The sequence below is a fragment of the Chiloscyllium plagiosum genome, unplaced genomic scaffold (genome assembly GCF_037043375.1).
Source record: "Chiloscyllium plagiosum isolate Xiang-an unplaced genomic scaffold, Cpla_swu_hap1 HiC_scaffold_26, whole genome shotgun sequence".
Classification (NCBI taxonomy): Eukaryota; Metazoa; Chordata; class Chondrichthyes; order Orectolobiformes; family Hemiscylliidae; genus Chiloscyllium; species Chiloscyllium plagiosum.
The window spans coordinates 30,513,095-30,635,423 of record NW_028270164.1 but is presented as its reverse complement, the minus strand read 5'-3'; the positions used below and the strand labels follow the sequence as shown (position 1 = coordinate 30,635,423).

Sequence of the window (122,329 nt, the reverse complement as noted above, 5' to 3'; positions counted from 1 at the left end):
AATGATGTTTTAAGAACTAGAAAATTAAGATATAAACACTCCTGCATGACAACATTGGCTTAATATTGCAAGTTGAAAGCTAATAGAAAACATTTATTGGGAAATAATGTCCGTAAGATTGCTTGACCTGCTTAAAAAAAATTACAACTTCAATTTAACAGTTTCACTATTACTTTTATTTGCTTGAAATTACTTCCCTTGAAGATTACAGGTTCAGTAACTAAACTATTGCCAAGTAAAACAATTGGATTGTGGCATTAGACAAGGCAGGAAATTTGCAATTGAAGCTGATGCCTTTCATCTGTTTTATTTGGAATGGCAGTTCTATAGAAGAACTAAAACTGTATTTATTTTTACTTATAGCTGTCTTCTAAAGTACTTGATTAAATAAACAAGTGTCAATAAATATTTGCTACATAAAGTATTAGGTAAATTTAGGCCAATCTGAATTCAATTTATTTTTCTAACCACAACTTTTACAGTTTTGTACTCAGGTTTCGCTCTGAGAAATACAAAGATAGAAATTAGAACAGGGATTTCTGTCTAAGCCCTGATGAGATTGTAACATGTTATTTTCTGTCTTATCAAAGCAGTGAATACGGCAAAACTAGCAAACTAGATTATAATGTGGATATTTTATGCAATACCATGTTGATTATGCATTGTGTTGAAAAAGTAGAAAATTTGTTTCTTTTTTAGAGTTGCTATACAAGCATTTTAATATGAATAGGTTCAGTGGAATATTTTTTCATTGCAATTCTGGTGATTAACTAAATGTTTTCATGGGAAATACAAGAATTTACTAATTTTTTTTATTACGTGTGGAATCATTCAATTTTATTTAAATTGTGAACATGTTCCTTCTTTCCTCCACCATTCTTTGTTTCATATCAATATTGAGTAATAAAATAAAAATACTTTGGAAGAATGCATTCAAGATCAGAAAAGGGAAAGTGAACTTTATCTAGATGTCATTATTGTAAGCAGAAAATACATAAAACAGATTTTCCAGAGTCAGTTAATTTAGATAGTATTGCCAAACACAAGTAGACATTTTTTGTTAGCTATGTTTTAGCAAAATAAATTATGTTTTAAAAATATTGTATGGGATGTGGGCAAGATAGAAAAAAATGAAATTTGGAACAAACAGACTAGACATGATCTTATTGAATGGGATTGCAAGTTCAAGGGGCTAAATGGTCTGCTTCAGCTCTTATTCCGTATGTCTATATATTAAACTACCCTTCAAAATTTGGTGTAGTTCTGAACTTAGGATGTAGGGATGGTCATTGATGATGTGGCTGAGGGTGATGCAGGCCACTGCTCTGAGAAACTCCTCAGTAAAAATAAGTAGCGTAGGAGAAATTATTGAGACTAAAACTTGGCAAATTCTTGGGATCCAATGACCTTCACCCTAGTGTCAAAACAGATGGCTACAGAGATAGTGGATGCATTGATAATCATCTTACAAATTCTGTTATGGTGCCAGCAGATTACATTGCAAATGTAACCTTATTGTTTAAGAAAGTAAGGAGCAATAACACAGAGAACTACAGATATTTTAGCCTGACATACATAATTGGGAAAATAAATATGTGATTACTGGATGTTTAGAAAATAATCATCAATTAGACATAGTCAATGCATATCTATGAATGAAAGATCATATTTGACAAACCTGATAAGGGTTTTGTTAGTTATTAGCAAAGTTGATTAACGGGAACCAGTGGGTGTGGCTTTCTTTTGAATTTTCAGAAAGATTTTGATAAAGTTCAATTGAGGTCAGTAAATCAAATTAAATGCATGATATCAGAGGTAATATATTAGGATGGATTGAAGTCTGGTCAAAAGGCAGATTGAATAACTCTACAGTGGCTGGTATCCCATCACCAAGTCACCCTTTATTTTCAAGTGGAGAATCCTTGACACTGATCCAGCTCCCTCAGACGCTCCTGTTTGTATCAGTCAGCTAGGGCTCCTTGACCAGATTAACAGCCCCAATCAGGGAACTAAGGTCCACCTGGCTGACCCTGTTACAATCACTACACCCTTTCCCCTCTGAGTCCGAGGACATAGGCCAGTTCTTGTTTTTGTAACTCTTTCTGGGGGATTTTACTACTACTCCAACCCTGCCTCTGTTACACACGTAGCTCACTTGTACCTTGCAAATCTCAGAAAAAATTCATTTCATTCTTCAGGTGGCAAAGACATCGAGGCGGCGACATGTGCTGTGTCCATCTCCGATTCGTAGGTATTTTCAACGCTTGACAGAGAGGGAGAACCCACGGGTTACAGTACAGTCAGTAAGGCTGTTGAGGAGCCGGGCATGTTTTGATCCCATATCATTTGTGAATTTGCAGCTTTTGTACGTGCTTGTTCAACCTTTATACATCAATGGACTTGATCTAGCGTCTTTCACCAGTTTCATTTCCCCTTCCCACCCAACATCCTCGATCCAACCTTCCAACTTGGCACCACTCTTTTGAACTGTCCTACGTGTCCATCTTCCTTCCTACCCATCTGCTCCACTCTCCTTTCTGAAATATCACCGTTACATCCCACCTCCATCTACCTATCGCATTCCCAGCTACCTTCCCCCAGTTCAGCCCACCTCCTATTTATCTCTCAGCCCCCTTGGGTAACTACCTCATTCCTGATGGAGAGCTTACGCTCAAAACGTTGACTCTCCTGCTCCTTGGATGCTGCCTGACTGGATGTGCTTCTCCAGCACCACACTTTTCAACTCTGATCTCCAGCATCTGCAGTCATCACTTTCTCCTCGCCTTGACCATGGCTCTTATACATATATGACCATTCCTGTAGTTTCCACATTAAATTTTGTCTGTTGAAGTAAATGTCACTCTCGATTAGCAGTCTTTTGTGCAGCATTGTGTTCTTGATGCCATTTCACCACCCTTCCAGGTCAGGGAAGATCTGATGCAACCTGGTGTGGAGTGTTCTCCCCATTAGCAACTCTATTGGATTTATCTCTATAGTTTCTTGATGGGTGGCTCTATAATCAGATAGCAACTGGGACAATTTGGCATCTTGTGAATATTAGGTTTTTTTTTAAGCCTGCCTTTGAAGTTTCAACTGCTATTTCTGCCAGACCATTTAATGATGGATGGTGTGGAGCTCTTCTTATATAACGATAACCATTTGACTGTAGGAAATACTCAAGTTCCCTGCTGATATACAATGGCCCGTTACCTGTGACCAACACTTCCGGGAATCTGTGTATTGCAACAGATGCGCGTAGCTTTTCTATCATCATCTTTGTGTTTGATGATTGAACTATATGCACGTCCAGCCACTCTGAGTGGGCATCCACAAAGACTAACAACATTGAGCCCATGAAAGGACCTTCACAGTCAATGTGTACCAAGTCCAGGGTTTACCCAGCCATTCCCAAAAATATGGGGCTGCTGGCGGTAATTCTTTTCCTGCTGGCACTCTGGGCACTGCCTTACCAATGGAGCTATGTCTGCATTCAATCCTGGCCACCAGATATAACTTCTTGTCAACATCTTTATTTTGGAAACCCCTGGGTGACCCTGATGGAGTTCAGCCAGTATCTGACTGCACTTTTTGCTCAAGACAATCACTCTTGCTCCTCATAATAATATCATTCCATCCTCTACTGTGATCTGGTCTCTCCTGCTTCAAAAAGGTTTCAAGTCTGGTTGTGATGACCCTTTGGTTTCCTTCATCACCACCAGCTGTCTCAGTTTTGCCAAGACTGGATCTTGCTATGTCTAAAGTGTAATATTGTCAGCTGTGACTGGAAGTGTGTCCAGAAAATTTAAAACCATTACAGTATCACTGGTGGTATCTGCCAATAGGAGACAGCTCAATGCAGCTGCATTTGCGACTTAGCCTCCTGGATGGTGTTCTAACTTGTAATTATATGCACTTAGAATTAGAGCCCACCGTTGAATTCGGCCTGAAGCTACGGGATGCACTGCCTTATCCTCTTTAAGTAGACCTAGCAGGGACTTGTGGTCCGTTATTCTTAAAAATTTATGTCTGTAAAAAATTTGGTAGAACTTTCTGACTCTAAATAAGAGTACCAAATCTTCTTTCTCTACTGAGCATATTTACACTCTAAATTAGCCAGAGTCCTGGATGTATATGCTATTGGGTGTTCCTCTTCAGCAGGCCACCTATGAGCTAATACTACTACAATACCATGTGGGGAGGCAGAAATATATCTCACTTGGGATCAGAATGTTTGTTCACTTTCCTGAAAACTATGTCTTGGCTACGCGACCATTTCCAAGGCTGACCCTTTTTAAAGAGTTGATGCAAAGGTGCCAGAATGGAGGCCAGGTTATGTATGATAATAATTCACCAGCCCAAGGAAAGACCTTAGAATCTGGTATATAGACGTGGGAGTCAGGGCACCTTTAATTGCCCTCACTTTATCTTCCAATGGGTGTAATCCCCTTGTTGACTCTGTAGCCCAAACATGGTCACTTGGGTTGCCTGGAACACATATATTTCCCTACTAAGGCATGCACCCACTTGGAGGAAGCATCTAAAGACCATGTCCAAGTTCCCTAAGTGCTCCTAATTGGTCTTCCCTGATTACCTTATCATCTGGATAAATGGTAATCTGGGCTAGACCTTGTAAAATGTTCTCCATCATCCACTGAAAAATTGCACAGGCTGATGATACTCCTTATGGGTATTAATTATAGCATATTTCTGGGAGTTCTCATCTAAATGCAATTGCAAGTATGCATGGCTCATGTACAGCTTTGTGAAGGACAACCCCTGCTAGCTTTGTGTATAAACCCTCTATGCATGGGACTGGGTATTTATCCAACTGGAAAAAAACAGATTACTATTTGTTTTCAATCCCCACAAAAGTGAACTGTTGGTACAATTGGCGCTGCACATTGCTCAGACAGGACTGATTTGATGATTTCTCATTTTCCAGCCTTCTGATTTCTGCCTCTACTTTTGCCCTTAAGGCGAGTGGCAGTGGACAGGTCTTGCAGAATCGTGGAATTGCTTCCTGATCAATATGCAAGGTAGCCTTGGCTCTATGACAGTCCCTAGATTTCCCTGAAAAACTTCTGGGTATTTAATTCAGGCTTCAATCGGGTGGCCATTTTCTAATCAAAAATGGTGAGCGAATTGATTAGATTAGATTCCCTACAGTGTGAAAACAGGCTATTCGGCCCAACCAGTCCACACCGACCCTCCGAAGAGTAAGCCACCTAGAACCATTACCCTCCAACTAATGCACCTAACACTGTGGGCAATTTAGCATAGCCAATTCACCTCACCCGCACATCTTTGGACTATGGGAGGAAACCGGAGCACCCAGAGGGTACCCACGCAGACGCGGGAGAATGTGCAAACTTCACACAAACAGTCATCCGAGGCTGGAATCAAACCCGGGACCCTGGTGCTGTGAGGCACCCGTGCTAACCACTGAGTCACCGTGCGGTGAATCATAACCAATTTCACCCCACCAAGCTTGGGCCCAAGCCTTTTACTACAGTCAATGGTAACTGAACCAACTGCTTCTTATAAGCAACCCAGAACCAAAGTTGTACTCTTAATCTGTAAAGGTTTCCTGGTACAGGTTCTCAGTCTAGTCGAGACATTCACAAACTTAAGGCTAGGAGTCCAGAACAATTTTTTTTTTAAAAACTGGTTTTGTAATCACTGAAACAGTTGCACTGGTATAGACTTCCGTTAGAACTGGGTGACCGTTTAACTGGACATTTATTTTGATTGCTTCTGATTTTGATGGTAAACATTTTAACTGTTCCAATCCAGATGTAGGTGGATGTTCCAGGATGTGCATTCTCCAGGATACTGGCATACAAGTTTTCTTAGCTGAAAATATGTTGCTGGAAAAGCGCAGCAGGTCAGGCAGCATCCAAGGAACAGGAGAATCGACGTTTCGGGCATAAGCCTGAAAGAAGGGCTTATGCCCGAAATGTCGATTCTCCTGTTTCTTGGATGCTGCCTGACCTGCGCTTTTCCAGCAACACATTTTCAGCTCTGATCTCCAGTATCTGCAGTCCTCACTTTCTCTTACAAGTTTTCTTACTCAATTTTGCTGTCATGAGTCTGCATTCCAGCAACAACTACAATAGCTTGCCAGCCTAGAACCTGAAGAAAATTTCAATCATTTATCAAGACTTGGCTTTGTTTTGTGGTTTTGCTGTTGGCTGACCTGGAGTCCCTCTGTTCAGGACATATCCTGAGCGAAGCTATGCAATTGCCTTCACATAGGTAGCATTCCCCAAGATCAGTTGGTCTGACAAGGGTGTCCACTTCCATCGGAATACCATGCAACTCATATGCTCCTTGCTGCACTTTCCAACGATAAAGCCAGTTGCAGTGCCTGTTTGAAGTCTAGTTGGGCTTCAGCTAGTAGTTGCTTTTGCATGGTTACATCATTAATCCCACATACCAAATGGTCTCTCAGCATCTCATCAAGGGCTAAACCAAAGTCACATGCCTTTGCCAGTTGTCTTAAACTAGTCAAAAATCGTGAGATGGAGTCCCTTACTTCTTGAATTGCTGAGTAAAACCAAATAGCATCTTAGAACTAGAGGACGTTTGGGATCATAATACTCCTTAACTCAATCTGTCAACTCTTGACACAAGAATGAACTCGCAGAGTGTACAGGAACTCTGACACTCCCATTATTTTTTTTCTTTTAAAACCCCCACACTACCGCCTAACCGCGACACTCCTGTTCCTCTTTTTTTTCTATTCTTTATTTTTTTGTTTTTTTTCCGGTTTTTTTATTTTACCCCCACACTACCTCCTAACTGCGGTAGTGCTTATTTTTCCCCCAGCTCCCATGTTATGTGTGTACACTCCTGTTTTTTTTAGAGCCAGCTCGGAGTGTTTTTTTTTCTTTTTCTGCGGTAGTGCTTATTTCTTTTCCCCAGCACCCATGTTATGTCTGTGCGGGTGTGGACACTCCTGTTCTTTTTTTTCTTTTTTAAACAGTGAAGGGGAGGGTAGAGACCTAACTCTTGTTTTTCTTTTTTTTTTAAAATCCACCCTCACACTACTGCCTAACCGCGGTGGTGCTTATTTTTTTCCCCAGCACCCATGGTGTGTGTGTGCAGGTGTGAGACACAGTGAAAGACACAAAGTGCACAAATCTTTATTCAATTTCCACCACCAGGAAGATAGGAAAACACCCGGGTGGCCAGTGACAAACACTGCCCTTCACATCAAAGGGCAGTGCTGTGTGATCAAAACAGTGAAGGGGAGGGTAGGGACTAAATCAAAATAGAGTTGGAGGGAGAAATAATGCACTCCATTCCCTGCGGCACCCACCTCTCCCTGAACAACTCCAGGGTGTTGGTGGACACAGCGTGCTCCTGTTCCAAGGACACCCGGGCCCTAACGTAACCATGGAAGAGGGGCAAGCAGTCGGTCCTAACGACTCCCTCCACGGCCCGCTGCCTCGACCTGTTGATGGCCAGTTTGGACACTCGTTTTTTTTTCCTGTTACATACAAAAGTGCAGACAATACAGACCCAGCAAGCCCCCGCCCCTCCCACCTTCCGACCAATCTGAGGCAGCCCGCCCCTACCCACCTTCCGGTTCTCGGTCCACCGTCCACCCCATGCCCCTTCCAGTTCTCGGTCCGCCCTGACACACCTTTCGACCACCTCTAGGACAGCCCGCCCCGGTACCCGCCGGGGTGACCGGTCAGGACAGCCTACCCACCTTCCGGCTTCACTAACCACCCTCAGCACCTTTCGACCACCTCTGGGGCAGCCCACCCCTGTACCTGCCCGGGGTGACAGCGCTGAGGATGGCTACCCGCCTTCTGGCTCTCGGTCTGCCCCTACGTACCATTGGGCTCTCACCCACCCCGTTGCACCTCTGACCAGTGGGCTATCCTGGCACACCTTTCGGCCACCATTAGGACAGACCCTCCCCTTCCCTGGGACGACAGCGTGTAGGGTAGCCCACAAGCCTTCTGGATCTCAGCTCGCCCCTATGCGCCTTCTGGCTCTCGGCTGCTCTGACACCTTTCGACTACCTCTAGGACAGCCCGTCCCGATTACCCCTTATTGGGACGACAGTGCTCAGAACAGCCTACCCACCATCTGGCTCTCGGGGCAACTGGCATCAGGGTGGCCTACCCATCCTCCAGCTTTTGGGACAGCCTACCAACCTTCAGATTCACAGCATGGCCTACCCACCCTCCGGCTCTCGGGGTGACAGCTTTCAGGACGACCCATGAGCCTCCCAGCTCACAGCAAGGTCTGCCAGACCCAGGCACACAAGATAATGCGGGTGATAGACCCAGGAAACACCACAATACAGTTAGTTACCCAAAAAAAAAAACTCCTTTCTGGTACACAGTCCAAATCTATACAGTCTTCAAGATATGGAATCCATTTCCAGGAAGAGTCCACTCCAGTATACAATGTGCAATGTCAGAATTAGAGCCCACTCCAAACTGCAGAGTCCGTTGTTAAAAACAGTCCACAACCAAGGGCAGAGTCCACTCCTGGAAGCAGCAAATGCACAGCACACAGGTGTTCAGTCTCAATGGAGTCCTGGTCCAGCCTTGGAGAGCCAGGCTCACTCACAGGAACACAGTACAGGTGCAGGTGCAGTTAACTCACAGGGGTTTGGTCCACTCCTGAAGGCAAGGTCTTCCAAACTCCAGGATACAGCAACTGCTCACCTCCCAGCACACACACAGGTGTTCAATCTTCAGAGGCCCAGTCCCAGGGCTCGGCCTCCCCACAGGAACAGCTCCTCTGGTAAAATGTAGGTCTTCCACAGGGCTCAGTCAAAACATCAATAAAAAAGTGAAGACACATACAAAAGACAACAGTCCAAGGCCTAAGCCCTACCATAAAATTAACATTGTCCTTTTCTCAGAAAGAAAAAAAGGAGAGAAAAGAGTAACACAGGCTGTAACCAGCCAGTGAAACAACAGTCCCCTAATGAGAATTGAGTTACACCTGAAACACATTATGTGCATCAGGAGTTTAACAATCACCAGTCCTCACTGAAAGGAACACCAGTTAACAAACTGGCTAAACAATTCAGCCAGTTCAGAAATCGCATTTTTCCCCCTCCCAAAAAAAGGAAGCAGAAACTAACAGTGACATACTGCCTGTAGCACTAGCCAACACAGAGTCCATCCCCTAAACTAAGAAGTATTCTGAATCTCCTGTTTGTTTGTTTTTTCAATCCCCTGAACTGAGAAGACCTCTCAATCTCCTGTTTATTTTTTTTATTTTATTAAACAAATTACAAAAACAGTTTACAACAAACAAACAGTTACATTTACAGCTGCATACAAGAGACAGCAATTTTACAAGGGAGAGGAGCAAAGCCTGGCCCCAAACCCTACCATTCAAACAGTTTACAGGGACATGAGGACAAACCTCAAATCCCAGTTTCACATAAAGATATAAAGAGACAACAGCAATGATAGTTGTACATTAGACAGTACTGTTACATACAAAAGTGCAGACCATACAGACCCAGCAAGCCCCCGCCCTCCCACTTTCCGACCACTGTAAGGCAGCCCGTCCCTACCCACCTTCCGGTTAATCTCCTGTTTGTTTAATTTTTTTTTCTTTTTTTTAAGATAGACAAACACCCGAGTGGCCAGTGACAAGCACTGCCCTTACACTCCTTTTTTTTTCCTGTTTTAATCTCCTTTTTTTCGAGACTCCTGATAATTTTTTTTTCCTGTTTTTTTTCTTTTTTCTTTTTTTTTACATTAACCCCCACACTACCACCTAAGTGCGGTGGTGCTTATTTTTTCCGCAGCACGCATAGTGTGTGTGTGCAGGTGTGAGACACAGTGAAGGACACAAAGTGCATGAATCATTATTCAAACTCATCTTGTTCTTTTTTTGTTACATCAAAGGGCAATTCTCCAGTTTATTTTTTTTTCTGTTTATTTATTTATGTTTTTTTCGAGAGAAAGGGGGAAGACTCCCGCGTAGAGAGCCCTCCATTGGGGATATCCCCCTTTTATTTCTTTTTTCTTCTTTCCCCAGCACCCATGGTGTGTGCATACGTGTGAGACACAGTGAAAGACACAAAGTGCACGAATCTTTATTCAAATTCCACCACCAGGAAGATAGGAAAACACCCGGGTGGCCAGTGACAAACACTGCCCTTCACATCAAAGGGCAGTGCTGTGTGATCAAAACAGTGAAGGGGAGGGTAGGGACTAAATCAAAATAGAGTTGGAGGGAGAAATGATGCACTCCACTCCCTGCGGCGCCCACCTCTCCCTGAACAACTCCAGGGTGTTGGTGGACACTGCGTGCTCCTTCTCCAAGGACACCCGGGCTCTAACGTAACCGCGGAAGAGGGGCAATCTCCTGGTTTTTTTCCCCACACTACCACCTAACCGCGGTAGTGCTTATATATTTTTTTTCCCAGCACCCATGTTGTGTGTGTACAGGTGTGAGACACAGTGAGAGACACAAGGTGCACGAATCTTTATTCAAATTCCACCACCAGGAAGAAAGGAAAACACTCGGATGGCCAGTGACAAACACTGCCCTTCACATCAAAGGGCAGTGCTGTGATCAAAACAGTGAAGGGGAGGGTAGGGACTGAATCAAAATAGAGTTGGAGGGAGAAATAATGCACTCCACTCCCTGCAGCGCCCACTCCTATTTATTTATTTTTCTTTTTTTTCCCCCCACACTACCACCTAACTGCGGTAGTGCTTATATATTTTTTTTCCCAGCACCCATGTTGTGTGTGTGCAGGTGTGAGACACAGTGAGAGACACAAGGTGCACGAATCTTTATTCAAATTCCACCACAGGAAGAAAGGAAAACACATCAAAGGGCAGTGCTGTGTGATCAAAACAGTGAAGGGGAGGGTAGGGACTAAATCAAAATAGAGTTGGAGGGAGAAATGATGCACTCCACTCCCTGCGGCGCCCACCTCTCCCTGAACAACTCCAGGGTGTTGGTCGACACCGCGTGCTCCTTCTCCAAGGACACCCGGGCTCTAACGTAACCGCGGAAGAGGGGCAATCTACTGTTTGTTTGTTTTTCTCCATTTTATCCATCACTCCATTTTATTTTATTTTTTTTTTCCTTTTTTTTTAAAATAATTTAACCCCCACACTACCACCTAAGTATGGTAGTGCTTATTTTTTTCCCCAGCACCCATGGTGTGTGTGTGCAGGTGTGAGACACAGTGAAAGACACAAAGTGCACAAATCTTTATTCAAATTCCACCACCAGGAAGATAGCAAAACACCCGGGTGGCCAGTGACAAACACTGCCCTTCAAATCAGAGGGCAGTGCTGTGTGATCAAAAACAGTGAAGGGGAGGGTAGGGACTAAATCAAAATAGAGTTGGAGGGAGAAATGATGCACTCCACTCCCTGCGGCGCCCACCTCTCCCTGAACAACTCCAGGGTGTTGGTCGACCCCGCGTGCTCCTTCTCCAAGGACACCCGGGCTCTAACGTAACCGCGGAAGAGGGGCAATCTCCTGTTTGTTTTTGTTTTCTTTCTTTTTTTTTAACCCCCACACAACCACCTAAGTGCGGTAGTGCTTATTTTATCCCCAGCACCCATGGTGTGTGTGTGCATGTGTGAGACACAGTGAAAGACACAAAGTGCACAAATCTTTATTCAAATTCCACCACCAGGAAGATAGCAAAACACCCGGGTGGCCAGTGACAAACACTGCCCTTCACATCAAGGGGCAGTGCTGTGTGTTCAAAACAGTGAAGGGGAGGGTAGGGACTAAATCAAAATAGAGTTGGAGGGAGAAATGATGCACTCCACTCCCTGCGCCCCCCCCCCCCTCCCTGAACAACTCCAGGGTGTTGGTGGACACCGCGTGCTCCTTCTCCAAGGACACCCGGGCTCTAAAGTAACCGCGGAAGAGGGGCAATTTCCTGTTTGTTTTTTTTCATTTTCTTTTTTCTTTTTTTTTCCTCTTTTTAATAATTTAACCCCCACACTACCACCTAAGTGCGGTAGTGCTTATTTTATCCCCAGCACCCATGGTGTGTGTGTGTGCAGGTGTGAGGCACAGTGAAAGACACAAAGTGCACGAATCTTTATTCAAATTCCACCACCAGGAAGATAGCAAAACACCCGGGTGGCCAGTGACAAACACTGCCCTTCACATCAGAGGGCAGTGCTGTGTGATCAAAAACAGTGAAGGGGAGGGTAGGGACTAAATCAAAATAGAGTTGGAGGGAGAAATGATGCACTCCACTCCCTGCGGCGCCCACCTCTCCCTGAACAACTCCAGGGTGTTGGTGGACACCGCGTGCTCCTTCTCCAAGGACACCCGGGCTCTAACGTAACCACGGAAGAGGGGCAATCTCCTGTTTGTTTTTTTTTCATTTTCTTTTTTCTTTTTCTTTTTTCTTTTTTTTTCCTCTTTTTAAAAATTTAACCCCCACACTACCACCTAAGTGCAGTAGTGCTTATTTTATCCCCAGTACCCATGGTGTGTGTGTGCAGGTGTGAGACACAGTGAAAGACACAAAGTGCACCAATCTTTATTCAATTTCCACCACCAGGAAGATAGGAAAACACCCGGGTGGCCAGTGACAAACACTGCCCTTCACATCAGAGGGCAGTGCTGTGTGATCAAAAACAGTGAAGGGGAGGGTAGGGACTAAATCAAAATAGAGTTGGAGGGAGAAATGATGCACTCCACTCCCTGCGGCGCCCACCTCTCCCTGAACAACTCCAGGGTGTTGGTCGACCCCGCGTGCTCCTTCTCCAAGGACACCCGGGCTCTAACGTAACCGCGGAAGAGGGTCAATCTCCTGTTTGTTTTTGTTTTCTTTCTTTTTTTTTAACCCCCACACAACCACCTAAGTGCGGTAGTGCTTATTTTATCCCCAGCACCCATGGTGTGTGTGCGCAGGTGTGAGACACAGTGAAAGACACAAAGTGCACGAATCTTTATTCAATTTCCACCACCAGGAAGATAGGAAAACACCCGGGTGGCCAGTGACAAACACTGCCCTTCACATCAAGGGGCAGTGCTGTGTGTTCAAAACAGTGAAGGGGAGGGTAGGGACTAAATCAAAATAGAGTTGGAGGCAGAAATGATGCACTCCACTCCCTGCGCCCCACCCCCCCTCTCCCTGAACAACTCCAGGGTGTTGGTGGACACCGCGTGCTCCTTCTCCAAGGACACCCGGGCTCTAAAGTAACCGCGGAAGAGGGGCAATCTCCTGTTTGTTTTTTTTTCATTTTCTTTTTTTTTTCCCTCTTTTTAATAATTTAACCCCCACACTACCACCTAAGTGCGGTAGTGCTTATTTTATCCCCAGCACCCATGGTGTGTGTGTGTGCAGGTGTGAGGCACAGTGAAAGACACAAAGTGCACGAATCTTTATTCAAATTCCACCACCAGGAAGATAGCAAAACACCCGGGTGGCCTGTGACAAACACTGCCCTTCACATCAGAGGGCAGTGCTGTGTGATCAAAAACAGTGAAGGGAAGGGTAGGGACTAAATCAAAATAGAGTTGGAGGGAGAAATGATGCACTCCACTCCCTGCGGCGCCCACCTCTCCCTGAACAACTCCAGGGTGTTGGTCGACCCCGCGTGCTCCTTCTCCAAGGACACCCGGGCTCTAACGTAACCGCGGAAGAGGGGCAATCTCCTGTTTGTTTTTTTTTCATTTTCTTTTTTCTTTTTCTTTTTTCTTTTTTTTTCCTCTTTTTAAAAATTTAACCCCCACACTACCACCTAAGTGCAGTAGTGCTTATTTTATCCCCAGTACCCATGGTGTGTGTGTGCAGGTGTGAGACACAGTGAAAGACACAAAGTGCACCAATCTTTATTCAATTTCCACCACCAGGAAGATAGGAAAACACCCGGGTGGCCAGTGACAAGCACTGCCCTTCACATCAAAGGGCAGTGCTGTGTGTTCAAAACAGTGAAGGGGAGGGTAGGGACTAAATCAAAATAGAGTTGGAGGGAGAAATGATGCACTCCACTCCCTGCGGCGCCCACCTCTCCCTGAACAACTCCAGGGTGTTGGTCGACCCCGCGTGCTCCTTCTCCAAGGACACCCGGGCTCTAACGTAACCGCGGAAGAGGGGCAATCTCCTGTTTGTTTTTTTTTCATTTTCTTTTTTCTTTTTCTTTTTTCTTTTTTTTTCCTCTTTTTAAAAATTTAACCCCCACACTACCACCTAAGTGCAGTAGTGCTTATTTTATCCCCAGTACCCATGGTGTGTGTGTGCAGGTGTGAGACACAGTGAAAGACACAAAGTGCACCAATCTTTATTCAATTTCCACCACCAGGAAGATAGGAAAACACCCGGGTGGCCAATGACAAGCACTGCCCTTCACATCAAAGGGCAGTGCTGTGTGTTCAAAACAGTGAAGGGGAGGGTAGGGACTAAATCAAAATAGAATTGGAGGGAGAAATGATGCACTCCACTCCCTGCGGCGCCCACCTCTCCCTGAACAACTCCAGGGTGTTGGTGGACACCGCGTGCTCCTTCTCCAAGGACACCCGGGCTCTAACGTAACCACGGAAGAGGGGCAATCTCCTGTTTGTTTTTTTTTTCTTTTTTTAAATTTTTTTTTATTTTAACCCCCACACTACCACCTAACTGCGGTAGTGCTTATTTTTTCCTCAGCACCCATGGTGTGTGTGTGCAGGAGTGAGACACAGTGATAGACACAAAGTGCACCAATCTTTATTCAAATTCCACCACCAGGAAGATAGGAAAACACCCGGGTGGCCAGTGACAAACACTGCCCTTCACATCAAAGGGCAGTGCTGTGTGATCAAAACAGTGAAGGGGGGGGGGGGGGGGGGGGGGTAGGGACTAAATCAAAACAGAGTTGGAGGGAGAAATGATGCACTCCACTCCCTGCGGCGCCCATCTCTCCCTGAACAACTCCAGGGTGTTGGTGGACACCGCGTGCTCCTTCTCCAAGGACACCCGGGCTCTAACGTAACCACGGAAGAGGGGCAATCTCCTGTTTGTTTTTTTTTCTTTTTTTAAAATTTTTTTTTATTTTAACCCCCACACTACCACCTAACTGCGGTAGTGCTTATTTTTTCCTCAGCACCCATGGTGTGTGTGTGCAGGAGTGAGACACAGTGAAAGACACAAAGTGCACCAATCTTTATTCAAATTCCACCACCAGGAAGATAGGAAAACACCCGGGTGGCCAGTGACAAACACTGCCCTTCACATCAAAGGGCAGTGCTGTGTGATCAAAACAGTGAAGGGGGGGGGGGTAGGGACTAAATCAAAATAGAGTTGGAGGGAGAAATGATGCACTCCACTCCCTGCGCCTCCCCCCCCCCCTCCCTGAACAACTCCAGGGTGTTGGTGGACACCGCGTGCTCCTTCTCCAAGGACACCCGGGCTCTAAAGTAACCGCGGAAGAGGGGCAATCTCCTGTTTGTTTTTTTTTCATTTTCTTTTTTCTTTTTTTTTCCTCTTTTTAATAATTTAACCCCCACACTACCACCTAAGTGCGGTAGTGCTTATTTTATCCCCAGCACCCATGGTGTGTGTGTGTGCAGGTGTGAGGCACAGTGAAAGACACAAAGTGCACGAATCTTTATTCAAATTCCACCACCAGGAAGATAGCAAAACACCCGGGTGGCCAGTGACAAACACTGCCCTTCACATCAGAGGGCAGTGCTGTGTGATCAAAAACAGTGAAGGGGAGGGTAGGGACTAAATCAAAATAGAGTTGGAGGGAGAAATGATGCACTCCACTCCCTGCGGCGCCCACCTCTCCCTGAACAACTCCAGGGTGTTGGTGGACACCGCGTGCTCCTTCTCCAAGGACACCCGGGCTCTAACGTAACCACGGAAGAGGGGCAATCTCCTGTTTGTTTTTTTTCCTTTTTTTTCAAATTAGGCAAACACCCGGGTGGCTAGTGACAAACACTGCCCTTTACATCAAAGGGCAGTGCTGTGTGAATCCCTATTTATTTATTTATTTTTTCTTTTGTTTTGTTTTTTTTTCTTTTTTTTCTTCTTTTTTTCTTTTTTTTCCCTTTTCCCTTTAACCCCCACACTACCACCTAACTGCGGTAGTGCTTATTTTTTTTCCCCAGCACCCATGGTGTGTGCTTGCAGGTGTGAGACACAGTGGAAGACACAAAGTGCACGAATCTTTATTCAATTTCCACCACCAGGAAGATAGGAAAACACCCGGGTGGCCAGTGACAAACACTGCCCTTCACATCAAAGGGCAGTGCTGTGTGATCAAAACAGTGAAGGGGAGGGTAGGGACTAAATCAAAATAGAGTTGGAGGGATAAATGATGCACTCCACTCCCTGCGGCGCCCACCTCTCCCTGAACAACTCCAGGGTGTTGGTCGACACCGCGTGCTCCTTCTCCAAGGACACCCGGGCTCTAACGTAACCACGGAAGAGGGGCAATCTCCTGTTTGTATCTGTCAGTCAGAGCTTCCTGATTGGGCTGTTAACCTGGTCCAGTCAGGGAACTTATTTTCCCTGGGATTCACCTGACTGACCTCGTTATAACCACTAGAGCAGAGATAAGGAATAAATGGGTAATTTTTAGGTTGGCAGAATGTGAGCAATGGGATGCAGCAAAGATCAATGCTTGGGTCCCAGCTATTCACAATGTACATCAATAATTTGGATATGGGGGCCAATTGTAATACTCCTTGTTATCTGCAGATTTGCTACTTGCAAGGTCAGCCTGAAATACAATTTTCCTTCCCGAAGACTCAGCTGGTCTGATTGCACAGTCCTTCACGGGTATTATAGATCGAATTATAGTAGCAGTATCCATGTTTTCTATTATTTATAGTCTGTGCCCCTATACCAGTGGATAATAAAGATTTTGGAATTTTCCAAGTTTGCGGATGATATAAAACTTGGGGTGAATGTGAGTTGTGAAGCAGATGCAAGGAGCCTTGAAGGGAATTTAGACAAGCTGAGTGGACAAGAGTATGGCAGATGGAATACAGGCCATTCTGCTATAACGCGCGTTTCGTTCACACAAATTTGCTATAATGCGATTGAGGAATTGGGGACACTGTTTCTAAAGCCAAAACTTGTATACGTGTGTTGGCTGAAATGCGATTATATCAGCAACACTTTAAGCACTGTTTCTAAAGTGCAATTTTTCTATAACACAAGAATGCTACTATCGCGTTGTAGAATAACTACCTGTATAATGTGGATATGTGTGAAGTTATCCACCTTGGTAGGTGAATAAAGTTGCAAAGTATTTCTTAAATGGTGAGAATGGAAAGTATTAATATCCGTAAGGGATCTAGGTGTCTTTGAATGTAAGTCAGTGAAAGCTAGCATACAGATGCAGCAAGTGATTTGATGGAAATTAATACATAAATGTTTATCACCAGATGATTTGAGTACAGGAGCAAAGAGGTTTTGCTTCAATCATCTGGAACACTGATGAGACCACATCTAGAGTATTGTGTGCAGTTCTGGTTTCCTTGTTCAAAGATGGATAGACTTGCCATAGAAGGAATGTAGCAGAAGTTCACCAGACTAATTCCAAGGATGTTAGGATTATCCAGTGTGGAAAGATTGTGTTCACTGTCCTATATTCTGTGGAGTTTAAAAGAATATGAGGCATTTTCTTGGAAAGTTATGACTTTTTAAGGGGAAAGACAGTTGATGAGAAAGGATGTTTCCCTTGGCTGTGGGTGCGAGAACCAGGCACACAGTCTCAGAATAAAAAGCAAGCTACATAGGACTGAGATGAGGAGAAACTTGTTCACTCAGAGGGTGGTAAATCTTTGGAATCTTAACCTATTCCAGAGGGCTGTGAGAGTTTTGTCATTAAGCAATTCTTTAGATTTAGATTAGATTACATTTTAGATTACATTCTAAAACACTTTATGGGAAAAGTGTGGGAATATGGCATTGAGGTAATCAGCTATGATCTATAAATGTGCAGCAGGCTGAAGGGGCTATGTGGCCTACTCTTGCTGCTATGTTCCTGTCACCTGAGATGATTGGAATGTACCAATCACAACTAGTTTCCTTTGTGTTGGTATAATTGCAGCCAGTGCCAGGTCTTTCCTTTAACAGTCATCAATTTTATTCGGTATCTTAGTGTATTAGTCAAATGTTGCCTGATAGCAGCACAGTCAGTGTTACCATGCTTTGGAATTCAGCTCTTTTGTCAATGTTTGGATCAAGGGAAGGATTGAGGTCTGGAACTGAGTTATCCTGACAAAACCCAACTGAGCGCATCAGTGAGCAGATTATGGGTGAGAAAGTGTTGCTTAAAATATTACTAACTACATGTTCCATTAGTTTGCATATGACTGGAGAAAGTTGATAGGGAATAATAAAGTGGTTTTGTGACTAGGGCATACCTTGGCACACTTGGACGCTTCTTTACTTTGGTGTGTAGATGCCACTGCTGCAGCTATACAGAACGGCTTGCTGGACATGTAACTAATTATGGAGAACAAGTCCTTTGCACGATAGCCAGAATGTTGTTGGGAGCAACAGATTAGCAATATCCAGTTATCTTGGTTGTTTTCTTGATTTCAAATTGACTAAAGTGAATTTGAATTGTAATGCTGGGTCTTGGGGGGGGGGGGGGAGCAAGATGGACTATCCATTTTGCACTTCAATTGTTGAGGATATTCATCTTGTTACATGCTTATTCATGATATGATGTGGCAGAACTCCAGAGCTTTGATCTGATGTGTTGATTGTGGGCTTGCTTAACTATATGTAAGTATGGAACTTACACAGTTTAGCATGCATTTAGTACTGTGTTGTGGTTTAACCAGAATTAGACTTCATTTATAGTTGCCAGAGTTAGTGCTTTCCAGACGAACTGGAAAATGTTAGATAGAAAGTGCACAGAAGAATGTAATAACAGATTAATGTGAAATAATGCAGCATTGTAATTAAGCCTTGGAAAATTCTGGCTACTGACAGACATGGGGATGAATTTTACTGGGTGTTTTGGTGGGCACATGGATGGCATTTAAAACATGCTTAGTGATAGTTTTAATGACTTCCTGACCATCCAGACCAAGTTACCATAAAATGGCAGGCTGGTGTACTCCAAAGTTGCTATTTATGTATTTTTAATTAACCTATTTTTCTTATCAATCTGTTCAGAGATGTTGTTACACACCTCTGCAGCAGGTGGGCTTGAAGCTAGACCACCTGGTCCAGGATAGAGACACTACCACTGTGCCATAAGATGGTCCCTCATTGGCCATTTTTTAAAAAATCTATTTTTCTAATCAATCTGTTCAGAGATGTTATTGTAAACCTCGAACAAATGGCACTTGAACCTATGCCTCCTGGTCCAGGGTAGAGATACTACCACTGCACCACAAGCAAGCCCCTTACTTGCCATTTCAAAAAAAAAGGAATTAAGTGTGTTAACAAGCCAGCTGACCTAGCCTATGCCATAATATAGTTGACATGGGCAGGTGGGCAATGAGGAAGGGACAGGTCCTTTAAAAACTGGCCTATGTGCATCTGGGTGTTATCATCATTTTATCCCCCTGCTACCAAAGATTCCCTCCCCCCTTCTATTTATCTGCACTTCCTCCTACCCCCACTTCCATTCCTAAAGTAGTATTATACCTGGAAAACCCCTCCTTCCTGAAGGGCTTATGCCCGAAACATCGATTCTCCTGTTCCCTGGATGCTGCCTGACCTGCTGCGCTTTTCCAGCAACACATTTTCAGCTCAAACCCCTCCTTCCACCTACCAGCCGGTAGCATTCTTCCTATCAACCTACCAGGCTGTACCTACCATCTGTATTGACCTAACACTTTCTCACGACTCTGTGCCCCCCTCCTTTTCTCTTTATCTGCAGCTCCACAATCCCCTATCTCCATTCCTGAAGGGTTATATTCAAAACGTGGACTTCTCCACCTTCTGATGCTGCCTGGCTTGCTGCACTCTTCTGGCCTCCTGCTTGTCGAGTGTGGATTCCAGTATGTGCAGTTTTTTTTTCCTCTCTACCAAAACTTGATCCCACCACTAAACTCTCCAATACCTACTTTGGCAAAATACTCAAGTCATACTTGAGTCCTGATCCACTTATCAAACTTCAGATTTTTTTAACACGATTAACAAGCTTGTCGACTTATTGGCCAATAGAAATCACGTGATGGAACATTTGGCCATACTCTCATTGGCCAATTGTAATCATCTAGCTGATTCTCCCGCGTTTTTTTATAATTAGTTGAGACTTCTTGCACTTGTATGGTACGATTCTATTTTCAATTGGATTTCAGGAGCGTCTTGTGCAGTAGCTGCCAGGCTGATCAAACTTATTGCACTCCGCATTTCCCCCCTCATTCTTTAGCCACAGTTTATTTATATTAAAAAGGATATTTCTAGCCAGCTAGGCAAAAGAACCACACCCCCTCCTCCCCAAGTCACTTGTTTGAACTCTAATAACTTCATTTATTCAGTTAACATTCCAAGTGAACTAATTTATTGATGGAAAATTTTATTTTAATAGCAATTTTAATTCAAAATTGAAATGACAAAAACAGGGCCGAGACGGTAAGAATAAGTATAAACACGTTGAAGGTAAAAGATAAAATATATGATCCATAGTTAGTACTTTAATGCAACCGTTTTCTTGCACTTTTATGATGACCTCAGTGGATGTCATAAATGTGGCAATCCCCAACCTTGGGTTTCAAAAAGTAACTTAATTTTCAGGCCTCGGTAACCGTTCCTGGGGATGTTTAAACGAAGCCTTTTACTCTAACAGGGATTAGGAACAGCGGGAGACATAGAAAACGCTCGGTCTTTCATTTAGGGGAAAAAAAAGGGGGGGGTTTTGTGGTGGGAGGGAGCACTCGCCCGCCCGTTATTCGAAGCCTGGCAGCAAAGACGCAGCCGGATTTGAAGGGGAGCGTCCGCCCGTTGATCTGGAGGAGCGGGGAGGTTGTGATTTGTGTGAAGGAGTTGGGCAGCCCCCAGGACAACCGCCACTCTCCTCTCCTCTCGTCTCCCTCCTGAAGCTGCTTACTGCCCCTGCACGGGGTTTCCGCGAATGCTCGGGTCATGCGCAGGGGCGTGTCCGGCCTCTGATTGAAAAGAGCTTTTTTTCTCTCTTTCTCCCCCCCCCCCCTACTTTCCCTCCCCTCCCCCACACCCGCCCCCTCCCCCAACAACAGCGGCAAAAGGTTCGCATTTCTACCGCTATCTTACGTACTGTTCCTCGCACTCAAATCTCCATTAAAAGTCCGCCCTCCTCGCCCTGAGACATCCGCGGGCGCACTATGAAGCGCTCCGTACCAAGAGGACGACATATTAAGCGTTGAGTAGCGGGCACGGAACGGCAGATACCAGGCGCTTCGGTGCCATTAGTAATTATTTGTGTCCTGGAGAGTGATCTCCCACCTCCCTGTCCGACTTTGCATTCAAGGTAAATGGCGTTTGTTTTTACACGTTTGTGGGCGTTGGGTTGTTGTTTGCGGATTGGGAAGTGAAGCTTTTGGGTCGTGCTGCCGCCATTAGGTGGCGAGTGAAACGCACTGGGGTCAGCCGTTAGAGGTCTGTAATTAATATGCTTTGGGGGTCGCTTGTTGTGGAAATAGTCGCCATCTTGTTCTACAGTAAATTCTCTCCGTCCAACCGAATGGGGGCGGGGCCAGGGACTAGGTCCCGCCTTTGCCGATTGGTCAGCAGATGGCAAATCGTTTCCTGATTGGCACCGTGTGAAGGTGAACTCCAGCGCCCATTGGCTGGAGCGTCTATCAATCCTGCACGCGTCTGTTAGTGGGTCGATTCGGTCGTTGCTTGGTGTTGGCTTGGGGGAGGGAGGGGATTGAATGGGTAGATGGTGGTCGAGTGATGAGATTCTAGAAAATTCTTCGTGTTAATTGGGAGGTGGGGACAGGAGGGGTCGACGTCGGGAGTGGAGGGGTGTTTGCTGAAACCTGGTTTCAGGTGGGTGGTGTTGGGGACTGGGGTATGCATGGGGAGGGGTGGGGAAGGTAAAGGAGTGTGTGGCTTAACGGCGGACAGAATGGGCACCCGTTGCTGCCGATAGGAGGGAGATTCAAATGGGCCCGGGAAAATAGTTTGCTGCAGTGACGTCAGCTACCTTTTGAACCCCCTTCTCTTTGCCCCCTGCCCACCCCCTCCACGCGCACCAGTCCCGACGTCATCGAACAGCTGAGCTGGCACGAGTGTCCAGTTGAGTTGGTGTCAGAGCCCGACACAGTGCAGTGGGAAAACAGACAAAGGCCTGAGCTGGGGACCTCCGGCCACGTCAACAATGTGCAACACCTAGTAATATGACAGCAAGGTCCAACTTATGGAATAAAGTGCACCATTAGTATCCGCTATACATGCACAGGACGCGTTCAGCGGTAACCCGATTTAAATCGAGCGTCCGTTTTCGCGCAATGTTTTCGACCCGTGAAGGACTTGAGCGCTCGGCATTGGCCGACTTTTGTCTGTGGGCCTCTTTCTTTTTGTTGAATGTTTGTAGTGAGGTAAATAAAGCAAGAGTCAATTAAGAACGTACGCAGCTCGTATCTAAATAAAAGCATGCTGCTGACTTAGTGAGAATTAACCACGTTTATGGGTCACTGGACCTAAGTAAATTTTATTGAAGTAGCTAACTTCGTCAAATCTATTCTAGATTCATATTAGTATACTGGGGACTTGTGTTGTAACAACATATATTGTAGAAAACATTTCAAAATAATATAAACAATTCCAAACTCTCTCAATTGGAACTCCCTTTTCTGGCTTTTGCTCGCGATGAAAACATTTATGCGAGTACCAATTTACAGAATTACATTTCAAAGAATCTGTTTTCATTTGGTTGAGATGATCGCCTTAGCTATTGAATGCAAACAAGACTTTTTAATAATTTGTAAACTACTTAATTGTTCAAACAACTTGTACGTATGGCTTTTAAACATTTTTGTAGTTAGAGGTTCTAAAAACAATATTCTGTACATAAATCACTGGGAAATGTTCCTTTATTTATCTGCACTTCTGTAGTGTTTCTGCTTGTGAGCCAGATGACCTGGGGTTAAGTCCCTCCTACTCCAGAGGTTATAACAAAATCTCTGAACAAGTTGATTAGAAAATATCTACAAATAAACTTTAACTTGGCAAATGGGACTGGAGTATTTTAGGATATGTGCTCGGCATAGATAAGTTGGACCAAAGGGTCTGTTTCTGTGACTTGATAACTTGGAAAGGCCACTTGCAACTGTTTATGCAGTGTATATGTTCAATATACAGTTCAATATGTTTTCTACATCTGTGAATTGCCTCTGGTTATTCATATTAAGAGATGTGTGAAATTAGAGATTTCTATATTTGCAGATCAATTAATTTATAGTGTTAAAGAATAACTATTTTAACATGCCAGTGCAGGTACAGTGTAATTGGTGCAACCACAAAAACATTCCCCTCTTTGATTTCCTGCTCAATGTAGTGTTTAGTTCCGACACTCAGATCTTAATGTATGATGAAATTTCTATTTGCCTTTCAGTCTGATCATTTTCTGTACGTGTTTTGCTTTGTTTTGGTTTTGGTTATGATCTGTCTGTAAAACAATATTTAATTGATGGTAGCAGATTGTGATATGTAAGCTATAAGAGAAATTCATTTAGTATTGAAATTACTTTTTAAACTATCAGTGCAATTTTAATTACTGGATTAAGCATGAACAGTATGATTTCAACACAGTCAAATTAACTATTTAAAGTATTTAAGTCAATTAATGCATCTTCAAATTTTTGAATGGATTACAAACAGTTATAAAGGGTAAACTATTGTATAGTACATCCTTAGTTATTTATCATTCTGAAATATTAAGACCTTTTCAGTATCATTATTATTGTTAAAATAAACTGGAAAAAAATCAAAGGCATCATTATTGCCCAGTTCTGAATACTGAAGTTAAAACTTAACATGAGCTGGGCTATGGATTATACATATCGTGGCAGTATTCTACTTGTTGGAGAGTTTTGTGCTTTGCAGTAAATGGAAATACCTTTGTTACAGATGAATGTTAGGCATTATTTTAAGTTTAACAACTGGTGATTATTAAATGTAAAACAGATACATGAAAGCTAGGTCTGTATCATTTATTAGGCAGGTCTAGGTCTGAAAATCGGAGAAGTCCTGGCAAAGAAGGCCAGACAGCAACAGAGGAGCAGGAAAATCAACACTTCAGGTCAGGACCCTTCAGGACTGGCTCAAAATGTCGACTTTCCTGCACCTCTGATGCTGTCTGACCTGCTGTGCTTTTCCAATTACACATTTCACTGACAGTAAAGACTGCAGATGCTGGAAGTTACAATCTCCAAAGGAAAAGTCCTGTTGAGTTTTTTGGGATGGTGGTGAGAAGTTTTCATGCCTAGGAATGTAGTGGTCTTTCTGTCTGTTGAGGAAACAGGCCATCTGCAGGCAAATTCAAACTTCTTTTTGCAGATAAGGTGGGGGGGATTTTCATTTTTTATGTAGTTTCCCATATCAAAGAACATTTTAAAGCTTAATTACATCTTTTTTTCCCACAGCTTGGTTCTTTTGTGGTTTGTTTTCAGCACAGCCTACCCATTCTGTCCTACTGTCAGCCCTCGTTAACACTTAGCTTCTTTTCTGTCCTGGTTTACTGTCAATAATCCCATTCTCTGTCTGTCACTCTCTGGGCTCCCATCTCCATCTATCTGCTCATTTCTCTTTGTGTCTCTTCCTTTTAACCCTCCCCTCTTCACCATTAGGATCACTTCTTTTCTAGGTGCTGTCAGTTCTGATGACTAGTCAGTGGTCTCAAATGTTAACTCTTCTGTCTCCCACAGCTGCTGAGTTTATCCAGTTTCTGTTTGTTAAAGGTTTAAAGCTACTTGGTAAACTGAAATAATTTTAAAGAATCAATTATAATTTTTGGATTTATATTCTTGCGTACTAATGGACGACTTGTGTCACATTGCCAAGGAAATGGCCTTTAAGATTTAGGAAGTTTTTTTTAGTTTTTGTTAATCTCTATTGTTTACATAGTTTTTATAAGGCAGACAGCCCAAGAATGACTTTGAGATAGTGGAAACTTTTGCCTAGCAGCCAAATCAAAGAACAGAAAACCTTGACTATCAGGGAAGTTCTGTAAAGTTGGGAGTAACGACAATGCTTTAGGTGAAGAAATCCAAATTTAAAGTATTGTAGAAAGACCAGGTGAAAGTGAGGACTGCAGAGGCTGGAGATTAGAGTCGAGAGTGTGGTGCTGGAAAAGCACAGCAGGTCAAGCACCACCTGAGGAGCAGGAAAATTGTCGTTTTGGGCTTTTGCTCTAAACGTTGATTTTCCTGCTCATTGGATTCTGCCTGACCTGCTGTGCTTTTCCAGTACCACACTCTCGATTATAGAAGGACCAGACAATTTATCTAGCTGGATGATAGTGGAAGAACCCTGAAAAAGCTAACTGGTTAAAGGAGGAATAAATGGGAGCTGAGACGTGTTGGTCTGTTTCTTAGAGATTTAAATGGGCATGTTCAAGAAGCTGATATTAAAAGGTAATGATAGTTTAAAAAAAATACAAACCAAAAGCATACTGTTGAAATTTTGGATTTAAAATAAAGTTCCTATGAGATTATAGTGTTGGTAATGCGATTGTATTTTTCCTTTTGCCTGTACAGATTTTGGTTTAAAACTTGAAAACATGTGGTGTTCTCAGTTAATAATTGACAGCTTGAATATTTTTAATGTTCACTGGTCTCTACTGAGACCTTAACACCTCAATTGCACTGGCTTGCTTGTCTTGTGAATCTCATGACATTCACTTGCAACCTGTGGCTTTTGTATTTCTCTTTGCATTTCTACTTTGTTTCATTTCAACCTGTGCATTGTACTATGTAATGTTCTTGCCTGAAGAAGGCAGACAATGACTATGATCATCCTTGTGTCTGGGTTGGAGTTGTTTTGTTATGTCAGTATGTTGTGAATAAATTTTTGTTTTGAGTAATAATGAGAACTTGTGTGTTTGTAAAATGCCCACAATGACACACATGTGAAACCCTTGATTTTAGTCTTCGCTCCAGTATGTTTGTTTAAAATAACTATTCTGTCAGCTGTGTGTTCTGGGAGCTCCCTGATGTTTAGTGAGTTTATCAAAATGAGCAACCAAGTTATATAGATGAGCAAGTCTGAGGTTCAGTCTTGACTTGTGTGCAGTGTTTTGATAACGTTGCCCATTACAGTTGGCCTCAATCTCCTGAGTTAATCAGGTAATAATTGGTCAGAATTCTATTTCTGGTTTGTGATATAGCAAAAACTTGAGTGATAAATGAAGATCAGATCTGGTGCAATTGTTGAATTTTGTTGGTTGAAGTCCGTTGATTCTGAGCCTTGCGCACAAGTAAAAGTTTTTCAGGCAAGGCACAAAAGGGGTGTGAGTATCATTGCAACAACCAATCCCTACAAAAAACAAAGTTGGCAAGAAGTTCAGTTTTAAAGATATTTGATTTTGGAGCGTAATAAAGAATGTAGGTTAAAGTTGTACGCAGAAATATAACAAACGATTTTAAAAAAAAAACCTTTGCTGTCATTTGGAACTGCCAATCTTAATAACTTTAATAGCAGTTAGAATTGTGGCTCAACAGTTGTATAGTAACCAGAAATAATTTATCAAAGCACATGTCTAAAAGACATAGCTCTGCTGGCTTCTGTACAGAGGATTTTTATTATTGCCTGTTCCTGGCAGGCCTAACTTGAGTGCATGCCGAACCTAACATGAATATCATTCCAAAAAACTACCTAATATTAACAAAATTAGCTTGAACCACTCTATAATTTCCTGGAAGCATAATTTCTAAATCCTTCAAGTTTGTGCTGCAAACATTTCTACACTCCCTTTATTGTGCTTATTTTTAAAAAAAATCAAAACTCTTAATTTTTTCATTCTTCCAGAGGTAACAGGAAAGAAACTTGTTGAAAGCTAAATTTTGAACCACACTCCAAAGGTCATAATTGAAGCAAATTTGAAAGCCTGATTAGTAAGGATTGCATCAAAAGGTAAAACCTGATTAATTTTGTACATTGCAAAGGAAAGGAATATTGATGGGATGGCATCTGCTTCTTAGATTATGCAAGTGCGCATGATATTTAGTTGGTGCATGTTCAAGATTCTAAGATATTTATTATCTTTATCTATATTCAGCGACTTTTTTGGAACACTTGAAGTCGTTGATTATGACTAAGCGACCTCCACAGGCCTTAACTTATCCACACCATGGTGGCCGAATGTTTTTGTTTTATATAAATGGTATAGATCCACATGTTGAAGGGGATCAGAAATGAGGTTCTAAATACATGTTCTTATTAATTTATATTTTAAGTTAGTCGTACTTTTAGATCTTGGTGTTTTGATTTAGGACTTAACAGTAGAGGACTGATTCAGAATTACACTCTCTAAAATTTTAGATCCACAGTATCTAAATAGGTCACATCAGCAAATAATACAAGTGCAAGTCGAACACATTTTTGGGACAGATAAGCAGGGCTTGGAGATTTTGGATAGCTTTGTAGCTTTGAACATCTTATTTAAGTGATAGACTTGCACATTGGATACTTAATTTACAAATAAAGCAAAATGCTGGTCATTAGGAAGGCCATTGACTATAAATTATGCTTGGACTATTGAGTGTTTCCATCTTTTTTTTAACTTGTATTACATTTCTAATACAAGCAATGTTTTGCTGTTGAGTCCAATGATTCAAGTTATTGAGGGAATTTTCTCATGCACTGTTTCAAACATCAAATTTCAAAGGGACTAAATGCATTTTTTTTAACCTTTTTCTGTGGAGGTTGTCTCGTTTGTTGGCAATAAATAGAAAACAATTAGGAGTTCCATAATTCCCATTAAACTAAAAGCTATCCCAATAGTCAAAATCATTAGTTTGTCAAGCTATGCGAGGTCTGTGCTGCTGTCCTTCTATTTTAGAAATGTAACAATCTTGTAACAAAAAGGAAATCTCTACTTTCATTGAGGACTAGTAGAGGTTCATGTGCCAAGTCTGAGAAATCTCCAGGCAAAGAAGGGGTCAGGTTGGAAAATCCACCTTGTGTTATTGCCTACCCCACTACAATCCTAATTTTAGGGGAAATGGAAGAACTACCAGACATGAGAAAGAAATAGCAAAAGCACACTTGTTCTGAGGCTTCCTCCAAATTCATAAAAATCAAACTACTTGGCTGAAATTCTCCATATAATGATGAACTCATTATAGATTAGGACTGCAGAAAGTCTGAAGTTTAGTACAGTGTTAAATGCATTTTTAAGAATGTTATTGCTAAGGAGATGCCTCCAAAATGAACTCGTTCTAACATAGTTATTACTGCTTTACAGATTGCCAGCAGATGATGCGAAAACCACAGAGGAAGATGAGAAATAGCTGCGGAGGTCGTCGTTCTCCATCTCCCTATGGTCTTAAATGCTCACCAAGCAGAGAAACATTAACATACGCTCAAGCACAACGAATGGTTGAGGTAGACATTGATGGGAGACTGCACCGAATTAGCATATTTGATACTTTAAAGATTATCACGGAAGATGACTTGACTGCCCAAGAAATTACAGAATGTAATAGTAACAAAGAAAATAGTGAGCAACCTCTCTTTCCTTCAAACTCAAAAAAAACAATTTGCAAAGACAAAAGGAAAGAGTCAGCCTCTAAACATGCGGCTGGGGCGCCTGTTGAATTACCTCAACCTTCTTTTAGAATTATTGATTATAATCCTCCTGATGCCCCACCCCTATCATCAGCATATTACAGATATATTGAGAAATCAGTGGAAGAACTGGATGGTGAAGTTGAGTACGATATGGATGAGGAGGATTATGCATGGCTAGAAATGATCAATGAAAAACGTAAGAGTGATGTGATTGGTATAGTGTCCCAAGAGACATTTGAGTGCCTCATGGATAAATTAGAAAAAGAATCTTATTTTGAAAGCCGGAATAAAGGTGATCCCCAATCTCTAATTGACGAAGATGCAGTTTGTTGTATTTGTATGGATGGTGAGTGTCAGAATAGCAATGTGATCTTATTTTGTGATATCTGCAATCTTGCTGTACATCAGGAGTGCTATGGAGTGCCATATATTCCAGAAGGACAATGGCTTTGCCGCTGCTGCCTGCAATCCCCTTCCAGGCCTGTTGATTGCGCATTGTGTCCAAATAATGGTGGTGCTTTTAAACAGACAGATGATGGCCGATGGGCCCATGTAGTTTGTGCTCTGTGGATACCAGAGGTTTGTTTTGCTAATACTGTGTTCTTGGAGCCAATAGACAGCATAGAGAATATTCCTTCTGCTCGATGGAAATTAGTATGCTATATTTGCAAACAGAAGGGTGCTGGAGCATCTATTCAGTGTCACAAAGCTAATTGTTATACGGCATTCCATGTGACTTGTGCTCAGAGGACTGGTTTGTACATGAAGATGGAACCAGTACGAGAAACCAGTGCAAATGGGACAACTTTCAGTGTCCGGAAAACTGCGTATTGTGATATCCACTCCCCACCGGGGTCAGTGAAAAATATTCTTGAATTGGGTGATAATGAGACTGAGGAAGTGGAAGAGGAGCAGGAAAAAGATGTTTGTGATGGTGACAGTCCGAAAAAAGTTTCACCTAAAAAGACCAAAGTCAAATCTAAACAGAAAGCTAAAAAAATTAAAAACTTCCTTGAAGAGCGACGTGCTGCAGTTCCAGTCGTGACTGTGCCGCAGATACCAACTCACAGGTGAGTTTTTTTTTTAAAAGAGATTGCTAAGACGTTAAAAGCTTTGGAAAAGTAAGTGATGAATTTAGCTATTTTTTTAAGATGTTTACTAACAATGTTCAGTTCTCGAGTGGCAATATATTTTTGTGTCGTGGAGGTACACACAGTTCTTCAACATTTTCTTCAGAGAGGCTTTGCAGGTGTTTTTCTCCATGAATGCTCCTATGTAACTGGTAAAGCACCATTAATATTTTTCACCCATCAGTTTATTTTCCTTCAATCTTGATTTGTACTGATTTTCCACTGTCCCTTTTATAAGTATCATTTGCTGAGAGTACATTTCATAACTCTAGTTTCAGGCTTTACGTAGTCAATTTTTTTGCATCACTTAAAGTAGTGAAGTAGTAACAATTCATTTTAAAAACATGGCATTATGCATATATGTACGAGCATAGTTATGGAAACCAAACTCCACCAGTTCCTATCACGGTAAATTCCTGATTTTGTTTGGGTCATCGTTGCAGACCTGGACGCAGTGATAGGATAAACTGAATGGTAAGAGAATCTGGACTGCAGCTTTACATGGTTACTGACTCAAATTAATGATGACTAGCCTTTGTATTCATGAACAAATGATATGTAGTCAAGAGAAAAATCTGTCTATTCAAGAAATGGCAAACTTCTTTGAATACAGCTTCTACAAATGTCTAAAATGTTTGAATAATCCTTCCAAAAAAAGCAGTTTTCCAGTTGTTGTTGACAGAATTATTTGTTATGTAATTTCATCCGAACTAATCTAGAAAATGCCAGTTTCCAAAATAAAACATGCAATGTCTGGTGTTTTGTTTCGGGTTTTAGTGTCTTGGACAATTGAGTCACACTTCTGTCTGTGAATAGTGATTCTTTTTAAGGGTCTGGTTTGAAACCTGCTTTGAAGAGCACGTCTTTTGTTGAACACTGAGCATGATTGACTGTAATATCATCCCAAAGAAATAAGCTGGTTAGAATTCACGCCCGCACATTGGGGACTATAATAAACTGCTGGTATATTCAGTACGTGTAATGCCATTCGTAAAACAGGTTGTAGGTGTTAACCATAAAGCTGACATTGGTCTGTGGCAATGAGCATATTCTGTCATGCCAATTAATATTACAGCTAACATGAAATTAAGAAACACCATGTACCCAAAGTAAACTGTATACTTGTTGCTTTAAGATGATGCTAATTGACAGAATAGTCAAACCAGCCTGCTCAGCTCTTTGAACTGTTGCTTATCTCTGGAAAGACATCTTTCTAATCACTCCTATCTCAACTAGCTTGGGGTCATATTCTTCGATAACAACCAAAGATGTTAACTGTCTCTTGACCTTCTACCTAACTTCAACATAACTTCACTCTTCAACATCTACTTCTAAGCAGTTTGCATTTTTATAAATCTATAAATGTTCCAAGGTGTTTCACAGAAGTATTATCAAGCAAACTTTGACACACAGTCTCATAGCTAGAACCAGTATCAACTGACCACCTTAAAAACATTGAAAGTCAAGATATATTCATCTAGTTGATAGAATTATTTTACCTATCCATGATATCAGTTGATTTTATTGAAGTGGGCATGCCATCTTTTATAACTAGCTCACTTGAACTATGAAGACTATGCAGGTATTTAGTAATTAGATCTTTGCCTTCCAAACTTATGCAACTTAGCAGAATGTAACTTATGGGAGTAATTTTAAGAATATGAGATGACCTGTATTGCAACATCTTTGGGGCGGCACGGTGGCACAGTGGTTAGCACTGCTGCCTCACAGCGCCAGAGACCTGGGTTCAATTCCCGCCTCAGACGACTGACTCTGTGGAGTTTGCACATTTCTCCCCGTGTCTGCGTGGGTTTCCTCCGGGTGCTCCGTTTTCCTCCCACAGTCCAAAGATGTGCAAGTCAGATGAATTGGCCATGCTAAATTGCCCGTAGTGTTAGGTAAGGGGTAAATGTAGGGGTATGGGTGGGTTGCGCTTCGGTGGGGCGGTGTGGACTTGTTGGGCCGAAGGGCCTGTTTCCACACTGTAAGTAATTAATCTAATCTAATCTTGAAATGGTGTTGGTTAAACATCATTTCCACATTGCATATTGGTTTTTTTTGCTTGTGACAAAATTTCTCTCTCTCTTGACTAGATTTCCCTTTATTTAAATAGGGATAAAATTGAAATACTTCCTTATGTATCTAAAAAATATCAAATAAACCCTTCCCTGCACCTCAATATTGGAAGGATTGTCTTTATCTATATAAGTACTTTGAAAACATTATACCTGTGCCCTGCAAGTTAAAATACAGTACTCTAATTGGCAAAATGATGAAAACTCTGTGGTCCTGCCATATCAGTCATGGTTAATGATGGATATTAACCAACTTAGTGGAGGAGCAGGCTCCATAAATATCCCCATCCTCAATGATGGAGGATCCCAGGACATCCCTGCAAAAGATAAACAAAAGTATTTGTAATAATCTCTACCCAGAAGTGCCAAGTGGGTGATGCAACCTATTTACACTAGTTGGACCATATATGGAACAAGCTGCCAGAGAAAGTGGTAGAGGTGGGTACAATGGAAATGTTTGAAAGACATTTGGAGAGGTATATGGATGGATGGGAAAGGCTTAGAGAGATTTGGGCCAAATGCAGACAAATAGGACGAGTTTCAGGTTAGGAAACCTGGTCAGTATGGACAAGTTTCAACATTGTATGACTTTGACTCTAAATGAGAGTCTCCCTACTCTGGTATGTAGCTTTGTGAGTTGGGGTTGTAATAGTAAGAGTAAATTGAATTTACACAGCATGATTGGATGTTCACAAATTTTGTGTGTTCCAAACACACTTCCTTTTGATCTTTTGCATATGTTTGTGGTCATACTTTTTTCATAACTGTTTTCTCTTCTGGTGGTGTTTCTCCAGTATTCCTCTGCTTTCTCTCAAATTATAATTCCTGTTGCGTTTCATAATTGATATTTGAGATCCATGGGAAATGCTGTTTCCCTGTCATTGTGCCTGGTTTGTACTCTAAGCAATGTTTGGTCAGCACAATCAATTTTGGTGGGCATGCCAGTCAATTTAATTCAAGTATTTTGGAATTGTAATATTTGCATTTTATTGGCATGTACATTTTAATATAAACTGAGACATGAATGTATAAAATTACTAAGTGGCAAGTTGTTATGGACCAGGCAAATTCCTGTCTCATTATTTCCAGAAGATGGTCCAGACCTGAACATTTTCCTTTTTTTATTGGTAAGTGCCAGGTATTGTCTTAATGCGATTTGATTGGTCAAACTAACAGATTTGAAGGAAGTCACACTTTTATTCATACACTGTAGTTAAAATGCAATAAAAGAAAGAGGTTAGAATAACGGAAAGCATAGCAGCATAAGAGTATTTAACCACTAAACAGTAACTGTTTCAATAAAGTATGCCATCCCATAAACACACTCTTGACAAAAGGCCAATTCAGCAAAATAGATTGTCTCTCAGGCAGTTCTCCAACCTAGGAGGAAAATTATCAGGAGAAAACTCAAGAAAGAGAAATGTACTGCACTTTCAAGACCTCAGCACCTGTTCCTGTAAAACTAAAAATCCTAGTTCTGAGGGAGTTTGACCCAACCCATTCAGACTGTTTCTATTGTTCCAACCTGGGGGGAATAAACCCCAAGGCCTCGGAAGCTGTTTGATTTCTGGCCTTTGAAGTAGAATGGTCGTCACCTCTAATCTCAACCTTGTTTTCATTTTAAAAAAAGTCAAAAGACTTCTCTTAAAGCCGTAGTATTATCAGTGTAGATGAGGTACAGTAATAATATAAATGTATTTAATCTATTCTTTTTATTTTTGGCTTGTCATTACATTTATGGTCCTCTGACAATTGAAAAACCTTATGATATTCAAAGAAAAATAGTACTTCTGTACAACATACAAAAATATCGATCAGTCCTTGCTGTTAGGAATTGTATTTGACTAAAGTAGTAAATGGGTGTGTTACTGTTATGACACAACAGTGAAGCCCTCTGTTAATTAAACCAAACACCCAGAAAAGCTCACCTTGCATCGTAATCTGTTAAAATGAGTGACAGAGCTCCCCAAATTCCACTATTTAAAGAAAATAATCAGGTTTTTTTAACTCTAAAAGTGAACATTAAACAACAACTGTTCATAACTTTAAGCCCCCCTTTCTCTTAACTGCTTTTTACCTGCCACCAACTCGATAACAACATACTGTTCCAATAAAACACTTGTTAAAATTGCATCAACTTAATTTCAAAACCAAACAGCAGCTGTCGTCTTCGTTGTTTTTCTCCTTTCAGCTGAGGATGTCCCTGGGTTGTCGTCTGTCTTTTTACTGTAAAGATGTTTCATATGAAAAAGTATCTTTTGATAGTGTGTTTCAATGTCTTGGGTGTCTCTCTCTCGATGGCAGTTGCTCTCTGATTTTCAAAATGCCAGCCTTTTTTAATATGCCCAACATCAGATTGTCTCATTGGTTTGATGTTGGCAAAACAATAAATTCAAACTCGATTGGGTTTTAGTATCCTAGGGCATATTTTGAACTGGTTAAATTTAAATTGTCAAAACGGCAACCAACTCTGGTATCCATTTCACAGCCAAATGTTACATATTTTCAGTTTTCCAGTACACACTGAGACTGCTATCTAATCATATGACAGGTGTTTGTCAACTCTCAGTTCAGAACAGCATTCACTCTCTCTTAAAGGTACAGTGCACGCCTTCCGCTTCATAATTTACCATGTATGCACCACATCTTGCCTTATGGAATGTCCACTTTATGTATGTGCTGATGCTATGAAGTAAAGGTATGTTTCATTGTCTTAAAGCTGGAACAAAATTCTCGTAATTGTGACTATTCTTGGAATTGAAGGGAGTGTGCAGTTATTGTGTATAAGTGGACGTTGAGGGAAAAACCCTTTGTTAATAACTTTTTTTTTTGTTTTTTCAGTCAAATATGGCTTTTCTGGTTTTACAGATTTACTGTGTTTCTCAATTCGAGTTTCAAACAATGAGCCGTAATGCATTGATGAAATACAAACTTTGAATATTATTCTTCAACAGTTTATTGTTTTGCCAACATCAAATGATTAAAGTTGTGTATTTAAAACCCAATTATACAAACATTTATCAGTCTCCTTCACTATATGTAAATGCCCTAAGCTATTCAATGTGATGAGTGCACATGCAGATACTGTTATGACAGTGAAGGTAGTTGCATTACATTGAGTGTCTTTCTCCTGCACCATAACAATATAGGATCACTACCATTGGACTGAATTTTATCAGAAATCATCTAATCAATTCGTGAAAGGTTTCTCTTTGTTAGCCCTAGTGAGATTTCTTGCCCTATTTTCTGGGGCTTGCCTCTTTACATCTGAACCCTGCTTTTATGGCATTCTGCTTGTCATATTTTCTTTCATCAGAGGCAGAAGTGTTCATGTTACCAGATTCCTTACCCCTTTTAAAGCCCAACTGTACACGTGGTCAAGCGCTGCCAGCCAGGAGGTCCCCTTCACTGCATATTGTAGGAGGGTAGCCAAAAACAAATGCTTCTCAGGGCACATAGGTGGCATAGCTTATATTTCATTGTACACATTGTACAGTGCACTTTTGTAAATGTATTGGTTTAGGTACGCAAGTAATGTGATCCTTTCTGCTCTGGCTGAGGGGGCACTGTGCATAAAGGCAAGCCAAGGAGGGATGGTGTGACCATCCAAGTAGGTGCAAAGGTAATGAGTGCTAAGAAAGCAAGCAAGGAAACCTGATGTACGACAGTGTTCCTACACACACTGTCCTGGCACCAGCATAAGGATGATAGCACTTCTGGACATTGAAATGAAGTGTTGCAAGTAGGGCTGAGGTGTGGAGTGGTTGGTATGTCTCTAATGTCAATATCTCTGGATGAGAGGGGCGTGTAGTAGTCACTGTCCATGAAATATGCCCTGAAATCTTGAGGACTGCTGTCTCAAGATGGAGACCCAGAGGAGCAAGTGAGCTGCTGGCTACCTACTCTTGACTGTTATTTCAGGGATTGTCTGGTTTCCATCTGGCATTTAGGAGAATGGGGAAAAATTAAAGGTGAGGGGGTAATAATGGAATGCAAATGTATGCAAATATGCCCCTCACTGCTCACCAGTGCGAATTGTGCCTCACCGTTCAAAACATGGTTGCAGAATCAGACCTCTTCCTCTTGACATTGAGAGTGTCATTTCTGCTGATCTCACCTTATTCTCCCAACTGACTCACCAGTGCTAATGTTGTTCAAGGGCTGGAAAGATTCCACCTGTAGTCTAATTCATTTCCACCAACACTTAGCTATGTCTTTAAGTCAGCCAGAGTTAAGGATCAGTATATCTGTCTTCACACACTATTCAGTTTTCTTGGAATTTAAGGCATTCACTATAGTTTCTAATGAACCTGTTCAGAAATGTTATTACCGTTGGAGCAGGTGGGACTTAGACCTGAGCTTCCTGGTTCACAGGTAGTGACACTACCACTGCATCACAACAACCCTTCACAGCATTCAGTGAATGCTGAAGAAATCATTTGAGATCATGAGTTTACTTGGAATTTGTCGAATTAAGCCCCTTATTTTGATTGGGACTTCAACTCAGTTTTTACAAGCTAATAGCATGTTTGAACTGTTTTAGAATTGTAAAATTAAAAGGTGATCCTATGCCCGCAGTGATGAGTTGTCCTCCTAAGGGAGTGTAGGTCAGCGAATTAGAACTGTTATTGTTACACAGTTGTAATTTATTTTCCGGGTAGCATTCATTACAGATCCGATATTTTGGACTTGAAGTTCTGACTAAGTATTTGTTAGGAATCATCTCGGATGTTTGGATCAAGGTATTGAGTTATATGAAGTCTCTGCAGATACATTTGCAGACCCCAGCATGTTTTATCTCAATTGGAGCAATTTCTTTCCAATTGTGCTAATAACCAGGATGTCTTGAGGCTTTTGCAGTGAGTTTTGATATTCGTTACTCACTAAGTTTCTGATGAACAGAGTTCTTTATTTTTGTATCCAGGTTGTGGCATTTTATTTCTAGGATTTTGTTGAAATAAGCCTAATTGATGAACAATTCAACGCTAAACTCTTAATTTTCATATTTTTGTGAGACTCTTTTACAAGTAGATAATGTTAGCAATATTTCTAATGTAAAGTTATTGCAAGGTTATTGTGATCCATTTTTGAGGAATCTACTTGTGATTTTAATAATTTTATTGCACCTAACCTGATCCATTTTGTGATGAATGCTATGTTCAAATATGTGTGGTCTGATTGACATTTTGTAGCCATATCTCAGCAATGGCTAAGGTTTGGGAACTGAATATTTGGGACCTGTCAGAAGGGCATCAAGCCAGGATAAAATGGAATTAGTTGAAAGAAATAAAGTTTAAGTCCATTATGGGCATCAATTAAAGACCTCTAACTATACACTCCATCCGATTTAGCAAAGGTAGCCTGGAAGGTGAGCTCATTGATTTTTTTTTTAAGTGTTCCTTAGAGTAGCAAGTTCCAGATTGAACCAGTGGGCAGTCCATTCTATATACAGTAATGTGCAATGACCATGTGGAGGTGCCCCAAGGTAGCAGCTATTTTAATATAATTTAATTTTGCATTCAGTTTGTGGGGGAGGAGAGTGGGTTTAAGACTGGTTTTGTTATGAGATCCTGAAGTGAACTGGGAAGTTAGACGAAGAGATAGGTAGAGATGCAGGTGACAGACATTTAAAGAGATACTTCATAACATTTAGCCATACAGAGTATTACATTCCGAAAGACTGCAGGGAATTGTGTACCGATCATGACTAACTAAGGTTCAAACTGGTACCAATTTAAAAGAAAACGTACAGTACCTTGAAGATTCATGCAAGGTCAGAAGATTTAATAGTGTAAAAAGCAACAAAGAATTATTTAAAAGGTAACCGATATAGTGCAGTTGAAAACTAGCAAGAAATGTGGAAACTCTTACTGTTTTCACAGCGTAAGTGAATTGAATACTCGTCTGGTGAGTTGCAATGATCTATAATAATAGAAAGTAAGGAAATTGCTGAATTAAATAGATATTTTGTATATGTCTTGCCTGTAGAGAATTCCGATAATGTCCCAGGAATAACTAAATTGAGGTGAAAAGGAACAATTTAAAAATAGTTATCACCAAGGAAAATGTTCTGAGAAAAACACCAGAACTAAAAGCTGACAGGTCTTCAGGTCCTGTTTGGACTTCACCGTAGAATCTTAGTAAATGGCTGAGATAGATGTATTGATTTTAATTTTCCAGAATTCTACAGATTCTGGGTAATTCATTTTTAGATGGGGAATGCTGAATAAAACTACTATATTTAAGAATAAAGAGAGATTGAAGGCTGGAAACTATAGGCCAGTAAGCTTGCTGAAATCTATAGTATTAAGAAGGTCATTGTATTGATATTTCTATCAGACAGAATCAGCAAGGTTTTTGAAAGGGGAATTGCATTTGACTAACTACTTTGAATTCCTTTGAGAAAGAAACTAATAATATAGTTAAAAGGGAACCTATGTAAGCGGTGTACTTGAATTTCCAAGGGACATTTGGCAAGATGCTGCAGTAAAGATTGCCACACAAAATAAAAGCCTATTGTGGGAAGGTAACATATTAGCATGAATAGGGGAACAATTAGCTAACATGAAATAGTAGGCATAAATGGGACATTTTCAGATTAGCAAGGTGTAATGAGTGGAGCGTCACAGAACTGAGGCCTTAACTATTTGGAATTTATATCAATAATTTGAATGAAGGAGCCAAATGTTTGAGCTAGAAGATGTTAGTTTTCCTAAATTCTGTAGATTCTAGATAAGCTCAATTTAAATGGGAATCAATGAATCTAACCATCCTCCTCCAGAAAGGAGGGAGGTAGAATGCTGAAACCTGCAGGCCAGTAAACCTGTCTATGATTTAAAGAGGATATAAGGAGTCTGCAAAGATATATAGATAGATTAAGTACATAGGCAACAATTTGGTAGGTAGAATGCAATGACAGAAAATGTGAACTTGTCTGCTTTGGCTTGAACAATAGAAAAACAGGATAATTTCTGAATGGAGAGTGATTGCAGAACTCTTAAGGTACAGAGTCCCTAAGTTAGTATGTAGGTACAGCAAGAGATGTAAGAAGGCAAATGGAATGTTATACACTGCAAGAAATTGGAATGTACAGATAAGGATGTTTTGCTGCTGTTGTATAGGACATCGATGAGTACTGTCCAGTATTGGTCTCCAGGTATGTATTTTTTTTTAAAAAATGCTACTTTCAATGGAGCATTGAAGGTTCACCCTCAAATGATTCCTGAAGTGAGGGGTTTGTCTTATGAGCAAAGTTTAGGCATCTATTTACTTAAGTTTACAAGATCCTGAGAAGACTTGATAGAGTAGATATTGAGAAAATGTTTTCTGTGTGAAAGACTAGATTCAGGGGACATAACTGAGAAACCCTTGATTCTTAAATTAGGAGGGAGATGAGACTTTTATTCCCCTCCAACAGCTGAGTCTCTGGACCTCTTTTCCCTAGAGAGCTGTGGAGGCAGGGTTGTTGAATATTTTTAAGGCAGGTAGGTGGATTCTTTTGATTAACAAAGGAGTCAAAGGGTTTTGAGGGTATGTCAGAAAGTGGAGTTGAGGCCACAGTCAGGTCATCCATGATCTTGTCAAATGGCGGAGGAGACTCAGTCGAATGGCTTACTTCTGGCCCTAAATCGTATGCTGAAGTGTTTTATTTGGAGGTCACACTCACTTTGGTACTGAATGAGAACTGTTTGCAATCATGTGGAGTCATAATGTGTGACTGGAAAATTAATAACGTGCAAATCCTTACTTATTGATTCAGCCTTTACAGAATATTGTAATACTGGGGAGAGAATTTACATATATTTATTGAAGTGTCATTGTCCACGGTGAATTGTTTTGTTGAGCATTATTAATAGGTATTCCTGCATAGTAGTAGAAGCAGCCAATCGCCTAGGTGCATTATGAAGGGGGATTCTAGAAGTTTTAGAGAAAGTTCAGGTGTCACTAGAGAAGACTCATTTAGAGTTGGAAGCATTGGAAAGGCAGGATGATAAGTTCATTGTTGAAGATAATGTGCCCCCTTCTGTTTGGGAAATATTTGACTATATTTGTGATTTAATTATGTCATGGGATTTGGAAGCAGGGAGAACTCTTGGATAAGAATCTAAGAACTGGGCATTGAAACTTGATGGTTTAACACATCTCTGAAATAATTTGATGTTTTCTCAGACAATTTTAAGTAATATTTGGGATCAAAATAACAAAGGATTTCAGGGCTTGATGATCATGTAAATCCAATAACACAAACTGATCATCTAGAGGTGTGAATCATCTGAAATTTCATTCAAACATTTGGTTTTGAAGGAATGCATTTTGAATAAAATGAACAATTCTGGAGAAATTCAGCAAATCTGGTAGCATTGGAAAAAATATTTGTTTTGAATCCAATGTGAACACCTTTTCACAACTGAAGAGCAAGGTGGAAAAGTGAGTTTACACTGTAGAAAAATGCTGGGGTGGTACAAGTGTAATCAGAAACTTGGAGAATGAACAAGATCGGTGATTTATAGGTATCACAGGCCTAAAGAGAAGTGGAGTGGTACTAGCTGTAGAGAAATCCACAAGAGGTGCTTGTAGTAGGTGTTAATGGCAGAATAAATCCCACTCTGATTTGGAAAACCAGGCTCTGGAAAAAGGACAAAATGGAGGACTGAGTTGTTGGTCTGATGTTATTAAAACTGAGTCCAGAAGCCTTAGTGCCTAAGTGGAAAATGAGCTGTATTCTGCCTTCCATAGGTTGTGATTTTCTTTTTCTTGGTTTTTGCTTCCAGCAGAGCCAATCTAGATTCTGCTGTTAACATCTATTTTTAGTAAATATTCTGAAGCTCACCCCTCCCCATTCCCCGTCACAACCATTAGCACTCCAGTTGCCTTATCGTCCTATGGCCTCTGTGATATCTATTCTCCTTTGCCCTCCAACCTTCCTCTGATCTTTTACATCTGTTTGTTGCTTCTCCCCCATCTTTTTTTACAATGTATATTTTGTCACTTTTTCATCTTTGAGTTTTGAAGAACAATTATATTAAGATTTAGATGTTAACTCTGTTTCTGTTTTCACTGATGCTGCCAGGCCAACTGAGTTTTTCCTAATTTCAGATTTCCAGCAACTGCAGTAATTTATTTTGGTTCTGAATAAAGATATTCATTTTGAATAGTAAATGAAAGAACTATAGTTGCTGTTGAGGCTATCAAACAGTCCTAGAATCCCTGCATTGTGAACAGGGGCCATTTGGTCCACTGAGTCTACAGCAAGCCAGCCCTAGCCCACATTGACCATGGTTAACGGACCTAGCCCACACATCCCTGGACGCAACGGTTTGGAGGGTTTGAGCTATAGGGAGAGGCTGAATAGGCTGGGGCTATTTTCCCTAAAACGTTGGAGGCTGAGACTTGACCTTTATCGAGGTTTATAAAATGAGGGGTGTGGATAGGGTGAATAGACCAGGTCTTTTCCCTGGTGTGAGGGAGTCCAAAACTAGAGGGCATAGGTTTAAGGTAAGAGTGGAAAGATTTAAAAGGACCTTAGGAGCAACCTTTTCCACACAGAGGGTAGTGCGTGTATGAAATGAGCATCCAGAGGAAATAGTGGAGGCTGATACAGTTGCAACATTTTAAAAGGCATCTAGATGGGTATACGAATAGGAAGGGTTTAGAGAAATATTGGCCAAACTCTGGAAATTGGGGCTGGTTTTATTTAGGATATCTGATTGGCATGGACGAGTTGGATCAAGGAATCTGTTTCCATGCTGTACAGCTGTGACTCTACAGTCGCCTCTCTGCTACAATTTTTTCAACCAGAGCAGGTGATGTTGAATGGTAAAATTGTATAGTGACTCTACATCTGTACTGTTTTGTTCTACTATATAAGACCAATTTTCTGTCACTTACTGTTAGCAGTATAGCAGGTGATTTGCCATGGCTTGCTTACACAGATTTCTGTGATCTGAGTTGTTGTAATTTTTAGATTCTCGGCCAATTAATTAGCAACAAAAAATAAACTTGTACTTGCAAAGGTCCCTTCACTTCCTTGGGAATACTGAGGGCCTTTAATGAATGTTACTCATGAAATATATTCAGTTCACACCAAGTTTCGCCCAAGAACTGAAGACCAAGTATTGGCTAGGACGTTGAGAGAACTCACCTTTGAAGTGTTCAGCAATTATTTTTCAATGATTGGTAAAGCTTGTTGTATTACTTGGATTTTTCAGAACTTTTCTGTTACATTATTGTTACAGTAATCAGACTCTAAAACTTTAACACACTGTGCCATGTTATTTCCTTTGAAACAATGTTTCTGTGGCATTTCAGAAATGTTTTTCAATCTTTTGCTTTTCCTGACACTTTCCCATAAAGAAAGGTACAGTTTTAAGATGGCCCAGCACATCTTTTTTCCTTCCTGGTCGTGGCAGGATGGTTTATATTTCAAGCTTTTTGCAGTGAGCAATGTGAGAAAGACTGAAGAAAGAAATAATAAAGGTTGATTTTGTGGTTTCAAACAAGCACAAAAATAGACTAGGAAACCAGTATTCCAGCTACTGCTGCAAATTAAATGGATACAATCCAGAGAAGTGAAGTGACTTGATGCCATGAAGCAGTTGGATTGGTTAAAAACAGTACCAGTAACTGGAAGTAGAAACATTCTCGCCCCAAATATGATCTGTTATAGATACAAGACCTTTAAACTACTGACAATTAGACAACTTGCCAGCTAATCATGTGCTAAAACTCCTGCAAAGAAGAGTTCAATGCTCAGGCATGATCAGAGGTATCAAGGACAGAAACTATACTTACAAATATTGCATCTTGTGGAAGTCTCCTGGAATATGTACAGGCTCATCTGATGACTTTAGAAATGGGATTATGATATCTAGTGGCAACTAATAGAAGTGTCTAAACAACATCAAGAACAGGAGTTGTGCCTACAACATTGCAGTGTAACAGTGCACAACCTTGAGATATTTCTGAGCTAATTGTTGAATGGAAGGCTGAACAAATCTTAAATAAGTAGTATTGTCCTAGGGGGAGGTGCAAGAATTTAACAAATGTGGGAACCATTTCCAGATGTGGTGATTGAATGGCCCAATCTTAGGATGTAGGTTTGCTCACTGAGCTGTAGGTTTGATATCCAGACGTTTCATTACCTGGCTAGGTAACATCATCAGTGGTGACCTCCAAGTGAAGGAGGTCGCCACTGATGTTACCTAGCCAGGTAATGAAACATCTGGATATCAAACCTACACCCTAAACCTCAACCTGAGCTACAAACCTTCACAAACCTTGCCCAATCTTAATATAACCATTTTTGTAATATGAATATACAAGTAAGAGTAGGCTGCTCAACCCTTTATCGCCTGCCCTACCATTCAATATGATCATGGCTGATCTGCTTTTAACCAACTCTATTTTGCATATCTCTGGTAATCTCTTATCCCTTTGGTATTCAAGAATCTAACTACCTTGACTTAAAAACATTGAAAGATTCTGCATCAACTACCTTTTGAAGAAGGGTCTTGCAACACTAAAGAAAAATCTCCTCATATCTGTCTTAAATGGGTGACCCTATATTTTTAAACTGATTCCTAGTTCGAGATTTTTCCACAAAACAAAACATCCTTTTCATTTTCCAGGATCAAGACACCTCAAAATCTTGCTTCAAGTAAGTCGCCTCTTCTAAATTCTATACTCTTATAAACTCCAGCACATGCAAGCCTAGCCTGTCTAGCTTTCCTTTTTAAGGCAATCAACTCATACCTGGTATTAGCTTGGTAAACCTACTTTGAACTGTTTTGATACATTAACATTCTTCCGTAGGTATTGTGACCAGAACCGTTCACAGTACTCTAGATGTCATCTGATGTATGTCCTATATAACTGAGGCATATTGTCCCTTCTGTATTCAATTCTTCTTGCAATGTACTGTAACATTCCATTAATTTTCTTGCACACTTGCTGTACCTACATGCTAAACTTCTGTGATTGATGCATTCGACCACCTGGATCTGTCTGCATCTCTCAGTTCTGTAAACTCTCACCATTTAGATAATATGCAATTTTCAAATTTCTGTCAAAATAGATAATTTCACACTTTCCCACATGGTGCTCCATGGCCATTTACTTAACCTTTTTGTATCTCTTTGAAGGCTTCTTATATCATCTTCACAATTCACTTTTCTACCTATCTTTATGTCAACAGGACCATAGTTACCATACCTTTGATTTCTTCATCTAAGTCACTTACATAAGTTGTAAAGAGTTGAGGCTCCAACACCAATCTCCTGTGCCACACCACTTGTGATATTCAGTCAACCTGAAAAAGACCCATTTTTTTTTCCTATTCTCTGCTTCCTGTTAGCCTATCTTCTATCCATGCTAATATTGAGTTTCTCTTGCCATATTAACCTTTTGAATGTGGTACCTTATTGAATGCGTCCTGAAAATCTAATACATGCAGTATTTATTCATAGCACAAGTTACTACTTCAAAGAACTCCTAATAAATTAGTTAGACATCATTTAACATTTAATTAGGTCTCAAAGGTATCCAAGTGGAGTGGTAGAATACTGTTTAAAAATCTGCTATGTCCCTCTGCTTTTCTCCCTAAACAGGTCAGTCCACAGCCACGAACAGTCATGTGACTGCAAGGATTAGCTGAGACTGGAGATCAATGTGGGGCTGTTGGCTAAAAGACAGGGCATTGAGTTGGGGCACCTGGAAGCTGCATTTTGGGGTTATCCATGGATCACAGTCAAAGAAAGAGCACACCCAGCACAATGCAAGGCTGATGTTACTCAGCAGATATTGGACTGTCCAAGAGAGACCAAAAGAATCCAAAGTGGGAATTTGGCCATCCTCTCTGTCGATACCACATTAACTGGGCATGAACAGAATTCAATGTAGTGGAGTTAGTGTGATCTTTTCCAGTGCTTTGCTGTAGCAGAAATTATTCTTCAAAGACTACGCATTTGGATAATAGACTATATTTTTGTATATATGCAGGCATTGAGCAAATCTATACTTCTGCAACATGAAATGAGTGGGCCATCGTGTATGTATTAGGACACATGTTTCACCAGGAAAGTTATCTCGATAATATAGTTCAGCCCTAATTTTTGTAGTATTTTATTTTGAGAGTTTTAAAAAGTGATATTTCCTTCCAGTTCAGATAATAAATCTTAAACAGATTCTCTTGTTTTTGGTAATGTTTCAGAAAAGCCTGCAATAATTTGTGCCCAGACTCCATGAAGGATATGCTTCTCTTTTTTTAACCACACCCAGCTTTTTAGGTAACCTTTCAGGATAGCAAATCCTTTTGTCTATCATAGAGGGAGATAGATATGATAATCTGATCTCTTGCAGTATCTTTGTTTTTATTTCTTAACTGAAGCCTCACCTTCATTCTACAAATCAAGTTCAGCATTTATATCATTGGGGACTAGTTGATATTGATTAGGGGGTGGGGGAGATATACACATGCTGTTGTAAATAAACTGATTTCAAAATGTTTTTCCTTTGTCTGGTTGATGTTGAACATTGCTAATATATGAAACATAAAATATGCTCATTCTTGTCTCTTGTTCTGAACCTTGGCAAAATGTTTTCTTTGAGAAGCATGTTCCTGTGTTGGGGCACTGAGGCTGAATTTGGGATTTTTGGCTAAATTAAGTTGGGCTCAGAATGGTATAATGTAGGAATATTTTGACTGAGTCTGCTTTGCCTCTTTCAAAGAGCATTCTAGGTAGTCTCACTCCATGTTCTTTCTCCATATCCTTACAATGTTTTCTTCTCCCAAACATTTATCCAACTGCTTTTTTGAAGAAATGATATTCTAAATCCGAAATGTGTCTTTATTTCAAAAAGATCATGTTTCCCCCGTTTCCTTTACCAATCTGTCTGCACCGTCTGCTTATCAACCTGTCAGATATTGCAAACAATATCTGTTCATTCAGTTTATCAAAACCCTTTCATGATTTTGAAACTGCTATTAAATTTCTTCTCGCCCTACTCTTCTTCTCTAATGAGAGCAACCGCACCTTCTCTGGCTAATTTATGTAATTTAATCTCTTTTTCCTAAACCTGCTGTAGTTTTCCAAGTCTTTGTCTTTCCAACTTTGCCCTCCATGTTCCAACTGTGCCCAAACTAAATTTGCATGTGGGTTTGGCAAAACTTTCTGGGTTTGTATTTTTAAACCTGTTTCTTTAAAGTGCAGAATCCATATACTTTGTCAATGGTATCTTCCACCTTCAAAGATTTCTGTAGAAGCTTTACTGCAAATGTCATTTCTGGAGGCTCCTTTCCTATTTTAATTCATTCACTATTGCTGCTAAAGTTTTGACAGTCAACCCCATTAGTACACTCCTTATGGCAGTCAATTCCAAACCAGCTTTGGATCACTGTGACCTGCCATGATGTCCTCCTTCCATTCTGAGATATTTGCCTTTTGGCCTCCCACACCTGGTAATTCTATGCCTCTTGAGAAAACTGCAGCTGAACGAGGATTGACTCCTAATATAGTTACAGTTTTATGTAAATGCAGCTATAAGTATCAAAGAAAAATGACAATAGTGGATGAGAGCATGCCAGTTTTTTTACAAAAAGACTTTCTTTAAGATGAATGCAAAAAGTGGATTCTTGTGGAACAAGTCAGATTTGGTAGTGAGTTCTTAGCCCAGGATTCCAAAGCCAGTTTATGTTGTGTAGGGTAGAATGTCTGCCTCCTCCCTTAGATTATTACTCATGTCAGAGGATGGAAGCTCCTTATGTGGGAGGTACAACTCTGACCTACTCTGTACTGGCCAGTCATTTGCCAGGCCCTTTATTTTCACAAAGTTTGTCGTGACCAAAAGCTGTTTTCAGTTGATACCAGAAAAGTCACCCTTGATTGACCCTGTTGATGAACAGTTTTAAACACTTATAATATGGTGGTTGAACAGAAACCAAAAAGTGCACAAAATGAGGATTCCTGATCCTCTCCTCATTCAACTGTTTCCAGCAGCATGGGGCTATTGGATATCCAAGATACAGCCATGATGGTGCTGATAATACTGATCCATTCTGATTAGGTTGACTCCTGCTGACACAAAAGTGTGTACCACTGGAGCCATACTTTTATGTATCTTCGCTGTGCTGTTTTTTATAGGGATTACTCCCCTCAAGAATGTTGAGTTGGTAAATTGGATCAATTTGAGGTGACATTAGCGTGGGTGGCCAATATTTTCAAATCAATCTATTCAGACATGTTATTGCACAATTCCAGAGCAAGTGAGATTAGGACCCAGGACTTGTGGTCCAGAGATAGGGACACTACAACTGGACTACATAAGCCCTAATATGGTGGCCATGTAAGCTGAGTGGATGGAGGACCAAGTTTCTCTTTTTATTCTTCTTTCCGATTTTTGTTCCATCAAAGAAATTGGTTGCTTTTCCCCATCTGATAAATCACTATCGCAATCCCTTCAGCTGTTTCTGCTTTTGACTGTTGCTAACTAACTCTACAGTTTGTTACTGCTATGACTCTGATATGAAAGTTCAAAAACATCTATTTGCTCTTACGTGCATCTTTAGACCTCCCAGGCATTTTAGAACCTAAAGATTATTTTTGAAGTTGCACTATTATGTAAGCAAACAGTTTAGGTAAATTATCCAACAATAAACAGTGGAATAGTGTTGGGTGAATACAGCAGCCAAAAGACCTCACGTGGGCTTCATACAAATTGGCTGCTCTAAATTCCTGAGAGTGCATAGCTTTGCAAAAATGCCTTAAAATAGGCAACAACCCTGGAAGCAAATCTACTATAGAGAATGCACTGGGAACAATGTTCCCACAGCCCAGATCCAGAACATGTTGTAATCCAGTTGTATTAGTCTTATATAATCCTGCCTCAGTTGGCCAATGTGCTGTGTTCACATTCACTATTTTCTCTCCACTGGCTAATGTACGATATGAGCATCATATTGGACTCAGCGTTAACTCTGTTTCTCTATCCACAAATGCTGCCAGACCTCCTGGGTTTCTCCAGCTTTTACTATGTCTTTTCCTACTACAGTGCTCTGCTTCCTGCCATCATTATTTTTCAAATACCTGACTTACTAAATCTTGCCACTTTTCTGACTTTCCTGAATGCTCGTCCTCTCTCCCTGACCCACTAACATGATTATGAACATTGGTTCCTTTTCATATATTTCCTTCCCTGTTCTTGTGTGTTTTGTTCAGAACCTCCTTTCTTCACAGAATATTAATGGAGCAATATCCACTTAGTAGTACCATATCCTATGATTTTCAAGGCTCAACTCTACCGCTTGTTCCCTTCCACTTTTGAATCTTCCCATGTTTGCGATGTCCTCTTCTTTAATCTTCCCTCTGAATTACTCTCCTTGCAGCCTTTCCTAACCTTTCATCAACTGTTTGTCCAGCCCAATATAAAATTCTATCTTCCACCATAAATCTTTAAACAGCGAAAAATAAATTTGGTCTACAAGGGTGTGAGCCCACACACAATTGGAAATGTATAAAAAAAGGAATGCCTGGTAGGAACAATGGAAAAAAACAAGAGAGTGCAGCAAAAATGAGAAAAAGATGTATGAAAATCAAGAAACAGATATCAAGAGATAAGCAGTGGCCAGTGAAACAAAAAGATTTTTGTCACGAGAGTTTTCTGTATGAATACTGTCTGACATCAACCTATGTTGTATAATACATGATGTAACGTTCCTACAACTTTGTACTAATATCATGGATAAGAAGATATCCTAAGTTGTGCCACGCTTAATTTGTGGAAGGGTTTTTCAGATGCTGAAGGTAACCGTAAAGTGCTTAGTTGGATGTTTTTCCTTTAGATCCTAATTAAGAAAAGTTCTGTTTATTTTCCAAAAAAAAATTATGAACATTTGTGCCAATTGTTTGTTTATTCAGAATCTATCCTGAAATACTGTGAGCTTTCTTGACAGTGTGCTACACTGCTACATTTGTGTTTTTGGACTGCTTCCAGATATTCAAATTGTGAAGTGATCATGTTGGGGTTTTATCCATTACATATAATATTTTAAAATATTTTTAACTCTTAACATTGCCTTATAATATTGGACTTCTAAATTTTACTTCTGTATTACATTCTATTTAATTTTGATTTACCTAATCCAAAGCAAGACCATTTTTATGACATAAGAGGACAAGACATATGTTGTAGAGATGTACAGCATGGAAACAGACCCTTTGGTCCAACTAATACATGCCAACCAGATATCCTAACGTTTGCCAGTACTTGGCCCATATCTCTCTCAACTCTTCCTATTCATACAACATTTAAAAGTCATCTGGATGCTATAATTGTACTGGCCTCCTCCACTTCCTCTGGCAGCTCATTCCATGCACACACCACCACCCTCTGCGTGAAAAGGTTACCTCTTAGGTTCCTGTTAAGTTTTTCCCCTCTCACCCTAACCCTATTCCTTCTAGCTCTGGACTCCCCCCATGCCAGGGAAAAGGCTTTGTCTGTTTATCCTATCCATGCCCCTCATGATTTTATAAACCTCCACAAGGTCACCCCCCAGCCTCTGACGCTCCAGGGAAAACAGCCCCAGCCTGTTCAGCCTCTCCCTGTAGCTCAAACCCTCCAACCCTGGCAACATCCTTGTAAATCTTTTCTGAACCCTTTCAAGTTTCACAACATCTTTCCAATAGGAAGGAGACTAGAATTGCACGCAATATTCCAAAAGTGGCCTAACCAATGTCCTGTACACTGCAACATAACTTCTTAACTCCTTTACTCAATGCTCTATCCAATAAAGGAAAGCTTACAAAATACTGCCTTCACTAACCTATTTATCTGTGTGTCCACTTTCAAGGAACTATGAACCTGTACTCCAAGGTTTCTTTGTTCAGCAACACTTCCAAGGATCTTGCCATTAAGTATATAATTCCTGCCCTGATTTGCATTTGCCAAAATGCAGCACCTCACAAATTATCTAAATTAAACTCCATCTGCCACTCCTTAGCCCATTGGCTCAGCTGATCAAGATCCCATTGTACTCTGGGGTGACCTTCTTCGCTGTCCACTACACCTCCAATTTTGGTGTCATCTGCAAACTTACTAACTCTACCTCCTAAGTTCGCATCCAAATCATTTATATAAATGAGAAAAGCAGTGGACCCAGGATTGATCCTTGTGGCACACCACTGGTCACAGGCCTCCAGTCTGAAAAGCAACCCTCCACCACCAACCTCTGTCTTCTATCTTCGAGCCAGTTCTGTATTCAAATGGCTACTTCTCCCTGTATTTCATGAGTTTGAACCTTGCTAACCAGTCTACTATGAGGAATCTTGTCAAATACCTTACTGAAGTCCACATAGATTGTGTGTACCACTCTGCTGTCATCAATCCTCTTTGTTACTTCAAAAGACTCAATCAAGTTTGTGAGACATAATTTCCCACACGCAAAGCCATGCTGACTATCCCTAATCAGTCCTTGCCTTTCCAAATACATTTAAAATCCTGGCTCTCAGGATTCCCTCCAACCACATGCCAGGCTCACATGTTTAATGTTTCCTGGCTTTTCCTTACCATCTTTCTTAAATAGTGGCACCACGTTAGCCAACCACGTCCGGCACTTCACCTGTGATTATTGACGAGACAAATATCTGAGCAAGGGGCCTAGCTATCACTTCCCACAGAGTTCCCTGGTTCACCTGATCAGATCCTATGGATTTATCCACTTTTATGCATTTCAAGACATCCAGCACTTCCTCCTCTGTAATGTGGATTTTTTTTAACATGTCACCATCTATTTCCCCACGTTCCATATCTTCCATGTCCTCCTGCACAGTAAACACTGATGTAAAATACTTGTTTAGTATCTTCCCCATCTTCTGCGACTCCACACATAGGCTGCCTTGCTGATCATTGAGGGGCCCTATACTATGAAGGAGAAAGTAAGGACTGCAGATGCTAGAGATCAGAGCTGAAAATGTGTTGCTGGAAAAGCGCAGCAGATCAGGCAGCATCCAAGGAACAGGGAGAATCGACGTTTCGGGCATAAGCCCTTCTTCATTCCTGAAGAAGGGCTTATGCCCGAAACGTCGATTCTCCTGTTCCTTGGATGCTGCCTGACCTGCTGCGCTTTTCCAGCAACACATTTCGGGCCCTATACTATCCCTAGTTACCCTTATGCCAATAGAACCATAAATGTTGATCAGCACTGCCTATCTAGAGGTGAGCCTTCTTTCAATTTAAATTGGGGAATTAGATACAGTGAGAAACAATTTTGTGGAAAATAAATCAGTGTACTAAGTAATATTTAAATGGTGAGCATTTAAAAGTATATTTTGATATTTGAATGTAGAACATTTGAGTTGCTGCTGGAATAATCCTTCACAGAATAAATAATGAATGAAGTAGCCTCCTGGTTGATGTGGGTTTCATATGTATCAAGCATTCTTGCTTACAGAACTCCTAATGTTGAAATGATACATCCATGAGACGTGGAAAGGAGCTGCTAGTTGTATAACAATACACACAATATATTAACTTTCAAGCTGACTAACTCTTGTTTTACTATGCTTGACTGTCTTGGATGTTTGAAACCCCTGACGCCCCACCAATCTACTCTAGTTTCATCTTCATTGTGTGCCTCCTGCTCTGATACAAAGAAAAACAATTGGTCTTTCAGGAAAGAACCACCCACGCCATGTTTCTATGGATGAATAACTTGTAAATCTTTGTAAACATTGATTTGATGTATATGGCTTTCAACATCTTGTTTTAAGAATTAAACTTAAAAATCAAAACACAAATTGCTTGTTTCACAATTTTATGGGATGCAAACATGAAGCAACTCTGAAACATATTTGTGTGTTTTATATCCAGTATTGTGGATGGAATGCATGGTTGCATTGCACTTGTTTTGCTTTGCATTGATGACTGCAAAACAGTATATTGGATTACTTCTGATAATAGGGGAATTCAGTGGAACTAGAGATGTAAATCTTCTTGAAGCATGTTGTTCTTCTGGTCAACTTGTTCAGTCAAGAAAAGCATTCAGGGCAATTATTTGATCCACGTGAAGTTTCATGTTATTGAATAAATATTTTAATATAGTGTTTATTTTAAAGCTCGTCTTGAGCATTGTCTTTAAGTTTTTCATTGCAATTTGTTTATTTAGGACAGCCACACTCCATTACTCACCTACCTAGACGGCAGATTGGGCAACATTGCAAGAGCAGAGTCATTTCTCAATAAGCTGCATTTACTTAATTGAAGACAGCTTTCAAATGACTAGCTGAGTATATTGTTGATAAAAATAGTTACTGTTAGTTACTGATTATTTATCACCCAGAATCCTACAATATTTTCAAGTCAAATCAACATCTTTTTAAAAAATACTCATGAGCAAATGGGGAAGATGAGAGCAGCTTTCGTGTAGGTTGTACTTTTAAGGTGACATGCTGTGTTCAATGTAAATAGCCTTTCCTTGTTGCCTCCTTTTCGGTCTGCTCTATGCACTGTGCACACGACCCAACATTTTTTTGTGTGATTAGTTTGAGAAACTAGAAACAAAAACATTGGAGTGAATGGAAGCAAAACATCTATCTTTCAGTATTGAAATGTAGCCTCTAAATGTTCACCATATTTTTTCTTAAATATTTTATGTGTTTTGTTCTTTTTGATGATGACTGAGGAGTTAAAGCATCTTTCCACTTCTGTTGTTCAGTGTCAGTATTAACAACTGCCAAGTTCAGGATGCTGGAGTGACTTTACCCTGCTGTAACGATGTGCCTTTACTATGGCCTCCAATTATATCTACACTTTGTTACATTATTTGGTGGTGAATATTATTTCATCTAATGTTGTGAGAATTGATGGAAATCTGATGAAGGTAGAAATTCTCCTGAGAGATTGCAAGATCTGTAATTCTTTCCAATTTGCAGCAGAGTTCTATCTTCAGAGGTATAGCATCAGATAGAGAAAGCGAAGTAGGCCTGAGTATTTTGATGCAAGTTGCAACTAGGAGGATAGGAACAAGGAGAGAGCAGACCATCAATATGATTTGAGAGTGGGAGCAAAAATATAGTATTGGGAATTTAAAAGCTAGCATTATGAATGGAGAGAAGTGCTAGTATGAACTACAGGGACAGTTGAATATTACAGTGAATGCCTCTAAATCACTGTGGCAACTACATTAACTATTTTATGAGAGCTTAATGGAATTTATCAGCAAATATGCTCGTAAATATACATTGCGCACATTTTCTCTGCAGCAAATGAGGGAAAATTTTGGATTTTTGCACAGTCTTACTGTACAAGAGACGAATATTGGCTGTATAGAGTGCTACAGGAAAGAGTGAGCCATTTGGTGGGTTGTGCTTATTCTTTGATAGAGCTACAGGTTGTCCTGGTGTAACGTGACAGTTATGTTCCTGTTGTGACAATGCTGCTCCTTTAACAAGGTTGTATTGTCCAAGGTTGTATGAAGCAGACTTATCTAGATTTTAGAGTCTTTAATTAGAGCTAAGAGATTGCAAAAGGCTTTCAAGTTTTTTTTAAAAAAGTAAAACCCTTGTACAATGAAAGGCGAGTGGCCAGTTCTCCCAGCTCAGTTTTCCTCTGGTTTGGTTTTAGCATTCGGTCTGTTTAGAGCTGTGGGGTGGAAGAAGGTGTTCCATGCTGAGTCTCTCTGCCATATCTCTTTCCAGTAAGAACCCTAGTCTGATTTTACCTGTTTGCCAAAGGAGTGTTTATGGGAATTGTTGCAGGCATTTGGAACTACATCATTAAGTTAAGATAGTCTGTTGAATTTTCAGACAGGTTAAATTATTCTGTATTCTGTTTTCTTTTGTTTGTATTTCATTCCATTATCTTGTAAATAAATTCTCTTCTGTTTTAAACAGAGGGGTTTTGATCAGCTGCATCCCTCCTGAAATATCCACTTAAAACTGCTTAAAACAGCTAGAAAAGTTAGGGTCTGGACTTCTTCTTGAAATGTTTTGAGGTGGTCTGGCCTGGTCCCTAACATTCTGCAACCTCGTGCTATGGAAAACCGCTATAGAAAATTGCATTGAAGTTCGCAAATAGAAAATCGATATGCTCATTCAGTAGAAAGTTTGTGTTATCCAAACAATGTCTACAATTTGTCTATTGCATTATAGCCAATTCACACTGATAAAATGTGTGTTATAGCAGATTGACCTGTAATTCATTAACCCCATTCCTCTGGTTTTCCTTTACAGCATTGCAATTTGTTTCCTTTCAGTACTATCCAATTCCCTTTTAGAAATTGCAATTTGAATCTGCTTCCATTGCTTCCACCATTCCAGTTCACAACTCACTGGAGTTTAAAAAAATGCTTCCACACATTTGTTTCTAGTCTCTTTTTCACCAATCACAAATCTGTTCCCTCCACTTCGCAACCCTTCCGCCACTGGATACAATTGCTACTTATTTACCAAAACTTCGTAATTTTGATTTCTGTTTGACCAACTCAGCTGTAAGGAGGACAGGCCCAGTTTCTCCATCCACACAACTGACAGCATAACAGACCTGAAATTCTTCTTTCCCACAGCGATTACATTTCTTATACAGCCTCTGAGGCTTTGAAAATAGGATGCATAGAATTGAACACTGTACCCTAGCTGAGGCCCAATCACTGCTTTATAAAGATTTAACATAATGTAACTTATTGGCAGGTTGTCTCTTATTCTTGTCAATGTAATTAAGAATAAAACAAAGTACTTCACATTTAGGTGCCTTACACGGTGTTGTGTGGCACCAAGTTGTGCAAAGTGGAATAGATTTGGAACATTTTAGCAATTCAAAACTGTATATCCATAATGGAATGGTGGACCATCAGCAGCAGCAGAATTGCATTCAACCATGTTCTATAGCCTCATGGCCCAGGCTATCCCCAGACGTTTATTATCATCAAGTCAAAGGGCTGGAAGGCATGCTAAGAAAGCACCTGGCCTATCTAAAAATTAAAATTTAAGTGTCAACCTGTAGAAGCTGCAGCACAGATCTACTTGTGTGCAAACATGGAGATAGTATGTTATAGACAGAGTTAAGAAATCCCTCAACCAATGGATCAAATCTAAGTTCTGAAATCCTGCCACATCCATTTGCAAATGGTTGTGGACAACTGAACAATTAACTGAAGAAGAGGTTCCACAAATATTCACACATTAGATGATGGAGAAAACCCATCTTATATGCAAAAGACAAGATTGAGGTATTTGCACCCATTTTCAGCCAGAAGTCCCAATTGCATAATCCATCCCTGCCTTATCCTGAGATCCTCAGCATCAAAAATTTCAGTCTGTTTGATTCCATTAAGAAATGACTACATTCTAGGAGATAGTGAGGACTGCAGATGCTAGAGTGGATAACAAGTGGAGCTGGAACAAGCACAACAGGTCAAGCAGCATACAGGAAGAGGGGAGTCGTTTCAGGTCAGAACCTTTCATCAGGATTGGGGGAGGGAAAGCAGGCTGAGAAGTAAATGGAGGGGTTTGGAGGATGGAGGACCAAGATTGTTTCAGGATGTGGCTGAAGGGCTTCAGGATGGAGGGATGATCAGGGAGTTGGCATATTTGGTAGGGGTTTCACAGTATGATGAGCAGCAACTAGGAGATTGTGAGGTCTGCAAATGCTGCTGGAGAGTCAGAGTGGATTAAAGGGTGGAGCTAGAAAATGCTCAGCAAGTCTATGGATCCTGACAACATTCTGTCAGTAGAATTGAAGACTTTTGCTATAGTATTTGCTGAACTCGCAGCCAAGCTCCTACAGTACAGCTAAAACACTGGTGTCTATAGCAAAGTGGAAAATTGCCCAGCATATCCTGCCTGCCAGAAAGCAGAACAAATTCAACTTGACTAATTTTTGCCCGATCAGTCTGCTCTCATCCTTTCACAAAGAAGGAGTCGGCGACAGTGCTGTCCAGTGGCACTCCCTGAATAGCAACCTGCTCATTTAAGCGCAGTTTGGGTTCTGCCAAGATTACTCCGCTCGTAACCTATATACTGTTTTCATTAAAACATCTTCAAAAGAGCTGAATTCTAGAGTACATAGAATTCCTACAGTACAGAAATAGGCCATTCAGCTCATTAAGTCTACACCGACCCTCCAAAGAGCATCTCACCCCGACTAGATTTGCCATGGCTAATCTGCACAGTGGGACAATTTAGCCAATCTACCTAACATGAATAACTTTGGGAGGAAACTGAAACACTGGGAGGAAAACCACGTAGACACAGGAAAAATATGCAAACTCCATACAGCTGGAAGCCCAAGGCTGGAATCAAACCTGGGTCTCTGTCACTGTAAGGCAGTAGTGCTAACCAATGTGCTGCCGTACTGCCCATTGAGACATCAAGGCAGCATTTGATCAATTATACCATCAAAGATCAAAAGAAGTTGGTGGTGTTGGAGAAACTCTCTACTGATTGGAGTCACAAAGGAAGATTGTTATGGTTATTCAATCATCTCACTTTCAGGATATAACTGTTGCAGTTCATCAAATTAGGTATTTTTAATCAACCTGTCCAGGGCTGCTATTACACAGCTTCGGAGCAGGTGAGACTTAGACTTGAACTTTCTGACCCAACAGTAGAGACACTACTGATGCACCACAAGAGGATAGGGTTCTCGACATGCACATCTACAGCCTCTTCATCAATGACCTTCCCTTCAACAGAAAGTCAAAAGTGAGCATATTTGGTGGTGATTGCACAATGCTCCACATTATTTGTCACTCTTCAGATGCTGAAGTAGCTTCTTTTGCAGCAAGACGTGGAAAACATTCAGGCTGGAAGTTAACATTGACCAGACACTGGACTAGTCATTTAAATACTGTGGCTATACAGTTAGATCAGAAGCTAGGAATTCTGTTTTTTTTTTGTCTCTTGTCTCCAAAACACACATTCAAAGGCACAAATTAGGAATGCAAAGGAATGCTGTTCACTTGCTTGGATAGGTGCAGCTCCATTAACATTCAAAAAGCTTGTCACCACCCAGGACAAAGCAGCCTGTGTGATTTGATACCCATCTACTTCCCTCACCACCCATAGCTAATAGCATCAGCATGTACCATGTACAAGATATACACTTCAATTCTTTCAAGGTTACTGTCACGGTATTTTCCGGTCCTACAACCTGTTCCTCCTAGAAGTTCAAGGGCAGCAAATATACAGGAACACCATCACCTGCGCGTTTCCCTCCAAATCGCACAGCATCTGATTTGGAGCTATATTGCTATTCCTTCACTATTCCTGGGTCAAAATACAGAACTCTTTAACAGCATTGTAGGTGTCCACATACTCCAAGAACTGCAGTGGTTCAAGAAATCAGCTCAGCACCACCACCTTCAGTGGTTATATGCATGCCGGGTGTGCTGCTGAAGGACAACATAATCTTGTTAAAGGAGTAGTATTGTCACGCGTCTGACTATGGATCAGAAATTTGTAGGTTTGACTTTTACCTCACTCTAGTGCAATTTGCTGCTTTTCTGGGTGGCATGTTGGCTTTGTGGTTAGCACTGCTGCCTCACACAATCACTGACTCCGGTTTGATTCTAGCCCCCGGCGACTGTCTGTGGGGAGCTTGCTCATGTCTACGTGGGTGTATGCTGAGTGCTCCTGTTGCCTCCCACAGTCCAAAGATATTCAGGGTATGTGGATTGACCATGCTAAATTGCCCCAGAATGTGCAGGGAGGTGCAGGCTAGATGGATATGCCATGGGAAAGGCAGCATTATGGGGATAGGATAGGAGGCTGGGTGTGGGTGCAATGCTCTTTGGAGAATCAGTGCAGACTCAATGGGCTCTTCCCTCACTGTAGGGATTCCATGATATATTGTAGCGTTGATTAGCTTCATCAAAAACTGTTGATTACTTCAAGATTGTTAAAGAGTAATGTATTACACTAAAACACAATTTAGGAAACAACTAATACGACGAGTAGCTGATAAATGTAATATCTTCAGTGTATATAATTCCTTGGTACCACACCATCTGCAAAATCTGAAGGGGAGGTGAAAGCCCAGTGGTGTTATCGTAGGATTTTTAAATAAGAGACTCAGGTAATATTCTCAGGACCAGGTTTGAGTCCCACCATGGCAGATGGTGAAATTTGAATTCAATCAAAAAAACCTGAAACTAAAAGTCTAATGGTGACTGTGAAACTGTTGTCGGTTGTCAAAAAGACCGATCTGGTTAACCAATGTCCTTTTTAGGAAAGGAAACTGCTGTTCTCACCTGGTTTGACCCATGTGAGAGTCCCAACCCACAGCAATATATATGACTCATCACTGCCTCCTGGCAATAAGGGTGAGCAATAAATGCTGACCTAACAATGACACCCATGTCCGATGAATGAATTTTAAAAAAGTTCATTATTTCACTCTTTGCTGCTTAAGCTGAATATGGTTGAGATATTGAATTTGAACAAAAGAACTTTAATTTTAATGACAAAATTGGATATTTCTCATGCTGAAGATTTCTTTATCAAAAACTAGGTGGTTTTCAATTGTGAAATGAGTATTTTTAAAAACTAAAATGTTTCAATCTGTCATGTTTGCAACTGAAAATCCCTGCTTTCTTGTTAGGTTGAATAAAATCTGCAGTCGGTTATCAATTCAGAGGAAAACCCAGTTCATGCAAAGGCTGCATAATTACTGGATGTTGAAAAGACAGTCACGGAATGGTGTTCCTCTGCTTCGTCGATTGCACTCACATCTGCAGACTCAAAGAAATGCAGAACAGGTAAAAGGTTCTTTAACTGAGTTACTCATTTTTAATATTTTTATTTGTTTTTTGTTGTAATGCAAATAAATAATGTTTTCGAAGTAGGCATGCATATTTTTTATTTTGATGTGTATTGTGCAATATTGTAAATTGTAATTTATATACCCTATGTGTGAATATCTTTAAACTATAAAAATTGCAGTAAGTCTTACATGGCTAAATTTATTGTGCACTATAACAGACTTCTCTTGGCTTCTTGAAAATTGTCATTGGTATGTTGAAAGTATTCGCATTTCTTAAATTTATGATGTGTTAAAATAATTGTTTGGTAATACAGAACTTTAACATTGCTAAAAGGAGTCAAAATGTCAAAGCTTTTCATTGGACTAGAATGCAAAAATACATTTGAGAAAAGGGATGCCAATTTGTGAGGCATGAGAACAGGGTGCTGATTTGTTGGGTCATCAGTGGCACAGCGATGCAACAATAATAGTTAGGTGTCCATATTAGTTCTCAGATCAGGCAGGTTGACTCTGATTGATCAGGATGTTGCCAAGAGAATGCAGCAGAGATAAACAGTCATGGTGACTACCAGTTTTTTCATTATAAAATGTGCAATTTGTGTCCAAACTACTTTTGCCTATGTAAAACAAGGTCCAAGTATTATTAAATTTAGCTTGCAACGTATGCAATTATATGTATCTCATTGCAAGCCCTACTGATCATCTTAAATTGGTTTCCAGAGGAACTTAAAAGGCCTAGGGTTATTTAATTAATAACAACATCTAATAGCAGAATCATGTCTAATTTGTAGGCATATATTACTGAGGCTTGCAAGCAGAGGCTGGTTGAGCATGATTGACAATCTAGTCAACTGGACATTATTATTTGATACTGTTTGCCTTGTCATTGGGATGTATGGCTTACATACTTGGCATCACACTCACCCTAAAGCTCATTTGTGTGATAAGCAAAACATCTTTTTGGCTTGACAGTAGCATCCTGTGGGGAGAGAAAAATGAATGTGGGTTTACTGCTAAGTAGCAGCAAAACACAACTAGCTTTACCTGTTACAAAGAACAGTACAGCACTGGAACAGGCCCTTTGGCCCACTAAGCCTATGCCTGTTGTTCAAACCTTTGCGACACTTTCCCCTTCCAGGGTAATCTGAGCTTGAGGCCAAAGGTCATGGACAGTTGTCCGTTCATGAGTTTTCTTAATATCCCAGTGTGTGATGATTTGATCAAGGTCACCGTTATCATGCAGGATAGTTTTAGTCAGAATTCACACGACACCAGGTTATAGTCCAGCAGGTTTATTTGAAATCACAAGCTTTCCGAGCGCCCCTCCCTTGTCAGGTGAAGTGTAAATTTAATCAGAGATTCTTCAGATTCTGGTTAGTTAGTTGGCAAATAGGTGATTTTTTTTTTGACCATTGAGTGTCTCTATGGTGAAACATTTAATCATCAGTACTATTGAAACAGAATTTGATTTAAAGAAATCCACAATGCAAAAGAAAATTGTCTGCTTTGCCTGGTATGTTATTTACCTGATACCATGCATGGCTGGGCCACCTATATCCGTAGCAACATGTTAGTTGCAATTCATTATCTTACCATTAATCATTTGAAATATTAATATGGTTTCAAGATTGAAAACATTTACAGACTGTTACATAAAATCTGAACAACTTACTCCCATATCTTTCTTACCCTATTTCAACATTGATGACTTTAATACCCCCGAAACAGACTGGAGCAGCTCACAATCCAAGAAAATACTGATTGACAAAGAATTACAAAATTTGACAAATAATAACGATCTTGCTCTGACTCTCTGATTCTTGTATTGCATCTTCTACTCAGTAAATTGGGGATCAGGACTACACCCTACAGCATTTATTGGTCACAACAACCAACTATATCCCACAACCAGCATCATGGGCTGTTCTCAGCAAATTCCCACACAGTGAATACCAACCACATTTAATCATTTCTGCCTGCGACAACTGTTCATCAAAAGTCAAAGAATCCCTGGTGGAGTTTTAGGATAGATAAATGCGTTATATTATGGAAATTATTGAAATCAAAATATTCCAATTTGGAACTGTTTGACATGCGTGGAAATCTTTACTATGCTGTAAAGTCCACAATCCCTTTTGCTTCTTGTTCTGCTGCACTTGTGTTCTAGAAACCTTAACCGACTTCAGAGAAACATTGCTTAGAGAGAAACATAGCTTAGAGGTAAACCTTGGGACAAGATTTGTCTTTTTTGACATTACCAATGATGCTGTCTGGTTTGTTGGTCTGTTGAAAATATTCTGTCATAATGTGCAATTTGCTTGGCTGAATTACTACAACAGGACTTTACTGCTATAGCTCTGAAATTTCAGAGTAGACATACTGAACCAATTTGAAGAGTTACCAAATCACTGACTTTTTTCAGATCAGTTTTAGTGGCAACACTTTTCAATCTATTCCTAAGTAGTCTCTGAGCAAAACATGATTGCAGAACTTTGTTTATGCTCATGATAATACAGTTGCAGTTTAAGCTTTCAGCCCTAGAAATAACATTTATTAAGGAAATTTATGGCAAGTATTGTTTTTGCTCGATTTTTCATTTACACTGAGTTACCCAATTAGAATGGAAGAGGAGACTTGATTTTCTCTCAAAGGATTGAGTCTTTGGAAGGCAGAATTATCAAATATTTCTAAGGCATTTGGGATATGTGTTGTGTGATTTATATGTATAAATATTAATTAATTTGGAGCTTAGATTTTAAACTAGTGGCATGAGAGCTTTAATCTGTATGTATATAGGGGTTTAATAATTAATTTGTCAGTATTTCTGGAGCTATGATTTTAAACTAGTGTGTGCCAGAGAGCAGCTGATCTGTGGCCCTCCTGGGAAGATAATGGTAATATGTTTCTATTGTTAGAGTTTTGAAGGTGAGAGCAAAATTGAAAGCCATATCCTTCTGGCTTAGAAGAATTAAGAAGTGATTTTTGCCTTTGGAAAACCCACAGATTAGAAAGCTTTGGTTCAGTTTTCAGAACATCTGGCTGGAGTTAAAGAACAGTATTGAAAAAATTACTTAGTTCGGAATAGGTAGGAAATAGGTTTCCTCCGTATGTGTTTTAGCTGACAATTCTAGACTAAAGTGAGTGCTTAGAGCCTTGAAGGGATTATTTGAAACTGAGAAGTGGTTATGATTGACTGGCATTTGAGTACTGTAAAGTGATGAGATTAGGATAGATAACATTTTGTTCTGTGTGTTTCAAAATCTTTTACATTGTGATGTGTAAATATCTTGATTTGTTCCATTTTGTCTTTTGTGTGATAAACTTATGTTTTATTGTTGAAACAAAATCTATAGCATTGTGTACTTCGATTTCTATGAAAAGCCACATGTTAATTTTTTTAAAATGGTCTATCCAGGCAAATTTAAATCTGGAATCTGACTTAACCAGTATTAACATCAACTGGGATTATAACACAGTGATAGACAGATTTTTGAATAACAGGGGAGTCTTAACATGTACATGGATAAGTCAGAATGTGTTGAGGCTATAATCAGATCAGTGATGATCTTTTTAAGTGGCAGAGCAAGCTTGAAGTGCTAGATGGCCCACTCCTCTTACTAATTTATATGTTTGTAAACACAAGACTAGTGCCTCAAATTAATTCATTATCATTGTAAATGGCCAGTTTTTAAAATGCTCAATTTTTAAAATTTGTTTTTATCGATATTTTCATAGGTCAGGTTCCAAAGAACATATTTCCAATTTTTGCCATATTGTCATATAAATTTAATTGTGAGTGAATTTTACCCACGTTAGCCATTGCCCATTTCATTATCTCACTAATACATTTTAGACTGGTAATGGTCAGTTATTGGTTTTTGTAAACAATAAAATTCATGGTAATATATTTAACTCATTTCACAGAAAGAACAAGATGAAAAAAATAGTGCAGTAAAAGAACAGTTGAAGTACTGGCAGAAACTGCGCCATGATTTGGAAAGGGCTCGTCTGCTTGTTGAATTGATTCGCAAAAGGGAGAAGCTCAAAAGGGAAGAGGTAATTATTTTGCTATTGATATGGGGACATCAATAGCAGTGCTTTGGAGATTGTGCATGGTCATGTCTCGTCTATTAAGGGAGGGTTCCTTTGTGTACTAGGTATAGTAAAAATTGTAAACTTCATGTAGATTTATGGAATTTATTGCTTGTTTTACTCCAGCTAGGTGCACACATCTTCCCCATTATGACGTGGCTGTCATTTAAATAGCATTGCTTTATGTTTAAAAATGTGCAAGCATCATATTATAATTGTGTGGATTCAGAATACTGCAGCTACATTTTCCTACCTATATGTAGTCTTTTCCTGTTTTGAGAGAGGTAATAATAGACAAAGTTTCATTATCCATGATGAATTTAAGTTGGACAAGACTTACTGCATTGGGAAATCAGTTCTCTCCATGTTTAAGTATGTGATAATTGAGGGAATTGGGATACATCTTTAATCGAAACACACCATTTCTTCGATGGGCAGTATGATTTAAATTCACAGTGGCTTTGGAATGAAAGATTTAGTTCTTAGTGAAGAATGCACTATAAGTCATTTTTAGTATGATTTGAGGTTGAACAATTTTATTCGCTCTGAATAATTCCTCCCTTCAAAGTAAAGTTTTGGTTTTGCTGAAAATAGATAAAATTTAGTACAACTTCACATTTCTGATATTCCGTTGATGATCTCAAATTTCTCCCATACTTGCATTCTGCAACAGAACTACTTCATTTTCTTTCCTAGATGTCAGGATAAGATTGTCATCCATATTGGCAAAAGTGAGGACTGCAGGTGCTGGAAATCAGTCTAGATTAGAGTGGTGCTGGAAAATCACAGCAGGTCAGGCAGCATCCGAGGAGCAGGAAAATCAACGTTTCGGGCAAAAGCCCTTCATCAGGAATGGCTCCTGATGAAGGGCTTTTGCCCGAAACATTGATTTTCCTGCTCCTCGGATGCTGCCTAACCTGCTGTGCTTTTCCAGCACCACTCTAATCTAGACTTGTCATCCACATTGCCATTGCATTAACCTGAGCCTCTGAATTAGTAGCCTACTGACGTATCACAACAATAGCATATCTTCCCATTAATCATAATCAGATGCAACAAATTATTTCTTTGTAGAAGCAAATTACTGCAGTTGCTGGAATTTGTACTGAAAACAAAAATGTAGTGGTGAATACAGCAGGTCAGGCAGCATCCATGGAGAAAAAGCGAGTTAACGTTTTGAGTTGAGATGACTCTTAATCAGAGCCACTTCACTTCTGATGAAGAGTTATGTAGACTTGAAATATTAAATAATTTATTTGAATTCATTGCCTGGATAATCATAGCACTATTTTCCACCAAAATGTTTTCTGAATTTACAGCGAATCTTTTATTAACTGGCACCTGTGGCACCAGGAGTGTACCGATTGATTAAATGTTCCAATTGATCAAGAGGTCCACATGTATTACATTGATCAATGTAAAAACACAGACTAAGTAATAGAAACGTAATGCAGGGGATATTGAATCACTGTTATACTTTATTTGCAACATAAATCACTTAAATAACAATGCAGTTTTGCCGTAAATATATCTTACTGGCAGATAGCCTTCTCACTCTCTCTGACTGCTTTGAGGTTGCGATAATACAATAAACCTCTGTTATTTCAGTTATATAATTTTTACCTGTTTATTGAGGGTGCTGGTTAAAATGAAGTTTGCTATGTTATAGAAATATAAATATAAGATTAGAAAAAAATAACTGCAGTTTGTGTGAACATATCAAAAATGATCCTTTTGAATGGACCATCCCTTAATTCATCCATTAAAATTCTTTGTGCCTTCTATTTTTAAGGAGAATTGAAAGGGATCAATTTTGCTGTTTGTTTCTGGTCTTATATATCACCCTAAATTTAGAAACAGCATGCAGCTGTTCTTTACCAGGAAGAGAGTTCAAAGGAATAATCTATGTGAATATCATTCTCTACGATCTACTGTTTTTTTTTAAAAGCTTGAGTGCAAGTACTTTGGATCTAGACTATTCGGTAATCTACAATTGTTGGATTAACAATTCCTTAATAAGTACTTAAACATCAGGTAATAGTTTGATTTTCCTGTTCCTCACTATCTCTGATTTGTATAACAGCAATCAAATTATTCACAAAATCTCAGGTGTGGCGAAAACCAGTGAATGTGCTAGCTTTTTCCCAGTCAGAATTCATCCCTCTGATATGACTTATTAAGAGTCGTGTAACTTCATTTTCTTCTGCAGTACATTCATTTGGTTTCTGTGACTTACATGCAAAATCCCAGAATTCTATTCTCTCTTGCATCCTATAACTTGCAGCCATCTAGTTTATAGCTCTTCTGTTTGTTTCTAGTCCCACTGCCCTCCATTTGTCCACAATAAATCTCAGTTGCCGAACATCAGACAATTTCACAACCCATCCAGATTCATTGTGTGGTCTGGAATTGCTTGTTTCTTGACGTTTCAAACCATGAACCTGGGTGCTGGGTCCACTACCTTTCATCATTTATATAAATGATTTTGATATGAGCGTCAGAGATATAGTTAGTAAGTTTGCAGATGACACCAAAGTTGGAGGTGTAGTGGATGGCGAAGAACTATAACGGAATCTTGATCAGATGGGCCAATGGGCTGAGACGTGGCAGGTGGAGTTTAATTTAGATAAATGTAAGGTGCTGCATTTTGGGAAAGAAAATCTTAGCAGGACCTGTACATTTAATGCTGAAAATGCGCAGCAGGTCAGGAAGGGCTTCAGGAAAAATTCCTGAAGAAGGGCTCATGCCCAAAACGTCGATTCTCCTGCTCCTTGGATGCTGCCTGACCTGCTGTGCTTTTCCAGCAACACATTTTCAGCTCTGATCTCCAGCATCTGCAGTCCTCACTTTCTCCTGTACATTTAATGGTAAGGTCCTAGGGAGTGTTGCTGAACAAAGAGACCTTGGTGTGCAGGTTCATAGCTCCCTGAAAGTGGAGTCACAGGTAGATAGGATAGTGAAGAAGGCTTTCCTTTATTGGTCAGAGTATTGAGTACAGGAGTTGGGAGGTCATGTTGCGGCTGTACAGGACATTGGTTAGGCCACTGTTGGAATATTGCGTGCAATTCTGGTCTCCTTCCTATCTGAAAGATGTTGTGAAACGTGAACGGGTTCAGAAAAGATTTACAAGTTTGTTGCCAGGGTTGGAGGATTTGAGCTATAGAGAGAGGTTGAATAGGCCAGGACTGTTTTCCCTGGAGCATTGGAGGCTGAGGGGTGACCTTGTAGAGGTTTATAAAATCATGAGGGGCATGGATAGGATAAATAGACAAAGTTTTTTTTCCTGGGGTGGGAGAGTCCAGGACTAGAGGGTATAGGTTTAGGGTGAGAGGGGGAAGCTATAGAAGAGACCTAAGGGGCAACGTTTTCGCGCAGAGGATGGTACCTGTATGGAATGAGCTGCCAGAGGAAGTGGTGGAGGCTGGTACAATTATAACATTTAAGAGGCAACTGGATGGGTATATGAATAGAAAGAGTTTGGAGGGATATGGGCCGGGTGCTGGCAGGTGGGACTAGATTAGGTTGGGATATCTGGTCGGCAAGGACAATTTGGACCAAAGGGTCTGTTTCCGTGCTATACAATTCTATGACTCTGATTTTCTTCTGTCCCAATTCAATTCTTTGGGCCTTGCATTGATCTGCAGATGACCATTTGCAATGTTCATACATTAGTTTGGAACTAGCCTTCGATGCCTCTGGCTTGGTCAATTTTTAATCCACTTCAGGAGCTTATAAAGTATTGTATTTAAAATATTGCTCAAATTTAAATGTATCAAATCTATTGAGTTTGTTGAAAGTATGGTACTCAAAGAGCTAACCTTAGTACCATGCAAATTACATCAAGGTGCTTATGAACTACAAGGATGATAGTATTCACCCTATAATGAACGATTTGATTGACCTCTATTTTCCAATAAAACCTTTTACTTGTATAATACAGAATCTTTCTGTCCAAATTTGCAGTTTATTGTTCAATTGCAGACAGGCTCTGCACCCAAACCAAAAGAAGTAATTAGTATATTCAAGTCTTTAAAAGAGATACTCACATAATAGATGTGGATTTTCCCTCAAGCATTCTACATTCATCATTTTCTGCCTAATATTGTTGTAGTTAGCTTTCCCCAGTATAGTACTTTCACCTGAGGATTACTGTTATCCTTAGAAGTAACTTAAAACTTACAGAATTATGGTTACTATCCCAAAATGCTCTCAACTGAAACTTTGATCAATTGACCGAGCTCATTCCCCAATACCAGGTCCAATATGGCCCCTTCCCTAGTTGGACAATTTGCATATTGCTTCAAGAAACCCTCCTAGACACACCAAACAAATTACCCTCCATCCAAACCTCTGGCACTAGGGGAGTCAATATAGTTGAAGTTAAAATCATCCACCACCACAATCCTGTTAATTTTACATTTTTCCTGTAACGTGTCTGCATACCTGTTCCGCGATCTCCCACTGGCTGTTGGTAGGACTGTGGTACAACCCCATAAAAGTGTTTCCACCCTTCTTATTCCTGAGCTCCACCCCTATAACCTTGTTGGATGATTCCTCCAAGGTGTCATTCCTCAGTACTGCTGTATTCTCCCTAATCAGTAATGCAACTTCCCCACTTCTTTCACATCATGCCTGAAACATCTGCACGGTGGCTTAGTGGTTAGCACTGCTGCCTCACAGCGCCAGGGACCCAAGTTTGGTTCCAGCCTCTGGCAACTGCCTGTGTGGAGTTTGCACATTCTCCCCTTGTCTGCATGGGTTTCCTCTAGGTGCTCCGGTTTCCTCCCACAGTCCAAAGATGTGCAGGTCAGGTGAATTGGCCGTGCTAAATTGCCCATAGTGTTAGGTGCATTAGTCAAAGGGAAATGGATCTGGGTGGGTACTTTTTGGAGGATTGGTATGGACTTGTTGGGCTGAAGGGCCTGTTTCCACACTGAAGGAAATCTAATCTAATCTAAAATAACACAGTGCTGATCTTTATGGGCAGCACGGTGGCTCAGTGGTTAGCACTGCTGCCTCACAGCGTCAGGGACCCGGGTTCGATTCCAGCCTCGGGACACTGTGTGAAGTTTGCACATTCTCCCCGTGTCTGCGTGGGTTTCCTCCGGGAGGTCTGGATTCCCCCCTCAGTCCAAACGATATACAGGTCAGGTGAATTGGCCATGCTGAATTGCCCATCGTGTAAGGTGCATTAGTCAGGGGTGAAAATAGGGCAGGGAAGTGGGTCTGGGTGGGTTACTCTTCGGAGAGTCTGTGTGGATTTGTTGGGCTGAAGGGCCTGTTTCCGTACTGTAGAAGATCTAATCTATTCCCAGAACGTTAAGCTGCCAGTCTTGTTTCGCACCCAACCAAAGTATTAAATTGAGGGATGGCTAACTACGAAAATATTAAGTAGGAACTAGAGAATGTAGATTGGGCATGGCTATTTGAGGGTAAACCCACATCAGTCCTGTGGATCGTTTTAATGACCTGTTTGTTAGAGTTCAGTACCAGTATGTTTCTGTGAAAATCAAACATAAGAATGGCAAGATTTAGGTACCTTGGATGAGAAGGAAAAATTGAGATTAGTCAAAAAGAAAAAGGCATACATAACGTTTAGGAAATGGAAGACAGACAGAGCGCTCAGAGAATGTAAAGAAAGCAGGAAAGAACTTAAACAAGGAGTTAGGTGAGCCAAAGGGGTTCTGATATGTCCTTAATAGAAGCGTTAAGGAAAATTCCAAGGTGTTTAGATGTATTTAAGGAGGAAGAGGGTGTTGAGTTATTTTTCTTGAACATTCTTGCATACTTGATACAACTGCAATACGCCAACTTCTGAGAACAACCAAAATTTTATTAAGCAAGTACAAACTTTCTGGAGGAACCCTGAACACACTTCGCAGGGCTTGTGGAGCTGTGTCGAGAGGTCTCTCTGAATAAAGGGATCAGCTCTTCCTTTATACAAAATCTTTACATTACAGTCAGTCATGCCCACAAGACAACCCCAGCCACTCCCCCCAAATCACATGCAGTGACCTGATCATCTCCAGAAACAATGTAATGTAAATCATTCCTTAATGGAAAGACCTGGTGCAAATTATATCTTTTTGTAACTGTATGGAACAGTCAGAATTTTAACAACTATGTTATAATTATTTCTGAATAGAGGATGATGATGCAAATGGCTCTGAATGGCAAGGGATGACAATGTAAATTCACTCTGAATAAATAGGAATAGGAAATGGCCATGTAAGTGGCTCTGAATGGCAAGGGATGGGAATGTAAATTCCTTACATTCTACCTGTAAGACAAAGACATATCACCCTAAGACGGAGGCATACCACCCTACCCTCGGGACATCCGATTTCCTGCAGGTCAGCAGAACACATTAACCCTTTAATATCTCAAGGGTAACTAGATAAAAGCTATGTATACTCATGGACAAAGAGGAGAATTTATGCACATAGCCAGAGGAAGTGGGTGAGGTCCTTAACACATACTTGTGTCGATATTCACAAAGGAGATGGACACGCTAGGTGGTGGGTCTAGAGAGGAGCATGTTAACATAAAAAAGGAGGAAATATTGGGTGTTTTGAAAATCATTTCAGTTGGACAAGTCTCCCGGACCTGATGGGATCAACCCCAGAATACTAAGGAAGGTAAGGGAGAAAATTGGAGCCTTATAAAAAAATCTTTGTATTCTCTTTAGTCACAAGAGAGATCCCAGAGGACTGGAGAGTATCCAGTGTTGTTTGTTTGTTTAAGAAGGGCAACAGGGATAATTTGGAAAATTACAGACCAGTGAGTCTCACGTCACTAGTAGGGAAATTATTGGAGAAAATTTTTAAGGGACAAAGTTTACTTATATTTGGAGAAATATGGACTTATCCGCAACAGTTAGTGTGGCTTAGTATGGAGGAGGTATCATGAAGTCAAATGGGATCCATGGTAAACTGGATGCTGAACTGGATTGATCATAGAAGACAAAGAGTTGCGGTGGAAAGGTATTTTCCTGACTGGAGAGTTGTGACCAGTGGTGTTCCACAAGGATCAGTACTGGGACCCCTTTTGTTTGTAATAGATGCAAATAATTTGGAGAAGAATGTAGGTGGTCTGATTAGTGAGTGTGTAAAAGAGGTAAAGATTGGGGGAGCTGTAATAGTGAGGAGGATTGCCCAAGGATACAGCAGTATATTGATAGGCTGGAGACTTGGGTAGAGAAATGGCAAATTGAATTTAATCTGGAAATACACAATATAATCTGGGCGACATGGTGGCTCAGTGGTTAGCACTGTTGCCTCACAGCACCAGGGACCTGGGTTCAATTCCTGCCTTGGGCAACTGTTTGTACATTATCCCCGTGTCTGCATGGGTTTTCTCCGGTTTCCACCCACCGTCCAAAGATGTGCAGTTAGGTGAATTGGCCATACTAAATTGCCCGTAGTGTTAGGTGTATTAGTCAGGGGTAAATGTAGGGGAATGGGTCTGGGTGGGTTTCTCTTCGGAGGGTCAGTGTGGACTTGTTGGGCTAAAGGGCCTGTTTCCATGCTGTAGGGAATCTAATCTAATCTACACAAGGTGATGCATTTTGGAATGTCTAATGCAGGAGGGAAGTGTACAGTTCATGGTAGAGCCTTGGAAGCATTAACGTACAGAGGGATCTAGGCATTCCGGTCCCCAATTCTCTGCAAGTAGCAACACTAGTGGATAAGGTGGTCAAGAAGGCATATGGCATTCTTGTCTTCATTGGTCGGGCCAAAGAGTGTAAAAATTGGGAAGTTGTGTTGCAGTTGTATAGAGTTTTAGTTAGGTCACATTTGGAATATTGTGTACAGTTCTGGTCACTACACCGCCAAAGGGATGTGGAGGCTTTGGAGTGGCTACCAGGATGTTGCATTGTTAGATTCTTTTCCCGAGGTTTCTCACACACTATGCAATTCGTGCATACCAACTTCTGAAAACAGTTAGTTTATTAAAGCCCTGTGCAAGCTAGGCAACTCTCTTCGCAGGCGTGCGAAGTAGCATTAAAGAGGCGCTGAATGAAGGAAATCCACCCCCTTTATACAGGTCAGTCGGTAATACTTACAGATACTCTGGTCACTTCCCCAGTCACATGCCACTCAAGACAACCCCCAGCCACTGTCACATGTTACCCCAAGTACAATTGGTAGGATGAGATCATCCTCTGAGATAATGCAAATGTAAATACCCTAATCCTGGGAACTTGTTATGCAGATGATTTCCTGATTCAGTGATTCCCTAAGACAAAGATGTAATATACCTAGCTTCAAGGGATGGCTTAAGAAAGCATTTCTGAATGGAAGAGGTTGAATGATAGTTTAATTTGATAATAGTAGGGGGAGTAGTAACAAATGATTGTCTAAATGCAGTGTGGGTCGTCCGCATTCTTGCATGAATGTCGTCTCCACCCACTTCCAAAATGTTCAGTCATTGCACTTTAACTCTTGAATATTACATTAATGTCCAGAGAGATATTCCAATTTAATCTTTTAACATTACAACATGGTTGGAATGTATTAACCATGAAGAGAGGTTGGACAAGCTTGTTTTTGCTTGTACATCAGAGGCTGAGGGGCAACCTGATAGAAGTTATGAGAGGTATGGATAGTTAAGACTCTTCACAGGGTAGAAATGCCAATTATTAGGGGACATAGGTTTAACATAAAAGGAGGAAAGTTTAAAGGAGATGTGAGAGGCAAGTTTTTTTACACAGAGGGTGTTAAGTGCCTAGAATGTGCTGCTAGTGATACTAATCAAAATGGATACAATTGCAATGTTTAAGAGACATTTTGACAGATATAGGAATAGATAGGGAATGGAGGGATAAGGACTGCGTAGAGTCAAAAGTTTTTTAATTTCGAAAGATGTGATGTGCTGGCGCAGGATTGCTGGGTTGAAGGCCAGTTCTGATACTTTACTGTTCTTTATTCTACTCTACAGTTCTTTAGAGTCAAAAAGTGTGGTGCTAGAAAAGCACTGCCGGATGCTAAACCGTGAAGCAGGAGAATTGATGTTTCAAGCATCAGGAATGAAGAGCTTTCCGCACCACACTTTTTGACTCTGATCTCCAGCATCTGCGGTCCTCACTTTTTCCCTGTACAGTTCTTTATTCTACTGGACTTTCTTTCACTCCTTCAAAATCTCTGCTGAACAAATATGTATAGCTTTTCAACTCTTGAGATGTTTTGATTGTTATGTTTAAAATGACCTGATTTTGACTGTCAGAGTAAAGGACGTTCGTGTTGTTGTATCCTTTGATAAAATGCATATGATAGATATAACTGTGATGACATTGTGCATGTTGAAGTAACATCTCTGTGGTGATTCAATTACAATCTCGTTGTCAGCAAAGATGAGTATCAATATGCAAAATTTACTAACAAATTTTAATGCAATTGAGATAATTCATTGGAAGGCAATTGAAACAAACAATCAAATAGGAATCAAGTAACAATGTGATTAGGGTGTAGCCAATAACTGAAGAAAGACGTGTCACAAAGGTCTGGCAAGATTCAAGACTAGCAAAGCTATTGTAATTATTGGTGCTCCAGTATGCAATAACTTATCAGATTGGATAGAAAATTAAGCAAACACAGACAATGTTCTGAAGAAGAGTCATATTGGACTCAAAATGCTAACACTGTTTCTCTCCACACAGATGCTGCCAGACCTGTTGAGTTTCTCCAGTATTCTCCATGTTTCAGATTTCCAGCATCTGCATTTGCTTTTATTTGGATAAAAATGAAAGTGAACATCTGATTATTCTGGTTTATTTCCCCTTTTAGTGATCTGATCATCCTTTTAAAAACATATTTCCATTCCAATGATTACAATGAAAAAAAAATTTTTGCATGATGCCTTGAATGTCACAAAAATTTTCTGAATGATGCAGGGCGTACGTTACAATATTTACCATTGAGAAACTAAAATGTTTTTGCTGTTTTTGTAATTGAGGTTGTTGAAATGTTCATGTTTGTTTTAGTGAATTTTAATTTTGATCACATTGTACAGGCTCAGTGTTGTCATGGTACTCATATTGTTTGACATTCTGCAGGTCAAAGTTCAACAAGTTGCCTTGGAATTGCAACTTACACCATTTATTGTGTTTTTAAGACAAATTTTGGATCAACTTCAGGAAAGAGACCAAGCAAATATATTTGCACAACCTGTAAGCCTCAAAGAGGTAAGGCTTGAAACAGAAAATTCTGAAATGGCTTAACACCGAGAGGTTGCTTTCCTTGACTGGAGAGTTTCGGACATGGAACCAAAGCCTCGGGATAAGAGTTGATCGTTCAGCAATAAAAACACATTTATTTACTCAGGGTTGTGAAAGTTTGGAATTGTTTACCATAGACAATTGCAGTTGTTGCATTATTAAATATGTTATAAATCAGACCAAACACCCTCAAAACATGTCAAGGAGATAGCCTACCCTAACTTTTTCTTATTTTAAAGGCAAATGCCACGAGTTGTTTCGATACAATTCGATTGGTCAAGCTACCCAGACTTGAAGCAAAACATACTTTATTCATACACTATAGTTAAAATACAGACAAAAGACAAATGAAAGTATTGGTTTAACTGTAGTTATCGAAGTAATAGTTAACAAAGTAATGAACTACTCATATTAATTACTTATTGGATGTTCCAGTATAGTAACCTCCCATAAGCACACCCTTGGCAAATTCAGTAATGCAGATTGTCTCACATGCAGTTCTAGCAGCAGGAAGAGAACCCAAGCTTTTAGCTATAGCAAAAAGACTGAGAGTAGTAGCAGCTTTCACAACCCCAACAGCTACTGAAAGATAAAACTAGAATCCTGGTTCTGTGGGAGCTTGACCTGACCCATTCAGGCTGCTGTTATTGTTCCAACTTTTGATAAAACTCCAGGCCTCACCAGTTGTTTACTTTATTGGTTTGAAGCAGACCTCTGTCTCAATCTCTCTTCATTTAAAAAAAAAACTTGGATAAAGTACACCTCTTGAAGCCTGAATATTGTAGCAAATATATTCAAAAGAGATATACAGTAGAACCTCAACTATCCGTATGAGACAGGTGGAGAGTTTTTTTTTTCAGATAATTGATTGTTCGGATAATCAATCTCATCATAAACAAGCGGTAATTTATGAGTGCCTGTTATCCAAACGTTTCTTGGTTATCTGGCAATGCTCACCATAATGCCGTTTAAACGAAAACTGATCTATCGTAAACCAGCGGTGACTTGAGTACCAGTTACCGAACATTTCTTGGTTGTCCGACAATGCACACCATAATGCCGTTTAACTGAATGCTGAGTTGCCTAATGCTGTTTTTATGGGACCTTGAGATCTTGTTCGGGTAATCCGAAATTCGGATAATTAATGTTCAGGTAATCAAGGTTGTACTGTATACAGATTGTTATCTCAGCAAATCAAGAATATGGCAAGCAGCTCAAAGTGGCATTGCAATATAAGATCATACACAATTGTATTGAATGTTAGAGCAAGCTTGAACATACAAATGGTCCTTATGAGTATCCGTACCAAATATTTTAGATCAACTTCAAATGTAAGCAATTAATTTGGATGTGCGTTTACATTTTCATTATTTTCAAGTAAGTACATTTAAATTGTATCTAAGTAAGTTCATGAGTAATTTTAACCTGGATGACATTTAATGTCAAATTCAATCATCCTCTAAATGATCAACTACTTAGGCTGTTGGGCCATTGTCAAATTATATCGGTAAAACTACATTTGTGGAGTTACTTTGATTATTTTATTTTATTTTAATTTGTGGAATATGATAGTTGCTGGAAAGACTTTACTACCCATTTTAATTGCTCTTGAGAAGGTATTGGTGGGTTGTCTTGTTGACTGCTGCAGTTTGTGTAGTGTTTGTACAGCCACAGTGCTATTAGGGAACAGATAATACATTTCTTCCCTGGAAATCTTGCCAGTAGGAATTCGGCAGTATGCATTTTTGTTCCTACCCACCTCAGTTCCTCAAAGTAATGCATGGTTTTAAATGTTATCTTTGACGGTATTGTTACATTTGAGCTCTGTGCATGAATCAGAATCATGTTCAAATTAGTTCGATGTATGCTCAGTTATTCCGTATAATTTAGAATGTGTAGAGAAATTACTGCATAGATTGCATCTGTTCAAGAAAGGTTCTTCTTTGTATCTCTAAAACAGCCAAATATATATATATATATTATCAGCAACATAGTGTTTCATCAGTTTGTTGTAAACTTCTGTGCATGGAATTGCTGATAACACTATTAACTGCACAAAACATTATTGAGTGTATTAATTTGGGAGGTCTTCAGTAAGTTCAGTTAAAAATCTACAAATAAGTCATAAAGAATTTAATTAAGAGATCTTGATGGAGATTTATTTAATGTACAGTATGTTTGTGGGAGAGTTGGAGGAGAAAGGATTCTATGTAATTGAGATTTACTTACTAATGTTTTTGTTTTTGCAAGGTTCCAGACTATCTAGAGTTTATTACACACCCTATGGACTTTTCTACCATGAGGAAAAAGCTAGAAACTCACAGTTACAAAACCCTTGATGAGTTTGAATCAGATTTTAATCTTGTCATAAACAACTGTATGAAGTATAACGCTAAGGAAACTATATTTTACCGGGCAGCAGTGAGATTGAGAGACATAGGAGGTTCCATACTAAGGTGTGCTCGACGCCAAGCTGAAAACATTGGATACGACTATGAAACTGGAATGCATCTACCTGAATCACCAAACTTGGCAAACTTCTACCGTTTCTCCTGGGAGGATGGTGGGTATTCTGACAGTGCAGATTGGTGGCTATTTCTTTGTTATTTCATTAGAAAATGATTTCAAATGGGGGAGGGAACTCCAAATTTAAAAACTATTAAGTGAATTATATCCGATTTAAGCTACCTGATTTTTTTTTTGTCAAGATGGTTAACATTCAAAAATTAAATTGCATTACTCTATTTTCAAAAAGTCTAATCAATTACTGTACTTGCTGTTTTTGAATATTGCATATAGCAAGCCATGCTTTAAGCGTGTAGGGTTACATGTTAATTAGTCCTCACAGGGATACCAATTGTCCTTTTTTAAATGATGCAGTTAAGAAATTTAGTTTGTCCTTTTTTTTGATTGTCTAACACAGGATTAAGTACTCAGATTTGATTTTCTGCAGTCAATAAGTTATAAGCATTTATTAATCATGGCTACTGGTATGTGAAAGGCAAATTTTTTAAATGCATAAAACTGCATAAACTGTACCACAGGAAATCCATCTTTAATTTTTGAAATCTACATTTCCATAATTCAGTTTGTGCACTGTTTTCATTTTTAGTAACTTTTGTACTTTTTCCCATCCACTTTAATCTATGGTGTTAGAACCAGAAGGATATGAGCGTAGGGAGTAGAGAATATTTTAAAATACGCTCAGAACTGTTGCCTTACAACACCAGGGACCCAGGTTAGATTCCAGCCTTGGGTGACTGTGTGGGGTTTCTCTGGGTGCTGCAGTTAACTACCATGGTTCAAAGATATGCAGGTTGATTGGCCATGCTAAATTGGACTGTAGTGACCAGGGCAGAGCAAAATAGATCTGTTATCTCTGGTAAATGTGGGGTTATGGGGATACAGATCAATACAAGTTTGAATTAATCAATATCCTCAATAATTATCAACCTCAGTAAATTTATAGCCACAAAGCACAAAGAGAATATTAATTCCTTAGGTTCCACTGTATTTAAATTGGCACAAGGCAACAGACAAGTTAGCAACAGGATATTATTTTAGCAATTTTTGAGAAGATTTGTAGCTCAGGTTGATGATAAGTATGTAAGGTAGCTCACTGAACTTGAAGGTTTGTTTTCAGATGTTTTGTCACCATACAAGGTAAGATCATCAGTGAGAGCCTCCACTGAAGCGCAGGTGGCATGTCCTGCCTCTGTAACCAGAGCTCCATGAATAAACACGTCGCTTTAGATCCTATCTGCCTCCCTTTAGGAAAAAAGAACCTGAAATGACATCATCCACCTTAAGAAACCAAGACCTATAAATAGAGAGGCAAGACGTACCCCCAATGCTTCACTGGAGACTCTCACTGATGATGTTACCTAATATAGTGACAAAACGTCTGAAAACGAACCTTTCAGCTCAGTGAGCTAACTTACATACTTCGGATATTATTTTCTCAAAATAACTGATACATTTGTGCACATAAAAGCCAACACCTTAAATACACCTTGCACAGACTGGTGAGGTCACTGCTAATATGTTTTTAATTGCATATTCACAAAGCTGGAATATTTTAACCAGGCTGTTAATAACATTTTTATGACATCTCAAAGCTCAATCACAGATTTAAATTTAAAAATTGATGGTGTTTATTGGAATAGCATCCACTAGAGGTTCCCCATATAGCTCCTGAAATTGTGCAGACATAACGTAGATACCATATTAATTCACAAGTAAGTAACTTAGTGATTTTGAGTTTTTCTCGTGCTGGTTAGCTGAGTGTTCTTTTGTTGACAGATTTAACACTGCTGTCTTTTTTGTCATCTCTCACTTCCCTGTTCTTGCAGCCTGCCTTCCCTGCTCTTGCAGTCTCCCACTTGTCCACTCTTGCAGTCTCTGTTCCCTCACATTGCAGCTCCCCAGTATGCCCCCTTGCAACCTCCCTGTCTTCCTCATTCTCTCTCTTGCAGACTGCCTTTGCCCTCCACTTCAGGTAGACAGTCACTTCTGCAAAAAAGGCTGCTGCTCACTCTTGATTCCCCATCCCTGCCTTGGAAAAACAGCAGCCGGCATTACCCCGTCCTTATATATTTTGGTTGTTGTAACTAAGAGTGACTTAGGGAAATTATTCCAGATTGTAGAGTTAAGGTGGCTGATACTTGTATCATTAACTAAACATGACAGTGAAGGAGAGATCAGAATCTAAACAATGGAGCTGAGTGGTTGCAGTATATGGCTGAAGAAACTTGCGGAGAAAGATGTGGACAATGCCATGAAGGAATTAGTAAATGACAGTAAAAGATGTAGGTTCAGTCAGTTAAATATATTACATTATTGTAAGACCATAAGATGTAGGAACAGAAGTACACCAAACATTGCTAATCTTATAATTCTCATTTCCATTTGGTCCCTTTTCCTCATAACCCTTGATTCCCTTATCCAAGTATGGGAAATGGCTTTTATATGTAGTGTAATGCTCATCACATTCTAACTGAAGTGAAATCAATTTAAGAGCGTTCTTCTGAAGTTGAGGTTTACAAGTTTGAAGCAATGAATTTGCATTCTTGCAGCAAAGTGAATGAAATAGGAACAAATCTGGTTCTCTTGGCCATCAGGGCTGTGAACTCTACCCTTTCAAAAAGCAGATAAAATTCCATAGCACTGGAGGCAAAACAAAAACAATTGACTAGAAAGTCTGTGCAGATCAGTATTTGTAACGTCCATGATGTAAAGGAGCTGGTGTTGGACTGTGGTGGACAAAATTAAAACTCTCTCAGCACCAGATTATAGTCCAACAGGTTTAATTGGAAAAAGGAGCAGTGCCCCGAAAGCTAGTGCTTCCAAATAAACCTGTTGGACTATAATCTGGTGCTGTGTGATTTTTAACTTTGTAACATCCAGGAAGGCTCTCAGCAATAATATAATGTAGCATCTATTCTGTTGCCTCTAACGGAAAAATAAATTTTAACTGTTTATGCGCATGAGACTGTGACTAGAGTACCTCAGAATATTACAAGCTGATAAATAATAATGTACATAAAATAAATTTCTCTTTTAGACAAAATGATGCATTCTAACTGTTATCCACTATATTTAATCATTAATTTAAATGTTGATTGAAGTATTCAAGTTGTATTTCATTTTCTGATGATGGGCACCTTGGATGAATGTGATGCCATGTACTTGCTAGTCCTCAATTTTGGTCAATGATGAAGCATTGTACATTGTAGTACATTGAAGGTCGTGTAATTATGTCTAATTCAAAGGCACTGTTTCAGTCATTTATATAACTAAATTGTAAGCAGCCTGACGGGTTAATGAATTTCAATTTCAAACAAGTGTGCAGAGTTTTGCATGTAAAGCTCATAAATTTGGATCTTATCTCACTCATGCTTTCAGTGACTTGAGCCAGTTTCTAAAATTTGTGTTTTATTCTCTAAATTCTGATTTGAAATTGTAATTAATTTGGGATTCAAACACGATTGTTGATCAGTTCAGTTTGTGATCAGTATTGGCTTTTCAATGTAGAGAATTTCATTATTAAATTCTAATATCTTAGTACTGCTTCTTCATTATGACATTACTAATAATTCCCAAATGATAAGCAATTCCACGAACTGTAGTCAAAATTTTAACTGTGAATTTATATTTGTTCATGTCAAAATTGTTTGTTCTTATATTTTAATAACTTTTATGTATTTTAATCGTGCAAACCAGACTAGGAAGGTTAAAAGCAGAACATCATTTGCATACCATGGGGAATTCTTGGATTCAATTTGTTTTAATTTGTTCTTCAGTGGATAATATGCTGATTCCAGAGAACAGAGCCCATCTGTCGCTGGAGGACCAGCTCAAAGAGTTGCTAGACAAATTGGATATAACATGTACCATGAAGTCAAGTGGAGCTAGATCGAAGCGTGTAAGATTACTGAGGAGAGAAATCAACAGCATCAGACATAAACTGGCACAACAGCAGCATCTGCATAATGGCAGCTACTCTGAATTGTCAAAGGAAGATAATGGAAAGCCAGTGGTTGAAAACCATGAAGATAGTGCTGAAAGAGGTGTGTGATTTTTTTTTTACAGTATATTATTTCTGTGGCACAAACTTCATAGTCACTCATTGCTCAGCTTGAAAAAAGTTCACACAGATCTACTGATCTCTGTGGCATGGATTTCTTCTTTGCCTGATTTGAAATTAAATCAGGCACTATGTCAAGTAGATCTCCAGGTGTCCAGCAACAATAATTCCATTGATCAGGGAAAGAAGTTAGTATTGTTGAAGAATTTTCATAATAGCAAGCCAAGAAATAAAATAGACTGCTTACCCTTTTGTTTTTAATTATATTTTACAGAGAATTAAATAAATGATTAGGACATGCGTATAGGTTTGTTAGAAACTAAAATATAATCAACCTTTATGTATTTTAAAAATGTGGAATTTCTTCACCATAATGGAGAAGTTTGACATACCTTTAAACATAAAAACTTCTCATGCCTGATGAAATAATTTTATCAGTAGTTAAGAACTTAGCATGTCATTAGAATTCTAAGGCTGAATTTTACATTCCCCACCAGGTAATTTGAAAGTGGGATGGGGACATATTATCCAACATATGTCCTTCCTGCTGCTCACTCTCCAACACCCAATCTGTCTGAAATTTTACATGGTGCAAAGGAGGTGTGGAGACACCTGCCTGACCTTGGGACTATTGAGATGTTTAGGTGGACAATTAAGCCACTTAAGAGTCTCTTCATGCTGATGTTGATATTTTACCAATGATAGAGGTACACCTATGCCATGTAGGGATCCCAGTGGCTTAGGCTGTGCAGCATAATGGTAAAGGTAAACCTCATTTGCCTATTGCAGTAACATCCAATTCAGAGTGATATTCCTCCCCTGTTTAACCCTCCCTCCTGGCCTCTTTAACCCAGTCCCTCTTCCTCTCATTAAGAATCCTGACCTCCTGTTACTTTGACTATATATAGTCACACCTTGCCCCTGTAAGGACTCCATTCCATTCTCCCAATTTCTTCATTTCTGTTGCATCTGTTCTGATGACATCACCTTCCACATGCATCCTCAGATATGTCCACCTTTTTCCCTCAACCGAGGATTCCCTGCTGTTGTGGTTGACATGGCCTTCAACCACGTCCGACCTATTTTCCACACTTCTGATCCCACTCTCACCCCTTCCCTCCCACAACAGAGTCCCCTTTGCCCTCACTTTTTAACCATCAGCCTCCACACCCAAAGCTGCCATTTTCACCACCTCCACTCATCAGAAATCTATTCTCCTTCCCTCCTTTGTCAGCATACCATGCACTATTCCCTTCAGGACACTCTGGTCCACCAGTCCTCCACTCCAAATGTCTCTTCACTTCTATGGTATCTTCCCATACCATCACAGAAGATGCGACACTTGGCCATTTACCTTCTCCCTCCTCAAAATAAAAGGTTCTAGACACAGTCCAGGTAAACTGCCATTTACCTGGACTTCATTCAAACAATTCTACTGTAGTCGCTGTTCCCAATGTGGTCTTTACAGAAATGCAGACTGGGTGACCACATTATTGAACGCCTCTGTACTATGTGTAAAAGTGAGCTTCCATAGACCACTGTGTTCCCATTGCCATAATTTCTGTCTCAGGCCTGCTGCAGTGCTTCACCAAAGCTCTCACAGGCTGAAGGAACAACACCTCAACTTCTGCCTAGGTATCATACATCCCTCAGAATTCAATTTTGAGTTCAGCAATTTCAGAGCCTGTACACCTACCTCCATGTTTGTTACCCACTCCCACACTTTCAGGTCCTGTTCTGTATGGGTTGCTCTCAACGGCTCGTTTTGAAATATTCTTGTTATTCTTGTTGAAATATTCAGTTCTTGTTAGCACCTGTTCAGCATTTGCTTCTTCCTCAACTCTCCATCAACAATCCTTTTGTCTGCTTCTCTTCTTTAACCTCCCTTTCTCTGGGAACTGTCTCCTTCTACTTGTCTCACTCCTCCTTTCTTCCAACTGCAACTCCCTGTCATCAGCATAAATTTCCCCATTTCTGAGCTGCTTTAAGTTCTTATGAAGGCTCACTGGACTCAAAACATTATTTTTTTTTTCTGTCCACACACGCTGCCAGATCTGCTGAGTTTCTGCAGCACTTTCTGATTTTCTCCCAAAAGTAACTATATTATTGTAATAGATTCAAGGTCAGTTGGAGAGATTGAAATAGAGAGACACTTTTAATTTTATGAAGCTTATTGACTTCCCTGTCTTAACCGCCTGAATCTGTCTCCTAATGTTGTGGGGGTGTGGGATTGGAGGACAGAACCCAGTAAAATGTACCGGTTGTTAAACCTCATTTGACAAAATGTCACATCTCCATGGGTTTTTATATTGACTTTTTTATAGTCTGCATGGGTTATGGTTAGTGATTTCCAAATCATTACAGTTTGAAGGGTTTTTTTAAATATACGCTGTGGCAAAGCCTAGAGTCACTGACAGTCTCATCTGGATTTCTACATTAATTGTACAAGTGCATACTCCAAGAATTACTGTCCATTTAAGAACCGTCTTAAAGTAGCGAACATTTACAATTTCGATGTGAAAACTACTGTAGAATCAAGACATTTTGTGTGTTAGAGGCTGTAGAGCTCCAGAAGAAGAGGGGAATAATTGTAAACTTTTGAGAGGACTGATGTAAATGTAAATATAATTATTGCAGCCATTGATTTTTATCTGGGTAATCTATTGAGTAGGGCATTAGAGATAAAATCTCTAATAAATTCAGGTGCAGCACTATTGAAAATTTAGCCTGATGAACCTTTTAGTTTTGTTTGTTTTTACATTGCAGTCAATGTACAAAGTTTTCATGCTTTTTGAATTCTTACAACGTAGTCTACAAAATTTATTGAATGTAATCAGGAAATCAAGAAATTGACTGCGTATTTACATGTGGATATATATGTGCTCAAAATGAATTTGCATGTTGAAAGGATTTCAGAGTGAGATTGTAAGAGATCTCTTTAGTTATGGTCAGAGAAGTTTTCTTGATTGATTTCTGGGAAATAAATAGTTCTTTCCTTCCTATAAATAAGGGCATAAATACAGTTGTACCAGCAGTATTTAATGGTGAAGGACAAGAAATATATGAATCTAAAATATATCAATATGTAGTGCATTTCAAATAAAATCTATTGGCTAAATATCTACTTTCTGGACTTCTTTTAGAACCTCTCTCTGATATTGATCAGTAGTGCAGTCCTTCCAGAAGTTGTTGATGACCTTACACGTCAAATTATCCATGAAATTAAAAGCATACAATTGGTATATTACATGGAATAAATACTCCACTTTGAAAGCTGTCATTTAAAGTTTTCTTCAGTGAGTTCAAGTAAATATGGCTATTACTGGATAGGCTGGCATTTATTCCCCAAACTTAATTGTCTTGAAGCATGTGGTTGTCATCTGATTTCTTGAATCTCTGTAGTCCTTGGGGGTTGTTGGAATACCTACAGTACTGTTAGGAAGGGCGTTCGAGGATTTTTGACATAGTGACTGTTAAGGATTGGCAATATAGTTTCAAGTCAGGATGGTCTGTGAATTGGAGGGAACTTGCTGGTGGTGATGTTCCCGAGCACCTGCTATCCTTGTCCATTTAGGTAGTAGAGGTTGCAGATTTGGAAGATGAGGTTGACATAGTTTGGTGAGTTGCTGCGGTGCATCAAGTAAATGGTGCATACTGTTGCCTCTATGTATTGGTGGTAAAGAGAATGAATGTTGAAGGTGCAGGTGAAATGTCAGTCAAATAATCTCCCTGCCCATCCCCTGACTCCCTTTCCAGCCCCTTACCTCCCATTCCTCTCATCAACCCTTCCTTCCAGCTACCAACCTAGTCATTCCTCCCATTGACCAACCAGGTCGTATCCTCTACTTGTATTCTCCTATCACTACCTTATCACTTAGCCCTTCTCCCCACCCAAACCCCTCCCCACCCCTATCCCATTATTTACAGCTTCCCTTACACCCAACCTGCATCCTGAAGAAGGGTTACACCTCACACATTGATTTCTTCACCTCCTGATGCTGCTTGGCTTGCTGTGTTCTTCCCACCTCCTGCTTGTCTGTCCTGGATGGTGTCAAGAATTAGATTCCCTACAGTGTGGAAACAGGTCCTTTGGCCCAACAAGTCCATAGCAACCCTCCAAAGAGTAACCCACCCAGACCCATTCCCCTATCCTATTTTTGCCTAATGCACCTAACCTCCACATCCCTGAACACTATGGGCAATTTAGCATGGCCAATTCACCTAACCTGCACATCTTTGGATTGCAGAGCACCTGGAGGAAACCTACGCAGACACGGGGAGAATATGCAAATGCCACACACAGTCACCAGAGGCTGGGATCAAACCTGAATCCCTGACGATGTGAGGCAGCAGCACTAACACTGAGTCACTGTGCCACCCTTTTAAATCAACAATGATTCGGATGTTTCATGTTTTAAGTCAAGCTTCTTATGTTGTAGCTGCACTGATACCAGCAAATGGAAGATATTCCATCACACTCTAAACTTGTGCCTTGTAATTGATTGACAGGCACTAGGGAGACAGGAGGCTGTGGAATTCCTAGCCCTCTGATCTGCTGTTATAGCCATAATAATTGTCACTCGTACAGTTCAGTTTCTGGTCAATGGTAATGGATCTTGTTAGTATGGTATTCAGTGATGGTAATGCCATTAGAATTAAAAAAAAATTGAAAATCAGATGTTATATATTGGAAGAAACTAATCAACCTCTTGAAAACTGCGTCAGTTTCTTTTACTGAAATGTCTTCAGAGTTTACATTTGTACTTTTACTTGATAATTGTATGAAAAAATAATGCTGTTGGCTTCAATGGTTTTAAAAATAGTTTTCTTGGGAATTTCTTTGTCAGTAAATGTCCAAGTGACACACCAGATTATGGAGAGAATGGGTTTATAAGCACTGGGCCCTGGCAGGCTCAATGCATATTAATGTGTCAGTTGTAAACATTTCAAAAGTTGAAAGAACAACTGCAGGCTGGCAAATGTAACCTGGCAACTTGAATCTTTTAGTTGACATTGATTGGTCTGGAAAGCTGTGTGAATTGTGTTCACGCTTTTCAAGTAGAGTGGCTTCCATTTGATAAAATCTTTGCAGAAATAAACATGTATAAAACATCTTTGTTCAAGTGATATGTAAACCAGATGAAAGACTTCCACAAAAGTGTTTCAGAAATATTTGCAACAATTTGTTTTGACAACTTTACTGATCAGAGTTGTAGATTTACAAGTAGAACGTAGAACAGTATAGTACAGGAAAATAATCTTGAGTTTCTTTGATTGAAAAACCAATTAATAAGTTTGGAAACTGCAAGAAACCAAGGCGGATTTGGAAAATGTGATTGAAATGCATGATTGTAAAACTTCCAAAAATTAATTACAAAATAACCTGACTAGCACAAAAAATCTGGAACTTATTCCTCAAGTAGCTTCAGTGAAAACAGGCTGTGTGTTTTATCAGATTATCTGTTCACTTGGGAATTTATCATTTTTAACTTGGTTGTTGCATTTCTTACAAAAGCGACTATAGTTTAAAAGGAAGTCATTGGCTGTCAAGTATAAAGTGCTTTGGGACATCCTGAGTGCTTGATGGAACTCTTAAAAATATTAGGTTTTTTTTAAAAGCCATGCCTTTTGAAAATTTTAAACATCTCAATGATTTGGGTTTGATTATTTTGTCCAGAATACTATTTGGTATTAGCTTTGACAAACTGCAATAGCTATTTTTTCCAGTTTGCATCAGTGACATTTATTCAGCTCACGTGGATATTTTCCTTGAGGTTTTCTTTATGTTGTAACATTTTTCAAAAACATAGTTAACAAAGTTAGAGGGAAATTTTTCAAATAACTTTTTTAAAACACATGCTGGCTTTTTTTTGTGAAAATTTTCAGACTCAGTAATCGCACCTGTTGTAGCTCTTATGTTCTATAAACTTCAGAATATGTTTCATATTGAAACATTGCCTTCCTCATGCTAATTTTAGCTTATTTTTCAAAATGAAAATTACATTTTGAGGCTTGACCATGTGTTTTTAGACAGGAAATGTAAACATTCTGCTTCATGACGGCTGTTTCCCAGAGATAAGTTGAGAAAAGCAGAATGAGAGGTATATACGCAGTAGCTTACTTTTGGCTCAAATTAACTTAAAAGTGACTTCTGAAAGCAAACAAAACTTTGAGGTAACTGTATAGCAGTGTGAGAATGGAAAAGAAAAGGTGAATGAGCCTGTAGTCTCTTGCCAGTCATTCTGGAATGGTGTAAAGGGCAATGGCAGTTACGACAGAGGAAGGATGCAGGGGTTGATTGTGTAGATTGTTACTCTGACCTCTTCTGTTTCAATGAGAGTGTGGGGTAATGGGCGATGGAGAGGCAATCTTGCCTGTTCAGCGTAGGTAGGAAAGGGGCCTGGGCAGGGGAAGAGAGTTGGAAAAGTAGCTATGTGAAAATAACAGATAAAATGAAAGATGATGGAGTAGATTTGAATCTGTGGATTATATAGTCTGTTATAGAAAGCATCCACTGTCAGCATGACTGACAGTGAATCATCCAAATTGAGCATATGCTTAAACCACAAGTTAAAGACCTGCTCCCATGTTTTTAGATTTTGATTTTTAGATTTGATATGTGCAAAGCTATGGGAGATAGTTCTTTGAAATTTGCAGCCCTACACAGAGCAACATAGTACAGGCAATCTTCAAGTTGCGAATGGGTTCTGTTCTTGATTCCATACACAAGTCAATTTGTATGTAAGTTGGAAAACCATACAAGATAATATAAAATAGCTGATCCTACATATGATGAAATGTTTGTGTGTCAGATCCTTTGTATGGTGTGAAGTTGCTAAATATGAGCATTCAGGGCGGCATGGTGGCATAGTTGTTAGTACTGTTGCCTCATAGCGCCAGAGACCCGGGTTCAATTCCCGCCTCAGGCAACTGTCTTTGTGGAGTTTGCACATTCTCCCCCTGTCTGCGTGGCTTTCCTCCAGGTGCTCCGGTTTCCTCCCACAGTCCAAAAATGTGCAGGTTAGGTGAATTGGTCATGCTAAATTGCCCGTAGTGTTAGGTGAAGGGGTAAATGTAGGGGCATGGGTCTGGGTGGGTTGTTCTTCGGAGGATCGGTGTGGACTTGTTGGGCCGAAGGGCCTGTTTCCACACTAAGTAATCTAAAAACTAAAACATTCGTGGGTCAGATGTTCATAAATCGGGGACCTGCTGTACATGTATTGCTGCTGTCTCTGCGAGAATTATAGCAACTTTCATATGGAAGAGAACACTTTGTTTAAAAATGACATTATAATTTTAAGTAATTAAGATCTTTTGTGTCAAGGTTTGATTCGTCACTGATTCAGTATTCAGAATAATCAATCATTTAATGATTTAGAAAGTGATTTTCGTTTAGGAAACGGTTCATTTCCTGAAGAGACCCAAAGTGAATATAAATTTGGAGAAATGTGTTTAATTGTTCTACTTTTTTCCCCTCCTCCCCACAGAGGACTCAAAATCTTCATTGCCACCCACATTAGAACCTACTGGACCTGCACCTTCACCCTCAGACTCTGAAACCCACACAGATCCACCTACTCTCAAACCTGTGAGTGAGAGCAGGGCACACAGCAGACTACACAAACGAATTAAATCTGACAGTGATGTCCTGAACAGAAAAACTCTACAAAAGGAAACCCTTGGTTCGCATACTCTTCAGCGTCTGCTCAGTGACAGTGGTGTAAATGGACTAGCTCTCCCTACCTCGGACACAACCGCTCAGTCAGTCAATGAAGTGGGCAGGCGTACATCTGTTCTCTTTAGAAAGGCCAAAAATGGCATGAAGTTACAGAAGGGCTCTGGTCAGCCAGTGGAGAATGGAGACAGCCAGCACCAAACTGAGCAGTTGCCACTGAATGCTTCGCCAGGGACACTCTCAAAACTACAGAGTCGACGTCAGTCAAGGAAACGACCTCAAAGTCTGAGCTGTAGCTCTGACAGTGAAAGTGAGAAATCTCCTTGCACACCTGCAGAGCTAGGTAATCCTTCTTTGTTACTTTTCTCATTAGAAGTTCTGTTAGCAGCTGAACTTCCTTATTTGAATAGTTTAAAATTGTAGTGCATAGATTTCTTTGCTGCCACTTCAAATACTGCATAGTGGTCAGTCATTAGCTGTTACTTAGCAGGGCAAGTCAGTCTTTTGGGTTTTTAAAAAAATAATTGTTCTGCACTGAAGGCTATGTTTTGTTGAAACTCTGCATATTTTTTGTACAGGGCTTTCAAATGGATTTGGAAAACACTCCCAATTAAATGCTGAGAGCTACTCAGATTCTGAGTGTAGTTCTAGTCTTGGAAGCAATGGAGCATTTGACAGTAACAGGTAATTGTTAAAAGCTGAAAGTGTTGAGGTTATGTTGATTTTCATGTGTGGAGTAAACTTTGTGATAATTAAGGCTAAGTAAATGTGTATGCTTGTTTGGGAATTGAGTGGAACTGATGGTTCGAAAGTTTGTTTCACCTCCTAAGGTGCAGGTTGAAATTCTGCCCAGCCTGAGTTGAGTTTTTCACTTCTGCCTGTGTACAGAACTTACAATAATAACTAAAATAAAAAAGCAAAATATCTTAGATGCTAGCAATCTGAAATAAAAAGAAAGTGCTGGTGAAGCTCAGGTCTGCCAGCATCTGTAGAAAGAGAAACAATTAGTATTTCAATTTCAACACAGCTCTTTAATTAAGAAGAAGCGTCATACTGGATTTGAAACATTAACTCTGTTTCTATTTCCACAGATACGGCCAGACTGGCTGAATTTCTCCAGTGCTTAGATATAGTAGCTTTTATTATAACTAAAACAAAGTTGACTTTCTTAATCCTATAAGAGCAACTAGTACAGGAAATGACATCGTTATTCCTCTTCATTTGGGGGTGACTCAAATATTGAAATATGTAATGACCTGAATCCTGGGCAATATCTAACCTTGTTTACCTCACTGCAACATGATTGGCTTGATATCTGCAGTGGTAGAGGAAGTTTGAACTTGAACAAAAATTGTGCCTACATCTTTGAAACATTTCATGCCAACACTTAATTGCAGGAAGTAAGAAAATTTTTTAATTTTCCAGCACTTTTATTTTCTTATTTTGCATTCAAAATTCCACTGCAGATTAAATTAAGAGTGTCAACAATATTTTTTTAAAATTGAAATTAAGGTCAGCTATACTAGTCCTCACTGGTCCTCCCCTACCACCCCACCAACCTCCATATACATCGTATCATCCGTCGTCATTTCCGCCACCTCCAAATGGACCCCACCACCAGGGATATATTTCCCTCCCCTCCCCTATCAGCGTTCCGAAAAGACCACTCCCTCCGTGACTCCCTTGTCAGGTCCACACCCCCCACCAACCCAACCTCCACTCCTGGCACCTTCCCCTGCAACTGCAAGAAATGCAAAACTTGCGCCCACACCACCCCCCTTACTTCCCTCCAAGGCCCCAAGGGATCCTTCCATATCCGCCACAAATTCACCTGCACCCTATGTGGCCTCCTCTATATTGGGGAGACAGGCCGCCTACTTGCGGAACGTTTCAGAGAACACCTCTGGGGTACCCGGACCAACCAACCCAACCACCCCGTGGCTCAACACTTCAACTCCCCCTCTCACTCCACCAAGAACGTGCAGGTCCTTGGACTCTTCCATTGCCAGACCATAGCAACATGACGGTTGGAGGAAGAGTGCCTCATCTTCTGCCTAGGAACCCTCCAACCACAAGGGATGAACTCTGATTTCTCCAGTTTCCTCATTTCCCCTCCCCCCACCTTGTCTCAGTCAAATCCCTCGAACTCAGCACCGCCTTCCTAACCTACAATCTTCTTCCTGACCTCTCCACCCCCACCCCCACTCTGGCCTATCACCCTCACCTTGACGACCTTCCACCTATCGCATTTCCAATGCCCCTCCCTCAAGTCCCTCATCCCTACCTTTTATCTTAGTGTACTGGACACACTTTCCTCATTCCTGAAGAAGGGCTCATGCCCAAAACGTCGATTCTCCTGCTCCTTGGATGCTGCCTGACCTGCTGCGCCTTTCCAGCAACACATTTTCAGTCTGATCTCCAGCATCTGCAGTCCTCACTTTCCCCCCCAGCTATAGTAGTACTCAATGTTAAAATAGATGACTTATTTAGCATAGTACATTGACCTTTTCTTGCTGTTCACAGATCTCCATCACCTATTCTTAACATTCATAGACATTTATACCACAGAAGGAGACCAGACAACTATATGCCTATGTTGTTCAACAAACATTTAATTATTCTAATCCCATTTTCCAGCTCTTCGTCTCCTGGAAGCAATGGCAACACAAGTGAATATTGAAATGCTGGTTAATTGTTGCATAAGTTTCTGACTCAGCCATCCTTTCAGGCAGTGAATTTTAGACTTCCATCCGACTCCCCCTGCACATCAGTCTAACCTCAATGTTATGAGAGAATTCTGATAGAATACATCTCCACTTGGAGAGCCACCAATCAATCAGGGATAGTCAGCATAGGTTTGATAATTTCAGTCATTGCAGACTGATCCAGAAAGTAAATTCCCATGCCATCCAAGGCAAAACAGCACATTGAATCCAAAATTGGCTGAGAAGCACAGGGTGATGGTGAAAGGATATTTCTGTGATTGGATGTCTGTTTGCATGGGAGTTCCATTAGGCTTTATGCTGGTGTCCTTGTTGTTTGTAGTGTGCATTAATGAATTGCAATTTAATGTGTAGGAGATAACATGAAAATTCATAGGGTGGGTAAATAATGCATAGAGGATGGCAGTAAATTGCAGGAAGAACGGTGGATCGGTGCTGGGTCCAGTGCTTTTTGTTATTTATATAGATGATTTGGATATGTACACAGGTATGGTTAGTAAGTTTGCAGATAATATGAAAATTAGTGGTATACAGGACAGCCAAGAAGGTTACCTCAGATTACAATGGGATTTTAATCAGATAGGCTGGTGGGCCGAGGAGTAGCAGATGGAGTTTAATTTAGATATATGTGAGGTGCTGCACTTTGGAAAGTTAGATCAGGGCAGGACTTGCTCATTTAATGGAAAGGTTATGGGGCATGTTGCTTAACAAAGAGACCTTGGAATGTAGGTTCATAGTTCCTTGAAAGAGGAGTTGCAGGTAGTTAGGATAGTGAAGACAGTTTGGTATGCTTACCTTTATTGGTAGTGTACTGAGTATAGGAGTTGGGAAGTCATGTTGTGTCTGTACTGGATATTGGTTTGGCCACTTTTGGAATACTGCGTGCAATTCTGGTCTCCCTGCTTTGGAAGAATGTTGTAAAACTTGAAAGGGTTCAGAAAAGATTTACAAGGATGTTACCAAGGTTGGAAGGTTTGAGCTATAAGGAGAGGCTGAGACTTTTTTTCCTGGAGCATCGGAGGATAGGGGGTGACATTATAGAAGTTTATAAAATCATTAGGGCATAGATAGGATGAATAGTTCAAGGGCTTTTCCCCAGGGTAATGGAGTCTAAAACTAAAGGGTGTAAGTTTCAGGTGAGAGAGGAACAATTTTTAAAAGGAACCTAAGGGGCAACTTCTTCATGTAGATGATGGTGCATGGAATGAGCTGCCACAGGAAATGATGGAGGCTGGTACAGTTAGAACATTTAAAAGGTATCTGGATGGGTATATGAATGGGGATGGTTTAGAGGGATATTGGTCAAATGCTGGCAAATAGGACTAGATTAATTTAAGATGTCTGGTCAACATGGATGAGTTGGACCGAAGGGTCTTTTCTGCAACAGTACAACTCTGTGACTTCATAAGTGGAATTTAACCTAGAAAAGTGTGAAGTAATACACTTGGGAAGGGTTAACAAGACAAGGGATTACAATATAAATGGTGGAAACCTGGAAAGTACTGAGGAACAGGGAACCCTGGTGTACGTATCCACAGATCCCTCAGGTTGCCAGGGCAGATAGATAATATCTGTAGGTTATTGTAGGCTAGTGTAGGTTAGGTGGGCTTGGATCGGCGCAACATCGAGGGCCAAAGGGCCTGTACTGCGCTGTATTCTTCTATGTTCTATGTTACTAAGGCATATTGTTACGTGTCTTTATTAACCGTGGAGTAAGATATAAATGCAGAGAGGTTATTCCATAACTGTACAAAATACTGATTAGATCACAACTGGAGTACTGCATACAGTTCTAGTCACAACGTTATAGTAAGAATGTGATTGCATTAGAGAGGATGTAGAGGAGATTTACCAGGATACAGCTGGTCTGAGAAATGAGGAAAGGTTGGAGAGATTAGTATTGTTTCCATGGAGCAGTGAAGATTGATAGGGATCTGACACAGCTGTTTAAGATTGAGGGATGTAGAGATGGTGGACAGAAAAACACTTTTTCCATTAGTTGAGGGGTTAATCTATGCTGGGGGCATAGATTTAAGGAAAGATGTAGAAAATTGAAGAAAGTTGAATAGAAATTTTTGAGAGGGTGGTGAGAGTCTGGAACTTGCTGCCTGAAAATCTAGTTGAGTCAGAAACTCCTAACATTTTAAGCAGTATTTAGATATTTACTTGTGTTGCCTTAAACTATGAGCCAAAAGCCAGAAAATGGGATTAATATAGTCAGATCTTTGTCAACTGGTGCAGGCATGATGGGCAGACTGACCTCCTCCTGTGTACGCTTATGTTTTGTTACGCTAGTTTGTTGTAATGTCTTGTGTATAGTAGCCCAGTATGCCATGATACACATACTGCTCATGTTGAGTGATTCTGTGTATTGAAAATATCTAATTTGCTTTTAATTTGAAGAAAAATGTACAATGTGTGGATATATGATGGAAAGGATCAACAATTTGAATCTAACATAGCAGCAAAGTTAAGCCAGATTTAAACATACATGATATGAGTTCCTTTTTTTTAAACATACTCATGTAAAAGTCGAACACTTGAGACTATTTTTAAAGGTTCAATTTATAGGGTCGACTATTACACAGGCACTAGTTTTGAGGGGCTGAAATTCATGCTGCAGTTCGAAACACCGTATTATCAGCAGAAGTTGATTTGACCGCTCAACCAATCCTGGGTAAAGAAGAAAAACAATGAATTACGGTAAAGGTAATTACCGGATAAAAGGAAGAGAAACAAGAATGAATTACTGAAAGTAAATTTTATTTATCCATACCGGTACGAAAATTTACATGTCATGGATTCATTGAAATCCTGCAAAATCACACTGTTCAACATTGTCATGGCCTGGTATAATGGCACACTTAAAATGCAACATTTATTAAATTCTGAATGTGTAAGCATCTTGAACCCTCCTGCCAAATTCTTCCAGTTCCCCCTTATTACTCTTGTATGTTATGAACCTCAGCAACATTAACAAAGTTGTCAAAGAACTAAAGATATATGTAGCTAATATATCTCACTTTTATTCAGATATAATGGCACAATTAATACGATTAACTTTTTAACGATATTAACCTTTGGATGTTTAGTGAACAAAGTGTGATAAAGTACCGATAGACTTAGTACCAGTCTGAATGAATGAATGAATCAAAACATGTTGTAGTAAACCAAGTCGACTAAGTAGAGTTATGAATAGAGATGCGATATAGTAAACAAAGAACAATGAGTAGAATTATCGGTATGAATGAATGCAATTTTGTTTAAGTGGGGTAATGGGAACATGCAGTTTCCTTTGTAAGAGATTTATAATGTGATATAGTAGTGTCAATGTTTACATAATCTCTATGGAAAATACAAGATTTTTTGGCCAAAAATAAGGGGTCGACTTTTATGAGATTGACCTTTACATGCATATATACGGTACTTATTTTCTGGTAACTCTGCCAAATCACTTTAAATGGCTTAGTGGATTCCCATGCATTGACAAAATACATTTAGCAAAATTTCTGACTACTTCAGAAACTAAGGACATAAAAAATAGCAGAAGTTATTTGCCTCTTGCACTTTCATTGCTATTCGGTAAGATTGTGGTTGATCAGATTGTGGCTGCAATTCTTCTTTCCTGCTGGCCCACATAACCCTTAACTCCACTATAAATCAAAAATCTGTTTAACTCAGCCTTGAATATATTGATGCAACTTTCATTGTTCACTGAGAAAGGGAATTTCAAACTCCTAATCTTTTTTGAGACAAATTTCCTCCTTCTATCAGATCCAAATGGGAAATCTCTTGAAACTCTGTTCTCTCCCCCCCCCCCCCCCCCCCCCCAAATTCTAGACTTCCCCATGAACAGAAACATCTCAGCATTTAGTTTCCTCAGAATTTTATGCTTTGAAAATGATTGCCAAATTTTAAAGAATGTAATCCAATGTGCTAAATCTTTCCTTATTAGGCAGCTTCTTCATCCCAAGAATCAATCCAGTAAACCTTATTTGAACTATTTCCAATGTGTCTGTCCTTTAGTGCAGTGATCAAAACCAGGCTGTTGGCCTTGCCAGTGCCTTGCACACTTGCAGTAAGATTTCCCTGCTGTAAAACTCCTATCTCCCATTGAATAAAATCTATTTTCCTTCCTAAAAGCATACTGAACTATTTACTTTTTGTCATTGGTGTACAAGGATGCCCAAATCCTTCTGGACCATTGCATTCTATAGTGTCTGTGTCTCGCGCGCGCTCCTCTCTCGCGCGCGCTCCTCTCTCGCGCGCGCTCCTCTCTCGCGCGCGCTCCTCTCTCGCGCTCTATATCTATATATCCTCACGTAGGTTGCTTTGCTACCTATCTTTGTATTGTCACCAAATTTGGCCACTGTGCAATCTATCCCTTATTTCAAGTCACTAATATAGATTGTAAATAGTGCTGATGCCTGTGGTTCTCCACAAGTTGCAATTTGCTACCTCAGAAATAATTTATATTTTATAATTCATAATATATATTTTTTCAAATGAAAATAATTTATCCTGTCTCTGTTTCTTGTTAGTTAGCCAGTCGTCTAACGTTGATAATATATAATTCCCAACACAGTGAACTCTTTATAGACTGCTGTGAAGTTACGTCTTGACTTTAAAACTCTCATTCTTCAAATCAGTCCAGGGTCTCACTGCTCTGTATTCATGTAGGATTGTAGAAAGCTTACGGCATGGAAAGATTCAGAGATGCCGGTGTTGAACTGGGGTGTAGAAAGTTAAAAATCATACAACACCAGGTTATAATCCAACAGGTTTAATTGGAAGTATATTAGCTTTCGGAGCGCCGCTTCTTCACCAGGTGGTTGTGATGAAGGACCTGATGAAGGAGCGGTGCTCCGAAAGCTAGTGTGCTTCCAATTAAACCTGTTGGACTATAACCTGGTGGTGTGTGATTTTAAAACTTGGCATGGAAAGAGACCATTTGGTGCAATGTGTTTGCACCTTTGTAAATGTCCTTTGGCCCCACAACCCTCAACATCTAATCTGGCCTCTTGAAAGCCCATAATTTTAATTGCTGCACCACTGATCTGGTGATTTCAGCTGCCTAGGACCTATGCTTTGGAATTCTCTCACTACATCCCTCCATCTCTGCTCTCTTTTTATGATGTTTCTTAAAATCTACCACTTTCACCAAACATTTGCGTTTCTCTCCACATATCTCCTTATGTGACGTCATACTTTGTTTTGTAACATTCCAGCAAAGTGCCTAGAGATGTTTTTATTAAGCTAAAACTCTAAATAATATTGGTTTTCATTAATTGGCGTGCAAGTAAAGATAATAGTCAATTACATGATAGTCAATGGCATGCTACTTCACAATTATGATTGGATAGCTTCAAAAATAAGCTTTAAAATAGGTTTGCATCTGTTAACTTGGAGTACTTTTCTCATTTTTATATCTTATTTTATGTCCTCTTTCAGTGGCCTGTCTCCACCCAAACGTAGTCGAGGGAAGCCAGCTCTTGTTCGAGCACACTATCTTGACAATGGTAATGGGGATGTGTCTTGTGGAGATTACAATGCATCAGGTACATTACACAGCAGTAGGAACTTCCCATTAAGTGTTAATAATGTAAAAATAAAAATTGCAATAAATAGTTGTCTGTGAAATAAATATTCCTAATGCAGCAATTTGAAACTTGCTAAAAGGTTAAAGGAAACGAGTTTCTCTAATTCTGCTGCTGCTCAGTTGGTCCATCACTACATTTTGGCACAAGTTACCTTCATGAAAAACTAAGTGAGCCATATATCTTCATAACTTTCATGCAATTTGTGCAATGTTGCAAATTACACTAAAATGCATCACTGTATTGCATAAAAGTGGAAAGAGTTCTGCCAACACAGTTTGGGGGGGAAAGAAAACAGTTTGCTGTTTATTGTGATGAGATAACTTTCTCAAGTATTAATCAGGTGTAAAAGCCAAACATTGGCCTTTGGCCAAAATTTCATCCATTTCTCACTTGCCTCGTATAGCGCAACCCTGACTTTTAACCAAAAATCCCCACTCTTTAAGTTTACTCACATAAGATTAGAAAGTTAGATACATGGCTCAAAAATTGGTCTGGGAGAAATGGGTTTCAATTCATGGAGGACCAGTACTGGGGAAAGTCAGAGTTCCATATAATTAGGGTTGTAGATTGGGCTCTACAGTAATTAGTGGGGAACAGAGTTCAATTGAAAGGAACTTCAAAAATCACAAGAAATGAGAGACCAGAGTTGAAGGATTGGTGAAGACATGAATTGTAAAGTATGTCAGGACTAGATAGAAAATATATAGCAAAAAATACAGTCGAAATTAGAACCAGAGTAATACTTAAAAGTCAAAGCTTAAGGCTGTTTATCTGAATGCATGCATGCATTTATAACAAGAAAATGAGTTGAGACTTAATGGCACAAATGGAAATAAATGAATATGACTTGATACTATTATACTTGCTACTAGACTATTACAGAAATGTGGTTGCAGGGTGACCAAGACTGGAAACTCAATATTCAAGGGTATTCAACATTCCACAAGAATAGGCAAAGAGGAAAAGTGTGGAGAGGCTTTGTGAATAAAGAATGTTATCTGTGCGATGGATGATTATAGGAGATGCAATAGATTGGTTTGAGTAGAGGTCATGGGTGGGTATCCTATATATAAGCTCCTGAAGAGTTCACTCATTGGAGGACAAAATATAAATTAGGAAGTCCTAGGATACTGAAGCAGTCCATGTTCAAATGCAGCAAGATCTGGACAATATCCAGGCTTGGGCTGACAAGTTGCAAGACAATATCCATGCCACACAAATGCCAGGCTATGACCATCACCAATAAGAAACAATCTAAACACTGCCCCTTGACATTCAATGGTGCTAACATCACTGAATTCCCCACTATCAACATCCTTGGGTTACCATTCACCACAAACTCAACTGGACCTGCCACATAAACACAGTGGCTTCAAGAGCAGGTTACAGGCTAGGAATACTGCAGCATGTAACTCCCCAAAACCTGTCCATTATCTACATGGCACAAATCAGGTGTGCATGGGATACTCCCCAGTTGCTTAGATGGGTGCAGCTCTCACAACTCTTAAGAAGCTTGACACTATCCAGGACACAGCAGCCTGCTTAACTGGCGCCACATGCATAAACATTCACTCTCTCTGCACTGATGCACAGGAGCCGCAGTGTGCACTATGCACAAGATCTGCTGCAGAAATTTATCAAAGATCCTCAGAGCATGTTCCAAGCCTGTAACTACTTACATCTAGAAGGACAAAGGCAGCAAGTGTGTGGGAACACCATGATCTGCAAGTTACCCTCTAATCCACTCATCATTGCCACTCTTCGGCTGTCATTGGGCCAAAATCTTGAAATTCCCTCCCGAACAGAATTGCAGGTCAACACGTAGCAGATGGACTGCAGCGGTTGAAGAAGGAAGTCTGTCATCACCTTCTCAATGGTAACTAGGGATGGACAATAAATGCTGGCCACCCAGTGATGTTCATATTCCACAAATGAATTCTTTAAAAATTCTTTAATTGGATAATAGGGCAGGGGTAACATTGGAAGACAAATTTGTGGAGTGCATCAGGGATTGCTTATTAGAGCAGTACTTTGCAAAACCTACCCAGAACTGGCTCATTTAAATGTAGTAATGTTTAATGTGTGGTAGCATTAATAAGAGATCTCGTGGTTAAGGCTCTTCTTGGAGAGAGAGTAACTTTGATCTCAAGACAATATCCTCCGTTTAATTAAGGGCAATTATGGAGGAATAGAAGAGTTGTTTGAAGTGGTTGGGAAAAGAAATTAAAGAGAAAGTCATTGGATGATTAGTAGCAGACACTTCTGCATATATTTTATAACAAAGTCAAAATTTATTTTTCAAAAAACGAACTTGATGAGAAGGATAAACTACCTGCAGTTAACAAGTTGGTCGAGGAAAATATCCAGTCAAAATCTAAGGTGTACAACGTAGTAAAAATTAGTGGCGGATCAGAGGATTGGGACTTCTTTTAGAATCTAGAAGTAGTTGACTAAAAAGCTAATAAAGAGAAAGAAAATTTATTATTAAGATAAATTGGCATGACATATAAAAGCAAACAGCAAGAGCTCATGGGTATATAAAAAAATAAAGTAGCTGAAGTAAGTGTGGAACACTTGAAGGATGTTACTGAGGAATTAATAATAGGAAACAGAAATGACAGATAATTTCAGCTAGTATTTTGCATTGGTCTTCAAAGGACATTGTAATCATCTCAAAAATAACAGATAAGCAAGGTTCTAATGGAAAAAAATCAGGCAATAGTCCATTTCACAAGGGACAAAGTGCCCATTTATGGGGTTTTAAAAGAAGTGACTGCAGAGATAGTGGGGTCATTGGTCAAACTATTTCAGAACTTAGTGAATTCTTGTAGGATTCCAAAGGATTGGAAAACCGCTAATGTGCCACCCCTGTTCAAGAAGGGAGGGAAACCGAAAATAAGAACACATGGGCTAGTTAGTTTATCATCTTCCCAAAAACAGATATTAGACAACATTATCATGAAGAAATAAGTCACTTAGAGAACCTTAAGATAATGAAACAGTTTGCATGGTTTTGTGAAAGAGAGTTCTTTGAGTCAAGCAGAGCTGACAAAAGATAACTCAAATTTGAATTTCTAGAAGATGTCACATTAAGGTTATTGCACAAAATAGGAACTCTCAATATTAGGGGTAATGTATTAGCATGATTTGAGAATTAGTTTGCACTCCAAAATTAGAGATTTGGAATTACTGGGCATTCTTTAAGCTAGAAAGATGTAACTGGTGGTGTGCCAAAGGGATTGGTCCCTGTATAATTTACCATCTATACTAATGATTTGGAGGATGGACAGGGTATAATGTATCCAGATTTGGTGATACCACAAAAATAGGTGGGAGGGCATGTTGTAATAAGAACATAAGGAATCTTTTTAAAAACTAATTTGTGGGCATCACTGGCTGACCAGCATTTATTGCCTGTCCCTAATTGCCCTCGAGAAGGTGATGGTGAGCTGCATTTTCGAACAGCTGCAGTCCACGTGCTATGATTTGACTCTCAATGTTGTTAAGGAGGGAGTTCCATGATTTTAACCCAGTGAAAGAATGGCAATATATTTCCATGTCAGAATGGTTAGTGGCTTTGAGGGCACCTTGCAGATGGTGGTGGTATTCCCACATATAGGCTGTCTTGCCCTTCTAGGTGGAAGTGGCTGAGGGTTTGGAAGCTGCTATTTGAGGGTCTTTGGTGGATTTCTGCAATACATCTTGTAGATAATTGAGCATCAGTAGCGGAGGGAGTGAATGTTTGTGGGTGTGGTGTCAATCAAGTGAGCTGCTTTGTCCCAGATGATGTCAAACCTCTTGAGTGTTCCTGGAACTGCACCAGTATTCCATCACATTTCAGACTTGTGTCTTGTAAATGATGGACAGGCTTTGGAGAGTCAAGGTGAGTTACTGGCTGCAGTATTCCTAGCCTCTGACTTGCTGTTGTAACCACCATGTTTATGTGGCAGGTCCGGTTGAGTTTGTAATCAATAGTAACCCCAAGAATGTTTATAGTGAGGGGATTCAGTGATGGTAATACCTTTGAATGTGAAGGGGTGATGTTAAGATTATTTCTTATTGGTGATGGTCATAAACAGCATTTGTGTGACAGGAATGTTGCTTGCTACCTGTCAGCCCAAGCCTGGATGTTGTCCAGATCTTGTTGCATTAAAACATGGGCAACTTTAGTATCTGACAAATTGCAAATGTGCTAAATGTTAGGCAATCATCAGCAAGCATTCCCATTTCTAACTTTACGATGGTGGGAATGTTGTTGATGAAACAGTTAAAGATGTTTGGGCCCAGGACACTATCCTGAGGTACTCCTGTAGATATGTCCTGGAGCTAGATGATATGCCAGGTCTGTTGCAAACCATTGGAGAATTTGCTCTTTGATACCCATTGGTTCCAGTTTTGCTAAAGCAGCCTGATACTGCACTCCATCAAAGGCTGTCTTGATGTCAAGGCTGTCACTCTCAATCTCCCCTCTAGAATTCAGTTCTTTTGTCCATGTTTGACCAAGGCTGCAATGAGGTCAGGAGTTGAGTGGCCCTGGTAGAACCCAAACTGGGCATCGTTGAGCCAGTGCTGCTTGATAGCACTGTTGATGAGACTTTCTGTCACTTTACTAATATTGAGGATAATCTGCAAGGGGTTAGAAATGGGTTGAGTGAGTGCATAAAAACTTGGCAACTGGAGTTCAGCTCAAGAAAGTGTGTGATCATATGCTTTTGTAGGAAGAATCAAAAGTCAAACTATTATATGAATGGAGAGAAACTCCAAAAATTTATATGCAGAGGGATCTGAATGCTCTTGTACATTAACACACAACATCAATATGGTGGTGCACCAAGTAATGAATTTTGGTCTTTATTGTTGGAGTTTCGAGTTTAAAAATGAGAAAATCTTGGTAGAAATGTACAGGGGATTGGTGATGCAATCTTGCGTGCTCTGTACAGTTTAGTTCCTATATTTAAGAAAGGATGTACTGGCATTGGAGGCAGTTTGTAAAAGATTCACTCGGCTGATTCCTGTGATGAAGCGGTTGACTTAGAGAATAGCTAAACAAGTTAGGCTTTTTATTCATTAGAGACTAAAATAATGAGTGGTGATCCTATTGAAGCATACAAGATTCTGAGGGGGCTTGGCAGGGTAAATGTTGAGAAGATGTTTCTATGGTGGGGGAGTCTCGAGCTTGGGGGCATAGCTATAGAATTAAGGGACATTCATTTAAAACTGGGTTTGGGAAGGAATTTCTTCCAGGGGATATTAAATGCCTGGAATTCTCTGTTTCAGAGAGTTGTGGAGGCTTGATCATTGGGAGTATTTAATGAGGAGGTAAATACATGTTTGAAATATTGAGGAGTTGAGGGCTGGCACGAAAGAAGTTGAGACCTGCAACAGTTCAACCATGATCTTTTTGATGGTAGGGTCAGCTTGAGGGTCCTTATTTCTATTTTACTTACCATCCACTTCCTACTTAAGCCAATGCATCTTAAAGCAAATTTCCATGGTAACATCGTAGAAGGGGCTCCCATTTTCGGCAGCTGTTCATGTCAGTACATATTTTCAAGGCTATCACTTGACTGATGTGTCCTGTATTCCTGCCAATCCTAGCCTCTTATGTGGGAACAAATTATCAAGAAAGAATGATAGGTACACAGCCCAGTCAAAACTTCAAGGTACTGAGCTGGAAAGGGCAGACAAATAATTATGATGTAGCTAGGAAATTCAGGGTATTAGAGGAGAACGTGTGAGATTAGAGGAAGTTCTCTGCAGAGCTTAGGGAGCTGCCCGAGAATAAACACGCAAATAGGTGAGTGCTGGCATGTACCACAGTTGGAAGACCATGTTCCAAAATGCATCAATGAAAATAGACAGACTGAACTCTTGGGCTTGTTGAGGGTTTGTTAAATCTTCACATAAAGCAGGCAAGAACATTAAGCATTTCAGTTTTCAAAGCTGTCCCTTGATGGTAAACCAGAAGTATGAAGTAAAACAACTTTGTATTGTGACAGAAGACCAAATATCTCAGCATTTCCTAACAGAACTCAATGACAGGCTTATTACACTTTGCCATTTTATAATCAAATGCTGAGAAAATAATGGATACAAATTAGCCTATATGATGGACATGCATGAGACTTCCATGAATTTTGTGATATGAGCCAATCAAATAGTAAGTAAAGAGAAAACAGTGTTAATAAAAATAACTGGTCATGAAAAGAGAAAGGGTTGTGCTGTCCTGTATATCCGACAAGACAAAATTCAAGCCAACTGTGATATTCAAGGGAGAACTCCTAAAACAACAATTATTGAAAGGAGTAGCCACCAATATTGACAATAATGGTTTAATGGATGAAGATGGCTTGAAAGTATGGCTAAGGCATGTTTTTGGAGCATCTGACCAGGAGGATTACATTAAAATGGTCTGCTCACCTGGGACATGTTCGGGTTGCATCTTATGAATAATGATGTTGCTGAATTTGGGTTGTGAGAAAAGTGACATTGCAGTGATTCCTGGTGGTTGAAACATCCTTACCTTGTTTAACCATTCAATGTCTCTCTAAACAAATGCTCAGCGTGAGAGAAAAAAAAAGGTGGAGTGAATAGATGATCAGACAAGAGCAGACATTTACCAAGTTTGGAAGCACATGCTTCTGATCACAACCCACTTTTGTAAGTGGGTTGGAGAGGCCTGAAGTTAGAATGGGGAATGTCACCCAATCATTGAAGAAATGTTATGGAATATCATATGCACTTGATGACATTGAAAATGAATATTTGTGCAATGATGTGAATGCTAATGATGTTGCTCATCCATTTAGTTCTGAAGATGAAGAGGATATTAATTTTTATGGAATTAAGTACACATTCAGTGCTTGGCTTCTGCTGTACATTGATTGTACCAGTTCTGTTTTCTGTACTCTGGGTGGGGGACTGAAATTATGTAAGTTTTTATAGGGCTTTTGTCTTAATGTATTTACTAAACTTAACGATTTACATGTATGTAATTAGCATCTGTGTCAATGAAGGTTATTTATTTATAGAAATAAATTTAATAATGAAAATCCTTTTGGCTCAGTTTTTAGGATGAGGTCAGTCAGAGCAGTCTCCAATGTAATAGCCATGTTAGCAAGGTAATAGGAGAGGATTGATTTCAGCTTCTCAGAAATTGTTACTCATAAAGTCAACCACCTACTTTCTATAAAAAGACTAACCTTAGAAACTCATTTCTTACTTAAGTGTAAAATATTTCCTTTTCTTTAAAAAAAAATCCAGCTTATTATCTGAGTGTAAGTCCATTGGCCCATCTTTCCAACAATAACATATTAAAATAAATATTTCTAGCACTTCTAAAATATAGCAATGGAAGAGTGCCTTACAATTAAAACAAAGGAAATTGAAAAAAAAATTGAATTTTATGTGAAATATACTGGTTTAATTCGAGGTTTTTCTGAGGTGTATTGTACACTGTATTTGCAAAATGGCTGGTACATATTTTTGAAATTTCTGAATTTAAACCATAACAGATTAAAACGTTTTTGTTGTTTTGTTTTTGTTAGGGAGAGGTGTCTGGACACCCTTTGAGAACGATGCTATTTTAGAGCCTCTGGAACTAGTTTGGGCCAAATGCAGAGGATACCCTTCTTATCCAGCATTGGTAAGTCAAATTTGCTTCCCAGTTAAGTATTTGAAAATCAAACACATCTTTTTCCAAGCAACCGATGTAAAATGAATAAAACTACTTATTAGCTTCAATACCTGAACTGAAATGATTGGCAGATTCAAAGCAGTTGTTTAGCCTTTTGATCCATGTTACAATTGCTCATAGAATCTGTGCATGCCTGTCAATGTGTGGACATATTGACCTCTGGTTTTGAAAGACGTTGCTGTAGATGGAACCTGGATGTCTGCACAATGGCAGGAGAGATTAGAGGGACTGGAGTTTTGGATGATTTATGTCACACAAACTAGACCAAAAGACATAGGAGCAGAAATTAGGCTATTCAGCTCATTGAGTCTGCTCCACCATTCAGTCATGACAGATAAGTTTCTCAACTCCATTCTCCCATTTTCTCTCTGGAACTGTTGATCCCCTTGACAATCAAGAACCTATCCATCTCAGTTTTAAATATACTCAGTGACCTGGTCTCCACAGCTTTCTGTGGCTGTGAATTCCATAGATTCACCACTGTCTGGTTGAAAATGTTTCTCCTTATCTCCATTCTAAAAGATCTTCTCTTTGCTCTAAGGCTGTGCCCTTAGGTCCTAGTCTCTCCTACCAATGGTCCAAATTGTAGTTGTTTTCAACAACAGAGGAATTTAGAGAATGGTTCCTACTAGAAGTAGAGACTGTGTAATATAATACAAATCTGACAATATAAAGAAAGAGTTTGCAGTGACTGGACAAATTGGAATGACGAAAGATAGACATAAGATTAAATGTAGGAAATTTATGACAGAGCGCAAGATGAAAGTCACAGAGGGTAGTGATACTATGGACTGTACCATTTGGACTCAGTGATTGAAGATGGGATCATAAGAATTGATTATTCTGTTACTTTATGTTCAGAAGTTACCTTCCTGGAAATCTGTAAGAGAATGAAAGACCACATATAACTTTCTTCGTAATCTTACATGCAAGGTACTCAGTAATATAATCAAATTGAAATGCAACATTTGTGTAAAGACTAAAGAATGTTTGCCAAAAATATATTTTTAATTAAAATGATACAATATGCTGTTTGGCGTTTGATGGGGAAAAGGAATATGGAATCATTGGGCACAAAGGAATAAGATTACTGCTTGTGTGGAAAAATAAATACCAACAGACAATGGTTGTGCCAAATGGACTGTTTCTGTGTCATAAGTTCTATAACTTGATTTGAGCTAATGGAAATAAGTCCACTCGTTTTAATTAGAGTCATGGAGATGTACAGCACGGAATCAGACCCTTCAGTCCAACTCGTCCGTGCCGACCAGCTATCCAGTCTAGTCCCACCTGCCAGCACCTGGCCCATATCCCTCCAAACCCCTCCTATTCATACAGCTATCCAGATGCCTTTTAAATGTTGCAATTGTACCAGCCTCTACCTCCTCTTCTGGCAGCTCATTCCATACAAATACCACCCTCTGTGTGAAAAAGTTGCCCCTCACAGTTTGAGATTCTACTTTCATTTTGCTCATATAGTTGAGTCTGCAGTTTTATGAATTCATTGGATGGATGTCAGTTGTAAAACAAAACTAAATTGCATGAAAATGATTAATCCAGGCTGAGAGATGACCTGGGTCTGGTAGCACCTGTTGCCTCAGATTTGCATAAATACCTTTGTTCAATTGAATATCTTACTTGGAAGGCCTCAGAATTAACTCAATGATAACATTGCTTCTGAGGCAATGGTTGTGATTCATGGTCCATACCAGAGTTTTGAGGCTAACTTGGCTGATACTTCAGTTGTGCTTTGGAAGTGCTGCACTGTTTGAGGTCTTTATATCAGACTTTTGACTAACCCCCCTGTCTACGCTCTCAGGTTGATGTAAACGATTCCATAGTACTGTTTTAAAGAAGAGCAAGGGGATTCGCCTGATATCCTGGCCAATGTTTGTTCCTTGATCAACACCATGAAAAAACGATTAATTGGCCAGTTATCTCATTGCTGTTTGTGGGACCTTGCTGTGTGTAAATTTGCACATGTTACAACAGTGACTCCACCTCAGAGGTACTTCCTTGGCTGTGAAGCGCTTTGCAATGTCCTGAGATCATGACAGGTGCTTTGCAAATACAAAATGTTTTTCCTTTATTTCCTGTAATGTTTTACTTTATAGATCATTGATCCTAATATGCCTCGAGATGGATTGTACCACAATGGTGTCCCAATACCTGTACCTCCGCTGGATGTAGTAAAGCTAGGAGAACAGATGCATGCAGAAGCTGGAGAGAAACTTTACCTCGTATTGTTTTTTGACAACAAAAGGACGTGGTAAATGGAAAAGTTTTGATCTGTAGATTTGTGTATTAGTGGATTATTTATTATCCTTTTTTACATTTATTTATTCAGTATTTATGTCTCTCTCATACCTATATTGTTGTTTTTCATGTCTTAAATAACTTCATGTGCGTTTTCATCCAGAGCCCTGTTATTTTGATGTTTGAATTTGGCTGCATTCCCCCAGTTCTTGAGGGAAGAGCTCAGTCAAGTAGCAGACTCTGAAAATATACAGCCAGCACTCTGTATGTTGCTCAGGTGACTGCTGTCAGATGTATGTGACAATTTGACAAGCTGTCGATTTCTGTTCCCTGTAAATCAGTCTTGCTAATCATAAACAAAAGTTTGGAATTTTAAAGATGCATACTGATTCTCTGGTTGTATTTAATGAAAAAGCAATTGCTGTAATCTGATCAGGACATTCTGGAAAACCAAAATATTTAAGAACACTAACAAAGGTTGCTGCATAACCAGTCCTATGTGTAATTAATTGCATCTAAAGTCTACAGTGTGCAGTGAAGTTGTCCATTTTCATACTTGATTTTTGTTCCTGCACGTTACCTGTGGCATGCTTTCTGATATAAACTGAATTAAGTTCTTAGCCCACATTAGCAGACAGTTTTGCTATGTGCGTCAGCCTTTTGGGTTAAATATGGATTTTGTGCAAAAAGAGACCCCTGATGATACAAGTCTAGCAAACACTTGTACATGAAGTGTGAAATTTGATTATGTAGTTTCAAGCCATTATTATTGGTAATTAGACACGGTGGCATAGTGGTTAGCACTGCTGCCTCACAGCGCCCGAGACCCGGGTTCAATTTCTGCCTCTGTGCAAACTCCACACAGAGAGTTGCCATTCTCCCCATGTCTGTGTGGGTTTCCTCCGGGTGCTCCGGTTTCCTCCCACAATCCAAAAATGTGCAGGTTAAATGTGCCGCGCTAAATTGCCTGTAACATTAGGTGAAGGGGTAAATGTAGGGGAATGGGTCTGGGTGGGTTGCGCTTCGGCAGATCGGTGTGGACTTGTGTCAAAGGGCCTGTTTTCACACTAAGTAATCTAATTTAATCTGTAATTTCTGCTTTATTTGATTGTATGGTTTCTAACCTATTACTGTAATGTATTCACTAACAGGCAATGGCTTCCCCGTTCAAAATTACTTGCTCTTGGCATTGATGATACAGTGGACAAACTGAAAATGATGGAAGGGCGTAAATCAAGCATTCGAAAATCTGTTCAAATTGCTTACGATCGAGCAATGATCCATTTGAGTAGAGTACGTGGAGAGCATGGCTTTCTCACCTCAAACTACATGTGACTGTTATAAAACATAACCAAAGTTGCTGAAGGAGATTGTATGATGTGACATCAGGCATCAAAGACCTTAATTTCTGCTCATTGTAAAAACTAAATGTCTTTTCTTTATTTTTTCATACTCTTAAGCAGATAAACACACAGCCTCTGTCACTGCCAATTCTTATACGGCCTTTCTTTGGCTTGTTTCTTGCCATGTTTACTTCATTTAAACATAGATCATGCTTTAAATTTACAAACACAAATCCTGTTCATAGTGTTTATAATGCCTTTTGTGTGGAAGCCAAGGGGAAGAAAAACCATGTATATAATTGTATTATATTGTTACACAGTAAATTATTCAAGGCTGCAGATCTGAATCTTTAGCTTCTCTGTGATGGTAATGGGTTTTGTACGCACACACTGTAATTTATTTGAGAAACAATACCATTTGACGTTTGAAAGTATTTGTTCTGTTAAAATGCAGTGGACTTGTGACCTGTGTATACTGTGTAGTACAAGTTTAAAACATTTTTTATTACATTTTATGATTTTGGTTTTTAATGTATTCAGGCTATTATATCAATGATGTTGACTTACTTAGGGACCTAAAATTAGCTGCGTGTCCACTGTGAAACACAAGATGTTCATGTTGTATTTATTGTAGAAAGTAAGATTATTTGCTTTCTAGTACTGTTTATAAGAAGCTGTAATGGTTGAGAAAATTGAGAATTGACTCTTGCAAAATTGTACTTTTACCTCTGATCTATTACAATCCAACTGTCTGAGGCTATATTTTCTCCTGAGAATTAAATGTGACAAACTAGAAATTAATAGTTCCCAATTTTAATTACTAAGCTTCGTTTAGTAACTTTTAGTCTCAATGACTTGGAGTCAATTTCTTCTCTCCTGCTGAAATGTAGTTGCTGTTATCAGCATCATTGGGCATTTGTTGAAGCTCCCATGACAAAATATGACTCTTAAAAAAAATTATGTTCATTCTTTCAAGCAAAAGCCAGGCCCTTTTCTGGCTGGGATGGAAGTCACCTCATAAAAGAGGTAAGTACTTTATAAAATTAATCAGGGCCCAAGTGCTATCTGGATTAGTTTTGAATACCTAAGCTGGTTGGAGTGGAATTTTCCAGATTTCATTTCCCCAAATGGATAGTACTTTAAATTTTATTTGTCTCTCGCAAATGGCTTCCAGATATGGCTGGGAGTGCATATATTTTCAAATACAAGACATCACAACTGTATGGGACAGATTTGATGGTCTGGTATCTGTTTCTCCCCACCATTTTTCACATTCTTAAAATTAGGATCACTCAATTATTTGTTGCACCAAACACCTGAAGTGATATTAATTTTCAATTTTCATTTTGAATATATTCAGTCAGATATGAACTACAAGCTAAACTTTAAACATGCTTCAAATAAGTCCAACTGATCTTTTAAAGAAGCTAAAAACCAACTGTTGAAACAGTTGTCCACTATAATTTAAACCTGCCAAAGATTACTATCTATTCATGTTTGTTAATAAATTTACAGTTTTGACAAAAGAGAGAATTCTTTCTCATCTTAAAATTCAAAGCTCAAATCTAAGATTAAATGACAAATGTTTTTCGCTTATATTGTGTGACCATCAAATGAACTATTAAGGGGCTGTGATTTAAACAGGGCAAAAATTCATAACACTTGTCAAAATTTGAAATCATTGTAGTTTATTATTTAATGCCACATTCACCGTAATTATCTCCAGCTTGTTTTCGAATTTTCTTCATATTCTTCACAACAGCAGGTAACACTTGCTATCTGTAACGATCAGAAACTAAGAGGGAAGGAGTTCCCAGTACATTAGATCATTGTTAACTTTATATTTATTCTGGAGTTTCAGCAGGGGGACAGACCTGAGCCTATGCTTTTTTATAGGCAGTGGACAAGTGGTGCTCTGGAGAAGAGGCTGGTTGGAAATCTTTCTCGGTTTCCTGATACACTTAGTGTAGAGAACAAAGGGAAGGGTAATTGTTTTGAGAGATACCTGAAGAAGCTGACTTGAATGAACCAGGTAGCAAGACATAAGGGGTCTTGCTCAAGAACATGCTATCTTTGCAATCTTCCTGATTATTTTCCAGTGTGACTTCACTGCTTCTGTACTCTAGCAGTAGGCAGAGACAAAAAAAAACTTGCAGACTTGTAACCGTTGGCTTTGCACACCTGCAGTTGTGCTTCCACCCTATTTTCAGTCATATTGCTTTGCTAGTGGGTGGGCTTGGAGATGAGGGAGAGCAAGCGGATAATCTCTGATTATGCAAATTATCAAGGCCACCAAATTTACAAGCTTGGCAATCTGGACAGAAGAAGCATACTTCAGCCAACCTGCATGTATCAAGAGCTTGGGTGTGTGCACACAGCACATTCCAAATATCACTTATGATAGCATTGGAAACAAACTCAAATTTGCATACTGTACTTCGAAAAAAGTTTGATGTAAAGTGTTTTCTCCACAATAGCAATGAAAGCAGTAGTTCAAATGTCACAGTGCAATTTTCTATATTTTTGTACAAGGAATTTAATTGATGTGGAGAAGAATAAATGGCTTTTAACAAAACACTGTATAACGGATGCAGTAAAGATTTCTGATGTCCACATTAAAAAGTGCCATTTCATAACTGGTTCTAATGATTTACACTTCAGTGTAGATTTTAATGTCCAGATGTCAAGATTGACAAACCCTAAATGTTCAACATAATCTTGGTCATTCATCTTTAAATTAGGCTGACCTTTTGTTTTACTGTTATGTTTCACCTTTTAAACAATCTTTGAATAGATTTCCTTTGAATACTAATCACTCGATTCAGGTCTTTCAATGTTGGTATACTTCAGACTGTCCAACAGATTGGTCTTTTAAAATTTGTATCAAGTGAATGTTATTCTCAAGTATCAGAAATATGACAGGCAGAGGGAAAAGGAAGAGGGGTAACCCTGTTGACGAAGGTTGGCATAAGCTCATTAATATGAAAGGATCTTGGTTCAGAAAATCAGCAAGTAGAATCAGTCTAGGTGAAGGTTAGAAATAGCAAGAGTCAGCAAATGCTGGTTAAAGTAGATCATAGGCTGTTTAACAGTAGTTATATCAATAGCTAAACATTAAGCAAGAATTTCTTAGGGGAGTTGGAGGCCTGGTGCAAATGAATCTTGAGAATAAAATAAATTGCACAGAAGTAAGGGGAGGAGATTGCTAAATTGACTGGGGAAATAGCTTGTGTTTTTTAGTCTGTGAGGAAAGATTGGAAAGGCAGTTTGCTCTCCTGAGAGCAGGGAAGGTTGAAAGGGATTCAAATAAAGGTGTATAGGATTATGAGAGGATAGAATATATAGGGTAGATAGGAAAGTTATTTTTCTAGTAATGGATGGTTCAATGACCAAAGGGCATAGATTTAAGGTAAAAAGTAGAAGACTACAAGGAGAGTTGAGAAATTATTTTTTGCTCAGAGGGTGTTGGGGAGTCTGGAATTCACTGCCTGAAAGGGAGTTTGAGTCAGAATTTATCATAACGTATTAACAGAACTTAGGTGCTGTTTGCAATTTTGGAGAAGGTTTGTAGTTCAGGTTGAGGTTTAGGTTGTAAGTTTGCTTGCTGAGCTGGTAGGTTTTGTGCTTAGATACTGTTACAGAAGCCTCCAGGGCTATGGGGCAAGAACTGGATAATGAAGTCAGTCTGGCTGAGTCATTGTTGAGCAGTATAGCCACAATGGGCTGAAAATGGCCTCCTGTACTATAAACATCGCATATATAATCATGCCAGACTACTCCGACCTCTTGGCATCATAGAAGCCCACAAACCCACCAACACACTAAAACAACAGCTAGTGAACTTGAAAGACCCTATACAGAAAACAAGCAAAACTAGTGTCATTTATAAAATACCTTGCAAGAACTGTAACAAACACACATTGGGCAAACAGGCAGAAAACTAGCCACCAGGATGCATGAACATCAATTAGCGACAAAAAGGCATAACCCACTCTCACTAGTATCTTTACATACAGGTGAGGACAGACACCAGTTTGACTGGGACAACACACCCATCATAGGACAAGCCACGCCACATTGACACGTGAGAATTCCTAGAAACATGGCACTTCAACCAGAACTCTATCAACAAACACATTGGCTTGGATCCTATTTACCACACCCTGAGAAAAAGAACAGGAAATGACATCACTACAGGAAATGACACCAACCCAAAGTATAAACAAAGTAAAAAGCAGGCCATACCACTCGTGCTTCACTGGAGGCTCACTGATGATGTTACCTAGTATGGTGATGAAAAGTCTGAAAACGAGCTTTCTAGCTCAGCGAGCAAACTTACATCCAGAACCTCAATCTGAGCCACAAATCTTCTCAAAACTCTACTTTTTTTTGTGTATTTGGTCATGGGATGCATGTGCTGCTGGTTGGGCAAGCATTTATTGCCCATCCCTAGTTGCCCTTTAGAGGCTAGTGTTGAGCTGCTTCTCAAATTGCGGCAGTGCATTTGGAATAGACAAGTACGCAATGCTGTTAGGGAGGAAATTCCAGGATTTTGACCTAATGACAATGAAGAAACAGCAATATATTTCTATGTCACGATGATGAGAGGCTTGGAGGGGAATGGACGAGTTGTGGTGTTCCCATGTATCTGCTCCCCTTATCCTTCTAGATGGAAGTGGCTGTGTGTTTGAAAGCTGCTGTCTAAGGACTTTTGATGAACTTTGGCAGTGCATTTTGTAGATCGTACCCACTGCTGCTCCTGAGTGTTGGTGGTGGAAGTGGATGATTGTGGATTTAGTGCCAATCAAGTAAGCTGCTTTGTCCTGAATGTTGTCAAGTTTCTTGAATGTTGTTAGAGCTGCACTTATCCAAACGGTGGCTCAGTGGTTAGCACTGCTGCCTCACAGCTCCAGGGACCAGGGTTAAATTCCTGCCTCAAGCAACTGTGTGGAGTTTGCACATTCTCCTTGTGTCTGCGTGGGTGTCCTTCAGTTGCTCCAGTTTCCACCCACATTCCAAACGTGCAGGTCAGGTGAATTGGCCATGCTAAATTGCCTATAATGTTAGGTGCATTAGTCGGGGGTAAAGATAGGTTACCAGAATGAGTCTAGGTGAGTTACTTTTCAGAGGGTTGGTGTGGACTTGTTGGGCTAAAGGGCCAGTTTCCATACTATAGGGAATCTAATTTAAATTTATGAGTATTCCATCACTCTCCTCACGTGTTCTTTGTAGATGGCAGACAGGCTTTGGGGAGGCATATGAAATTATATACTTGCTATTCTTTGCCTCTGACCTACTCTTGTAGTTGCTGTATGGCTAGTCCAGTTTCTGGTCATTGATAGTCCCCAGGATGTTGATAATTGAGCATTCAGTGATGGTAACTTGGAGATAGTAAGGACTGCAGATGCTGGAAAGTCAGAGTTGACGAAGTGTGGACCTGGACAAAGCAGAGCAGGTCAAGTAGCATCAGATGAGTAGAGGGGGTTGATGTTTCAGGTCAGGACTTGCTGAAAGGTTGACTCTCCTGCTCCTCTGATGCATTTGACCTGCTGTGCTTTTCTCAGCCCCACACTTTATCAACAGTGATGGTAACACAATTGAACTTCAGAGAGCAGTGGTTAGATTGTATGTTATTGGAGATGGTCATGGCCTGGCACTTGTGTGGCATGAATGTTACCATTTTTCAGTCCAAGCCTGGTTATCGACCAGATTTGCTGCATTTGGACATGGGCTGCTTCAGTGCCTCAGGAGTCGTGAATGATGCTGAACATTGTGCAACCTCCATGGTAAACATCCCACTTCTGACCTTATTATGAAGGGTAGGTCATTGGTGAAGCACCTGGAGGTGGTGCAATTCAAAAGTTTTCAAAAACAAAATTCCATCTTCACAGCAAAGTTGCTGTTGCTGCACCTACATGGCAGTAAATCTTTTGCCTTTCGATATGTCAAAAGCAGGTGTCCCTATTTCTATAGAGGTGTGAAAGTTGACTTAACTTTCTCTGGTGACGCATGCTTTACTTAACCAGGGATAGACCTTCGAGCAGTCACCATGATTTGGGGCATTGGTGTTAATCTATCAATGGTAGCAATCTCATATGTAAGGATTGTTTCATGTCCCATAAATAAGGATTGGTTCCGTAGAATCATCCGCTATATCAGAAGATTATTTGGCCCATCAGCTTTATCCCAAAATTGAAATGTCTTAATACTGGGGGGCATGTATATATGATGCGAGTGGGAAAGTTCAAAGACAATGTGAGGGGCAAGTTTTTTAACACAGAGTGTGGTAGGTGCCTGGAACATGCTGCCAGGGATAATGGTGGGGATAGATACAATAGGGGCTTTCAGATAAGCACATCAATAAGAAAGGAATGGAGAGATATGGACCAAGGGCAGATAGAAGAGATTAGTTTAATTTGGCATCACGTTCGCATAACATCGTGGGCCAAAGGGCCTGTTCCTGTACTGTACTGTTCTACATTCTATACCTGTGCCACTCTCTGGCAGCACGGTGGCACTGTGGTTAGTACTGCTGCCTCACAGCGCCAGAGACCCAGGATCAATTCCCGCCTCAGGCAACTGTGTGGAGTTTGCACATTCTCCCTGTGTCTGCGTGGGTTTCCTCCGGGTGCTCTGGTTTCCTCCCACAGTCCAAAAATGTGCAGGTTAGGTGAATTGGCCATGCTAAATTGCCCATAGTGTTAGGTGAAGGGGTAAATGTAGGGGAATGGGTCTGGGTGGATTGCTCTTCCGAGGGTTGATATGGACTTTTTGAGCCGAACGGCCTGTTTCTACACCGTAAGTAATCTAATCTAATCTGTGTTTTAATAAGGAGGTTTTGGGTGGCATTGGAAAAAAAATTATAATGTTGCAAAGAATAGTAGCAAGTCTGGGGTTTCAGAAGATTTTGGGAGCAAGCTAAGGGTCAGAACAATGTTGATTAAAAAGGATAAAAATTGAATAAATAAACTAGGCACGAATATTTTAAAAAGATTGCAAAAGGGTGTGAATAAGCTAAAATAAATGTTGGTTTCTTAGAAGCAGAGACAAGGATGAATTATCACAGGAAATGAAAAAATAGCAGAGTTATTGAATGAGTATTTTGTGACTGTCTTCAAAGTGAAAGATACAAATTGCTTATCCAAAATAGAAGATTATGTATGGCGAATAAGACTGAGGAAATTAATGTGCTTAATATCGGGAAAAAGTACACCAGAAACAAAGATCTGCAGGATCTGATGACTGATGCCCGAGAGTTCTGAAGGGGGTAGGTGCAGAGATAGTAGATGCACTGGATATTATTTTGCAAAATTCTCTTGATTCTAGAATGTTACAAGCAAATTCAATATAAGCAAATACAACATTGTTATTCAAGAAGAGGAAGACTGAACAGAAGGACCTACAAACCAATTAGCCTGGTCTCTGCCATTGTGAAATGCATGCAAAATGCAGGGGATGCAGACAATGGAAATATGGAGCTGGTTTAAGGAACAGATATTGCATATCCTTGATAGATATGTCCCTGTCAGGCAGGGAGGAAGTGATAAGGTAAGGGAATTGTGGTTTACTACAGAAATTGCATCTCTTGTTAAGCAGAAGAAGGAGGCTTATGTGCTGATGAGGCGATGGAGAGTTACAGATCAGCTAGGAAGGATTTAAAGAGAGAGTTAAGAGCAAAGAGAGGACATGAGCAGTCTTTAGCAAATAGAATAAAGGAGAACCCTAAAGCTTTCTATACATATGTGAGAAATAAAAGGATGACTAGGATAGGAATAGGGCCAGTCAAAGACAGAAGTGGGAAGTTGAGTATGGACCCTGTGGAGATCGGAAAGATGCTAAACGGACATTTCTCATCGATTTTCACTCAGGAAAAGGAAAATATTGTAGAGGAGAAGATTGAGGTACAAGATATTAGACTAGAAAGGATCGAGGTTAGTTGTGAACAGGTGTTATCAATTCTAAAAGGAGTGAAAGTAGACAAGTTCCCTGGCCGGATGGGATTTATCCGAGGACTCTCTGGGAAGCTAGGGAGGAGATAGCAGAGCCTTTGGCTTTGATATTTGAGTCATCATTCTCTACAGGTTTAATACCAGAGGACTGGAGGATTGCAAATGTTGTGCCCTTATTCAAGAAGGCCAGGAGGGATGACCAGTGAGCCTTACTTCTGTTGTAGGAAAGGTTTTGGAAAGGATTATAAGAGATAAGAAGAGCATGGCTTGATTAAATGCAGTCAACACGACTTTGTGAGGGGCAAGTAATGCCTCACAAACCTTATCGAGTTCTTTGAGGATGTGACTAGAAAGGTTGATGAGAGTCGAGCTGTGGATGTGGTGTATATGGACTTCAGCAAGGCATTTGATAAGGTTCCCCATGGTAGGCTCATTCAGAAGGTCAGGAGGAATAGGATTCAGGGGAACATAGCTCTCTGGATACAGAATTGGCTGGCCAACAGAAGACAGCAAGTGGTAGTAGAAGGAAAATATTCTGCCTGGAAGTCTGTGGTGAGCGGTGTTCCACAGGGCTCTGTCCTTGGGTCTCTATTGTTTGTAATTTTTATTAATGACTTAGATGAGGGGATTGAAGGATGGGTCAGCAAGTTTGCAGATGACACAAAGGTTGGAGGTGCTATTGACAGTATAGAGGGCTGTTGTAGGCTGCAGCGGGACATTGACAGGATGCAGAGATGGGCTGAGAGGTGGCAGATGGAGTTCAACCTGGATAAATGCGAGGTGATGCATTTTGGAAAGTCGAATTTGAAAGCTGAGTACAGGAGTAAGGATAGGATTCTTGGCAGTGTGGAGGAACAGAGGGATCTTGGTGTGCAGGTACATAGATCCCTTAAAATGGCCACCCAAGTGGACAGGGTTGTTAAGGAAGCATATGGTGTTTTGGCTTTCATTAACAAGGGTATTGAGGTTAAGAGTCGTGAGGTCTTGTTGCAGCTCTATAAAACTTTGGTTAGACCGCACTTGGAATACTGCGTCCAGTTCTGGTCGCCCTATTATAAGAAAGATGTGGATGCTTTGGAGAGGGTTCAGAGGAGGTTTACCAAGATGCTGCCTGGACTGGAGGGCTTATGAGGTGAGGTTGACTGAGCTCGGACTTTTTTCATTGGAGAAAAGGAGGAGAAGAGGGGACCTAATTGAGATAAACAAGATAATGAGAGGCATAGATAGAGTCGATAGCCAGAGACTATTTCCCAGGGCAGAAATGACTAACACGAGGGGTCATAGTTTTAAGCTGGTTGGAGGAAAGTATAGAGGGGATTTCAGAGGCGGGTTCTTTACACAGAGAGTTGTGAGAGCATGGAATGCATTGCCAGCAGCAGTTGTGGAGGCAGGGTCATTGGGGACATTTAAGAGACTCCTGGACATGCATATGGTCACAGAAATTTAAGGGTGCATACATGAGGATCAGTGGTCGGCACAACATCGTGGGCTGAAGGGCCTGTTCTGTGCTGTACTGTTCTATGTTCTATGTTCTATAATCATCTAGCAAGCAACAATTCGTCAACAGCAGGTCGTGTCTCACAAACCTCATTGAGTTTTTTGAGAAGGTGACCAAGCATGTAGATGAGGGTAGGGCAGTTGACATGGTATATGTGGAGGAGAAAGTAAGGACTGCAGATGCTGGAGATCAGAGCTGAAAATGTGTTGCTGGAAAAGCGCAGCAGGTCAGGCAGCATCCAAGGAACAGGAGAATCGACGTTTCAGGCATAAGCCCTTCTTCATTCCTGCGCATGGTATACTTAGACTTTGGTAAAGCCTTTGATAAGGTTCCAATGGTAGGCTGATGGAGAAAATGCAGTGGCATGAAATTGAGGGTGATTTAGCAGTTTGGGTTAGAAACTGGCTTTCTGAAAGAAGGCAGCGAGTGATGGTTGATGGAAAATATTCAGCCTGGAGTCCGGTTACTAGTGGTGTGCCACAAGGAGTTGTTTTGGGACCACTGCTGTTTGTAATTTTTATAAATGACTTAGACGCAGGCATAGGTGGATGGATTAGTAAATTTGGAGAAGACACTAAAGTCGGTGGAGTAGTGGACAGTTTGGAAGAATGTTACAGGTTGCAGGGGGACTTGGATAAACTGCAGAACTGGGCTGAGAGGTGGCAAATGGAGTTCAAAGCAGATAAATGTGAGGTGATGCACTTTGGGAAGAATAACTGGAAGGCAGAGGACTGGGTCAATGGAAAGATTCTTGGTAGTGTGGATGTGCAGAGGGATCTTGGAGTCCATGTACACAGATCCCTGAAAGTTGCCACCCAGGTTGATAGTGCTGTTAAAAAGGCATACGGTGTGTTAGATTTCATTGGTAGAGGGATTGAGTTCCGGAGCCGCAATATCATGCTGCAACTATACAAAACGCTAGTGCGGCCACACTTGGAATATTGTGTACAGTTCTGGTCGCCATATTTCGGGAAGGATGTGGAAGCATTGGAAAAGGTGCAGAGGAGATTTACCAGGATGTTGCCTGGTCTGGAGGGAAGGTCTTATGAGGAAAGACTGAGAAACTTGGGTCTGTTCTCATTGGAAAGAAGAAGGCTAAGAGGGGATTTGATAGAGACATACAAAATGATCAGAGAATTAGATAGGGTAGTCAGTGAAAGTCTTTTTCCTAGAATGATGATGTCAGCTTGTACGAGGGGCATAACTACAAATTGAGAGGTGATAGATTTAAGACTGATGTCAGAGGCAGGTTCTTTATTCAGAGAGTGGTAAAGGTGTCGAATGCCCGACCTACCAATGTAGTCAACTGAGCCACATTAGGGAGATTTAAACAATCCTTGCATAAACTCATGGTTGATGATGGGATAGTTTAGGGAGACAAGCTGAGAATAGTTCACAGGTCGGCGCAACATCGAGGGCCAAATGTCCTGTTCTGCGCTGTATTGTTCGATGTTCTAAGTTCTAATATGCAGATAACATTGCACTTGGAAAACTACTAATATGATTAGAACATATAGTTTTGTCAATATAGTTTTATGAAAGGGAAAATCTATTTGACAAAAGCAAATTTTTGAGAATGCAAGTAAGGAGAAACAAAATAAATAAATACAGGATTTCCAAAAGGTGCCATACAAAAAACACAAAATGAGGGGTTATTTAATTGAATGATATGTTTGCATAGATAGAGGATTGTTTAACAGACAAGAAGTGGGGAACAGGAATAAATGAGGCATTTTTAAGTTGTTAGGTTGTCACTAGTGGAGTATCACAAGGATCTGTCTCTGGCCTCAGCTATTTGCAAGCTACATTAATTTCGAAACAGTACTCTGTCTCATCTAAGGTTGCTGATGATACACAGCTAGGTGGCATTGCAAGCTATGAGGACACAGGCTGCACTGAGATATAGACAGATTCGGTGAATGGAGTATAATGTAGAAAAATGTGAGGATCTTCATTTTGTAAGGATAGAAAAGCAGATTTTTGTTTAAAGATTTGAAACTTTGAGACAGTTAAAGTATTTGTACAAGAAACACAAACAGCATGTAGGAACAGCAAGCATTAAGAAAGCAAGAATGTTTTTGGACCTTATTGCAAGTGGATGGTATTACAGTCAGTTCTGCTGTCGTGTGATAGTTCCATTCTCGTGCAATCCCATAAGAAAATCGCATAATGGCAGCACTATTTAAACTAATGGGGTCAGAATCACATTATAACCAATACACCGCTTTAAAACTTGGGGCTTTAGAAACAAGTTCTCCCAATTCGTCAATCGTGTTATAGCGTATTCGTATTAACGAAACGCCTGTAATAGCAGAATGATCTGTACATGAATAATTCATGCAGGGATTGGTGAGTGCATATTTGGCTTCCATACTTAAGGAAGATATACTTACTTTGGGTGCAGAAGAAGCAAAGATGCATCAGACTGCTTGATGAGTGCAGCTCCAACAACACTTAAGACGCTTGACAACATCCAGGACAAAACAGCCTGCTTGATTAGCTCCAAATCCACAAGCACCCACATCCTCCATCACCGATGCTCCATGGCAACAGTGTGTGCTATCTACAAGATGCATTGCAGAAATTCATCAAAGATCCTTAGACAGTACCTTTCAAACCCACAACCTCTTCCATCTAGAAGGACAAGAGCAGCAGATAACTGGGAACACCATCACCCTGCAAGTTCCCCTCCTCAACATGTCTTGGAAATATGTTGCTGTTTCTTCACTGTTACAGGGACAAAATCCTAGAAATTTCTTCCTAAGGGTATTGTGGATCAATCTGCAGCAGGTGGACTGCACTGGTTCAAGAAAACAACTCTGCATCACCTTCTCAAGGGCAACTGGGGAAAGGCAATAAATGGGGACCTTTATGGATAAAAATAGGTTGGCTGTGATGAAAACCACCCTTGTGATGATAAGGCTTGGGTGGGTAAAAGGCATGGAAGAAGTGCTCAAGCCCTAAACTTATTGAACTCGATATTGAGTCCTAAAGGCTACAGGGTACCCAAGCGGAAAACGAGACGTTTTTCTTCTAGCTTGCATTGACTGGAAGTGCGGGAAATGGATTGGACACGGTTGAAGGTCCTGTCAATCATGGTGGTGAGAAATTCTCAGTTCAGAAAAAAGGCGAGCATTTGAGGTCCCCTGTAGTAGGTAGCTTTATCAAAACAGAACCAATTTAAACATTTCTTTGCTGAAATGGCTATGGCTAGGCTTTTCCTCATTAGAATCTTTCTCAACACCTGAGGTGTTTTCTTTAAACAGCAGCGTTTAAGCTGATGGTTCCCATATCTTTTCCATTTGACATACTAGTTCCAGCCTATCAAGAGCTCATTTTTCTTTCTCCTCTCTTTGAAGTTCTTTCTTTATTCTTGTTTGAGTTCAATTTTTTTAAAAGAACCACTTCTCTTTCATTCCTTTTAATTCCTATTTTAAGCTGCTTTAACTGTAATTGAATTCTCATAAACTCAAGTGACTGACCACTTGGTGTACTTGGCCCCTCTCACCCTTCTACCAATCCCAAATGCTCTGCCAGTATGTTAACTATCTCTGCCTCATTAGCTTTTGCAGGAATTTCCATATTTAATTCCTTTGCCAATTCTATTTCCATAGCCTTTGTTAAATTATGTAAACCAGTCATGGATACTCCTCCATCTCCAAGGAAGTCTTAGCTGTTTCTAATGCCATTTTAGTTTTATAATTTAAGACACTTTTTTGTCCTTTACTTATGACTAACTTGATATGACTCCAACTGGAGGAATATGCTGGTAATCGAGCCTCACTATTCCATCAAATTATCAAAATTGTCAATTAGTTTAATGTTATTGAAGGAATCTGGTAACAGTAATAAAGTCACAAATAATATTTATTATAGGCAAAATATTCTTACGATAAACAGCAGAATGGTTATCAACTAAGCTTCAGTGCTGAATTAAGCCATATTCCCTTAATCCCGCACACAATCAATCACAGACAACAAAGTTCTGCAGAAGAATTATGGATGGATCTCGGCGTGGGAAAACTGTGGATCAGGAGTCTTAAACTATAAGTTCTCCCAGTTTCTTTGGTTTCCTGTTGATGAGTTAACATTGCTATCAGTCACAGACTGAAAGAAAATCCTCAGTTTGCGTTGAAGGTCAATTAGATTTAGGTCCTTGAATTGAGTTAACAGTTCAGCTTTCAGAATTTATGAAGTGATTAAAAATACTGATTTCTCAAACTTTCTCTGATACCCAGAAAATACGTAGAGCCATAGAGCTGTACAGCATTGAAACAGACCCTTCAGTCTAAACATGTCCATGCCAACCAGATATCCTAAATTAATCTAGTCCCATTTGCCAGCATTTGGCTCATATCTCTCTCAACCCTTCTCATTCATATACCCATCCAGATGCCTTTTAAATGTTGTACCAGTCTCCACCATTTCTTCTGGCAGTTCATTCCATACACGCACCACTCTCTGTATGAAAATGTTGCCCTTTATGTCCCTTTTGAATCTTTCTCCTCTCACCTTAAACCTATGTCTTCTAGTTTTGAACTCTGTTACCATGGGGAAAAGACCTTGGCTAATCACCCTATCTGTGCCCCTCATGATTTTATAAACAGCCCATGTGATGATAAGGCCTGGGATGTGGGATGGGTAAAAGACATGGAAGAAGCTGCTTAGACTCTAAAAATATTGAACTCGATATTGAGCCCTCTAGGCTGCAGGGCACCCAAGCAGAAAATGAGATGCTGTTCTTCCAGCTTGCATTGAGTAGAAGGGCAGGAAATGGTTTGGACATGGCTGAAGGTCTATAAAGACATCCCTCAGTCTCGACGCTCCAAGGAAAATAGCCTCAGCCTATTCAGCCTCTCCCTATAGCTCAAATCTTCCAAACCTGACACCATTCTTTGTAAATCTTTTCTGAATCCTTTAAGTTTCACAAAATCCTTCCTCTAACAGGGAGACCAGAATTGATCGCAGTATTCCAAAAATGGCCTTACCAATGTCCTGTAGAGCCGCAACATGACTTCACAACTCCTATACTCAATGCACTGACCAATAAAGGCAAGCTTTACAAATGCCTTCTTCACATTCTTGTCTATGTTCGACCCTACTTTCAAGGACTTTGCTTAACTGAGATATCTCTTCAGCTGGTGTTCTTTAAATGTTATCTTTCACTCATTGACAGAGGGATAAATGACAGCATTCTTCAAACTGTTAACCACTTCCAAAGTCTGTTGTACAACAGACTGTCTTCATTTTTAGTGATTGAAATCATGGATTTGGAAAATATTGTGGAAGGACCATTGAGGAGTTGCTGCAGTACATCTTGCTGCCAGTGATGGGAGTTTGTGAATGTTTAAAGTAATGGATGAGATGCTAAACAAGTTTGGTTGTTTTGACTTGGATAGTACTGAAATTCCTGGAAGTTGTTTGAGTTGCACTCATCCAGGCAAATGGAGAGTATGCTATCACACTCCGGACTTGTGCCTTAATGTGGACTCCTGGCCTTGACGTGAAGTCCAGTGCAGTCTGGAGGGGAGGGATGGCATGAACTGGAGGCGAGGACTGGATTGGAAGGACTGTTGTTCTGGACTTTTTTTTCCCAATTTATTCTTAAGATTTTGCACTTTTGTACCTGAGATGGCACGAAGGTCTGCAATGTTGGACTTTTTATTTCCTTATTTTTCTAATTTGTTTCTAAAAATTTGTACTAAAGAATCTGTACTGAGGTATCTTTGTACCTAAGGTGGTGCTATAAATGATGACTTGAAAACTTTTCACTGTACTCATGTGAGTACATGTGACAATAAAGCTCATTCTAGATAATGGAAAGCCTTTGATATGTCAGGATGCAAATTACTCAGCACAGCATTCCCAGCCTCAGGTGTTCTCTTGTAACCACAGTATTTAGGTGGCAAATCCAGTTTCAGTTCAGTGATAATCCTCAGGGTGTTGATTCAGCCATGGTAATTATTTGATGTTTCTGTCATTTTGCTATTACTGTCTATGTGTTTATCTTGCCTATCACTTCCTGGCCCTACTTATATCATAAATGCTTTTTATTATTTACATGTCCATTGGATATTTTATTTTATGC

The 122,329-nt window shown here is 40.0% G+C and overlaps 1 protein-coding gene across 3 annotated transcripts; it reads left to right on the top strand.

Moving 5' to 3' along the window:
• The first annotated feature begins 21,110 nt into the window (after positions 1-21,110).
• LOC122563200 (bromodomain and PHD finger-containing protein 3-like) lies at positions 21,111-107,591 on the top strand. 3 transcript variants are annotated; one of them, XR_006315528.2, is made up of 13 exons: positions 21,111-21,386; positions 28,329-29,724; positions 58,446-58,602; positions 62,532-62,663; positions 72,754-72,882; positions 75,166-75,478; positions 79,218-79,484; positions 86,989-87,519; positions 87,755-87,860; positions 95,351-95,457; positions 103,047-103,144; positions 105,015-105,203; positions 105,310-105,442. XR_006315528.2 is itself a non-coding variant. In XM_043716750.2 (13 exons), the coding sequence occupies exons 2-13, from the start codon at positions 28,340-28,342 to the stop codon at positions 106,784-106,786; spliced, it is 3,564 nt and encodes a 1,187-aa protein (XP_043572685.1). In that variant the 5' UTR covers positions 21,112-21,386; positions 28,329-28,339; the 3' UTR covers positions 106,787-107,591. The 3 variants fall into 3 exon arrangements, 2 of the variants coding, with proteins under 2 accessions (XP_043572685.1, XP_087829725.1); XM_043716750.2 differs by lacking the exon at positions 105,015-105,203 and adding an exon at positions 106,603-107,591 and having other exon boundaries at positions 21,112-21,386; positions 105,310-105,464; XM_087973599.1 differs by lacking the exons at positions 21,111-21,386; positions 105,015-105,203 and adding exons at positions 22,351-22,461; positions 106,603-107,591 and having other exon boundaries at positions 105,310-105,464.
• The last annotated feature ends 14,738 nt before the right edge of the window (positions 107,592-122,329 follow it).

Coding starts and splice junctions, on each gene's coding strand:
- LOC122563200 (XM_043716750.2), top strand. CDS start 28,340: ATGATGCGAAAACCACAGAGGAAGATGAGAAATAGCTGCGGAGGTCGT. Junction 87,520..87,754: donor TTGCACACCTGCAGAGCTAG/GTAATCCTTCTT, acceptor TTTTTTGTACAG/GGCTTTCAAATGGATTTGGA. Junction 103,145..105,309: donor ACCCTTCTTATCCAGCATTG/GTAAGTCAAATT, acceptor TTTACTTTATAG/ATCATTGATCCTAATATGCC.